Consider the following 144179-nt stretch of genomic DNA (forward strand, 5'->3'; position numbering starts at 1 on the left):
GGTCCAAAAGACGAAGCAATCGTCATATGGACGGAGTCCTCAAACCAAGACATACAATGTCATTTAAGCGACGGATTTAGAGACTGACGACCTGAAAACAGAAACCAAAAGCGAGAGCTGTAAACTAACGGTCACTAAGCCGACGGAGCTTGGAGCCTAGGCGCGACATCATGCTAACAAGGGCTTCTAACAGTTCAAAATAGCTGACGCGATTCAAGTAGACGGGAATAATTACCAAAATTTCGTCTAAGGCCACCTTCGACAAAGGAATATAAAAGCAACGAAATTTAAACACAGCAAGAACACAAACAAAAGCCAGAAGGAAACAAAGGGAGCACTTAAAAATTGTTTAAAATTACAATTGTTCTCCAAAAACAACTATTTTTACAAAATAAAAGCTAAGGGGCAGGAACGTCAGCATCCTTGCCGTCAGTTCGATGGTCTTCAACATCCACAATCACGGCAGGAGAATCAGAAGCAACGGGATTGGCAGCAGGCTGGGCTAGGACCACACTATCGTCGCGCCTCGGAGTAGGCTGACGGGAGATGTTGTCTCCGTCATCCATGGTGATCCCAGATAAATCCAACTCCGGGTAGGCCGACGCAACTTGCTGAAGGCAATCCTCAAAGCCGGTGCCGTAATATTCACCACACGAGTTAAAGAAGGGCTGCGACACTTTGAAATCTTTAATCGCATCAGCCCCCGCCGTCTGCAGCTTCTCACCTAGAGCCGTCACCTCCTCCTGGAGCTTGTCATTCTGACCACTGACTTCCGTCAGCTTCTCCTTAACTTCCTGCAGCTCCGTGTTGAGGATACGGACGGCCTCCTTGTACTGACCTTGCTGATTCATCAGGTTGGTGTTATGATTGCGAACTCGAGTGACGACCCCCTCCTTCGCTACACAACGATCTTGAAGAGCCTTGACGCGCACCAAGGCCTGAGAAAACATATCGTCAATTGAAAAGTATACCAAAGCAAAGCTTCTCCAAACAAAAATTTAGTGAACATACCCTGGTAAGGTCAAAAAGGGCTGACGCCCCTAATTCCTCCGTCTCCACCTGGTCACAAGGTTCAATGTCCGTCGGTTTTATCAGGGACCCGACCTCCCCGACAGCGTAATCCTTGTGAGTTAAGAGACGGCAGGGGCCCTCGCTGACGGGACCGGCAGAGGTCATCACCCCCTTGCCTGCACCATGACCGGGTTTGAGAAGGGACTTCTCCTTCAGTGGTTCGTCCCTAGGAGTGACGGCAGCTTTCTTTGAGGGACGGCTATCATCACCGTCAGGCTTCCTCTTCGTCACCTTGGCGACGACCTTTGGAGTTGACGAAGCCTCCCCTGCTGCCTCCTTGTTCTTTCTCTCCTCCTTCTGACGAGCTGCGGCAGCCCTTATCCTTTGCTTCGCAGAGTCCATTTCTACAACACAAAGAACACCGTTGGGGCAAATGACGGAGGAATAAAACTGACGGGATAAATAAAAGCTTACTTACGTCGGTGTGCAAACTCTTCCAACTTTCTAGCTTCCGCTGACGGATCTGGACCCCCACAATATAAGTGAAGGGTGTCAAGGGTGATCAAATCCCTGCACTTACGTTCGTCCAAAGGAATTTCCAAAATCCGTTGGATAAACCCCTCCTGCTCGTCAGTTATGCGCGAACGGGTATATGCTGAAAAAAAAAAAATAAAAAAAAAATAAGGTATTGTTAGCGTCGCCCCAAAAAACACACAAGCCTCATAGGTGACGGGATTAACCTGAATCCCTGACGAAGGCCCAGGTGTTATCAAAGTAACCACGGGGCATCGTCGCCCACTCCTCCTGACGGCAAACCCAATCCGTCCCCTCAACAAAAAAGTATCGACTCTTCCAGTTCCTATTGGAGTCTGGCATATCGGACACTAGCCTTAGCCCTTTTTCCCGGGCATTAAAATGATACGTCCCCTTAGACGAGGCGATGTGGTGAGGCCTATAACAATAAAAGAATTCCCCTAACGTGAGCTGACGGTGTCCTCCACTAAGACTGCCCCAAAGGATTTCAGCTCCTATAAAAGTCCTCCAGGCGTTTGGGGCGATCTGGGTGACGGATATTCCAAGGAAGTCAGCAAGTTGACGGTATAGAGCCGTCAACGGCAACCTCAGACCCGCAGCAAACATGGCATCATACATGCCAACGTCAGCTGTCCTTCCAGAATAACACCTCTCATCCTCTGTAGGGAGACGGAGGGGGATGTGGTCTGGGATTTGGTAACGAACCCGTAACTCCCTAAAAACTTTACCACTCATCCCAGGCGAAAATCTGTTGACGGCCCAATCCTCAGGAAGGATGAAGGGACGGCTATCTCCAGGACCCTCAGAGGTTCCTTCACTGGATCGCTCATCCCCGTCACTATCATCTCCGTCAACATCCACTCCATCCCCGTCGTTTTCCTCCCCTCTTCCCTCATACTCATCTCCCTCGACAAAACTCTTATCGTCGTCAGGAGATTGGGCTGACGACCCTCTCTCTGACGGAAGGGAAAAGTCTGACTCATCTCCAGAACCACAGGTTTCGTCGTAGCCCGCTCCTTCGCGGATTGACGACTCCTCACAAGACGCTTTACTTGACATCTGACTACCTACAAGTGACGGGTTTAAGCTAAGTACCTAGGCTGACGACTGTACCAATGAGGCAAAATAAAAAAGGGAAAAAAGAAGGAAGGGAAGAGAAAATGAAAACTTACCAGTATGGAGGCCTTCTGGACGACTCTAAAAGGCAGCAACAGATAAAGCCGACGGAAGTAAGGCTGACGAAGAAGGGCGACGGTCTCTCTCTCCACAAGATCAGCAAGAATGAAATAGTAAAAAATGAGGGGAGGTGCTGCTTATATACAGAAAAAATGGCGCGGAAGACGAGGCGACGTCTCGTCGAATGCAGAGCCAATAGGAGCAAGCCACCTGTCCAAGGCATTAAATGCACAAGATCCACGCGAACGATATCCCTATAAACTAACTCCATAACCCGTCAGTATAGAGTCTGACGGAGGTATGGAGTAGGGGGCAAGTGATGAGGATAAAATTGGTCAAGCAAGAGTGACGGTTCAAGTTGGACAAGCGTGACGGGATAAAACTATACCGACGGCATTGTTTCAAGGCCGACGGAGGAATGTAGGAAGAGCACGTGAAACTGGCCATCCTGAAGAGTGACGGAGACTCCTGATGACGATAAAAGGAGAGCCTAACCATGATGGACATAAAACCGACGGTTCAATTGGTTTCCTTTAGTCGTAACAGACGGTGATTATCCTGACGGTCAGAGGACCAGCTGACCCCGTGGTTGACGGCTCAAATGCTGACGGTATAACAAAGCCGACGGAGGTAAATTGAAGCTGACGGATCGGGCGCAGGCTTACTTGCTTCCCACGCTAGATAAATATTCAAAGGATCCCCATAAGGAAAAGATCCCGCAAAATACGCTCAAAAGGACTCCTATAAGGAAAGGACTTCTACTACAAGGTAAAGAGGTCAACCTTCTACTAGTATAAAAACCCAAGCATCCTCACAAACTGAGGTACGCCTAATTTACCCTCTCTAACACTTTAGAATTGTGAGAAGTTCTAACTTGACATTCGGAGGGTATTTGGCCGGCACCACACCGGTGCTCTCTGCGAGGTCTTCTCTTTTTGTGTTGTGCAGGCGTTGTTTCGAGCACGTGAGTGCCGTGTAGCTCACTGACGATTTTTCGGCATCATCAATAATTTTTTTTTTCCAAAAAAAAAAAAGAAAGAAGAAGGACAAAAACTGGTTAGCTATAATTACAGTACAATGAGTTTAGTTCAGTTCTTTGATCAGAGGCCCAACTTTTGGGCATGGTCTCTTCTCCATTAGAATGTAAAAATGCACATTAAATTAACTAATTCTCTGTCTCACTCTTTATTTATTTATTTATTTTGTGCAGATGGGGCTCAACTTTCGGAAAAGGTGTCCTCGTTAACATGACTAACACATAAATTAACAGCTAGGGGACAAAATTAACAGCTAATCGTCCTCTGTTCCATTCATTTTCTCCTCGTTAACATGACCCACATTGTGCTTCATGTGCTCCTGAGACCATTGGTTGCTTTTTCTTTGCATTATTGTACCAAGAAAATAGAAAATAAAAAATAAAAAATAAAACTAATGATATCGATAACATTTGCCCACATTCAAACTCGGTCACCCCTTTTATCAAAAAAATAAAAATAAAAAAACTCGGTCACCCTTCACTACAGCATTACTTTTACTCACCCTTCACTTCTAGTCAACCCTCTAGCCTATGTTGGCTGTGATTTTACATCATAACTCAATGTGATTTAGCGAATGGGTGGCTTGTTCATGGCATAAAACTTGGCAGGAGGTTTGTCTCTTGTGTGTAGTTAATATATTTTTTTTAAAGAATCATTATGTATAATATCTAATATCTATACCATATATTTTATACATATATTTGATTAGCAATTAATGTTTCTAGTCTGTTGTCATGTCAAGTCAAGTTTTGAAGAAATTACACGTTATCATTCTAAATAATATCACATATTTCATTTTACATCATAAATTTTTTGAATATATGTTTTATATTATAAACTATAACTTTTTTTACATTTTACACCCCTGATTTTAAGTTTTCTATTAAAGAAAAGACAAAAATATATTTTTAGTCCTTAGGTATATTTTTATTTTGACATTTTACTTTTCAAAGTTCTCATTTTTGGATTTCCATATTTGGTTCGGTTTTTATATTAGACTTACTATTTATGATTGTACCAAGAAAATGACAAAACCGAGTGGAGCAATTCTATAATTTTTGGTATGGTTCCTTTAATGTTTGTAATTGTATAATAAAAAATAAATTAAAAACTTGATGATTGCAAAATTTATATATAATGAATCTAATAAAAATTAAATATATTATTGTTGATCAAAACAGTAGACTTCGGCATTACATGATATTGCACAAGTGCACAACCTATCTAATGTCCAACACAACTTGAGAAGAAAGTTTCATTAGAGCAAAATTTAAAGCCATTAGAGAAAAGAATACATTTTCCTAAGATATATAATCTCTTTTTTCAACCAAAAATAAAAATAGAAGACAAAAACTGGTTATCGGTCTAAAATTACAGTACCATGGAGTTTAGTTCAATTCTCGATCAGGGGCCAACTTTTGGACATGGTCTCTCTTCCATTAGACTGTGAATGTGTCTCACACTTTACCTTTTCTTTTTTTTTTTTCTTTTTTGCAGGAGGGGCCCAAATTCTATAACTTGTTTTCTGCATATGGTCTCCATTATTATTATATTATTTTGATAAATAAGATTCTCCTCCATTAGAAGATGGTATGATTGGCACATTAAATTAACAGTTCGGTGACAAAATTAACTGCTAATCCTCCGTCTTGCTTATTTTCTTTCGATGCAAACGTGACCCGAGGCCCAACAGTCACATTGTGACTCATGTGCTTTTGAGACTATTGGTTGCTTTTTCTTTGCATTATTCTTGTACCAAGAAAATGAAAAATAAAAATAATGAAATCGATGATATTTGCCCACATTAAAACTCGGTCACCCTTCACCACAGCATTACTTTTACTCACAATTCACTTCTAACCGACCCTCTAGCTAGCATTCCTCTCTCTTTTATCAATCATCACACAATTAACTGTAGAAATTTCCTTCTAAAAACATTGTAGAAATTTAAATGGGAATTTGAATTAGTAAGGCTTGTTTGGTGCAATTCTCAGGGGCCCAACTCTTGGACTTAATGCGAAATTGATGATACAACTAGACCATTAAATTTCCAACTAGGTAAGAAAACTTCAACTAATCCTCTGTCCCACACATTTTCTTTCGGTGCAGAAGGGGCCAAGGCCTTATATTCACGTTGAAATAAAGTAGGGGTTCATAACCATTGATTGCTGTCATCTCTTTATGACTTTTTCCACTCTTGCTTTCCCATTATGTTTTCTAATCTATTACAGCTGGTTTCATTTTTGGAGGAGAACACTTTATATTTTTTTTTTTAATAATTGATTAGGATTGCACCTGTTGTAATTGATTTCAATAGTTGAGATTGAGAGTTGATAAAACAACTTCCAATCTCAATCCTTGAATTAATTTTTTTTTTTTTTTTTAAGTAAGAAAGTGAAAGGTAAAAAAGTTAAAAGAGATAAAAATTTATTATGAGAGACTTGGGAGGAATTCCACCAGGTTCAAATTCAATACCTCCCAATTCCTCGATCATTACATTGCTCCAAAGTAAAGTAGATTCTTGACAAATTACTTGCTTATGCTTTGCATGATTGGATGATTGTACCAATAAAATAAAATAAAGAAATCTTTTTTTTTTACAAAAAAAAAAAAGTAATCTAATGATTTTGACATTTGTTAAAAGCACAATTTCAAATAATACATATTTACTTTTTAATCTGCAAAATCAACATACTTTAAAATATATATATATATATATATATATATATATATAAATATATATATCAAGTTTATCAGATTATTGTGCGAGTGTGTGACTAGTGCATACTACATATATGATAATGGGAGATTATAAATTAATTTTTCTAATCTTTTATTGTATCACGTTTACAATTTTTCCTCTTCTCTCAGTTATGGCAGAAAACATTTTTGTTTTATCTTGGTTTGATTAAAATTTTGATCTTAAAGTTAAAATTTATTTTTATTTTGACACTTAAAACTGTTTTACGTATCAAAGTTTTCATTTTAAGCTTTTATGTTTAATTATGTTTTCATATTGATCTTGTTTTTTATTTCTACTAGCTTATAACCTCATGCATATGTATAATTATACTTAAAGATATACAATAAAATGCATAATATAATTCCTATATATATATATAATTTAAATATTATTGATAGTAATTTTTATATTTTATTAACATTTTAAAAAAATTTGTAAAGATATTATTAGGTATAAAATATAAATTGTCCATTTTTTTTTAAAACTTATTGTGAAGCACTTTTTTTTTTAATGATTAATTTATTCTAGACTCTTTGGTTTTTGTACTTAATAACTCACTTGGATGAATATTTATGATGTGGTCCCATATTTGATTCTAAAATTAAGAAATAAAACTTTTTAAGAATAAATAATTTAGAACACATGGTGCAAAATTGAAACTCTAATTTGGAATTCTAATTTAAGTTTCTCTTAGTTTCACCAATTATTATATATATAGATTAGTAATCTAATTGTTAACATCTAAATAAGTTGTCTCCATTAAGTCACGTCACCGATATAATGCTAGGTGTCACCAGATTACTAATAAAAATGAATAAAATTGCTAATATAAAAACAAAATTAAACTAAAAGTTTTGAAATGAGATGTAAATGGCTCAAATGAAAACAATCTCAAACTTAATGGGCCAAAAATGTTCTTTAGTCAAAAGAAAATTTATTAGAATAACAAAATTAATTTAGCCTAAAGTTTGATTATAAACAAAATTAAGGGAAAATTGAAAGTGATAACTAATTATCATTTGCAAAATAAGAGACTCACAATCCTTTTTTTTTTTTTTTTTGCCAAAATTGTTACAAACAAATCATGCAAAAACTATTTCATCCCACTCAAAGATGGCAATATAATTGTATGGAACATATGGTCTTTGTTCTCTCTCAAGGTTGATTTATGATTTTATCCATTCGTTTTTCTCCCCACCTAAATAGTGGAAGAGAAATGAATTTATTCATTTCATAATATATCTCAAGGCTTTTATAAAAAGCTTATAAATAACCTTTATTTTACCTCAAAAAAGAAAAGATAAGCACTTGGCATGCCTCCACCTTGTACATGTGATAACGAGAATGAAAAAATAAATTGATGAAGAGTAAATTACTATTATATCTTTATTAGTACGTGGAATGATGGAAAAGTGATGTATATTTTTATAACTTTCTTCTTAAATCCAGTTCCCTAGCTTCCATTTTCTTCTCAAATTGGAAGGAAAAAATATGATGGATCATGTAGAAAGCTTCATCTACCTCATTTTCTTTATCCTCTCTTTTAACAACATCTACGCAGTGAAAAATCACATTTTCCTCTCTTCTTTTTCATTCTCTCCTTATACCCCCAACTAAACATAACATTTAAGTAGTTAAGCCTAAATTCTGTTTAAAAATTTATATTTTTCCTTATAAGCCAAATGGCCGTATCTGAGAATTTCAAAATGGAATTAAGTAGTTAATCAGACAAAACTTAGTGGAGAACTTCTATTATGTTCTATAAACTTTAAGGCATAGTCTTGGACAACCCATCCAATGTCCAACACTACTTGAGAAGAAACTTTCATTAAAGAAAGAATTAATGCCATTAGAGAACAGAAAACTTTTTTCTAAGATATATATATATATATATATATATATGTATAATCTCTCTCTCTCCTCCATTATAGAATGTTAATATTATGCACATTAAATTAACATGTATGGGACCAAAATTTCCAACTAATTCTGTCTCACTCATTTTGTTTTAGTGCAAAAGGGGACCAACTTTGACAAGGTCTCCGCGATTATTATTATTATTATTATATTATTATTTGATACATAAGATTCTCCTTCATTAGAATGATGATATGACTAACACATAAATTATCAACTATGGGACAAAATTAACAGCTAATCCTCTGTTCCATTCATTTTCTTTCGATGCAAAATGGGCCCAAGACTCACATTGTGCTTCATGTGCTCTTGAGACTATTGGTTGCTTTTTCTTTGCATTATTGTACCAAGAAAATAAAAAATAAAACTAATGATATTGACTACATTCGTCCACATTAAAACTCGATCTTCCTTCACTGCAGCATTACTTTTACTCACACTTCATCACTTCTAGCCAGCATTCATCTCACTCTTTAAGCTTTCCTTTCAGCTACTACTAAGAAATGGCCGAAGCAATCCTCTTTGGTCTTGCACAGAAAATGATTGAAAATCTGGGCTCTCAGACTTTCCAAGAGATTGGATCACTCTGGGGTGTCGAAGGTGAGCTTGAAAAAATCAAGGAGACTGTTTCCACAATCCAAGCTGTACTTCAGGATGCAGCGGAGCAGGGAAGTCATAACAATCAAGTCAAGCACTGGCTCGAAAAGCTCAACGATGCAGTTTATGACGCAGATGACTTGTTGATTGAGTTCTCAACTGAAGCTACAAGGCGAAGCATGGTGAGTGGGAATAAACTCACGAAAGAGGTACGCACTTTCTTTTCAAAGTCAAACCAACTAGCTTTTCGTGGTAAGATGAGTCGTAAAATAAAGGCAATGAGGCAAAAGCTAAATGCAATAGCAGAAGACAGGGAAAGGTTTCACCTGAAAGAATACCATGTAGAGCCTAAAGTAGTGAGGGAACCAACTCACTCATTTGTACGTGAAGAAGAAGTTATTGGGAGGGAAGAGGAAAAAAAGGCTATCATAGAACTATTATTGGACTCTAATGTAGAAGAGAATGTTTCGGTTATTCCCATTGTGGGGATAGGGGGATTAGGGAAAACTACTCTTGCTCAATGTGTGTACAATGATGAGAAAGTCAGAAATAATTTTGAGTTAAAAATGTGGGTATGTGTTTCTGATGTCTTTGAGTTGAAAAGTATTATTGAAAAGATAATAATATCTGCTATAGGTGATGCACCTAGAATTCTTGAAATGGATCAATTGCAAATTAAACTTCGTGAAAAAATTGATAGAAAGAAATACTTACTTGTATTGGATGATATATGGAATGAAGATCGTGAAAAATGGCTTAACTTGAAGAATATTTTAATGGGTGGTTTGAAAGGAAGTAAGATTGTAATAACCACTCGTAGTAAATTGGTTGCAAAGATTACACACACAGATTCACCATATATTAATCTCAAAGGTCTCTCCATAGAGCAGTCTTGGTTTTTATTTGAGAAAGTGGCATTTAGCAAAGGGCAAGTGACCAATAATCCTACACTGAGGGAAATTGGATCGGAGATTGTAAAAATATGTCAAGGTGTACCCCTTGCCATAAAGTCCATAGGACATGTGTTATACTGTAAGGAAACAGAATCTGAGTGGTTATTTGTAAAGAATAATTTACTAGAAAATGTAACTCTAGGGAATGAGATTTTACCTATTTTAAAGTTGAGTTATGATAATCTCCCATCATATTTAAAGAGTTGTTTCACTTATTGCTCTTTGTTTCCCAAAGATTATGAGATGGACAAGGAAACAGTGATACAACTATGGATAGCACAAGGGCTTATCCAATCATCAAACAAAAATCAACAATTAGAGGATGTTGGTGATGAGTATTTCAAGGATTTACTTTGGAGGTCCTTCTTTGAGGAAGTAGAGACTTACAAAGGCTTAAGATACAAGATGCATGATTTAATTCTTGATCTTGCGGAAGCTATTGCAGGTGAGGAGTGCAGGCTCGTTAATATTGATGGAAAAAATATTAATGAAAAAAATCGTCATGTATCATGTCCATTTTCTATTGACTCATCTTTTACTGAAACTTTAAGGTTGTTGGTTAAAGCAGTCAAGCTACGTACATTTCTTTTAACATATAATGAGCATGAATCTGGTGGCTTGGATGAGTCAATGTTGAAAACAATTATTTTGAGTTTCAAGAGCTTGTGTGCATTAGATTTACATGCACTGAACATTAAATCAATACCAAATTCTATAGGGAAGTTAATACATCTAAAGTATCTTGATGTATCTTTTAATTGGGATATTGAAACTCTCCCTGATTCAGTTACTACATTGTTGAATTTGCAAGTACTAAAACTTTATAATTGTAGAGGTCTCAAAGAATTACCCAAAAAGTTTAGAGAATTGGTTAACCTCAAACATCTTTATAATCATGGTTGTGATAATTTGAGTCATATGCCTTGTGGATTAGGGCAAATGACTTCACTTCAAACATTACAATTATTCATTGTGAGCACCTCCTCCCACACTGGTGGATTAGGCGAATTGAAGAAGCTAAACCTGCAAGGAACATTAGAGATCTCACATTTGGAACGGTTGAAAGAAGCTAACTCAGAATCCATTGTTGTGAATTTAAGGGAGAAGCAACATCTTGAAAAACTGATATTAAAATGGCATCATCAAGATCAAGTAGATAATAATGAAGATGAGAAGTTATTAGAAGACCTCCAGCCACACCAAAATCTCAAACATTTGGAAGTGCATCAGTACAAGGGTGTGAAATTTTCAAGTTGGTTCTCTTCTCACACAAATCTTGTTGATTTAAGGATAGAGAGTTGTAAGAGATGCCGATATCTGCCACCGTTGTCTCATCTCCCCTCTTTAAAATCTCTATGGCTTGATATGATGAATGATTTGGAGTACATATCCGATAATGATATGAGTAAAGAGGTGCCTGCTTCATCCACAACATTATCAACACCGTTCTTCCCATCTTTAAAGTCACTCACAATACAGGAATGTCCTAATTTGAAGGGATGGTGGGGGACAACAGGGAGGGATTTAGTTGCAACAGCATCCGCATCAACACCAGATCATCAACAAGATCAGTCTCACAACTCACTGCCTTTATTTCCTCTTCTTTCTTCTTTGTGGATTATTAATTGCCCTAAAATGACTTCCATGCCCCTGTTTCCCAATCTCGAAGAATCTCTATTTTTAAAGAATGTCAGTTTGAAGCCTTTGCAAGAGACAATGTCAGTTTCCTCCTCTTCATTATCCTCTTCTTCTCCTCTCTCCAAATTAAATAAAATGACTTTGGATTCTATAGAAGATATAGAGTCTCTTCCGGCTGAGTGGGCACTATATTCTCTCAAGGAACTACAAATTCGGAATTGCCCTAGACTAACATCTATGTCTGGAGCGGTGCGTAATCTCACCTCCCTCTGTTCGCTATCAATTGTCAATTGCGAGGAGTTCGATCCATTCAGAGACATGCATGATGATGGCATGGAATGGCGATGCCTCAATTGTCTCCGTGATTTATGGTTCAAAGGCATTCCGAAACTGAAGTCTCTCCCTGTGGGTCTTCAATGTATTTCCACCCTAAAAGAGCTCACCATTTCAAACTGTCCCAATTTAATGACTTTGCCGGAGCTCACCTCACTTGAATATCTTTGGATTTGTAGATGCGAGCCAAATCTGACATCACTTCTTGAGATTAGTTGTCTCACTTCTTTACGGTGGCTGGGGATTGAAGACTTACCCAATTTGATTACTTTCCCCGAATCAATTAGGAATCCAATCTCACTTGAAAAACTTTACATTTACGACTGTCCCAATCTCACAACACTACCTGATGATGGTTTTCTCACGTCTTTACAAAAACTGGAAATTTATTGTTGTCCCCGGTTAGTGGAAAAATACAAAAATAAAATTGAAAAGGATTTCCCTAATTTGGAAATCGAATGGATTTGAAACCATACCAGCAAACGGCTCTGCTTCGTCTCTGCAACAGCCACTCCCCTCTTTCACTTGGTACGCATTCTATGCTTTCAAAAGAAACTGAGCTTTTTCTCTATGCTACGTTGATTTCCATATATTTAATTAGAATCTGTCACTTTTTCGAATTCTATTCTTTAAAAATCAGAGACTTTTATTTATTTATTTTGGTATTTTGTTTACGTTTTCTGGTAATCAAAAATCAGAGATTTTCTTGTTAAATTTTATTGATCTTTCAGCAACCAAACTGTGTATTGCTTCGGATTTCTACTTTAAAGCGTTATTATCATAACTATTAATATTATTGTTTTAAAGTACATGCTTTGTGTTCTGTTAACAGCTTCATGGAGATAATTATTTGAAGAATTTGAACAAGTTTCTGGGGCAATATGGTCATGGGATAAATCACTTGGATAGTTTCAAGATTTGGGAAGTTGATGCAGCTAAGGTATTCAATTAGACTCATTAATAATTTAATGATTATTGAATTTTTTGGAATAGCATTGGGATTTCCAATTTGTGTTTATCAAAAAAATGGTGCTTGAGTAAATCAATTTGCTTTCAAATCAATCCAAAAATGTCTAACAATTGGAAAAAATGAACAGGGATGGGTTGACCTTACATTGCTCAGAATTAACAATCTTATACTGTTTCAGTAACTCAAATTGTAATGTTTTTTACTCTTCTCACTTTTGAAATTGGATGTAGAATGAATTGGAAACACAGAATGAAAGGAGGTGTACGTATCTGGGCATATTCAAAACCATATGAAAAAGTGCAACAAGTCAACAGCTAAGGTGATTATCTTGTTTTGGGTTCATTCTTTTTTCCCTCACGTAAAATGTTCATTCCTGATATGATTCTTATATTAAGAGGGGACCCAAGAGGGAAGATACATAAATCCACGTTTGTTTGTTCATTATATTGTTTTCTATCTTTATATAAATTATAAAATGACACTTTTCTGTTGCGTTCTTTAGGCGAAGTACACTCGGGAAGGCAGTACTAAGTTTCAAGCCCTTAAATTCTTTCTTTGGACCGTAACTTCCGGTTCTTTGGAACAACCAATTTACTTCCACTTTTTTCATATATTCCGTACATCACACTATGTAGAGTGAAGTCTGGCATTTGTTGATATTTTCATCACATTCTGGTGAATGATTATTTTTGACCAGCCTCTAAGAAAGCGGTTTTACATTCAGGTATTTATCATTTTGTTTTCTTCAACTCTTTATTATTACTACCTATTTATATCAACAAACAAAAATATCCAGATGTGGATTTTTGGGTTTTTTGGGTTCTTACATAATTGCTGATTTTTGTTCACTGTCTAATGGTGGCTTAGTTTGGATTAAAAGTATGGCTTCATATTTTGAGTTTAGATATGTAGAAATACTGGATGAATTTAATTTATGCACAAGATTTGGATACAAAGTTAGAATGAATAAAAATATAAAGTTATGCATAGCTTGTCATTTGAAAGAGGAGAAAAAAAAATCAATTGAATTCTCACATTGAAAGAGCGTTCTATTTCTGTAAACCAAACTGACATAAAACATAATATTAGAAACTTTGTTATGTGTTCTTTTACTCACTTTTTCTGAATGATGCCAGGCTGAAATTGGTGGGAAATGGCCAATACTGCTCGCATCCCTAGATTTGATTGTATTTCAGAAGGATGATTTGGTCCAACAATACTATAGGTCCATATATCTCCTTTAAAATTCAATACTTTGTTTAATCAAGTATTCAACTCCCTTTTGTTTCCCTTCAATTAAAAGTGCAGTGATTTTTCCATTAATTTGATTTTGTGAGCAGAGTATTGAAAAGCTTGGAATATGACAACAGACAAGGGTTGGTTATTCCCCAAAGAGAGTCAGTACTGCTATTATGTTGCCACAAATGAGAATGGTAAATATCTTTTTGACCTTTCTTTTGTATTTTATTAATGTATGTTCTCAAACTTATATCTAGTAGTTTGGCATGGATAAAAATCACAGCATGGTGTTAACAGTAAGAGGTGTTCCTTTTCAAGGATGGCTTCATCTTGCACACAGCTGATACTTGGGATGTTTGATGACTTTTTAGTGAAGCCTCAGGCTTTTTTGTTTATATTAAAAATTTTGAAACCAAAACAGGTAATTATTTTTAACTCTAATTATTCTCAGTTTGTCACTTTCTACTCTGTAACCATATGAACCATAAAATGAGTAATCATGTTATTCTATACAATATATCTATAATCTTTTATCTCATTATGTTGTTATCTGGGAAAGGGAAGAAAAATTGTTCTTCACTTCGGCAGATGCTTCACAACACCAATATGAAGAAAAAAGAAAGAACAAAAGATATCTAGTGTCAGTTCATTTAGGGGGATTAAACTTCTATACTTTCTTATGCGCATGCATCTCCTTTCTAACTTCACTTTGAATTTATCAAATACCAATTTGACTCTCTTTATTCTTCCTTTTTGTTTCAGGTTTAGTGAGTCTATCAGTTATTGGATTCTGATAAACAGGAACTTTGAGTTTGAATACAAGCAAGAGTTTAATAGTTCATGTGTCTTCTAACCATACGGGGGGAATGGAAATTCACCACAACTACAAAAAGATAATTCGGTACATATCTCACGCCTATCTTTATATATCATACATTATAGATTAGGTTAAATGGTTCATTTGTTTTGAATTTTCGGAAATTTGATTGCAAAATGGTAGTAGTAGAGGTATTAATTTCTTCACTTTTATTTTTTATTTTTCTAATTTAATTCTCAAACTAATTTCTGATAGGTTGGAAAGGACGAAGACTGTAGTTTGGTGTTAGCAATGATATTACTTCCTAGCTTCATTTAGAGCTTAATTTCAGGGTGACTGGTTCTTGGACTTTTCAACCTCTGTGTGTGAAACATAAGCTTATTGAATATGTTCATCTTAATGTAGTTGTTTCAATAACAAAACAGGCTTATTGTCTCTTTTCTTCTTCCTTTTTTTTTTATTTTTTTTTTTTTTATTTTTTTATTTTTTAATGCTTTTGAAATTTTAACTCTTTTACCTATATGCATAACAGTACTTTAATGCATCCAATTGAACTTTGTTACAAGAACTATCATGAGAAATAATTTATATGGATTAAGCATCTAGCAAATGACGATTATCTAAAGAATTTGAATCTTCTGTGGAAATATGATGATGGGATGTATCGCTTGGATACTTTCAGAATTTGAGAAGCCAATGTAAGTAAGTCAGTTAGCTTGTCTATAATTAAATGTTACATTTGATTATAATCAAATTTGAAAAATCCTGAGTTGTGATCAAATGCAACTTATATTCTTCTGTTACGTTTTTTCTACACAGTTCTTGAGGTTGGAGATGGAATATTTAAGATATGTTCTACCTTGGGTAACACTCATCCAAGAAGCAATGGTTTTCACAAGGTTGGAACAAGAGAAACTGGTACATCTTTCTGATTTATTGTTAGTTGTTACTAAATTACACCCTTACATTCTATAAATTTTAATAGAAAATAATTGATTGCTGAGAAGGCATAGATGACTTTGCTGGGAAGGCACAGATATTCTGAAATACAAAGCAAGCTCTGGTCTTACAAAGATTGCTGAGAAGGCATAGATGAAGTTGTCATCTCTAACTTAGACTAATATTAGGTATGTGGCTATTTCTATGCCTTCTTTCTTAAGTGGATCCCTCCATTTGCCATGATCACATAGAAAAACCATTTGCTTTTCCAGTTTACTTTTCATTACAACTGCTACAGATGGCCCAAAACACATTGACACCACACTGATGGGTCAAATTTTCAGAATTGTGTTCAGATTTGCTAGACAGGTATGCCTACCAACAATTGTTACTCTCCTATGAAATATCAATGAACATTTGATTTCCATCACTTTAGTGGATTACAACTACAATCTACTTTTTCTTAGGCTTTTATCACCTGTTGAAACTACCTTGAGAGATACAAAGCTTTCCTTCAAAGATGTATATATGAAGTAATCTTGTTGATGGTTCAACTTGCATCCTAGCCGTTTAGGAGCATGTGGAAATGACTGGAAAAGTGCCAAATGTGACTGTAAATCCTTATGAAGTTGTTGCTCTTGGGGCTATAGTTCAGGTTTGTCTTGTTCTTCTTTTTTCCTCTTTATTTATGGAAGAAAACGTAAAGCTCTCTATTTCTGATATTATCTACTGTAGTACTTGTCAGAATTTGCACTAATTGTTGAGACAGTTGAGGCATCAATATTTATTTTAGTGACTTTCATTTCAGGGCAAGTGTTTTAGCTGGAGAAGTTAGTGACATTGTGCTCTTGGATGTCACTTATTACTTTCATTTTAGAGCTCTCTATTTCTGATATTGTCCACTGTAGTACTTATTAGAACTTGCATTAATTGTTGAGATAGTTGAGGCATTAATATTTATTTTTGTGACTTTCATTTTAGGACTTGAAACTTTAGGTGGTATGATGACAGATTATCTGAAGGAACCCAACCTTACCAATTTCCAAATCAGGGTTTTCTTTACCACTACAGCAGATGAATATAAACGAGTATCAAGTTGAGAGAGTTTGTGAGGGACAACATATCTCTTGGAAGCTTTCACTTAGATGGCATCTAACATGTGCCACTTGGAGTTTTTCAAATTTTGGTGAAGTTTGGTATTGATGCCGATGGTATTCTTTCGGTCACTGCAGTTGACAAGGGAATTGGAAAGAAGCAGGATATTGCCATAACTAGTACTAGCACCTTGCCAAGTGAAAAGGTATGTTTTGAAAAAACTGTTGTTATGAAGCATGTTTGGTATTTATTCAAATTAAAGTTTTAGGTTAATTTGGGGCTTGAATGATCCTGAAATCCAACCTAGCTTAGCCGAATATAATTATCTAAGCATCTGAGAAATAACTGAATATATATAACAAATGCGACTATTGAAATATAAGAGATTGCATCACCAAACTCCAAGTAAATCAAGACTCATTTTTGTATTAGTGCATTTTACTACTTAGATATTTTATACTCCTATTAAACATAGCCATTGTTGGCAGGAAATGATTTTTCTTGTTTATATGCTAATTTTTATTTTCTAAATAAAAAAATAAAATAAAAATTCTTTTATTTCTAATTTTGATTTTATAGCTCAAGTGCTTCTTTTTTTATATTTGTTACCCCTTTCAATGATGCTACCATGGTCTTCAAGAAACTAAATCTTTATTTTCTTTCTGAAATCTCAACATTTCTAGCATCTATGTTTTTTGATTAATAAATAAATAAAAATAAATGGAAACATTCACATTTTATATTAGTAACCCAATTATGTTACTAAACCCCATGTTTGTACGTACAAAATAAAAATGTTGCAGGTGGATAGGATGGTTAATGAAGCCGAAAATTTTGCAAAGGGAAGACAAGGAAATGAGGGATGCCATAGACACAAAGAACCATGCTAACTCAGTTTTGCTCCATACTAGAAGCAACTAAAAGAGCTGGGAGAGAATGTTCCTAGCTAGACAAGGAGAATGTAGAGGCTAAAGTGAATTCACCCAAGCCATTAAAGATGCAATGGATCTACCCAAGCCATCTCTAGTGGATCTACCCAAGCCAGTAAAGATGCAATGGCTGTCCTGAATCAAGAAATTATACAATTGTGGTAGTCAATGTTGATATGAATTAGAATTGGATTGTCTATTAGCTTTTTTCAGATTGACTTCTTTGCATGGACAGAAACTATTGTTTAGCCTTGAATCATGTTAGAGTTGAGAGAAAAACTCTTTGATATAGAGTTATTTGGGTGTATTGGGGTTTGGGTTTGTGAGTGGTTCTACACCACCTTTGTACTCTCCATATTTGTTAGTGAAACTTTCTCCTTGTCACGACCCGTGGATGTAGGCCAAAGGCCGAACCACGTAAATCCTTGGTGTTCTCTCTTGTATGTGGTTGTTTATTTTTCTTTCGGGTTCTTTTTTCGTTCATAATATTTATTTGTGAGATTTTTCTAAAGACATAATATTTTTATAAATAGATCTTTTGCGGGAGTGTATCCAAATACCCATTCCCACAACAGTCAATCTACGGTCAGCCTAGCCAACTCGGTGTTGGGTTGATTCTAGTATTACACTTGGTTCATTTAGATCAACTGGGAAAATAGCTAATGGTGATGATATGATCAATGTAGATTTCACAAATAGCAAGCAACTCTTAGAACTTCAATTCTGACCACGCATACTCGCATGCTTGTATAATTTCTATGTTAGTTTGTGATTTTGCAAGGTATGATGAGTACATTTTCAAATATGATTTAGAGATGGGGTAGTTGTTATTGGCATAAAACTTGGCAGATGGTTTAGTCTCTTCTATTGCTAGTTTTTTTTTTATATTTTTTATATTTTTTATTTTTTGGCTGAATAAGACGAATTTATTAACAAGAAGACCTAGGGACTAACCCATCTACCTTCTCCACAGGTAAAAGAAAGGTAGGATTAGAGGAGATGGGAATGGCACTGGTACTAAGCAGAACATGATAATTGCTCAACAAGTGGACTGGTTAGAAATTTCTTTGTAATGAAAAGATTCGGTGCAAGTATTTGTTTAAGAACTTTTATTTGTAATCATTCGTTCGGTGTAATTGAGGATGAAGACAAAAGTTTGGTATTCACTCGATCAGCTTCATTGTACACATTTACAAATTTTGGTCAAACGATTAGTTGAGCTAATATAAGAAAATATTTACAAGTTTGGACCAAACTCAACATTATATGAACTATTCGCATACCCATGCAATCCGTGGGAATAAATAATTATTTTATATTGTAATATAATGTATAATTTTTTCTTAAAAATTTTTTGAAGATAATTTGTTCTTCCTTAAAATTAAAAAATTTCTATTCAGTCCAATTAGGTTTACTTCGTTCCAATTCAGTCTACTCTGTCAATTTCAGTCCCCCTTCAGTCCATTTTAAACTAATTGGGTCTTAACTTGATTCTTTTTGTAGGTTTTCTTTTCAAGTTTAGCTACACCCAAAAAAAAAAAAAAATGAAATTAGAAATATGAACCTAAAAATGCAATAAAAATCATAAATATTCAAACGTTTAATTCAGTCCATATTGGTTCTATTTGGTCCATTCTGTCCTCTTCAGTCCAATTTGGTCCCATTCATTCCTATTTAGTCCACTCTTAAAATTCTATTCAGTCCATTAGGTCTTATTCAGTCCACTTCGGTCTAATTTGGTGCATCGAGTCCACATTGGCTCTATTTTGTCCACATTAGTCCTATTTTGTCCACTTCGGCCAACTGCGGTCCACTCAGTCCACATTGGCTCTTTATTGTCCACATTGGTTCTATTTGGTCCATTCTGTCCACTTTGATCCACATCAGTCCTATTCGAGCCATTTGGTCCACTTTGGTCTATTTTGTCCACTTGGTTCTATTCGGTCCATTATGTCCACTTCCGTCCTACTCAATCCATAGTACTCCTATTCGGTCCAGTATGTATACCTCGGTCCTATTCGGGCCAATGTGGTCCCATTAGGTCCATTCTGTCTCTTTGGTCTTATTCAGTAATATTAGGTCCTATTTAGTCCTTCTGTCCATTAATGTTCTATTCAGTCCAATTCGGCCCATTCGGTCTTCTTCAGTCTATTTCGGTCTAATTCGGTCTATTCAATGACATTGGCTCTATTCGGTCCACATTAGTCCTATTTTGTCCACTTCGGTCTAATTCAGTCCACTCAGTCCACATTGGCTCTATTCGTTCCATATTAGTCCTATTCAGTCCATTCTGTCCACTTTGATCCACTTCAGTCTTATTCGGGCTGTTTAGTCCATTTTTTCCACTTTGGTTCTATTCGGTCCATTCTGTCCACTTTGGTCCTATTCAGTCTACTTTACTCCTATTCGGTCCACTTCGGTCCAGTATGTCCACTTGGCCCTATTCGGTCCAATTTGATCCCATTCGGTCCATTTTGTCCAGTTGGGTCCTATTCCGTCCATTCGTTCTGATTCGGTCCTATTTGATCCACCTTATTCCTATTGTTGATGTAACACAAATTATATTTACTGTCATATTAAATTACTTTTATTTTGTTAATAAAATTAGTAGTTCTATAACATTTTTTTTGCAATGACTTTTGGGCCCTCAAATTTTGCCATTGGCCCATTACATTGTAGTGATACCTTGCATGGGCTTGAAGATTAGAATCGCCCTCCAATAATGATAGAAAAACAAAATAACAAATTATATATTTATAATAATCCATGAATTCGACACTTCTACAAAGTTCCCTGTGGTTTATTAGATCTTAAACTACAGAGTTCATGGTAGCTAGAATTGTTGATTTGTTATAAACTTTCTTTTAGTTCCTTTGCAGAACTATATATTATCCAATGATTTGTTGTGACAATAAACACTGATTTGGTGTTTGATTGGGTTGGATCATTAGGTGTCAGTGCCTCATCTTATCATTTTCTTTGACATATTGAACCAAAGATGCATATATAACGTTGGTTTAAATAGGCTTATTTGTTGCATTTTTTATTTGTTAAATTGGGTTTGGATTTAGGTCCAATGTTTCAATGTGTTGGATTCAACACAAATAAGAACAATTTTTATTTATTGAATTTAAATAAAGTATTATATGTTTAATTTTTTTTTTAAAAAAAGACAAAATATAAATAATTAACGATATAGAGGATGTTGCTAAATTTAAATGTTGAATAAAATAGGATGAGAAGAAAAAATAGTAAAAATGAAATGTATAGCGATAAACACCAAATTATTTTAGTTATGCTATGTAATAAAATAACATTATTTTATATACTATTTTTCTAAGGCAATAGAATAATATTTGACAATCAATGAGAATAAAAAAGATAACAACATAAAACTCAAAACAAAATCGTATCAACTCAAAGGAGAATTTTAAAGAATACAAAAGTTCATCAACCTAAAGTAGAGATGCAAGAAAAAAAAAACAAAAAAAAAAAAAAATATATATATATATATATATATTGTACAGCACTTTGACACCTAGCCCATTTACACCTTAGATTCTAACTCAAACAGTATGGCCCATGGGCCCAATCTTTCTCTGTCCGCGGCACTGGCCCAAACCCACAGATACAACAAACCCATGCTTCGTAATGCTCAACCCACAATGGCATGATCCCTACTTCACTACCTGGTCCATGTTTAGCGAACGCCCTGAACATGAAAAAGGATGTTCGGATACGCTACCCCTCATATGCACAGCAGTGCCTTGGGGAGTATTGCTGCCAGGCGTATTCTTTGGAGTGGGAACCAGTTCCAATGCCATTCCTACCATACTCCACCAAACACCCACTTAGCAACAATAATATTGGACCTCCTTCCCCACTAACCTTGCGTGTAATCATGATTCTTCCACTAATTTGAGGCTATAAATATGAAAAACCAAAGAAGGAAGAGGGTTGTTGAAAGGCATTGGAGGCAACTTATAGTTAAGAGTAACGGAGTAGTAAAAAGGGAGAAGGAGAGAATTCAGATATTTGAGAGGTCAAGTTGAGTCTCTAAGTTAGAATCGTCCAGAGTAGGAAATCCAAAGCCCACGTTACAAATAGACTGTGAGCCCAAGCGAGGATCGGCCCATCAACCTTGCTTCAGGCCTCCACATATATATACATATATATATATATAGAGAGAGAGAGAGAGAGAGAGAGAGAGAGAGAGAGAGAGAACCTTTTATGTGTGAAAAAATAGAAAATTATGCGTCGAATGAGAGAGGGAATAACAAATTTATAGTATAAGGATAAGAATAAGAAGAGTAAAAAATAAGGCGAAACTACATTGTTGGTCCTTGAAGTTTATCTTATGAGCGCAATTAGTCCCTTTAGTTTCAAGTGTGTGCTATTGGTCCCTTAAATTTGAAAAATGAATAGTATTAGCCCTTCTGTTAGATTCCATTAGTAATATTGCCTAAATGGAAAATTAATTAGTCGTGTTTTTAATGACATGGCATTTTCTTAATGAAAAAATTAACATAAATGATCTTATACGTAAGAAACAAACTGACCCTGTCAAAACCCCATTCAGCCATTCCCCATCTAATTCTGAGATGCACGAGAGAGAGAAGGTGGCCTAGTCCTAGATGCCGCCGTGATGCTGCCTCCCTCCACTGAAAATGGTGACCTCTTGCCTCACGCTTCCTCCAAGCGACAGCCACCGCCACGGTAACCTCCTCCTTCACGCCGCTTGCACAGCCTTGCCGGTCCTTCATCCTCCCATCTCCGGCCAACCCATTTTAGGTATTACGCTTTTTCCTCTCTGCAACCCAGTTAAGCGCAATATCTATGGCCATGTATGAATTTTTTGACTCCTAAAAAAAAAAAAAAAAAATTGAATTTTTTGTTTTTGTGTTCGTGTCAGGTTGGACACTTCTGTGACTAAGTGCATACAGGTTAATATTTTTCCCCCTTTTTTTTTTGAAATTATGAATTTGTCATATTATTTTATACAATGTGCTGTGTAGCTTAGAAAATTTTATTTTAGAATAAATCCATACACATTAGAACCGCATTTCAGTAATGGTGAACCCTTTATGAATTCATACCACAGGGGGAGATGAACGACATATTGTTTATGTTTAAATCCGTTTTGATAAACTCATAAAAGACGGTTTGGCATTTTTTAAGGGTTGTTTTGCTTGGTGGGAAAGTTGAGGAAATTGAAAATAACAGAATTTTTATACTTTGCACATAAGCCACTTGTATTGCGACCAAAAAAAAAAAAACCCAATTACTTTAAGATGAACAATTCAGAGAAAACAATTTGGTGCTACTCTTCTGGTTATTGCTTCTTCAAAGTATTTCCAACAATACAATATATGAACATAATCTGTCTTTCCACCAGCCCTTGCAACCCGCACAAAAACAAAGCATGTACAATGGTGGTAGCTACTTCAGTTGTATACTAGTTTTAAGATGGTGGCAAATGCTTACATTAGTAAAAGAGTATCATATGAAACCCTTTAATTACACATTATACATTCCCAAAACCTTATGCTATATTAAGCAGTAAGCATTGAATGCTTAAATATCATCATGAATTCTAGTATTCCTTTTCCCCTTTCTACCCTGCACTAGGGGCAGAGGGCACTCTATATTTATATTTTCAGAAAAAACATGTTAGTCAGAGCAGTAAAAAACAACCTGTGAGTGATTGTCTCATATCAAAACAAGTACATATTTATATTTGTTAGTCTCATATGAAAACGACATGTTTATAGTTGTTAATGTACTAAAATGAAAGTATAATGCATTTCAGTTTAGGAAAGGAGATGTCACAACAAAAAGTAAGCCATCACTTCAATGTCAAGTAGCACAGACTGGTGGAGTATATCGAAGTCAACCAGCACCTCAGATTATTATTATTTTTTTTGATAAGTAACAACAAAATTGCCTTCATTGTTTTTACTAGATTAATATTTTTGCGCACTTTCTCAGGTTAGAGACACAAAGAGTTACAAGAAGTTACAGCTTTGGAGTGTTAGCAGAAATAATGGCTGTTGCAAGACATCCAAAAGAATTACAAAATCTTATATGAATGCACAAGAGCATAAATGAATAAGATTGCTTGTGAATTAATGTGCAAAAGTGAAGGCCCTTATGGAGATAAATGTGTATTTGAAGTGGATGGAATACTTATATATTTTTTGTTATTTTTGAAACAATTCGAGGGTTACCACTGTTTGGAACAAATTTTTTGTTATTGTCTAACACTGTTTGAGGATTACTACCATTTGGAACATTTTGAATGGTGGAATTTAATGATGCTTGTTGAAACCTTGTCAAATGATGCAATTGGCTAGCCTCTCTTTTAAAATTATATTGCTATGCTGTTGAAGCTTGAAGGCAAAATCAACATAACACTCTAAAAAAGGCAAAGTAGTGGACCTTTTGGAGACTTTAGTACTGAATCTTATGTGTAGCCATTGTGCTATGCTTTTGCATAAGTTGACGTCACCCTAATTAACATTAAGCTAGGTACAATAACATGGATGTGAAAAATTTTCCATTAGCTTTGATAGATTAAATGCAGGTGGAGACAATGGTACTAGACTACCAGTGAAGCTACTCCATATGCCTACTCCATGTCAATAACATTGCATGATTTAAGTATTTCAGTTTGTCGCCTCACACTTTTCCATCCTCCAATTGACAATAAGAATTTTTTTACATTGTATAACAAAATTACTTTTTTAAAAAAAATTTATTTATTGAAAAAAATAATAATCCAGTAGACAATACATAATTAATTTGAGATGAACCAGATAAATGAGCAACACTTTATTTATAAGACATTATTATTCAACCTTCTCACTTGTAAAATTCCTATGAAGAACAACTTTAAAAATCCATATCTTCAAGCCTTGTAAACTACTCCAAAATAATTTTTTGTCTTCTTCTACAGACCTCTTCCCCCATAGCCTGATAGCAACAATCCTGGCTTAGCTGCACGACATATACCAATCCGGGTATCCATGTCCTTCCTCTCCACATCAATCTGTAAAGTCATGGAAGCATAATTAAAATTCAATTCAAGAACTGTGTAATATATTGGTCTTAAAGGTTAACAAAGTAAGACAAGAGTCACAAGACATATTACCTTGGGGGACTTTCTCACCAAACTTCATTTGGCTTTAGCTCCTTGTAGATGCCCATTAGGTTAAGTTAATTTTTAGCCTCTTCCGTTTCTTGTTCTTGCAATTTTTTGTTTATTTCCTGGAGCTCTTTCGTGTAATCAATGGTGTCTCCGAGAATAGATGTTCTGTCCATCTGCTAACATTCACATTATTCTATTTAATCTTAAACCATCATTGTTTTAATACTACTGCTCACTTTAAGCTAATTAATACTCACATAAGCTAAAGCAATGACCAACTTGTATTAACTTGTATGCACTTAGCCACAAAAGTGTCCAACTTGACACGAACCCAAACACAAAAAATTCGAACATTTTTATTTAGGAATCAAAAAATTCATGCATGGCCATACATATTGCGCTTAACTGGGTTGCAGAGAGGAAAAAGCGTAATAACTAAGATGGGTTGGCCGGAGATATGAGGAGGAAGGACCGGCAAGGCTGTGCAAGCAGCGTGAAGGAGGATGCCACTGTGGCCGTGGCTGTTGCCTGGAGGAAGCGTGAGGCAGTAGGTCACCATTTTCAGCAAAGGGAGGCGGCATCGCAGCGGCATCTAGGGCTAGGCCACCTTCTCTCTCTTGTGCATCTCAGAATCAGATGGGAGAATGGCTAAATAGGGTTTCGATTTGGAACCTGTATTAATTTTGGAATCAGATTCAGTTTGTTTCTTACGTGTAGGATATTTTTGTTAATTTTTTCATTTAGAAAATACCACATCATTAAAAACATGACGAATCACTTTTTTTTTTAAGAGTCACATGACTAATCACTTACCCATTAGCCACCTAAGAGCACTCACAGCAGTGGTACTATATAGGTATAATGGTATCTTTTTAGCTCTCAAACACCAAAAAACCATGATGCAGCAGTGGAGCTAAATCTCAGTTACAGTACACACCTATCTTTTTTTTTTTTTTGGTTAAAAAAAAAATGGGAGCCTTTATGGTTGTATTTTGCCCCCAGGCAGGGCGCCGAGCTGGGGTCAAGTTCAAGCCATTCTGTCCAGTCCGTGTGAGGGAGCTACCCTTACCAAGGATGCCCACCAACAAGAGCCCGCTGGCAACCGGAATCGAACCTGGGCTAGTTAGGCGGAGTGAACGAACCTTACTAGCTGAGCCAAGCCCTCATTGGCAGTGCACATCTATCTTTAGATGTGCACTGTAGCTCAAAGCTAAAAAAATAAATATTTTTTTATTACACTTCTCTCTCCTCTCTCATTAGAATAATCCTTTCCTTTTCTCTCTCTCTCTCTTCGGCTTCTCTTCTTTCTTCCTCAATTTTTTTTTTCTCTCTAGCTCGCCGGCCTCCCTCATCTCCCTCATCCCTCAGCTCGCCGGCCAGCTCCTCACCGCAGGCCTATTCCGCCGACCCACGCCAAGCCCCATCACCGATCTCCCCAAGCCCCATCGCCCACTCCGTGCCCCTTCGCCAGCCTCAACGTCACTGGCCCACGCCCCAAGCCACCGATCGACGCCTTCGACCCACGCCTCAACCCAGTTCTCTGATTAAACCCACTCTGCCAATCCACGCCTCCGCCCAGTCCTCCGATCAAACCCACGCCATCTCTCTATTCTCTTTACTGTGATTGAGTTAGTTAGTTTGTTTTTTTTTTTTTTTTTTTAATGTATTTTCATATGGGTTTGGTGGCTATGGTGGTGGTGGTGGTTGATTTTGGCTATAGTAGTGGTGGTGGATGATTTTGACAATGGGCTTGTGGATTTTGGTTGTGGTGACCGGTGGCGATGGGGTTGTGATTGTGATTGTGGTTGTGGGGTTTTTTTTTTTTCTATGTTGTGTTGTGGTTGCCAAAGTAGAGTGGTGGTTGTGGCCGATGGTGGTGGTGGAGGTGGTGGTGGCTGTGGCTGTGGCTGACGGTAGACGTGGTTGGTGCTGTGTATGTATTTTTTTGGTTAGTGGGATATATTATTTTATTGTAGTGGTTATATTATTTTATTGTGACATTTATATTATTTTATTGTGATATTTATATTATTTTATTTTGTTAAAAGTTAAAATAGATTCACTGCTGTAGTATGTGTGTAGGTAAAATAGATAAAGTAACTTTTATTGGTGCTAAATAGCTAAAATTATAGATCCACTGCTGTGGATGCTCTAAGCAATATTACTAACGGCATCTAACAGAAGGACTAATACTATTCATTTTTAAAACCTAAGAGACCAATAACACACACTTGAAAACTGATGGACCAATTACACTCACAAGATAAACTTCAAGGACCAACAATATAGTTTCGCCAAAAAATAAAGGAAGATAAAGGGATAGAAAAATAATGGTATTAAGTTAAAGAGTAGTGGAGATATGAAAAGTTAAAATGGAATTGAAAATTTAATAATAAATAAGAATAGTTAAAAATAAGATAAATATGATATTTTGATTGTAATATAATAGAGTTTTTAATTCACTTCAAATGATAAAAAATCATATTAAAAATTAGGGAAAAAAATAATGACATGATTGCTGATATGACTTAATTGGAATATAGCAACAATAAATACTATGCTTCAATTTTTAGATATGTATAGATTAGACTCAAGGTCATAATTCATTAAAAAGTAATAATCTAATAAATCTTACGAGAAAGGCTGGATAAGCAAGTTAAAGAAAGCTCTTGGTGTCATGCAGCACTTAACTTCTCCATCACCACCTATAGAATAAGAATTTACATTTTCTACCACCAGCAACTCCCTGTACATGTGGGATTGCTTACCCTAATGCACACCTAATCAACTTTATATGTCAAGCATAAAAAATCAAAAAATAAAAATAAAAGTTAAAATAAAAGAACAAGTGACAGTTAGATGTATTATAAAATTTTAGTACCATCTTACAAACTGATGTATCAAACTTTTAATTAATTAATTGTCACGTCCCAACGTATAGGACCTTATTTTTCAAATATATATTCTTATATCAAACACATTTTTCTTGCAAGTGTACTTCAAACTTCTGAGCATCACTAAAGCTGAGTCTTGTGCTTTGTGAGATTGTAGTTTGTGGGATCACAAGGAGTGTACCTGCCTGCCTCAGTTGAAATTGTGTGGCACAGATCTTCCATGCCATTATTGCTCTCAACTGCTTGAGTTGAGAAGAGGCCAAAAAGAGAGAGTATAGGCAAATTGTCAGGCATGCTTCAGAGCTAAGGCAGCATATTATTCTTTACTATTTAGAATGTGACATAGACATTAAAATAGTCGATGGACTGGTTGAGCACATGAGCTCGTTAAAGAAAGTAACAGGGGCCATAGTTCACTACACAACCAAATCAGTAAGAGTGAGTGTGAGATAGACCCATCTTTTGTGGGTGCTTTACACACAAAAATCCTTATGAATTTGATGTTTTTCCTAATGGTTGTAGACTTCCTTTAAATATGTAACGATACATCAATAATATTTTCGCAACAAATTTTAGGTTGCAAATTGTTATTAATAAGTAAAAAAGTGATGTCAACGGTGCGCCTGAATTAAAAACAATTATAATCAATAACTTAGAACTTATTATGAAAATATTGTGGATATAAAATTACTCTTAAAAATTAATCTTAATTCAAGTTCAGAGGAGAGATCTCTATCATATAAATTAATAAAGAGTGGGGCTATTATTAAATAAAAAAAGAAAAGAAGAAGAAGGTAGATATGTTTCATTGATTTGAAATATTTGTTACATAAAAAATGACTCTCGACAAGAGGGAAGAAAAAAAAATCAATATATATTAGTTACGGCTTTTGATTGCAAAAATCTTAAATATAATAAAGTAAACAATATATCAATTTCTATACTACAACTTCTAGGAAAGTAATTCCTAGTTAGATTTAATTATTTATATATTTTTCATAGCTCAATCATCTAGATTTTTTCTAGTCTATCTGTACCTTTTCACTAGGCCTAAACTGCCAATAGTTACATGGTTGAGTCATTTGCATTGATATTGTTGAATTTCATATTATAACATAAAATGTATATCCCACCTTTTATCATTAAATTTTCACCCAAAAAAAAAAACTTTTTTTCATTAAAAAAAAGGGGTGAGTCAGATGATGAAAAGTAATTTTTTTTAATTATGAAATTTATTTTTAAATTTTTTCAACAGCACTACTAAATTTTTTTTTTAAGGATAAGATACTAGTTTGGTTCGAAAATAGATTTTCATATCCAATGGGCTCTCAGCTCTCTACCCTTTGATGGGCCGAAGTGAGAGTTTAGAATTGTGGAGCCTATTTTGGTTTGGAGCTGTTGCCAATGGACGAATCTGCCCCTGGATCATGGCACAGGACCTGGTGATAACTAGAAGGGGTAAAAGGGTAACAGTGAATTTGTATCAATGGTAATCGATATAGCTCTAATCGAGTACCTTGTAAATTTATACAGAGTCACAATCAATCACATTACTTTGTTTTTATCCCTCTCCCTCTCTCTCTCTCTCTCTCTCTCTCTCTCTCTCTCTCTCTCATGCTTCAAAGCTCAGGTACGACAGATTTCTGGCTCTCACTCTCAATCTCACTCAGTCACTCTAGCCCATCAACATTTGATTTATTTTGGTTACCCAGTTGAGAGAATTTATGGGTTTTGGCATATATGTCTGCATGTAGTCATTAACCACGTTTACAAAGATATTCATGAAGTTTTTCTATACAATTCTCTTCTTTCAAAATTTCTGTAAAATTCTGTGTCTTTCGGTGACTCTGATTGTTAGGAGTACTTGGAGTGTGGTGAGGAGAGCTCAGTCAATTGGAAGGAAGGTTGCTGAAATTTGGAAAAATGGGTTCAAATACTCTGTAAGTCATTGGATTTCTTCATTATTGTTGCGACTGGGGTCATTTTGGTTCAGTGATTTGTGTTACTTATTTGTGCTAGTTGCTCACTTCTTGGAAGATTATTGGACTTTTCTGCAATGAGATTGTGTGTGTAATGTCATTTGGGTTTGAATGGAAATGGGTGCTACTACCACATGAGTATGGGTGCTAAATCCATACTCACGACCCAAACCCACAACAAAACCTCTCCATCCAGCCACAAGTTGTTAAAGTCTTATACAATCTATTAGTATTTTTATTAAGGCTAAAATCCAAAAGATAGAAGGTTCTTTGTAATGAAAAATTTCATTGTATATACTTCACTAAGAACTAACACTACATAAATTGTGGGATTCACAAAAATCGAATTATTATTGAAACAGGGCCAACAAGGCTTATGTCTGTGTTGCCTTCGACTTCCAATATTTTCTCTACTGGGATGGGAACTGCTTAGACTTCTTGGATTCATTGAACTTTTGATAGTTTTTCTGGTATTTTACTTCTTTTTTGTTTCTTTAGGGGTTTCACCACCTTTTTTGCGCTTTTTAATTAAATACTATTAATTAAAAAAGGGTTTTTTTCTTTTAGGTACTAAACCAAAAAAAAAAAAAATCAAGACACAATAAATTCAACCTAGTAAAGTACATGCCAAACAATACTCGCATAAAATTACAATTCAATCCAATCAACCCAATCCAAAACATTTCAATATTCTCAAGCTGCTCTTATGCTAATTGACCACAGGTCTGGCCGTTTAATAAATTCATTTGATTCATCTAGAAAGCCACAAATCTTGAATTTTATAAGAATTGAATCGTGATCACCAACTAATTGTGCTAACCTGGGGTTAATTGAATTTTATAAGCTGCTCTTATCTAAAAATGAATTACCCTGAAAAAAGTCTTTCTCCTGGTGCAATTGAAACCGCAAAACCAAAATTAGATAGTTTGGCAGTGAAAGATTTATCCAAATGTACTATTGGTCTTGACCTGCCACAATTCATGTAACAAATAGCATAGGATGTCTCCATGGCAATTCTCACATGGTCAAGCCATGAGATCAAGCGAGGAACCCATTTGCCTTTACCAAGGAGATTATCAAAATGAGTGTTGTTGGAGATGAGCTCAAAAACCAGGATGGGAATTTCTCAGTTTCCAGGCAGCAACCATAGAGTCTCAAAACATTCTTGTTACTGATCAGTTGTTTTATTGCAACTTGATTTAAGACGAAATCTATTGTCTTCTCAAAGGACCAAAGTCTAAGAGGGCCTTTAACTTTAATAGCAACTTGCCGATCATCTAGTTTTCCTTTGCAGTTTTGTGGCAGATTGTACCAGAAAGCAACGTTACAATTTTGTTCACACTTTGCATGTAGTACTAGTCATAAATTGATACTTCATGACAAACCACAACACAAGCAATCCAAAGTCCAAATCCAAATCCGTACTCCAGCCACAAGCTGTTATAGCCTTAAGCAATCTGTTTGGGTTTTTGTGAAAGCTAAATTTCAAGATAGAAATTTCTTTGTAATGAAAAGTTTCATCATATTTTGTTTAAGAACTTTTATTTGTAATCATTCGGTGTAATTAATGATGAAGATAAAAGTATGTTGTTCACTCAACTTCATTGTACACATTTACGAGTTTTGGTTAAACGAACTTATGATCAATTGAGTGAATATAAGAAAACATTTAGAAGTTTGGACACTACTCAACATTTAGTTCAAATAGATCATAAAATAAAGACAAATGACAGCTATAAGTACTTTAAGTTCTTTAAATTTCCCCTGATATCCTTCAGCCAGCTCTTGATCCATGCCTGAATTGAGTAGGCTGAATGAAATCATTTCTATTGGACAGATCAAACCGAGCAAAAAAAAGCCTTTTAATAGTTCCAAACAAATAAAACCTTCTTGCATACTTTAACATAAAGCAAATCATGTTATATGGAAAGGACAAGAAGGAAATATATATATATAAGAATTAGAATTCTAGTTTATTCAATTTGAACCACCTATCAATGTGTCATGCCTTTACTAATGAGCTTGTACTTAAGGACTGCTAAATAAGGACAACCTAGAAGCCTAATTCTGAATTCTGAATGGAAGAAAAGAACATGGGATAGAACAATAAATCGATATACCTTTGACTCTAAAAGCTTCCTGTTTCGATGTTTACTTGCTTTCCAAAACATAATTTTTACTACTTTTCAAACACCGACAATGTGCTTTGTCTTGCCATTCTTTTTTTGTACATTGAAATGAAGGAACCAAAACAGTACAAGAAGAAAATAGTATAAGATTCAGAGTTCGCTGCCTGTTATCCAAGCTAATGTTCATAAATAACTTACAGGCAAGGGTTGCTAGGGATCCAGACTCTGCCAGGACTTCCATCCACCAGTCAAACCCAAACATATGTAAAACTGTTGAATGTCCTTCACCACAGCCTCTCTATTGGCCAACTCTGCCACCTGATTGTAAATTCTAAGAATACTAACAGAGAGAAATCTCAAAGCTAGATGATGCTATGTAATAGCCAATAGGGAACATCCTGAAAGCTCGAATATATATTTGCCATTTAGTGGATATGTGCCATTCTCATGATCCCCATTTCCCATTTCTGATTTTTCCTCTCATTTTTTTTTTTAAATCAATTTATTAAATACAAAGACATTCACATTTTATTAAGGGAGGGCTGTCATTTCGACCATCCCAATAGTTTGAAGTTAGAGAACGGATGGTATGTCAAGGAGGCTTTCTTGGAGCTTCTAGATCAATAATAGATTCTTTAGCTTAAAAATTAAAATTTTATTTATTTATTTATTTTTATGTTATTTACAATGCTCTTTTGATATTATAGAAATGGGGATCAATTCTAGGTGTGATGCCTATCAATTTATATGTGAATAGCATTCATCTTACAATGCTATGAAAAGGTACAAAGTCACTCTGCTTGGTGTTAGGACTTAGGAGGTTCAAAGGTGAATACAATATCTACATAGAGCTTCTGTTCATGTATAATATGTATTTGACTTACATGCATGCACATACAATTAATGGAATTTATTCTTGAAAATCTGTGAGTGTCATGTTAATTTTGTAAATATCCACGAAAGGATTAAAAAGGAAGGAAAAGCTCAACTGAAACAACCAGCCATGGACATGCACCTTCTCTATTTTTTCAAAAGAAGCTTGGATCCCCTGCATTTCCTTCTCCTACCCTTGCAGCTCAACTCCAGCAGGAATGGTTGCCAATTGGGACACTCTCTAAGGGTCTACACTTGATTATCCTGCTGCTGGCAATGCTTTTCTTTGTTTTTTGAATTGGTAGTTACCCTTCACATTGAAATCAAACTTTTACAATACAAGATCACATTAGTGGCAAAGAAAGGCTCTTTCTTCATGGTTGTCTTGTGAGAGTGGTTCTACACCACCTTTGTACTCTCCATATTTGTTAGTGAAAATTTCTTCATGTCGCCACCCGTGGATGTAGACCAAAGGCTGAACCACGTAAATCCTTGGTGATCTCTCTTGTATGTGGTTGTTTATTTTTCTTTTGTTTTTTTTTTTTTCTTGCTCATAATATTTATTTGTGAGATTTTTCTAAAGCCAAAATATTTTTATAAATAGATCCTATGCGAGAGTGTATCCAAATACCCTTTCGCACAACAGTCAATCTATGGTTAGCCTAGCCAACTCGGTGTTGGGTTGATTCTGGTATTACACTTGGGTCATTTAGATCAACTGGGAAAATAGCTAATGGTGATGATATGATCAAAGTAGATTTCACGGATAGTGAGCTTTTCTTAGAACTTCAATTCTGACCATGCATGATTGCATACTTGTATAATTTCTGTGTTAGTTTGTACAGGCTATGTTATTTTATGATTTTGCAAAGTATGATGAGTATATTTTCAAATGTGATTTAGAGACGGGTAGTTGTTAATGGCATAAAACTTGGCAGAAGGTTTAGTCTCTTCTATTGCTAGTTTTTTTCTTTTTTTCCTTTTAAATAGTTTTGCTGAATAATATGAATTTATTAAGAGGAAGATCTAGGGACTATCCCATTTACCTTCTCCACCGATAAAAGAAAGGTAGGATTAGAGGAGATGGGAATGGCACTAGTAAAACCAAGAGTGTTGCTTTGGCTTCAGAGCAAAGAGGATTACCTTTTACATCAATCCCAGTCGAGTCCATGCATGAGTGATGTTACCTAAATGGTTTCAGAAGAGTGCAGCAAGGTATACATTGTTTGGTCTCACAGCAACATCGGATTTTAAGGTCAAGAGGATTTGTCTTTCAAATATTTCATAAGGTTTGTATTTGTAAAATTTGGCCTATAGTATATAGCTTTCAAAAAAATGTTAATTAAAGTGTAATACCTTGTAGGACCCCATTACACCTTGTGTTTCCTATAGTGTATTATTCTATGGCTGAAGTAATGTTTGCAGTGGAACAATAGAAATTGGGTAAAGTAGCCTTCCAATTATAGTTGTTTCTTTATAAAAGATTTGCCTAATAAGATCAACTTGTCACTTGTTTTATCTTCATTCTCATTCTTCCATAAACAATTCAAATGTTCTACGATTGGTGTTTTCCTCCAATCTTGTTATTATTATTTTTATTAATCAAATGACAAAAAACATAATGAAAACAGATAGATGGTCATAAATTTTCAAGAAAGGGAATAGAACCTCTTAAATTTTAATGGAAAGAATTGAAAATAGATTATATTTCAAGACTGAAAATAATATTTTTTTGCCAAAAATTATATATTATTCAAGAGTTTAAATCATCTATGTTCATATTATTTTCATGCCTAGAATTTTATACAAGTAAGAAAAACTTTTTTTTTAATTATATTTTGCATCTAATTGTTCAATTGAAACTCTTACCATTTTTAAGCAATTAAGCGAGGTGGGAGCCATAGAGGAAGCAGTTGCCTAAACATAGCTAGCCCTTAGTCTTTCATGTATAACAACGCCACAAAAACAAGTGAGACAGAGAATGAGAGTGAGATCAAGGGAGATGAGAGAGTTTTTGATTTTTGATTTTCTTAAATAAATAAAAAATATTAAAATTTATATATATTTGGTTATTGTTCATTCTGGTCCGCTCCAGTACAATCCATTATGGGACCGGGACCGAAAACCTATATGTATATATGGTATAAAAGGGCAACAGCTAAAGAACACATGACGCCATAATACAAGTGTGACATTTAGTAGTGTATGTGTTCAGCACGTGGGACCTATAAACAACATTGTGTTCTTTCAATTGGTACACATTCTATGCTTCAAAGAAACTAACAGTATTTCTTGTTAAATTTTACTCATCTTTCTGCAACCAAACTGTTGAATATTGCTTTAGAATTCACAATTTTGAAGGGTTATTATTATATACTGTTATTAATTTATTATTTTTTAAAATACATGTTCAATTGTGTTCTGTTAACAAAGACAATTATGTGAAGGTTTAGAATAATTATCTTGGGTAATATAGGATTTGGGGAGCAAATGTAACGAAGTTAGACTCCAATTTGTGCTGATCAACACTACAGTGGTTATGTTAATTGATTTTCTTCCAAATAAAAAAAATTAAGTCTAATAATTATTACAAAGTCAACATTTTCGGAGATATATATATATACACACATGCGCGCACGATAATTATCAATCCTAATCCTTTTTAGTAATTCAATTGGTAATGTTGTTAACTTGTCTCACTTTATTTGATATTGGATGTAGAATGAATTGGAAGCACAGAAAAAATGAGGTGTCAATATCCCTGAGCATATTCAGAGCCTTATGATTATGAACAAGAGCAACAAGTTAATAGCTTAGGTGATTAACTTGTCTTGTGTTCTTCCTTTTTTTTCCCTCATATAAAAATTTCATTCTAGATATGATTCTCACATTAAGAGGAATGGTCGTATCTACTCTTTGAAGGAATGGATGGGCGGCATGGGCCTCCTTCAGCGCATTGGTTCGTGAAGTTCATACTCCCTAAGCACTCGATGCCTCCAAAGTTCAAACCTAGAATTATCCAAAAACAACAAAAAAGAGTTTATTATAGTTTAACTACAAGTGGCTTTGAAGGAATTTCTCCAACCTATTATATCATTATTCATAAAATTATTGGGTAAACTACATATTTAATCCCTATCCTTTACACCATATTTCAATTTGGTCCCTAATCTTTCAATTGTGTCAATTTGGTTCCTAACTTTTCAGTCTCGTGTCAATTTAGTTCCTACTGTTATATCTTGTATAAAAATTAATGACATGGAAAACGGCCAAAATAAAATTTTAGTTTATTCTCACATTAACGGAAGCTAATTTTTTATTTTGGTCATTAGACATATCATCAATTTTCATCCAAAAAATAACAACAGGGACTAAATTGACATGGTACTAAAAGGTTGATGACCAAATTAACACAATTGAAAGGTTAGGGATTAAATTGAAATATGGTATATAAGATAAGGACCAAAAACGTAGTTTACCCTAAAATTATTCACGTGTATTAAGTCACATAACTCATGAGCTTATTTAAACATGTCTCATGACCCATTTTTTTTAGTATCTTCTATAACTAGTTATTAAAAAAATATATCACAATGTTTGTTTTTGTAAAATTTGGTTTTACAAGCCCTCACCAAATCCAGTGTTATTATTATTGTAGGGACATGTTTTGCAGCCCAAGCCCAAGATGTATGGGATCTTGGACCAGTGAGTCCGATACAATAAATTTGTAAAGAGTGGGTCAAAGAGTTAGATTTTAGTACATGGATAACAGTTAATATGGTGTTCATGACAATCAAGCAAAGATGAACTAAATTTATCAAAGAAGGTTGATCTTCAACACAATCCGAGAAGCTTTTTTCTCCAATGGGAATTCAACGAACCAGGCTACTAGACCCACGAGAACTAGCCCCCTGACAAGTGTACAGGGCATATACTTGATGTCAGAAGCCCCTAGAACTGTGCCCCATTTAGCAATCCTCCCCGCGTAATCAGTACTTCGAAGTGTAAACCTGAGTGGAAGCTGAGTTATGACAATAACTGTGTGTTCTTGGAAATAATGGGGAAGTTTTTGTGTAGCATGCACCACCGCCAAAATGGTCTTCTCGAGGGACTCTTGCTGATAGGAGCTTAATCCTACCATGATTAACCGTTGCACTCACTAACACACAAGCTCTTCCCACAAACGGCGCCAATTGTAAGGACACATTTTGCAACTTAAGCCCAAAATGTATAGGATCTTGGACCAGTGAGCCCGATACAATAAATTTTTGTAGAGAGTGGGTCAAAGAGCTAGGTTTTAGTGCATGGATAACAGTTAATATGGTGTTCATGATAATCAAGCAGAGATGAACTGAATTTATCAAAGAAGGTTGGTCTTCGGCACAATCCGAGAAGTTTTTTTCTAGTACGTCTTGAGTGGTAGCGGTTACCGGGGGGCTTTAGATTGCCTTTTGCCCCCCATTTTATACTAACTTCCCTCCTCTCCCCAACATCCACATGTAGATTTAGATTCATAGTGCTGATACTTGTCCCATCAGCCCCTCCCCAAAGTCGTTGGGAGTGGTTGTAAAGGCTGAAAAGCATAGCTATGTTAGATACAGAGCACTTAATGCAATAATGACAGCTTTCCCTTAGATATTTCCATTCATTTCGTTGTCCTTTTCTGTCTTAATACTTATCCTATTCCATGGAATGACCCGAAGTGTCACTCTCAGTAATAGGCTGTTCCCTTTGTCCTCGGTCACACCTGGTCGAGGAGGGGTTCTTCCTATGACCGAGGAGGGGTTCTTCCTTGGATTGGGCCCTTGGCCCAACGCATTTATTGGTATGGGCTCCCTGGTCTGTTACCCACACAATTATTTTTATTATTATTTATATTGCTTACTTTATGATTTGGTGAATGTAATTGTGATAAAATACAATTATCTTGTTGATCATATAATTAAGATAAATTGATAATTAATTAATAATTTTGTTACATATTTAATAAAAGGGTTTGAAACATATTTTTCAATTAACAAGAGAACAATTTGAATACATAGGGTTCAAAACCAGATTTTTTGCTTTAGCATTTTTCTTTTTGAATATATCAAGGTTTAAAATTTAAAGAGATAAACCACTTGGCCTGCACTTTAATTAATGTAATATATAAACACACACAAAAAAGAAAAAACTATAAAATCTTGATGTTTACATGTTGGAAAATTTATATTTAGAGAATCTAATAAAAAAATTAAATATATAATTATTTAATAGGATGGTAGACATTGTCATTACATTTACATGTTAGATTCGGCTTAGAAGCATGATCTTTCACAACCTATCCAAAGCCCAGTAATATTTGAGAAGAAAGTTTCATTAAAGCAAAATCTAAAGCCACAAGAGAAAAGAAAACTATTTTTCTAAGATCTAATCTATTTATTTTATTAAAAAAGAGGGGGGCCTAAAACTATAATAACATATGTAAGGGCTCAATTTGTAACGACCCATAATAATGTTGGGTTCGCACGTAAAAAGGCCCAAACAATATCACTTATAGAGCTTGGCTTTGAAAGGCTAGGTCTTGGTCATCGGACGAGGGTTAGTTGTCTTGTTCGTACAGAATTAGGCCGTGTTTGCTCGAGGAATCTTTCTCCTTGAGGCAGTCTGGGAGGCTCTGGTTCTTGGCCTTTTTTCCCAGCCACCTTCTTGGTGAGTCAACCTTCACATTATATAATCCTTCTTGGTTGATCTTAGCTCTCCACTTGTTGATCAGGCAGGTGCCTATTTCAGTATCCGCCCCATCAGCTGTCCCTCCTTACTTTTTGTTAGTTGCAATGATCGAAGTCACCCTGTCCAGGCGTCTTTTCTCATTAGCATGGTTAGGACGTTGGCGGGTGCATTTAATGCGGAAGGGACGTATTTACCCTGAACCAGTTTCACACCGTACCCCCACGTGGGTCCCATTCTACTCGCATCTCCTTCAGGGGGCTTTTTGGGGTACCCTTCAATGAGATGTTGCTCTTCCCTTTGAAGTCTTAGAGTGTCGAGGACAGAGTCATCCTCGGCTATGCCCCCGGCATTTCGGCCCTTCCCCATTCGTCCACGGCAAATACCTTCCTCGGCACAGGCCCTGGGCCCTAATAGAGCGTGGGCCGGATCATAAGTTCCCTGGCCCCACAACATATATACTCTTTTGTAAGAAAAAATTGTAAAATAATGATATGATGATTGTCACATTGGCCACTCCTGGATTAAAGCAAAATTCAGAGTCCAATCCTAACCCAATCCTAATAGATATTAACAACATTCTCAAAAAAAAAAAAAAAAAAAAAAAAAAGAGAGGATATTAACCAAAAAAAAAAAATGTATACATTTTCATTAACATAATAACTTATAAAAAGAGAAATTCAAATAAAAGAAATTTAAACAAGTAATTTCACTACTTAAGAGTAAATTGAGAAAATAAATCATTGTACAAACATTTAAATGTTGACTATCAACCTGAAATTTTTCAAAAAAACCTACATTTGTCTTGGTTTATTTTATGAATTTGTACAATGCTTTTTTTTTTTTAATTTCAATTTTTACTACCGTAAATATTAAAATGATTGAATTTTGAGTTATTGTCTCTAGGATTTTAAAAATCAGTGCTCCGTTTATGAATGAGATTGGGTGGACTTTGTTATGGGCAGACTTTGTTATGGGCTTCTATTGAGGAATTTGTATCTGGCCCAACAAAGCCTAGCCATGTATCTAGTACGTTATATTTTCATCATACTAGGATATGTTTGGTAGACTGTAATAAGTGTCGTAATATAATAGTTATTCCTATGGTTTAGTTATTTTTTAGTTTGGTTATGTTTTTATTACAAGGAATAATCATTCCTTATGAATAGCTATTCTTCAAAAATGAGGAATAATTATTCCTTTTTAAAATGTTGTATTAGCTATTCTTTAATAAGTGCAATAATTTCAAAACTTAATATATTTCCAAGTAAACAAACTTTTCATATACATCTAACAATTAAAAAAATAAAAAATCATAAAAAATATCATGTATCTCTCTTAAATTTAAAAATAACAATTTTTAAGAAAATATAATTGTATGAGTAAGAAATTTCTTAAAATAAATGTTGAGTTTCATTTTAATGTTATAACTTACAACCAAACTAATGAATATGTTTACACATTTTATTCCTAATAATAAAGATTACAATTCATGTCGTAATCCTCATTTAGTGTACCAAACGTACCTTTAGCCTTGCCATTTATTTCCGTTAGTAAATTTAATATCAAATAAGTAGTGTCTATTGTGTCATATCCCCAATATTATACTAATTGTCACTAAATTACTAGTGTCTAGTGGAAATAGATGACAAAATCAATATAATAATGCGATGGAGCAACCACATTTGTTATTGCAAATTTTCCGTTTATTTTGTATAAAAAAACTATTTTTTCTATTTTATATACCTATTTTTATAAAATACTCACATCAGTCTATCTATCCTACAATGCACGATTATTGTAGCACTTGTGCATTTATGCACCATTTTACACCCACTAATGTGGGCGTTTTTTTGCTCAAAAAGTGTAAAATGAACTACTTTTTGTATTTTGCAAGATTTTACTTGAGCTAATGCAGTTGCTCTAAGAGACTTAAATTAAAAACTACCCCAAACTTTAAGGAGCCAAAAATGTTCTTTAGTTCAAAGAAAATTTTTTAGAATAATAAAATTAATTCAGAATAAAGTATTGTAGAAGAGAAAGACAATGAGATGATAGTATATAAACACACAAACAAAAAAAATGTTAAAATTAAAAGATTCCATGTGCGAAAATTTATATATTGAAAATTAAAAAAAAAAAGTTAAATATAAAATTATAAGGGGTCAGACTTAAGTCCAGTGTCCAGTAATATTGGACCCATTGAAATAATGACATAGGTCCACTTTCAGACATGTATCACCATCTGACCGGGTCCAATGCACTAAATGCACTGGACCTAAACCAAGTCCAAATTATAGAATCTTGAACAACCCATCCCAAATATATATATGTGTATATATATATATATATATAGAGAGAGAGAGAGAGAGAGAGAGAGAGAGAGAGAGAATTAACCCATCCCAAATTTAAATCCATTAAAGCAAAGAAAACTTTTTCCTAAGAAATAATTTTTTTTAAGACAAAAAAAAAATTGGTTAGGTAAAATTGATGTACCATAAGTTTAGAATTCATGACGATATGAATGGCACAATAAAATTTTCCAACTAAGCCTTTGTCTTCCTCATAAAATAAAATAAATAAATAACTAAGAGCTCGTTTGATAAAGGAGTTTGAGTAATGTTGTTTATAATTTTTTAAAATACGTGTAGATGAAAAAATATGTGAAAATACATGTTATATTGTTTAAAAACTAAAAATATGAGTTTAAAATGCTTTACCAAACAAGCCTAAGCCTCTATCGCACTTATTTTATTTGATTTGGTGTAGAAGGGCCAAGGCCTGACACTCCCATTATAATTGTACCAAGAAAATGACAAAGGAAAACTAATGACATCATTGACGTTCGTACTGTTTTGGTAAAGATAATTAGTGGTCTGTTAAGAGAGTTTATTCAACCCTTTTTTTTTCCTTTTAACATTCAGAGCAACCACATCAGCTCGTGGAAAAGATTCCGTCTATTTTACACAAAAAACCTACTTTTTTTTATTTTACACCATCACTTTTACAAAACACCTACATCAGTTTATCTATTTTTGCAAGACTTTTCAATAAAATATTCATTCTACTCAATTTTTTTATTATTTCTCTCAACTGCCTCTCTTTACATACGCGCTCTCTCTCTCTTTCTACCCATTTTTCTAATTTGTTGCTCTCTCTCTACACCCATCTCTCTGGCCATCGCTCCACCAGCCATCACCTCTGGCCTTTCTCTTCCAAATCACAAAACCCATCCACCTTCCTCTTCCACCACCATCACAAAATCTCAGCCACCACCAAATCTCAACCACACACTCACCCTGACCCACCAAATCCGATCCACCACCAAATCTCAGCCGCACAGCCACTACCCACCGCAACCGTCACCCACTCCCATAACCCACCACCAACAAAACGACCCAACACCACCACCACCACCATCTCCACCAAACGACCCCTGAAATCCAGTAACCTACATCCCCAAAACCCACCAAAAATCTTCTATCTCAACAGCTGAAACCCATCAAACGCTAAATGCTAAAACCCAAACACTAATCTTAACAACCACCAATCTCAAATGCTAAAACCTAAATGCTGATGCACACTGATCTTAACAGCCACCACACACCATTGCACACCGATCTCCAGCAAGACCCATACTACAAGCACAGATCTCTAGCAAGCACCGATCTCCAAGCATCGATCTACAAGCAAGCACCGATCTCCGAGCACCAATCTATTTCTCTATTGGTTCGTCTGTGTGGGTTTGTTTGTGTGTGGGTGTGTTTGTGTGCATCTAAGGAAAAGAAGATAAGGAGCTGAGGTTGTTGTGCACGGAGAAGAGAGAGAAAAATTGGTGCGAATGGAAATTAAAAAAAAACTAAATACACATGCTACAGTGCCTGTGTAAATTTACACGGTTACTGTAGCTAGTTGATAATTTTAGGAGATTTCGCAAGATTTTAAACGGACTGATATAGGCTGTTTTTGAACACAAATGTGTAAATTTGAGCATTTTTTCTATTATACACACTTATACACGAACTGATATGAATACTCTCAATCCAATACTTTATTATCTATGTTTTATTTTAAAAAAAGATTGGTGATAGTTACGCACCGTTAAAATTGTATTTGTGTTTTTAAGACATGACTTTAGTTAAAATGTAACATGTCTTGCACTATTTTAGTTTTACAGCCTTCTTCTCAGGGACGGACCTACACTATGCAAGAGGGGGTAATTCCCCCCCCCCCCCGGCCCAATTTTTTGTTTAAAAAAAACTAGTATAAAAAAAATTAAGACTTGCACTTATATATATATATATATATATATATATATTTGTCTTTCCTCCTCTAAAATATTTAGATATTGACCTACAAGAAAATAAATAAATAAATAAAATTCATGTCCCTTTAACTACAAAACCAAAATAAATAAATAAATAAAATATGGACTAAACAAAAATCGCACACAAAATAAGTGTTTTATTTTGTATGTTATACTTTATTGATGTGTTTTATAATATGAAATGTTCAAGAAATACTTATTTTGTAGATAGTATTTTGTTGAATATAAAATAGATATTAATTTTTATTTTCATAAATTTTTTTTTATTTTTATTTTAAGCCTTGACCCGCCAGGTATGAATCCTGGTCCGTCCCTGCTTCTTCTCCTCTGTGTTTTACATATTTTTCTAGTGGGTGTACTGAAGACCTGGCTGGAAGACATGCCAAGTTTATTTCCTTCTTGTTTTGTACGCTGACCAGTGCCCTTCTCAACGCAAAAGTTAAAAAATATATATTAAAAGTAAGTTTCTAGGACACGTGGTTGATGGGAGAGTGTTTCAAAGGCTTTGGGTTTTGCCATTTTCAATGTGAATGACAGCCACTGTCTTTTAAAAATTTAAAATTTAAGCTTTTTTCTTTATTTTTTTCGTTGATTGAATTGTACTCATATGATATGACATTTTCGCTTGTTGTTCAAGAATTAAGCCTTCATTTTATTTTTATTTTTTTACTTTTTATATATTTTTCATTATAAAACTACTTTTTTTTAAGGAATTAATCCAAGGTAAAAAAAAAAAAAAAAAATCTATATATGTACCTGAATATCTATATTATTATTATAATTTTACAATTACAATGTTGGATTGGGTTAGAATGAAATATATATATATATATATAAATATATATATATATATATATATATATAAAAGAGAAAACATTCTATTAGGAGCTGGTGTAAAAAATCGCTATGTGGACATTCTATTAAATCCCTCTCCAAACAGCCAAAAGCTCATGCCATTCACCTCAGACAAAACAGAAAACAGAAAAACCCCTTAGACAAAAGCTCTGCTTCCTCTGCTTCCTCTGCTTTCTTCATGCTAAACCTCCACCATCGCCACAACTTGATCGCCAAACCAGAATGAAAAAAGAAAACCAGCCCTCAGACAAAAGCTCATGCCTTCACCTTTGCTTCCTCCAAAATAATTCAAAAACCAAACAAACCCCAATCAAACATCCCTAATTCAAAAACCAAACAAACCCCATATCATATCAAAACCTAACAGAGCATCTTTCATTAGAACAATACAAGATATGAAAATGCAATAGAAAAACCCATAAACCTAGAAAAAAAAAAAAAAACCCGTCAATAATTCGAAATCCAAATTGGGGAAAAGGAAAATCATAAAAAACAAACCTTTGCATTGCAACACCATGCTCACGGCATGTTTACAAGCTCTAGCAACGAATCCGGTGACTTGTGTGGTGGTATGCTTCGGTGTGTGGTGTGGTGGAGATTTAGGCAAGAGGAAGTAGAGGATCGAAGGAGGAGGAAGCAGAGGAAACTAGAAATTTTTGCCTAACTCGTTCTGGTTCTGATTTGGGGTTTAAGCGAGCTGTATTGTTTAGTGTGTTAAGTGAGTTGCGATTTGTGTGGCGATGGTGGAGGTTCGGCAGAGGAAGCAGAGGTGAAGGCATGAGCTTTTGTCTGAGGGTTGGTTTTCTTTCTTCGTTCTACTCCGGTGATCAGGCTCTGGCGATTAGGTTGTGGCAATGGTGGAGTTTCGGCGTGAAGGAAGCAGAGGAAGTAAAGCTTTTGTCTGAGGTTTGTCTGTTTTCTGTTTTGTCTGAGGTGAATGGCATGAGCTTTTGGCTATTTGGAGAGGGATTTAATAGAATGTTCATGTGGTGATTTTTTATTGGCTGGCGTAAAACACTAGTTTTACGCCACCACCTAATAGAATGTTTTCTCTATATAAAATTAGTAATAATTCTGAAACAGTATACTGGTATCAATCGGTATCAAAATATTTCGTATCTATGATCAAACTAAAATAGCTTCCAGTATAGTATCGACTCCCTTGATTATGGTTTCTCTATTAGTTGTATCTACTTCTACTAATCTTATATATAAAAGTGCCAATGCCTCTACAGTGTTTTGTTACTGTACATTTAACGTTTTTCACTGTACATCTACAGTGTAATTTTGGTGAGTCCCTCTATTTTATCTACAGTATAATTTTGGTGAGTCTCTCTATTTTGTCTTTTTGTGAAGCCAAAACGGTTCGTTTGGCTGAAATGTGAAAACCAAATAAAAAAGAATAGAAAAAGAAGGCAAAGATAGAGGGCGAGAGGGTATTCCAGAACTCTCTCTGCCTCTCAACCTCTATTTTTCTCTCTTTCTCAATGTCTAGAGAATTTTTGGAACGAGAGAGCAAGCCATGGTTGCCGATGGCTTTTTTTGGACGTCTATGGTGGTATATCGGCCTATCTGAATAGAGCAAAGGGGGATGAGTAGATCGGAGTGAGGGAGAGAGGCGCGAAAGGTTCTGGAACTCTCTCCGTATCTCTTCTTTCTCTCTTTTCTCTCTATCATATCAGGACCAGATCGGCTCACATCCGGTTGATGGAGGTTCAGGAGTTTGGAGAGATGATGGAGCACGTCGACGAGGTCAATTTCGCTCTCGATGGCCTTAGGAAACCCCAGCCCGTACGGATTAGAAGGGCTAGCTTGTTGTCCTTGTTGTCCATATGCGCCACTGTACAGCAGAGACGCCTCTTGCGGACTCAAGGGTATGTTCATTTCGAGGTTTTCTGTAACGGGTTTTCTTTAATTTTTCAATTTTGAATCTATGTAATGGGTTTTCAGTTAATTTTTTTTTCCCGATTTGGTGTTTGGAAATGTGGATGTGATTTTTTGAATTTGAATGTGGGGTTTTGCTGATTTTGAATTTTGGGGTTAGAGAGTTTGTTGGGTTCTTGAATTTGAAGTTTGGGGTGCGTGCGTTTTTGGGTAATTCTTGATGGAGTATGAGTTTACCGTGAATCTTGTAATGGGTTTTGAATTAAAATGTGAATTTTTGATATTATTTATATTGTTGGGGTATGGAATTTCCATGTGGGGTTTTGGTAATTTTAAATTTTGGGGTTAGGGAGTTTGTTGGGTTCTTGAATTCGAATCATGGGATGTGTGCGTTTTTGGGCAATGATGGAGCAAAGAGGGATTACATATTCGGTATTGCTCTTACATGTTCTTCCCTGAAATCCCTCGTCTCGTTCTTTTATTTTCCTCCCTGAAATCCTCTCCAGTCTCCACTCCCAAGAGAGGCAGCCCATGTCAGCTCTTTCTCTGTCTCCAGATACATAGTTTTAAAAGAAGAATTTTTATGGGATTTATAGAGAAAAAGAAAAAAAAACAACGGCTACTACTTTCCTAATCTCAAAATGGTAGTAGTCTTTAGCGCAACTAAGTGAGTTCATATATATATTTTAATCCAAGCTTGTATATTTAATAAAATTGCATACAATAGAAATTGTATTTATTTTGTGAGCATTAAATTTGGAGCATAATATGAAGAATTTAAGATCTGTAAATTTGTGTGGTGCAGGCGTAGAAAGTAAGGTCTAGATCACTCTCTCCAGAGCACTCATGCTGCTAATCATTGCCACAAGTCAATTTCTCACTTTCTCAATTATTCATTACATGAGTTTGTTTATACTTATTCTTTAATCTTAGTTTCATGGGGGTTTCATGTTCTTCATATGGTAGATAATCAATTTTGTAAGGATTTCATTTCTTTGAATAGGTTTGAATTTTGAATAGAGTGGGAGTTTTACCTATCCATTTTTTTTTGGGGTGAAATCAGAAGAATGGGATATTATTAGTGGTTGTGATGAAAATACACATGATATATTATAATACTTCCTCTCACTAAATTATAACTGAAAACTTAAAAGAGCAATGAAATCCAAGAAAGAATTTGCAATGCATGAGAACTAATCTTTAGGTTCAGAATCTTAGTTTCAATTTTTCTTTGTTGAAATTTGGAGTTCAAGTAAGGTTCATATACAGACACCTTAAGCATTATATGACTTACATCACAATACTTGTATTCATTTCATTGTTAACTTCATGAGAATAAATATTCAATATTGGAATGGGTGATTTCAAACTTGGAATTATATATCAACAATTTGTAAGCAAGCAGCTAATATTATAACAGAGCATTGGAGACACTTAAGCTTGGGTTTTTGAGTTTCTTGGCCATTTGTTCATCGAAGATTAAGTTCCTATCTCTCATAGAGTTTATTGGTGCTCATAATCTTAGACATTGTTCTTTGAAGAGAGTGGAGTGTAATTGTATGTTATTATTAGTCTATTGTTGGAGACTAATGCATAAGGTTGTTATTTATATTGGCAATCTATTTACACTTTAGAAAGTATTAGAATTGGAAGTTACTAGGTGTTTCTTCTATGATTTAAATCAAACTAGTGGTACCTAATAGGTTCTAAGCCTTGAACTTAGTTCACAGTGTATATGAAAGTGCCATTATTTATGAATTCGCTATATTTATCTTGGTCTTGATGTTTTTCCCCTTTTAAGATATGTTTATCTCACTTAGATTTAGCTTCTTTATAATGGGTTCATCTTTTTTGTTTTGTTTTGTTTTGTTTTGTTTTGTTTTTTTTTTTTTTTTTTTTTTTTTTTTTTTTTTTTTTTTTTTTTTTGGAGAGACTGGTAAGAACATGTGGATTATTAATTTCTTTCTATTTGGTATGTTTTAATTCCTTATATAGTCATGTTATTTATGTTTTATATATATATATATATATATATCATTCTGACTTGAAAGTTGATTGTGCTAAGAATATTACGACCCTCACCTATAGAAGAATGAGAAGGTTATGATGATACAATAGAGTTGAATTTTGGGATGGTTTGATTGCATTTTGATAGGGACATTGGCCAAAGTTCAAGTTTTTGGTGGTTTGAGAGAAGGAATTGGGTTTTGTATTTCTGATTGTAGCTTGCTTTGTTGGTTAGGTTTGAGACCTTTGTGGGATAGGGCTTGGTTGTGGTCCTTGTGGGCAATGAAGTTGGTTTTGGAAAATTTGTATTTAATTTTTTGTTTTTTTTTGTTTAATGTTTTCATTTGTTTATTCATTAGTATTTTGGAATAAAAATTTTAAATTTAAATGTAGAAGTGTAAGTTTGATTGATAAATAATGGTTCAATCATATAGTGTTGCACGCACAAGAACTACATAAAATGTTTTGCATTTTGGTGAATCTTAGATGGGTTTAGGGAACTATAAAGGATTACAATATATAACTAATTGTGTGATTTGCATATATTTAGATCTAAGTTATATTGGTAGAATATAATCCTCTAATAGATCAAGCACGTGCCTATTGTTGGAGATCAAGCACGTGTTTTTTCTACTAACTATATAAAAAGAGCGAATAGCTCTATCTACAATATTTTGGTTTATTCAAGTTTTGGTGAGTAAAATGGTGCTTTTGGGTGAGGTTTTAGTGGGAGACCAAACAAAGACAAAACTGAGAGAGAAATAAATTATCTTTTGGCTTAGGGAGTGGGGTACGTATTGTTTGAAGAAGAGAGAGGCTTGGTGAGAAAATACAGAAAGAGTGATCTCACTCTTTTCTTTGGACAAATCTGAGAGATGGAGAGTGGGGTGGGTTTGGTGTTTTTACTCAAATCACACTTTAGGTTTTTTTTTTTTTCTCTCTAAAAAATTTTTCTTTCTCTATGGTTTGCTTCTTTTCTTCTTTCCATTCTTTTTGGTTTCATTTCTTAAAATTTTAACAACTAAATTTTTGGATGAAGAAGATGTAGCGGTTGTTTTTTTTTTTTGGTGTATTGTATTGAGGGCATGATTTCTGAATAAAGGTCTCTCTCCCTATGGTTGTATATATATAGAAAGAGTACTGTATCAACATAGGAAGATCTGACTGAAAATGATGAAACCCATAAATGTTTTTGTTTCTGGTTTTGTTTTTTTTTCTATTGTTATTGTGAATTTCTAGGAGTTTTCAGAGGTTATGAAGTTAAATTGTTCAATTCTGATTTGGATTTTCAAGATCTTTATTTTTAGAAATACAATTTTGCCAAGTGATCAATTTTTATGCTTTGTATCACTTACTGGTTCATTCTTGATCTTTGTATGATTCGTTTTTTCTTTTCTTTTCTATTCTCTTAATGGATTTGTAGAAACTTTAATTCTTGATGTGTATAACATACTCAAGTGCCAAGCTCTGAACAGTTCTTGGTTTTTTTCTTTGTTTTTGAGGCCTTAGTAGAATTCTAATGGTATTTGGAACTTTGAATGCAGTTAGAAGAACATTCATGGATGCAGACGGATTGAGATGGGTACTTACACTTTATTCTTTCCTCCTTTAGTTCTATTAACTAAATCTTACAATACATTAATTTAAAAAAAGTTTTAATTAATATTTAACAAATTTACGTATTTTAGTATTCTATATCTCTCTAAATTTTTCTTTGGTTTATTCATTTCGCAAATCACTGGTGAGTCTTTTACATGAAACAAATACTTTGTATTTTGTCTTTTTAACTAGAAGCCTCTAATTGTTTCAGGACCTACACTGTGCTTTATACTTTTTTTTTGGGCTGATTTTGCTATTTTACAGTTGCCTTAGTGTCTTCTCTTGTACTTTTAGCTTGGGATCTGTGATATGTTTGGTTCTACTGTCTCGTAGGGCTGTTAATTTGTATATAGCTTTCTTTTGTTCAGTGAGAATTTACTGATTTATCAAAGAGCAATCACCTACATTTTTATTTATTTTAATTTTAGAGGATGCTGTCATCTGTGCTCTAACATTGGATGTGTGAATAAATTATTTTTTTACATATAATATGGAGCATATTAAGTGATGGGAACATATTATATTAGTTACCTAAATCTATAATTCCCCTATCCTAATCAATTTTATTCATTTTACCCCTAAAACACTATCATACAATTGGATGGCTAAAGCTTATTTGCATGGGGAATTTTTAGACTACACCTTGAACAATTTAAAACAGAGTTTGAAATGTTAATGAAATTGGTAGTTCTTGAAGGTACCGATACTTATAGATTAGTGATTGCATTCTTCTTTCATACCCTTTGTACTGCTTCCATTCTTTTCTTTGGTATGACAGCCAGCTAAAGGACCTCAATCTAATGGGAGTTCGGCCTGCTGAATTTAAAAATCTTTGTCATTTGTGAGAACTATAAGAAAAACATACATGTTTTCTAGCATTATAGAAGTCATTTAACCTAATCATGTCATCATTTTTTTGCTGAATTTTTCTTAGAGATTATTGATTTTGGAGAGTTGTTAGTGAGTAATCCATGCAAGGTCTGTTGCTTGAGTCTAGGGAAATTGTCTGATATGACTTGTGTGTGATAGTTTTCCGTTGTTTGTGTAGGCCCTGTAAATAGCTTTATGGAACTATTACCGTGTACTGTTAGTGTTAACTGTTAGCTGTTCCAAGTAGCTTGATGTTGGTTTTATTGACTCGAGTTGGGTTGTGGCTTAATTTGTTGATTTGATTTTTGAAAAATGAAAAATTCTATTTAAATATCCAAACTAGCTGTAGTGCTGCGTTTTTGTACTTTAGTCCTAGATATAATGTTTATTTTTTGTTTTCTTGACCAAAGGTTTTGTTGTGGATTATTGATATGTGGATTGTAATAGTTTTAGGATGCATTAAGAAAGAGTTTGGTGGAATCGTTAACTAAGAGGGATAAAAAGAACAACCTTTAATTGAGTTCATGTTTTAGTGTTTTAAATCATTGGTTTTTACCTTATTTTTAAAATTTGATATTGCCCTCATGTTGGACTTTCGGTTGGTTAAGTTTTTGTTATACGATCATAAAACTAACTATGATTATGATTGTTGTGTTCATTTTAGGTGGCATGACAATATCACTTGGTAAGATAAGAGATTTATGGTCGTGACAGGTTTTCTGCTGAACTTCAAGATCAAACATTCAAAATTAATCCCTTTAAGAAGAAAAGATTGGATCAACTTTAGCATGCAAGGACAACCTGGAGAGAACTATAGTGCTTTGCTGTTATGGTGCTACTGCAACAATAGAAAAGGAGATATTCATTGTAGCTCTTAGAAAAGCTCTTGGGGGAGTTTTTTTTTTTTAATAACTTTTAGAAGTTCTTGGAGAGTGATTAATGATTAGGTTATACTTTTACATTGTATAGCTCTAAAAAGATAACTTAATTATATAGATAAATCAGTATCTTATATGTAATTATTCTAATCATGTAGAAAAATTTGTTAAGATTAAGAAATTAGTATTATCTATGCATTTTTTAGTACAAAACCTTGTGGTTTTGTGTTTTCTAATTAAAAAAATATTTTTTTTAGTAAAACAAAGGAGCGGCACGTGCAAGAGCTCTAACTAGTTATATAAAAAGAGCCAATAGCTTTAACTACTGTGCTCTTGGTTTGGTCAAGTGTTGCTTTTGTTGAGCCAAAACTGTTCAATTAGCTGAATTGTGAAAACAAAATAGGATTATGGAGAAAAAGAAGGAAGAGAAATGCTGTGAGATGATAATATATAAACACACACAAAAAAAATGTTAAAATTAAAAGATAGCATGTGCAAAAGTTTATATACTGAAAATTAAAAAAGAAAAAAAAGTTAAATATAAAATTATTAATCAGGACGGCAGAGTTTGGCATTACATGTTTCGCGGCATAGAGGCATGATCTTGTACAACCCATCCAAAATTTACAGCCATTTTTTTTTGAAAGAAATTTACAGCCAATAAAAGCAAAGAAATTTTTTTTCCCGAGATATAATTTTATTTTTTTTAAGACGAAAATTGGTTAGCCAAAATTGATGTACCTTAAGTTTAGTGCAATTCTCAGGGGGCCCAACTTTTGGACTGGTCTGTCGTTAAAATTCAGGACGATGTGAATGACACAATAAAGGAAAAATTTATGAACACATAATTTTTCATAATTTTTAATTATAATTGTGACATAATAGAGTATAAATGGTAAAAAAAATAGTGAATTTACGTGTAAATGATAATTAATCAAGTTAGGGTTGTGATAAAAGGAAAAAAAAAAAAAGTGAAATGATTTCTGGTTCTAGAATTACTTTCCCATAAATTGTCCATCTAAGCCTCTGTCCAACTCCCATTATGATTGTACTAAAGAAAATGACAAAAGAAAATTAATGACATCGAAGGCATTCGTACTGTTTTGGTAACGATAATTATGGCGAGAGACATATAACAATGAAAGGGAGAGAGGCCAAAGGGGATCTGGGACGCTCTTTCCTATGTTGAACTCCTTCTCTCTCTATTCTCTCCATCAAAAGAACCCTCCGTATCTCATCTTTTTCTCTTTTCTTTCTGGAACTCTACGTATCTTTCTCTCTATAATTTCAGGACGACAAGACCAGATCGGCTCAGGAAGAAAGAAAAAAAAAAAAAAAACATGGGAAGAAAGACCGACTAATTTTTCCAGTAAGTATCTCTTTTTTATTTTTTTTCTCCGTTTCTTCAAAATTTCCTTTTTTTTTGTTGTTGTTGTTGTTGTTAAGATCTGTGTTTGTATTTATTTCCTTGTGGGTTTCAATCTTTTTGATTGTATGCTAATACGGGTCTTTTAGGTTTTGATAAAGAAAGGAGATTTGGTTCCGTTTTGGGTATTTTCGGCTTACACAAGAAACAGAGATGGGAGTGGGTGAGAGCGACAAACAGAGAGGGGTGAAAGACGAGAGCTCATCAGTGATAGCAGAGCTGAAAGAACTCCGAGTTTCTCTCACCGATCCGCACTCTATTTGCTGAAAGAGCAGAGAGGGCTTTGCCTACTTGGATGGAGAGGGTTTTTCAACTATTATACGAATCAAAGGTCTGGTTTGTGGCTTTGGTTTTTCTCTCAACTCATACCACAGCTATTTACGTTCTCTAAATTTATCTTCTTTTTGATTTCCTTGATTTCTTCTTTTCATTTGCTAATATGGGTATTTTGGGTTTCTTTTCTTCTAAAGTTTTAGCTGCTGGGTATGGAGTTGTGTTTAGTGAAGTAATGTTTGTTTTGGTAGCCAAAACGGTGAGGTTTTTTTTGAGGAAAAGCAAAGCTGTTTCAAGTGGAGGGACCAAAACAAAACTTGAAGAGAGAAAGAATGTGGGAGGTGGCGAGGGAAAGTTTGGGATGGAAGCGAAGGGAGCCGAGAGTTTTTCTCTGCTCGGTTAATGGTTCTCTACATGATGGGAGAGAAATGGGTGGCTTGGCTAGGTATGTGTCTCTCTCCTAATTTTCTGATTCGCCTTCCCTAAAATTCCTAGATCGGTAGATCCTCCTTCTCATTCTCTTATTTTTAATCTCCTTTAAATCCCCTCCTCTCTAGAATGATTAGATCTGTGTACATTTGATTACAAGTTCAAAAAAGTTAAATATAAAATGATTGATCAGGACGGCAGACTTTGGCATTACAGGTTGTCCTCGGCATAGAATCTTAGACAACCTATACAAAATTTAAAGCCATTAAAGAAAAGAAAACTTTTTTCTAAGGTATAATTTTTTTTTTTTAAAGACGAAAATTGGTTAGCTAAAATGGATGTGCCATAAGTTTAGTGCACTTCTCGGGGGACCCGCCGCGGGGGGGGGGGGGGGAACTTTTGGACATGGGTCTACCATTAGAATTCATGATGATATGACTGGTATAATAAATTTTCCAACTAAGCTTCAGACATAATAAATTTACCATTATGCTACATGTGCTCTGGAACGTGTAGTATTGACAAAAGAAAACTAATGACAGCGATCGTATACTTTAAAACTTGGTTCTTAACTAGATCATTACTTTTTTATTTTTTATTTTTTATTAATGAAAGGACCAAAAAAAAAGAATAATGAAAATAGATAGATGGGCATTATAAATTTTCAAGAAAGGGAATAGAACCTCTTAAATTTTAAGGGAGAGAATTGAAAATAGATTATGTGAAGGTTTAGAATTTTCTTGGGCAAATATAGGATTTGGGGAGCAGATGTTACTAAGTTACACTCCAATTTGTGCTAATCAACACTACAATGGTTATGTTAATTGATTTTCGGATGCATATTAAAATTCTGCCCAAGTTTAATACTACTTAAGATAATTTTTATTCTAATCTCTAATAACATAGAAAGTGTGATGACTTTTGTTGAGTAGATATATGATTAGTTGTTTTTTTTTTTCTTTTTTTAATGTTTCATTAATATTGGACTCTTAATGTATATGTTGCATTCATTAACTCACTTGACATAAAGATTAAAAAAATGTAATGGACACATGGCACAAAATTAGCTTACAAGTGAAAACTAATTTAGTATCTAATTAAATTTCTCAACTATGGCTTTAAATATAAGTGTGTATATATATAGATTTTAGATATACACTAATACACATGAGTTTACTATTCTTTTTGTTTATTGAGTTTTTGAGGATTTATTTATTTTAGACTTTTTGTCTTTTGCACAATATTAACTCACTTAGAACAAAAAAAAATAAAGAAAAAAACTTAAATAAGACATAAAATATAAAATTAGACAATAATTAAAATTTAATTAAGTATCTAATTGAATTTTCTCTTTATTTTGGTTTTAATTATATATATATATATATATAGATATGTTTTTGGATTATTAAAAGTTAATAGTTGCATTTGTGAAAATTTACAAGTGCATAAAAAAATTTAAGTATATAATTAATTGATATACTTCGGCTGAGAGGCATGATTTTGCACAACCAATCCAATGTCTAACACTACTTTTTTCTAAGAAATATTTTTGTATGTTTTTTTTTTTTTTTTTTGAAGACAGAAAATTGGTTAGCAAAAAATTACAGTCCTTGCGTTTATACTTTATAGTACAGTTCTCACTGGGGCCCAACTTTTGGACACGGTCTACCATTAGAATGATGGTATGACTGTCACAAATAATTTTCCAGCTAAGCCTCTGTCCCACTTGTTTTCTTTTGGTTGTTTTTTCTCTGCATGATTGTACCAAGGAAATGACCATAGAAAACGAATGATATCGATGACATTTGTCCACATTTAAAACTCGGTCTTTCTTCACTGCAGCTACTACCAAAAGTGATACAAGATGCATGATTTAATTCATGATCTTGCCAAATCTGTTGCAGGTGAGGAGTGTAGGCTTGTTAGTTTTGATGGCAAAGATATGAATGAAAAAAATTGTCATGTATCATGTCCATTTTATAGACTCATCTTTTACGGGAACTTTAAGCTTGTTGGTTAAAGCAGTCAAGATACGTATGTTTCTTCTTACATATAATAACCTTGTATTGGGTCGCCTAAAGGAGTCGGTGTTGAATGCAATTTTTTAAAGTTTCAAGAGCTTGCGTGCTTTAGATTTACATAGTTTGGAGACTACAACAATACCAAATTCTATAGGGAAGTTAATACATCTAAAGTACCTTGATCTTTCTTTTAATAGCAATATTGAAACCCTCCCTTATTCAATTACTTTACTATTGAATTTGCAAACACTAAAACTCAATGGTTGTCAAGGTCTTAAAGAATTACCCAAAGACATAAGAGAATTGGTTAGCCTCAAACATCTTTATAATGGTGGTTGTAATAAGTTGAGTCATATGCCTCCTGGATTAGGGCAAATGACTGCACTACAGATATTACAGTTATTCATTGTGAGCACCTCCTCCCACACGGGTGGAGTAGGTGAATTGAATGAGCTAAACAACTTGCGAGGTACATTAGAGATCTCACATTTGGAACGATTGGAAGAAGCTAACTTAGAATCCATTGTTGTGAATTTAAGGGAGAAGCAACATCTTGAAAAATTGATATTAAAATGGTATCATCAATATCAAGTAGATAATAATGAAGATGAGAAGTTATTAGAAGACCTCCGGCCACACCAAAATCTCAAATATTTGGAAGGGCATCAATACAATGGTGTGGAATTTTCAAGTTGGGCCTCTTCTCTCATAAATCTTGTTGATTTAAGGATAGCAAATTGTGAGAGATGCCGATATCTGCCACCATTGTCTCATCTCCCCTTTTTAAAATCTCTAAGCCTTCATATGATGAATGATTTGGAGTACATATCCGATAATGATATGAGTAAAGAGATGCTTGCTTCATCCACAACATTATCAATACCCTTCTTTGAAGGGTCACCCTTGCCCAAATTTTGGCTGCTCCTGTTGTACCTCAAAGCCAAACACATCCTCCTTCTACAACTATCTCTACCGTAGAGACCCCTGTCTCGACCTGTGTGACTAGGGCTGGGCTTAAACGTCTAAGGGGATCGAATTCCGAGCAGCTCCAAACAATTCCTGATTCAAAGAGCTCCCCGCCAGACTTGGGCGATACCCATGTGGAGGTTATGGATGCACCGGCCTACATAAAGGCTTTTAAGGTGGACGGGGAGGCTCTTCCTGCCATAGACAGAGTAAGGCTGTGAAGAGATGGCTGTGGAGGAAAAGTCGCTGAGTGTGTGGGGAAGGCTCTTCTACTTCCCGAGGATATGAAGTACTGGGCAAAATGGGATGATGACAACTTGCTGTTGAACATGAAAAGGGAAGCCATCATGGTAATTCACAATCTCATTGCATTTCTTATTTCTTTTTAAAGGATTTTGCTAGCTCGATCAATCTTTTCTTTATAATTTTTGGTAGGACTATCAATGCTCCGCGATCATTAAGGAGAGGTTTCTTGCTGTCAAGGCTAAGGTTGAAAAGCTGAATGCTTATAATGAAGATTTGTTAAAGAAAATTTGTGACACGATAAACAAAGTTTCTGAATCCAAGAAGCTTAGAGCTGAGGCAGAGGAGAAGACCAAGGTCATTTCTGAAAGGAAAGAAGCTTTAGAGAAAGAGCTCGAGGAAACGAAGAAAGCGCTTGTGGAAAAAGATACCGAGCTGAAAGGCTATGTGGCAGATGATGAGGCCAGAATTCAAGAGTCTTATGAACAAGGTCAGCTCGACTACATTTCCTCCGTGAGGTCTGAAGTACAGCGAAACCTTCAAGTCTACTTTTTGAAAGGATGGTTTGCTGCGCTTGATAAGATGCAAGTGGATTCTTCCTCCTCCCTTAGGCAAAAAAGCAGCATCCCAATTCCTGAAGAACTCATCATCATTCCTATTACAGCGAAACCAGTAATCCAGTAATAGGAATGATGATGAGTTCTTCAGGAATTGGGATGCTGCTTTTTTGCCTAAGGGAGGAGGAAGAATCCACTTGCATCTTATCAAGCGCAGCAAACCATCCTTTCAAAAAGTAGACTTGAAGGTTTCGCTGTACTTCAGACCTCACAAAGGAAATGCAGTCGAGCTGAACTTGTTCATAAGACTCTTGAATTCTGGCCTCATCTGCCACATAGTCTTTTAGCTCAGCATCTTTCTCCGCAAGCGCTTTCTTCGTTTCCTCGAGCTCTTTCTCTAAAGCTTCTTTGCTTTCAGAAATGGCCTTGGTCTTCTCCCTCGCCTTAGCTCTAAGCTTCTCGGATTTAGAAACTTTGTTTATCATGTCACAAATTTTCTTTATCAGATCTTCATTATCAGCATTCAGCTCTTCAGCCTTAGCCTTGACAGCAAGAAACCTCTCCTCGATGACTACGGAGCATTGACAACCCTGCCAAAAGTTATAAAAAAAAAGATTGATTGAGCTAGCAAAATTTTTTAAAAAGAAATAAGAAATGCAATGAGATTGTGAATTACCATGATGGCTTCCCTTTTCATGTTCAGCAACAAGTTGTCATCATCCTATTTTGCCCAGTATTTCATGTTCTCGGGAAGTAGAAGAGCCTTCCCCACACACTCAGCGACTTTTCCTCCACGGCCATCTCTCCACGGCCTTACTTTGTCTGTGGCAGGAAGAGCCTCCACCATAAAAGCCTTTATGTAGGTTGGTGCATCCATAACCTCCACATGGGTATCGCCCAAGTCTAGAGGGGAGTTCTCTGAATCAGGAATTGTTTGGGGCTGCTCGGAATTCGATCCCCTTAGACGTTTAAGCCCAGCCCTAGTCACACGGGTCGGGACAAGGGTCTTTGTGGTAGAGACAATTGTAGTAGGAGGATGTGTTTGGCTTTGAGGTACAATAGGAGCAGCCAAAATTTGGGCAAGGGTAACCCTGCTTCTTAGAAGGGATGAAGCAACACCGTTCTCTAAAGTCACTCACAATATGGGCATGTCGTAATTTGAAGGGATGGCAGGGGAGATCAGGGAGGGATTTAGTTGTAACAACAACTCATTGCCTTTATTTCCTCTTCTTTCTCATTTGCAAATTAAATTTTGTCAGTTTGAAGCCTTTGCAAGAGACAATGTCATTGTCCTCTTCTCCTCTCTCCAAATTAAGTAATATGACTTTGGATTGTGTAGAAGATAAAGAGTCTCTTCTGGTTGAGTGGGCACTATATTCTCTCAAGGAACTACAAATTTGGAAGTGCCCTAAACTAACATCTATGTCTCACCTCCCTCTGTTCGCTATAAATTGCTTGTGAGGAGTTCAATCCATTAAGAGACATGCATGATGGTGGCATGGAATGGCGATACCTCAATTGCCTCCGTGATATATGTTTCAGTCGCATTCTGAAACTGAAGTCTCTCCCTGTGGGTCTTCAATGTATTTCCACCCTAAAATGGCTCAGCATTTCAAACTGTCCCAATTTAATGACTTTGCCGGAGCTTACCTCACTTGAATCTTTTAGGATTTTAAGTTGCGAGCCTAATTTGGCATTACTTCTTGAGATTAGTTGTCTCACTTCTTTACAGTTGCTGGAAATTGGAGACTTTCCCCATTTGATTACTTTCACCAAATCAATTAGGAACAATCTCACTTGAAACGCTTTCCATTTGGGGATGTCCCAATCTCACAACACTACGTGATGATGGTTTTCTCAAGTCTTTACGAAAACTGCAAATTGTTGATTGTCCTCAGTTGGCTGAAAAATACAAAATTAAAATCGATAAGGATTTCCCTGATTTGGAAATCAGATGGGAGTGGTACTGCGTCTAACGGCTCTACTTCGTCTTCTGCAACGGTCACTCCCCTCTTTCACTTGGTACGCATTCTATGCTTTTCACTCTGTTATGTTGATTTCCATATTATTAATTAAAATTTGACACTTTTTCAAATTCTATTCTTTATAAAAACAATATTATATATATTCAGCCCCGGTATAATTGAATTGGTATTTTGTTTAGGTTTTTTGGTGATAAAAAAATCAGAGACTTTCGGCAGCCGAACTATTGAATATTGCTTCAGAGTTCTACTTTAAAGGGTTATTATTATTATTTTTTGGAAGTACATGGTTTGTATTCTGTTAACAGCTTCATGGAGATAATCATCTGAAGAATTTGAACAAGTTTCTCGGGCAATATGGTCATGGGATAAATCACTTGGATATTTTCAAGATTTGGGAAGTTGATGCAGCTAAGGTATTCAGTTAGACTCATTCATAAGCTAATGATTATTGAATTTTTTGGAATAGCATTGGGATTTCCAATTTGTGTTTATCAAAACAATGGTGCTTGAGTTAATCAATTTGCTTTCAAATCAATAAAAAAATGTCTTAACAATTGGAAAAAATGAACGGGGGAGGGTTGGCCTTACACTGCTCAAAATTAAAAATCTTATACTGTTTTAGTGACTCCAATAGTAATGTTTTTGACTCTTCTCACTTTTGAAATTGGATGTAGAATGAATTGGAAACACAGAATTTAAGGAGGTGTATGTATCTGGGCATATTCAGAACCATATGAAAAAAGTGCAACAAGTCAACAGCTATGGTGATTATCTTGTTTTGGGTTCATTCTTTTTTCCCTCACGTAAAATGTTCATTCTAGATATGATTCTCATATTAAGAGGGGACCCAAGAGGGAAGATGCATGATTCCACATTTGTTTGTTCATTCTATTGATTTCTATCTTTATATAAATTATAAAATGACACTTTTTTGTTGCGTTCTTTAGGCTAAGTACACTCGGGAAGGCAGTACTCAATTTCAAGCCCTTAACTTCTTCAAAAAAGGTACACTCTCTTGTTGTTTGATGGTTAGGGGAAGCATTGGGGACCCCAATTTCTTTCTTCGGAGCTGTTTCTTTTCCTGTCCCCTGCTTGGCATAGTGCTTTGCTTCCGGTTCTTCGGAAAAATCAACTGACATCCACCCTTGTCATATATTCCATACATCACACTAAATAGATTGAAGTCTGGCACTTGTTGATATTTTGATAACATCTGGTGAGAGATCATTATTTGGCAACCACCATCTAGGAAGCAGTTTTATATTCAGGTATTTATTATGTTGTTTGCTTCAACTCTATATTATTATGACCTATTTATATCAACAAACAAAACATCCAGATATGGTTTTTTGGGTTCTTACATAATTTCTGGTTTTTGTTCACTGTACAATGATAACTTAGTTTGGATTAAAGTATGGCTTCTGATTTTGAGTTTAGACATGCAGAAGTGCTGTGACAGATTTTACTTTATGCACAATATTTGGATAAAAAGTTAGGATCAATAAAATAAAAATATAGAGTTATGCATAACATAGTTTGTCATTTGAAATAGGAGAAAAAAAATCAATTGAATTCTCACATTGAATGCGTAGTCCTTTTTTTGTAAACCAAACTGACATGAAACATAACATTAGAAAATTTGTTTTATGTTTTTTTCCTCACTTTTTTGGAATGATTCCAGGCAGAAATTGTTGGAAAATGGTCCAAGACTGCTCGAATCCTTAATTGAATGTATTTCAGAAGGATGTTCTGGTCCAATATTATTACAGGTCCATTCATCTCCTTTAAATTAAGTTTTCTTTGTTTATAAATTATCCAAATTCCTCGTGTTTTCCTTCAATTAGAAGTATAATTTTTGTGCAGTGTATGGAATATAAAAACAGACCAGAGTTTCTGATCTCCAAAGTGAGTCCATACTCCAATTATGTAAGCCTCTAATGAAAAAGTTGTTGGAAAATCTTTTTTTTTTTTTTTCCTTTCATTTATAGGCTTATTTTCTTATGTTCTAAAACTTATTTCAGGTAGTTTGGCATGGATAAAGATCACAACTAGGTGTTAACAGAAGAGTTGTTCCTTTTCAAGAATGTCTTCATTATGCTCGCAGCTGATTCCTTGGATATTTGACAACTTTTTAATGAAGCTATTGAAAATTTTCAACCTAAACATGTAATTATTTCAACTCACTATATTTATTTCTTAATTAAAACAAGTAGGCCATGATTCTCAGTTTGTGGCTTTAGTTTCTGTGACTCACTTCACTCTGTAACCATATGAATCATAAAATGAGTAATAAAAATCATGTTCTCTACAATGCAACTATAAATTTTCATTTAGTTTTATCTAGGTAAATTGTTATCTGGGAAGGGAAAAAAAATTGTTTTTCACTTAGGTAGATGCTTCATAACACCAATATCATTGAGAAAAAAAAAATCTTGAGATCTGGTCAGTTGATCAGAGGGATTTAACGCCACTACTTTCTTACATTCATGCATCTCCTTTCTAAGTTCGCTTTGAATTTACCAAATACTGGCTCTCTTCATTCTTCCTTTTTGTTTCAAGTTTAGTGAATTTATCAGTTATTGAATTCTGTATGCAGGAACTTTGAATTTGGAAACAGAAAGTTTTTAGTGAATTTACAGCTAATGCAAGAAGATAAATAGGTGCATATCTTACTACTATCTTTATATATCTTATTACATAGATTAGGTTACATGGTTCACTTGTTTTGAATTTTTGGAAATTTGATTGCAAGATAGTAGAAATAGTATTATTTTCCTATCTTTTCCTTTTCCTTAAGTTAATTCTCAAACTTATTTTTGATAGGTTGAAGCAGATGAAGACTGTACCTTGGTGTTAGCAACAAGATTACTGCCTATCTTCAGTTAAAGTTCAATTTCAGGGTGACTGGTTCTTAGAATTTTCAGCCACCCTCTGTGAAACCTAAGCTGATTGCAAACATTTATCTTAGTGTAATTGTTTCAATAACAAAACAAGCTTGTTATGATTTTTTTTTTTTTTTTTTTTTTTTAATGCTTTTCAAATTGGAACCCTTTTACCTATATACATAACTGTACTTTAAAGCATCCATATGAACTTAATTCTAAGAACTATCTTGAGAAATATTTTATAGGGATTAAACATCTAGAAAATGCTAATTATGAAGAAGAATCAGATAATCTGAAGAAATTCCTGTGAAAATCTGATGATGGGATGTATTGCTTGGATAGTTTCTGGATTTGAGAAGCTGATGTAGCTAAGGTACCAGTTAAACTTGTCTATAATCAAATATTATGTTTGATCATAATCAAATTTGAAGAATCCTGAGTTGACATGTAAATATATAAAGAATAGGTAATGAATCTTATCTAGGAGGTGATGATTTCAACAAGGTTGAAACAAGATAAATTAGTAGATCTTTAGCTTATATTCTTTGTTTTCTGATTTATTGTTAGCTGTTACTAAATTACACACTTACATTCTATAATTTTAAATAGAGAATAAACTTTAAGAAAGATGAAGGCATAGATCTTCTGAATGACAGGCAAGCTCTACAACGTCTCATAGAGACTGCTGAGAAAGCAAAGATGGAGCTGTCATCTCTGACTCAAACCAATAATATTAGGTATGTGGCTGTTTCTATGCCTTCTTTCTTTAAGTTGATCTCTCTCTCTTTGCCATAATCACAGAGAAAAACATTTGCTTTTCCAGTTTACCTTTCATTATCGCCATTCGGATGGCCCAAAACACATTGACACCATGCTGACTAGTGTCAAATTTGAAGAACTGTGTTCAGATTTGTTAGACAGGTATGCCTTTTGACAATTGAAATTATTAGACATATGTAATATGACTGTATTTTTTTTTATCTCCATCACTTCAGTTTTCTTTCTTTTGATTTTGAACTCTCTTTTTCTCTCATCTGGTAGTCTAATTGCGTGCTTAAGTTCTCTGGATTACAACTCATAAGCTTTAAGCACCAGTTGAAACTTCCTTGAGAGATGCAAAGCTTTCCAAAGATATGGATGTAATTCAACTTGTATCCCAGCTGTTTAGGAGCTGAAAAATATGGATGAAGTTTTTGTTCTTGGGGCTGTAGTTCAGGTTTGTCCTTTTCTTGTTATTATCTAATTCAACTTATTATTTTTTTGTTACTTTTATTTCCAGACTCGTGTTTTTTTGCTGGAGAAGTTAATGACATTGTGCTCTTGGATGTCTCACCATAGAAGGACTTGAAACTTTGGGTGGTGTCAACTTCACCAACTTCCAAATCAGAGGTGTTCTCCACCGCAGCAGATGGACAGACCAGTGAAGAGATTAATGTCTATCAGGGTGAGAGAGAGTTTGTGAGGGACAACCAGTGCTAGCACCATGCCAAGTGATGGGGTATGTATTTGCAAAAACTGTTGTTTTGAAGAGAATTTGGATTTTGCTCAAACTAGATATATCAAGTTTTAGTTCTTAACAGAAGGCATGAATTAGAATCTGGTGGTTGAGGACGTTGTGGCTAGAGATATTATTAGAATGATTTTGAATAAGCCTAAAACCCAACTCTCTTAGCTAACTATAATTAATTTATCTATTTGAGAAATAACTAATTATATATCAAGAAAAATTTAGACCACTAGTGGAATATGCTGTTTTCTTATATTATAGTTCTAGAACCATAGCCATCGGCAGTGGCTGCGAATCCACCCTCCCCCCTCCTGTTTATGTTCTAATTAGTGTGTAGACTGAAAAATGCTTTTATGTCTTCATTTTTTTTAACTTCAATGTTTTTTTTCTTATAATTTATATTGTAGCACAAGAAGCTTCTTGTTTTTATATTTATTACCTCTTTCAATGATGTTACCATGTTCTACAAAGAACCTACATCTTTCTTTTCTTTCTGAAATCTCGGCATTTCAAGCATATATGTTTTTCAATTTAAAAAAAATAAAAAAATGGAAACGTTCACTTTTTTTATTAGTACCTGTAAACCTAACCTAATTATATTACTAAACCCCATGTTTGTATGTACAAAATAAAAATGTTGCAGGTGGATAGGATGGTTAAAGAAGCTGAAAATTTTGCAAAAGGAAGACAAGGAAAAGAGGGATGCCATAGACACAAGGAATCTGCTGACTCAGTTTTGTACCAAACTAGAAGCAACTAAAAGAGCTGGGAGACAATGTTCTTAGCTAGACAAGGAGAATGTAGAGGCTAAAGTGAATGAGGTCATGGATGCCATCTTTGGTGGTTCTACCCAAGCCATTAAAGATGCAATGGCTGTCCTGAATCAAGAAATTATGTAACTGCGGTAGTCAATGTTAATGTGAATTTGAATTGGTTCAGAACCTTAGGAACAAGTACAACGAGTCCATGGCTTAGGTGATTATCTTGATTTGTGTTTCATTCTCTTTTCCCTTTGCATAAAAATTTCATTCTAGATATGATTCACATTTATTTGTTCATTCTAATGATTTCTGCCTTCATATAAACTACAAAATGACGTTTCTTTGTTTGGGTTCTTGATTTTGAATAAACAGGGTAATATCAATAACATTCTGGTGACAACTACCCTCTAGGAAGCTGTTTTATATTCAGGTATTTGTTATTTTGTTAGCTTTAACACTTTATTATTACTACCTATTTTTATCAACAAACAAGAATATCCAGTGTGGTTTTTGGGTTCTTACATTATGTCTGATTTTTGTTCATTGTACAATAATAACTTAGTTTGGACATGCAGAAGCGCTGTGATGGATTTTACTTTAAGCACACTATTTGGATACAAAGATAGGATCAATAAAATGAAAATATAGAGGTAACCAATTGAATTCTCACATCAAATGCATAGTTCTTTTTTTTGTAATATCACTGTATTTGTTTTGTCTCCATCACTTCAGTTTTCTTTCTTTTGATTTTGAACTCTCTTTTTTGTCATCTGGTAGTCTACTTGCCTGCTTAAGTTCACTGGATTACAACTGCAATTAACATTCTCATAGGCTTTGAGCACCAGTTGAAACTTCCTTAAGAGATACAAAGCTTTACTTCAAAGATATCGATGAGGTAATTCTACTCACATTGGGATTTCCAATTTGTGCTTATCAACACTATGGTGCTTGAGTTAATCAATTTGCTTCCAAATCAAACAAAAAAGTCAAATAAATATTCCAAAGTCAACAACAAAAAGGGGAAGGTTGGCCTTACTCTGCTCAAATCATAATGTTTTCATATATACATATACCATAAAAATGTTAATTAACTATCCTAATCCTATTTAGTAACTCAAATTGTAATGTTTTTGACTCTTTATCACTTTTGAATTGGAAACACAGAATGAAAGGATGTGTATATATTAGAGGCATATTCAGAACCATATGAACAAGTGCAACAAGTCAACAGCTAAGGTGATTTTCTTGTTTTGGGATCATTCTATTTTTCTTCACATGAAAAAACAAGTAGAGCTCTCTATTTCTAATATTGTCTATTTTAATTGTTATTGGAACTTGCACTTACTGTTGAGGCATCAATACTTATTTTTGTCTCATTTATTTCCAGACTGGTGTTTTTTAGCTGGAGAAGTTATTGACATTGTGCTCTTGGATGTCTCACCGTGGAAGGACTTGAAACTTTGGGTGGTGTAATGACAAAGATTATCCCAAGGAACACAACTTCACCGACTTTCAAATCAGCAGAGGTGTTCTCCAGCACAGCAGATGGACAGATCAGTGAAGAGATTAATGTCTATCAGGGTGAAAGAGAGGTATTTATCTCTCTGAAAAAAGGGTGAGAGAGAGATCATGAGGGACAACAAATCCCTTGGAAGCTTGTGCTTAAGACACCAAAACAGGTGCTAGCACCATCACACCATGGCAAGTGATGAGGTATGTATTTGGAAATACTGTTGTTTTGAAGAGAATTTGGATTTTATTCAAACTAGATATAGCAAGTTTTAGTTCTTAACAGAAGGCATGAATTAGAATCTGGCGGTTGAAAATGCTGTGGCTAGAGATATTATTAGAATGAGTTTGGATAAGCCTGAAACCCAAACTATCTTAGCTAACCATAACTAATTTATTTATTTGATAAATAACTAATATATATATCAAGAAAAATTTAGACCATTTGTGGAATATGCTGCTTTCTTATATTGGTCTAGAACCATAGCCATTGGCAGTGGCTGCAAATTCCCTTCCCCCCCCCCCCCCCCTTGTTTATGTTCTATTTTGTTATAGACTGAAAAATGCTTTAATTTCCTCATTTTTGTAACTTCAATTTTTTTTTTCTTGTAATTTATATTGTGGCACAAGGAGCTTCTTTTTTTCCTTTTTTTTTTTAATTACCCATTTCAATGATGCTACCATGTTCTACAAAGAACCTATATCTTTCTTTTCTTTCTGAAATCTCAGCATTTCTAGCATCTATGTTTTTCGATTGATAAATAAATAAAAATAAATGGAAACGTTCACATTTTATATTAGTAACTTAATTATGTTACTAAACCCCATGTTTGTATGTACAAAATAAAATTTTGCAGGTGGATAGGATGGTTAACGAAGTTGAAAATTTTGCAAAAGGAAGACAAGGAAAAGAGGGATGCCATAGATACAAAGAACCAAGCTAACTCAGTTTTGTACCATACTAGAAGCAATCTTCCTAGCTAGACAAGGAGAATGTAGAGGCTAAAGTGAATGAGATCAAGGATGCCATCTCTGGTGGATCTACCCAAGCCATTAAAGAAGCAATGGCTGTCCTGAATCAAGAAATCATGTAACTGTGGTAGTCAATGTTGATATGAATTTGAATTGGATTGTCTATTAGCTTTTTTCGGATTGACTTATTTGCATGGACGGCAACTATTGTTTAGCCTTGAATTATGTTAGAGTTGAGAGAGAACTCTTTGATAGTTATTTGGGCGTATTGGGGTTTAGGTTTGTGAGAGTGGTTCTACACCACCTTTGTACTCTCCATATTTGTTGGTGAAACTATCTCCTTGTCACGGCCCGTGGATGTAGGCCAAAGGCCGAACAACGTAAATTCTTGGTGTTCTCTCTTGTTTGTGGTTGTCTATTTTTCTGTCATTCTTTTTTTTTTTGCTCATAATAATTATTTGTTAGATCTTTCTGAAGTCATAATATTTTTATAAATAAAACTTATGTGGGAGTGCCATCTGAATACCCTTTCCCACAACAGTCAATCTATAGTCAACCCAGCCAACTCGGTGTTGGGTTGCTTCTGCTATTACACTTGGGATCAATTGGAAAAAGGCTAATGGCAATGATATGATCAATGCAGATTTCACAAATAGAGTGCAACTCTTAGAACTTCAATTCGGACCATATATACTTGCATATTTGTGTAATTTTTATGTTAGTTTGTACCGGCTATGTTTTGTGATTTTGGAAAGTATGATGTGTATATTTTCAAATGTGAGTTTTAGAATGGGTAGTTTTTAACGACATAGGCGGGAGGTTTAGTCTCTTCTATGGCACAAGCAAAGCAAATTTCAAGTCTTTTGCCAATATTGCCTACGCACTTGTCACCTTCTCAATTTTTATGAGCTCAAGATTTCTATGTAAGGAGAAGCCTGTGAAACCAATGGTACAGGGGGGTTGTCATCTGCTGGTCTCTATTGTTGTTTATGCTATATCTCAAGCATTAGAATAGAAAGAACGTTGGAGATAATTCATTATGGGTTAAAGTTTTATCTTCATTCTCATTCTTCCATAAACAATTCAAATGTTCTTCAATTGGTATTTACCTCTAATCTTATTATATTTTTTGTTTTTTGTTTTATTAATGATAGGACGAAAAAAAATCGAAAGCATATTTCAAAGATATACTTTCGTTCATTCCTAAAATAGTCTTGATTCTATTTTGATCCCTAAAATATGCATTCTGTTACACAAGCAAGAAACATAACAAAAATAGATAGATGGGCATTATAAATTTTCAAGAACTGGAATAGAACCTCTTATATTTTAAGCGAAAGGAATAAAATATAGATTATATTTCAAGACCTTAAAGAAATTTTTTTTTTTTTTTTTTTTTGCCAAAAATTATATATTAGTCAAGACTTTAACTTATCTACGTTCATATTATTTTCATGTCTAGAATTTTATACAAGAAAGATTAATGTTTTTATTATATTTTACATCTAACTGTTCAATTGAAACTCTTAACATTTTTACGCAATTAAGCGAGGAGAGAGTCAGGGAGGATGCAGCTACCTAAGCATAGCTAGACCCTAGTCTTTCATGTATAACAACACCACAAAAACAAGTGAGACAGAGAATGAGAGTGAGATCATGGGAGATGAGAGAGTTTTTGGTTTTTTATTATTATTTATAAATATAAAATATTAAAATTTAAATATAGTTAGTTATTGTTCGGTCTAGTCCAGTCCTTTATGGGACCTAGACCAAAAACCTATATGGTATAAAAGGACAACAACTAAAGAATATACGACACCGTAATACAAGTGTAACATTTAGTAATGCACGTGTTCAACACAAGGGACCCATAAACAACGTCATGTTCATGGTCAAGAGATGTATTCATGTTCTCTTTTCTAGGTATTAATGTATTCATGTTCTTTTTTTTTTCTTTTCTTTCTACATACTATAAAACATTTATAAAATATGTTCTTTTGGATATACATCATTATCAGTTTCTTTAAGATTTTCTTCCCTCTCCCCATGTGTGTGTGTGTGTGCTAAAATATTTAGTATTCTCAAAAATAAAATAAAACATGGACAAAAAAAATGTTCATGTTTTATATATAGCTTATAGCTTATAAGCATATTTTTGTACACTAATTAGTAATTGATGATTACAATGCTACATTTTGATACAGAATAATATCTAGTCCTTATTAGGTTGCATATATGTGGACACATTTTCAAACGAAATAGATACACAATGTAGCAAACTATTAAAATCCCAGGTGATAAACAAAATAGCAATCAATGTAAAAAACAATTTCAAAATTATAATGAAGATATAACTAAATCTCCTATGGTTCATCCAAAGCAAGTTTCTTCTGTCACTTCAAAAAAAATGTTCATAAATTATCCCTCTGGTCTTCGATGCAATCAACAAGTCAAAAGATCTATCAGGATGGTAGACTTTGGCATTACATGTCAGATTCGGCTTAGAAGCATGATCTTTCACAACCTATCCAATGCTCGTTACTACTATTTGAGAAGAAAGATTCATTAAAGCAAAATCTAAAACCATGAGAGAAAAGAAAGCTATTTTTCTAAGATCTATTATTTTTTTTTATTAAGAAAAAAAAAAGCAAAAAATAAAAAACCATTGGTTAAAACTACACAATAACATATATGCCCTTTTGTAGAAAAAATTTGTAAACTAACGATCTGGTGTTGGTCACTCTTGGAGTAAGGCAAAATCTAGAGTTCAATCCCAATCCAAATGAACCCAAACTTATTAAATATAAAGTGTAATTTATTTTTTTAATTTCTACTATCAAGTTTATTTTTATGAATTTGTACAATGCTTTTTTATTTTTTTTTTTTTTTTTTTTTTTTTTTTAATTTCAATTTGTACTACCATATTCCTTAAAATGATCCTTGAATTTTGAGTCATTGTCTTTGTCTCCGGGATTTTGAAAATTAGTGCTCTGTTAATGAATGAGCTTAGACACTAAAACCGATGCTAGCACCATCACACCATGCCAAGTGATGAGGCATGTATTTGCAAAAGCTTTTGTTTTGAAGAGAATTTGGTTTTTGTTCAATCCAGATATGGCAAGTTTTAGTTCTTAACAGAAGACATGAATTAGAATCAGGTGGTTGAAGACGTTATGGCTAGAGATATTATTAGAATGAGTTTGAATAAGCCTAAAACCCAAACTATCTTAGCTAACTATAATTATTTAATCTATTTGAGAAATAACTAATATATATATATATATATATCACAAGAAAAATTTAGACCATTAGTGGAATTTGCTGCTTTCCCCCTTTGTTTTTGTTCTAATTTGTATATAAACTAAAAAATGCTTTTATATCTTCATTTTTGTAACTTCAATGATGCTACCATGTTCTACAAAGAACCTACATCTTTCTTTTCTTTATGAAATCTCACCATTTCAAGTATCTATGTTTTTGGATTTTTATTTTATAAAATGGAAACATTCACATTTTTTATTAGTACCAGTAAACCTAACCTAATTATGTTACTAAACCCCATGTTTGTTTGTACAAAATAAAAATGTTGCAGGTGGATAGTATTGTTAAAGAAGCTTAAAATTTTGCAAAAGGAAGACAAGGAAAAGAGGGATGCCATAGACAAAAAGAACAAGCTGACTCAGTTTTGTACCAAACTAGAAGCAGCTAAAAGAGCTGGGAGACAATGTTCCTAACTAGACAAGGAGAATGTAGAGGCTAAAGTGAATAATGATGTCAAGGATGCCATTCTGGTGGATCTACCCAAGCCATTAATGATGCAATGGCTGTCCTGAATCAAGTAATTATGTAACTGGGATAGTCAATGTTGATGTGAGTCATGTGACTTTGAATTGGGTTGTCTGTTAGCTTTTTTCGGATTGACCTCTTTGCATGGACGGCAACTATTGTTTAGCCTCGAATTATATTAAGAGTTGAGAGAGAACTCTGTGATATAGAGTTATTTGGGTGTAATGGGGTTTGGGTTTGTGAGAGTGGTCCTACACCACCTTTATACTCTCCATAGTTGTTAGTGAAACTTTTTCCTTGTCGTCGCTTGTGGATGCAGGCTAAAGGCCGAATCATGTAAATCTATAGTGTTCTCTCTTGTCTGTGGTTGGCTATTTTTCTTTCGGGATTTTTTTTTTCTTCATAATATTTGTGTGTGAGATCTTTCTAAAGACATAATATTATGTGGGAGTGCTATCCGGATAACATTTCCCGCAATAGTCAATCTATAGCCAGTCCAGCCAACTCAGTGTTGGGTTGCTTCTGGCACTACACTTGGGTCATTTAGATTAAACGAAAAAACAACCAAATGGTGATAATCTAATCAATGCAAATTTTACTGATAGCGAGTAACTCATAGAACTTCTATTCTAACCATGCACACTTGTGTAATTTCTATGTTAGTTTGTACAACCTATGTTGCTTGTGATTTTGCAAAGTATGGTTATGGTGTGCATATTTTCAGTTTGATTTAGAGAATGGTTAGTTGTTAATGGCATAAAAGTTGGCAGACGGTTTAGTCTCTTCTATGGCTAGTTTATATATATATATATATATATATATATATTGTTGAATAATATGAATGGATCCAATAACATTTAGGGTGTTGCCTTCAACAAAAATGATGTAGTCCAAACTCCAAACCAGCATATAATGCTCTAGAAACAACCAAAAGTGTCGCTTCGACTTTAGCCCAAAAAGGATCACCTTTTACATCGATCCTAGATTCTCAGTCCATGCATGAGTGATGTTGCCTAAATGGTTTCGGCAAATTGCAGCAAGTTATACATTGTTTCACAACAGCATCGGATTTTAAGGTCAAGAGGATTCTAACTTTCAAATATTTCACAAGGTTTGTATTTGTAATATCTGGCCTATAGTATAGCTTTCAAAACAATGTTAATTAAAGTTTTTTTTATGTATAATAGATTGGTCTAATAAGATCAAATTGTGAAACTACAAATTGAGAGCATTTTGAAGGCACAAACAAGCACATTTCAAGTCTTTTGCGACTATTGCATATGCACTTGTCACCTTCTCAGTTCTAATCAACTCAAGATTTCTATGTAAGGAGGCAGCCTGTAAACCAATGGCACCTAGAGGTTTTAATTGATTATCTCACTTTCTACTTTGATTCTCATTCTTAAGATTTAAAAGGTTTTATCTGTCCACAGACAGTTAAAATGTTCTACACCTGGTGTTTTCGTCAAATCTTGTTAATTTTTTTTACGTGTTTTAAAAAATTCATATCACAAAGATGAAGTTTTCATTTCTAAAAAAAGTCTTGTTTCTATTTTGATTCCCAAGATATGCATTTCGTTCAGCAGACATGGAAAACATAACCACAACAGATTGATGAGGGACATTATAAATTTTATGGGCAAATTAGAAATGTAGAATCCTAGCTAGATTATATTTCAAGCCAAAAAGAATATTTTTGCCTAAATTATACATTTATCAAGAGCTTAATCGCCATTCATATATTTTTCATGACTAGAATTATACAATTAAAAACGGCTTAAGTTTTTATTACATTTTGCACCGAAACGTTCATTTTAAAACTCTTGCCATTTTTGAGCTAGTAAGCAGGGAGAGGGCGAGAAAGGAAGCTAATATTGTATAACAAGTGATATAAGTGTCTGTAAACGATATTGATTTTAGGGAGCTCTTAACCCCATTTACATCCCGCAAGATGCAATGTCCTCAAACAGCAGGAAAATTCAGATTAGAATACAAAAGAACTCAGACAATGTTGCCCAGAACATGTCATCACAGCTCCATATTGACAAGAATGGAAGCCAGAAAAAACAATTATATAAACAGTTCCAAATATATCACTGTTGGTGAGGGAACCATACAGCTAGGTAACAGCACGGCTATTTGCACGTCCATTACAAAAAATCATTATCCCATAAATAGACAGCTGATGAGAACTCTCTCAAACATACCCATCAAATGCATGACGATTTTTATTACTTTGATAGAAGATGCGCCTTGATAAATAGTATATCATGCCCAACACTCCATGTTCTGGTCCCCTCCAGCAAGAAAATCTGGAGTTTATGATAGCATTGAGAGATTCAGAGAAAGTGACTAAAAAATATTACATAAAAAAAATAAAAAATAAAAATAAAAAAACAATTTCTTCATCTTGACTTTTTCCTGTCGTTTTTTTTAATCATAAATTAATTAAAAAGAAGTGACATGGAGAAAGAATTCCTAGGATTCACAGATTTGTAGAAGAATCTTGAAACCTGATTGGTACGGTAAATGTAAATCCTAACAAAAGCTTATGACCTATAATAAGCTATTACTGCATATTTCATTTGGCATGAGTTGTAAGAATCACCCAATATTTTCGTGTCAATCCAAGTTAACAATATAAACTTAGAAATAAGAACCAATCATCAAGTCAAATACCAAGGTCAAACCCACAACTTGTTACTTTTTGTGTAAGGCACTTGACATTGCACCAAAACCCAACCTCTAAATCACTTTGTTGGACCAAAAAAATACTGAAACCTAAAATTCCCAACACCCATAACAGGTAGAATCAAACATCTCACCATTGAAAGGTTAATAAATACAACTAGGAAGCAGAGGCAATGGAACCAAAATATATATTTGTAAAGCAAAGAGACATTGAAGGTCACTTCTGGGGTCCAACTGAGCAACCATCAACTTACACAAATCTTAGAAAAGCAAATAAATATCTCTATTGCATCATACCTCAAAAACAACTGGAGTGCCACACTGGCATTTGAAAAGAACTCAGCAATTGAAGTGGCGCATGATTTCTCCATATCATTAGATATCCTGCAATATGAATACAGGTTCAAGCAATTAAGAGATTTTTTGCAATTGATGAAACTGGTGCAATTGATAACCAGTTTTTTGGCAAAACCACAGTGCTAAGGTGGTATTATAAGTTTATAACCATCAAGACAATCATTTAGATTCAGTGAGTCATTTAGATTCAGTGAGTATGAGAGCATGCCATCATTGAAAACTTTCCTGATGGCCAACAAAGCCATTATTTGTCAAAGACTGATATTTTTTGCTCAATATACCTAGCATGTCAATGACTGCTAATGCATTCCAAGTAGAGGTCAGGTAAAACCCTTGCACCACGGGTATACAGTATACAAATTTACTTTTATTTATTAGTTTGAGCTCTTGTTGGAATAAAAAATTTCCTAAAATTAAGGAACATCAAAAAATTAATCCACATGTCAAGTCCTAATGTACAAATACTTGTACAGAAAGCAGAATCCAAGTCATAACTTCATACTTACTCTAGACTATAATACAGCATCTGTTCACCTTATACGCATGTTACCAAGGAACTCTGACAGCCTGGCAATAACCAAAACTCAGTGAGCATGGGAGTATGAAATTATTTTAAGGGAAAAAAAAATGGACCGAGTAGAATAACAACAAAAGGTACAGACAAAACCTAATATTTTTAGCTATCACAGCTTCTCCATCTTCAGACCCAAGATGACGTAGAACTACCTCCTCTAGACAGCCATCTCGATATGCATGCTGCAATAAGAGAACATCCACGCAGAAAAACCTAATGAGGCTTTGAACTTATTACATTGCATGCAACCCCCATAACCAAAATAGGGGAAATAAAAAGCAGATGCATATACTTTCAAGCTGAGAAGGCTCATAAACCTGTATAGAGAAAAATGATGCAGCACAGGAAATGAGTACATTTGTAACATGACATACCAGTCACAAAGATGAGCCTTCTGTAACAACCCGTATTTGCAAACAAACCACTTCATAAAGCAAGTCCACAGAACACTTTACTGAGGGTTTTCCAAAGGAAACTCAACAAGCTTATTGGTAACCCTCTTCCACTAACGGGAAAACAGCTGATGGAAGACTATATAATATAAAAAAAAAAATTAAAAAATTTAGGATAGCGGGTCCAAGGCATGAACCTAAGAAATTTAAAATCCAAGAATGAAAAATAGAATAAAATAGGAGACTATATACTATGTAAAAATAAAAAATAAAATAATATCCCCAATGTTAACAAAATATTAATAAAAGAAAATACACAAAATGGAAAGTTATAGTTATTTTTATTCTTACCAAACATTTGACACAATTAAGAAAGAATGATGACATGTGTGCATTTCAGCATTTGAAAATGCCCCTATGTGCACACACACAAGTTAATTAAGAAACTAATTTAAAGAATAATTTATCTTAAAGAATAGTTTTTTTTTTTTTTTTAGTTTTGTCCTGAATTTTTTTTTCCCTCCTAAATGAATTTAACCACTTAAAATACCAAATAATGTAGAATACGATTTTTTTTTTTTTTTAAAAAAAAAATGCTTTATGTTAAAAGGTTTCATATGTAGTATAGAGTTACAAGTTATAGATTAGCTTACTTTTTTTTTTTTTTTTTGAAAGCATTTGAACGAATCAAATTTTTAAGAAGATAAAATTTAAATTTTTTCACAAAAAATTTATTTTAAGAAGGATGAGGAGCAGATGTGGGCGTCGTTAGAGAGGGGGGGGCCAACTTTGGACCATTACACTATAAGAAATATTTGATTTTAGGAAATTATAAAGGGAGGCGTGGGACAATGGGGGGGCCATGGCCCCCTCCAGCCCAACGTGGGTTCGTCCCTGCTGCTAGAGAACAAAGTTTCATTAAAGCAAGATTTAAAGCATTAGAGAACATAAAACCTTTTTTCTAAGATATTTCTCAACAATTTTTTTTTTTTTTTAAATCTCTTCTTTTATATATATATATATATATATATATTATTTTTAAGGTGAAAACCGGTTAGCTAAAATTATAGTACCATGAGTTTATTACAGTTTTTTGTTAAGCTAGGTCAGAGGGTGCACATCAACTATCTATTTTCAACACTTTCTCTCTCATTTTTAATTATTTTTTTCCTTATTAATTTCTCATCTTATAGTTACACTTCTTCTAACATTTTCATCCACTTTTACCTTTTTATCTTCCTACTGCTCTATACTTTAACATTATGATTCCTCCGTCCTTTCATCTTCCTTTTATTTTGATTATTCCTTTCCTCATTTTATTTACTATAAAAATTTGTCATCCATATTTTTACTGTACAAAAAATGGTGAATACTTTCTCTCTCTCTCTTTTGGTGGATTTTTTTATTCTTTATTGCATCCTACTTGTGAGGGTGACAAACCAAAGAGCCCATACCAATGTATATATTGGGTCAAGGGCCTAGCCCAAAGAAGAGCTCCTCCTCGATCAGGTAAGGCCAAGGACAAAGGGGACGATCTGTCATTGAGAATGACATTCCGGAACACTTTGTGGAAGAGGATAAGTATTAAGAAAGAAAAGGACAAAGAGAGGCTTAGAAAAGATCTAAGGGAAAGCTGATATCATTACATTAAGTGCTCTGCAACTAACTGAACCCTACTTTTCAACCTTTATAACCACTCCCAACGACTCTGAGAAAGGGTTGATTGGACAAATATCATCACTATGAACCTAAAATCTACACGTGGATGGTGGAAAAGGGGGAGAGGATAGTATAAATAAGGGGGGGTGGATGAAGAAGAGGAGACTCCTCGGATACAATCTGAGGACGTTTCTTCTTAATAAATCTATGTCATCTTTCTTTCTAGATCATCTAGACTTGTTGGTTGATCGTCTGAGTCGCTAAGATCCAAGTTTCCAACCCATTCTCTATAAATTCATTATTTTGGGCTTATTGGACCAAGACTCCATACCTTTATGAGCTTGGGCTCCAAATCGTGACCTTACACTACTCTAAGTTGATAAATTTTTGTATTAAACTCTACTTTGGATTGATGTGATTTGGTTGTCTTTTGATTTGTTATCTTTTTTCTTTTCTTTTCTTTGATTGATAGATGTTATCATGTGATATTATATAGCATATAATGGTATAATGTTATTCTATTATGTAGCATGACTTGGGGTTTATTTGGTGTTTACAACCATACATTTTCTTTTGAGTAATCTTTTACTCATCTACTTTTATATAAATTTATATTCATCTCATATTCTCACCCAAAAAAATGTGAATATTCTCTCTCTCTATTATTTATTCTTTCTAACTCTATTTTAGATCGATGAATTTTTTTTTAATCTCTACTTTGGGTTGATACATTTTGATGATGTGTTTTTTGAGTTGCCCATCATATGAACTCTATCCCCCACTTATATTTTTTATTTGAGTTGGAAATGAGAATTTGAGTTTATATCAAAATACAATTTACGTGTCTGTGTATTTGGATGTGCCTATAAATTATTTGAGTAACATAAATTGTTAATTTCTAATGAGATTTGATATATCATAATAATTTTAAAAGAATAAGAAATTTAAATCATTAATTTGAAACTTAAAAAAGTTTAGTTGTACCAAAAATAAAAAATAAAAGGAAAACATAACACATTATAACAAAATTTTGAATAATGTAAAATACAAAACACTTCAAAAAATGAATAATATATATTAATGAAATTATCCTCAATAAATTTTAGAAAATAAATTATACATTATATCACATTACAAAGTGGGTCTACCACTAGTTAAATTAACAAATTTGGGACTAAATTTTCTATTGTTAAAAACTTCAAATGATTGGTTTTTATTCAATGTAGTCTTGTTGCTGAATATTATTTAGTTAGTGTGGACCTTGTTGCTCTACTAACTACTACTCAAGGGTTTATATATCATTCAAAACATATATGATGTCCTTAAGAAATTTTTTTGCCTCTACAATCTTATCAAAAAGGATAGAAGATGGCTTTTGATTATGCATTCATTCTTTCTGGCAACTCTACTATGTAGTTTAATTAGCACTTTTTATTGTTTTCAATAGTGACATTCAAGATTTAAATTCCCCTCTTTAATTGTAACTATTGAATATATATATATATATATGATGACTTCTAGTGTGATTATTGTGGATGTAAGTGCAATTTTCCAATTCAACTCAAAATTATTTATATCTGTTAGATTCTAAATATTTAGGATTAAATATTTAGATTCTAAATTTATGTATGTTGGCAAACCGAGAACAAAAACATGTCCAAATTAGGTGTTACATTGCTCAAGATTGTTCAAGTCAAGATTCAAGAACGGTAAAGTTGTAGAAAAAAAGTCAATTTCTGTGAAGCTTGACCGATCGAAAGAAAGGCTCAACTGATCGAAAATCGCAGTATGTAGAATTTTAATCAGGCCCAAAGCTCACAAAAACGTTTAGGGTTTGAGTTAAACACTACTTAGTATAAAAGGAAAACTCTAACTGCGTTTTACAAGTTCTTGGAAGTCTTGTGAATTACTCCTATGAGATTTGTGAGGTTTCTATAGCCTTCTAACTCAACAAGCATCTACCAGAACAAGATCTACAATCAAGAACTAGTGAGTTATTGCATAAAGATCTACTACTGACGATGATCTAAACCTTTGAGTGGAATTTCAAAGTCGCAAACACCGGTGTTTGTGTTCAACAAATTTAGATAGATTAATCAATGGAGTTGAAGCTACACATGGTCGTATGAGTAAGTACTATAAGTTTTAGATTTTAGGGAGAAAATCTATTGTAAAACTTCCACTCTATCTGTTTACCTTGAGGATAGTTAGGTTAAATCTTCGCCAGGTTTTTTTACCTTAAAATTGTTTGTTTCATTGGTTTTCCTAAGTCATCATATTGCTTGTCATCTTTATTTTTCCACACTTTGTGATATGATTTTCTATGTTTAACCTAGATTTGAAAGATCAATTAAGTACTTGGTCAATTAATTAGGTTAAACAAAACTGGTTTACAAGAGACTAAACAAACAAACAATATCTACAGGTATAAATATATCTAATCCAACATAAAAATAATGAAATTTGTACTTATAGGTACAAAATTCAACTAAATGTTGAAAATCTAACATGTTTATTAAAGAGACTAAAAGTGAGTTCAAACAACGATAAAAGAGTATCAAACAAATGCAAATATGCAAAGTGTAGAATATAATGTTACTTACCATTCAACATAATTATACTACGTCAAATGCATCATATAACAAGTTGAATGGAAATTTGTTTTGTCCATTGAGATAGAAAACTCGATGTGTGTTTTCAACTAATTGAATGACAGTAATAGGAAGGAATACAAAAATTAAAAGCACAATATACTACAACAAAGTTGGTTTGTTTCGAGGGTCAAAACCCTTAAAAGAAGTATTAAAAGCCTTCAAAAAGATTATTTTGAGGGTCTAGAAGGCACTTGATAACTTTTGAAACAAATTCCCTAACAAAAATTTCGATGGCCTATATGACCCTTGAAACAGAAATTTCGACGACCTACATGACCCTTGAAAAAAAATGTTTCATCTTTATAGAGGAGTGGCAACCCTGGTGAAATTCAAAAATAAATAAAAGCACAACAACCTTTTCTGAGGGTCTCCCGACCCTTGAAATAAGGTTTTTCTCCTTAGAGAATAAAAAAAAAAAACCCACAACCATGCACATAGACTTTAAAGAACCACATATTACAAAATCTATATTATAACAAAACACAAATATCAAAACAAAATTCAATTAGCTTTCTAAATCACTAAATCCTTCATTTAAATCAAGCGCAAGAAACAAATTACTTTGTGCAGGAACAATAGGCCAGTAGCCATACAACACCCAGATCAGCCTAGTGGCTGCACAAAACACAACCAGAGCTGCTATAAAAATTCTAAATGACCTCCTCAACAAAAACACACAAACACAGTGCAAATAGCTGCACTAAACAAACCAATGGACAAAATACACATTTCCAAACTAGAGCCCAAATAAGCAATTAGTGTCAAGCCTCAAGTACTCAAAATTTGAAACAACCAACAAAAATGATTCGATCTTAATGGTTAACTAGCAGAATCTGCCAAAACACAAACAAACAACATAAACAAACTTCAAGCAATTAAACAGAATAATCGAGGTACATTTTAACAGGTAGAGGTGGTGTCAGCTCTGCCAGCAGAGTCCTGGGCAGAAATTTATTAGGATTATTTTGAGTTTCATTCAAGTGGAATACCTCCAAAACTTATCTTACACTGTTTGGCAAGCTTGAACAATTCAGTATGGAAAGATCCCTCCACATCAATCCTTTCATATGTATAAGCACCAAAATAGTCTTGTTGATCTTAAAGACAAATGATTCAATTAGAAAATAATAATTTCACAGCTGTTAAGTAGTTCATAGTGGCTTTGAACCAAGTTTACAAACAAGCGAACACCTTATAATCCAGTTTAAATCTCCGAGTAATAGAACATGGTATTAACACCTGACACTTAATCCAAATTTCAAATTCCACAAAAATTGGCTCAAATACATTACACATGATCTATTCACAATTAACATTTTCCTGATATACCTATATAAATTTCATTGGACATTAGTGGTAACTTTAACATAGCAAATCAAATCAGATCTATTCGGTAGGGCTCCAAGCAAGCAAAGGGAATCAATAAAGAGCAAACAAAACCAAATTTAGTTCCCTACAAGTACTCAAATCTCTATTTATTACTAGAGTTGCATGATATTTCAACATCTTTTGCTAATAAGAATTTACCAACCTCATCTGCCAGTAGCACAAGACCTTCTTTCCTGCAGAATTCCACAATGTCACGCTGGTTCTCCTCACCAAGAACCTGCAGGCACAACAGAAAAATCATATAATGTACAGGGACAAAAATAGACATAGCAATGCATTCTCTTTTACGTGAACTTTAGGTACTTTGCTAGTCAAATCTCTACCTCTTCAAACCTACTAATAGCAAACCTGGCCTGTTGGGTTTCTGGGATTTATAACAACCAAAGCCCTAACTATGATGCCTTGGGACTCGGCAGCTTCCAATTGCTTCTTAAGTGAAGAGACTTCCAATCCGCATCCTATTGCTTCATTGAGATAGTGAGGAACCAGAAATGACCATACTTCAAGATTGAATGAAAATTTAAAAAAAAAAAAAAAGAATAAATCAACTTTCCATTTTCCAACTTCCAAGTTACCAAGTCAGGTCAGTGTTAAATCTATGCTAAAAAAAAAAAGTCTTTTCACTTGGCAGTTGAATACAACCAATCTTAAGCTTCTGAATAAAGCGCTACAAATTAGAAGCATACCAGTGTACCACCATGGAGATCAATTGAAGCAGGGTATAAAGGGTACTGAGGAATGGGACAAAGAAATCCATCATTTTCTGATTTTATCAGTAATTGCACCATCATATGCACCTGGTAAGAGAGAACACAATCTGTTATAAGTGTATCAATTGGAAATGGAAAATACTGGCAGTTATAGAAACAAAGAAAGTGAAGTCAAAATATACAGCTGGGCTTGCTCCATCTGTCAAGAAGATATCATTTGGATCGGCTATGAAAACCATCACGAGCTTCAATACCAGCCACAATAGTATCACATAAGAATAACCCAAAATATATCATTTTTATTTCCTACAATAAAACAGAGCTACCAAACACTATATTTAAATGAGAAGCAGCAATAACTATGGATTCAACAATCAAACAAAACGAAACAGAAGTTAAGGGAAAAATATACCATATATGATATTCTGAGAGGCATTATCTTCCTCACTTTCCTTTGGGAGTGAATACGTAGAGGTTATGCTCATTTTGTTCCTCAGCTAAATCCTTGACCTTCCTGATGGGATTTTCTATTTGAGATTGATCTTCATTATCTGTCATAAATAATCTATCCGTATTATATAAGTTAATCTGTTGGCAAAATGATTAAAATCTAAAAGGCTTTGTCTATGATCTGAATCATGGGTGACAAACAAATGAAGATTGTTTTGTGAATTAATCGTAGATAACACTAGGAGATGAGATAGATATGACATTGTTAATGATTTTTGGAAGTCCAGCTACAAAAGCTTTTGTGTATACTCCAAATTTCCTACAGAGAAGAGTATTCTTTAACACAAGTTTCAAATGTATAAATTATAAATTTGCAGCAACTTCTTGATATCACATGGTCCAGTCCTTTCAAAATTAGGGAACTCAAAAAACTCTAATTTATACTCCATAACACAAAAAACCAATAAAAATGGATAATCAAATTGCATTGATTTTAGGTCAAATAGCTTGAGAAACACAAAGACTTACACTGCACTGGTATAATCAATATATCCATTGGGGAAACCTATATTATAGCTGATTTTCAATAATTAACATACACATAGAATTTTCAAAATCAGCATCAAACTATCAGATAAAATACTGGAAAACAAAAAATAACAAACATAGCACCACCAAAAACCTCATAGATCCAACCCATACTTAAATTTATACTATTGTTATACCACACCGTTAACACTTAGAAACTCCTTTTTAAGCATTTCTTCAATATAATATGTTCAAGCCTCTTAGATCCAATCCATACTTTAGATTCCAAAGGACATGTAACCCAAACCCTAGCCCCCAAATTATACCAATGGTGAGGAAGAGAAATATCTACCGATGGAGAGAGAGAAAACGAGAGAGAATACCAAAATTTTTTTGGATAGTTCTACTATGTAATTTTCATAATTTTTCGGGAAACAAACAGAGAAAGACAGACCTGTAATCGGAAATGGGGTGGCTAAGAGTGCTAAGTCTATCAACGGCTCGCTTGTCGTCGGAGATGAGACAGCTGACCACCGCAAATCAGCCCGTCGGAGATGAGATGAGATGAGCTCCGAACTTTGAGTTTTCTGAGATGAGCTCAGATCGATTTTGAGAGAATTTTCTGATTGTGTGAGCGGTTTCTGAGTGTGGAGCGTGAACAAAAATGAGTTTTCCCTTTTGTATTTTAATTTTGGACTTTATTTCAAAGGTTGGAAATTTTGAGATATCTTCTATCAAAGGTTGTGATAGGATGCATTGACAAATGTTTAAATTTGGAGGTAAAATTGGCGCTGGAGTGTAAAAACTAGACCGCCTAATTTTAATAGATTATTCCGAGGGTTGTATAGGTTTATTTCGAGGATTTTAATGACCCTCGGAATAAAGCTAATCAAATTTTGGTGATGGTTTCGGCACTTTTTAGTCAACCCTTGAGGATAGGGATGGCAATTTTTCCCCGTCCCGCTTGACCCGCCCCTCCCCGCTTCGCCCCGTGCGGGTTTTCCTCGCCCCGCAAAGGTGGTGGGGCGGGGATGGGGCAAGATTTTAGACCCACACCACGGGGCGGGGTGGGGATGGGTTTACACTTTTTAGACCCACCCCACCCCGCATTAATAAGGGTTAAATTGTAATTTTATTGTACCCTAAAACCCTACTATTTAAACAAAAATATCATTAGCTTATTTTATTCTACCTAGCGTGGCTCTACCTTTTTTTTTCTCTCTATCAAAGTTGGAAATAAGGTACCAATTTTAACTTTTTTCTTTTTTTTTGTCTTTATTGGAAACAAATTTATATACTATTGAATTGATGATTTCATTCATGATTCATATGGTCTTTCTCAACTTACTTTTCATCATGAACATAATATATATTTTTTTAATGAGTTACGGGTCTGTGGCTCTAAATATGTGTCTGTGTCATTGTTTTTTAATTTTGTGTGGGCATTTGGCTGCTTAACAACACTGTTTCTTTAAGCTTGTTAAAATTTTATTTTATCATGTTATGAGATTTTTGTTGTGATATTGTCTTGTTAAACATTTAGATAATATTATTTAGCTTTTGCTAAAAATTAGTTTGATTTGATAGGATAAATTTATTTATAATTTCAAGTATATTTTATTATTGAAACATGTCATTTTATTTGAAAAAATGGTAATAGTTGTAGGGAAAATTAACAAGAAATAAAGTTTTACGGTGTAGGGCGGGGCTTCGCGGGTCTTCGCGGGGCCTTAAGGGGCGGGGATGGGGCAAGAAATTTTCCCCGTCATGCGGGGCGGGGCGGGGATGGGGCAAGAAAAATCCATGTGGGGCGGGGGCGAAGATCTCATCCTTCGGCCCCGCCCCGCCCCATTGCCATCCCTATGTCAACCTATTGACTTACCTCTCCAATCACACACAATAATATTCCCAACATACAAAAAATAATGAATCCACTTTGATTAATAAATATGCATCATTGAGTCATCTCCAACAATGCGGCAAAGGTAAGCCATCTAACCACAATCGATAGTGTGGTCATCATCTTTATTTACTACTAGTGTGCAGCTCTTTGTATATACACAAATACAATTAATAATAATCACAATTATATGGTTCAAATTATATATTTTTTTTAAAAGAGATTCAAATTATACATAGTATTAGTTTGCACTTTTTTTAAAGCATACATTTCTAAAATATGTAATAGTTTCTCATTATATATATAAAATTTATAATTTAATTAGTTTTAGACTTTTCGGTTTTTGCACCCAATAATTTACTTGCCACAAAAATAAAAAAAACTTAGATGAACACATAGCAGAAAATTAGGCTCTAATTGAAATCTAATTTAGAATCTAATTGGATTTTGACTCTTAATTTTTATATTCAATAATTCACTTAGCACAAAATTAAAAATTAAATGGAACACATGACGCAAAATTGAGAATCTAATTAAAATCTAATTAGTATTCTCAAAAAGAAAAAATAGTGGATTAATCCCACATTGGAAAATAAGTGTGAGTTAAAAAGGTTTAAAGCATGTGCTATGTATCCAAGAGTTAGGCCATTTTGGATATACAACACTATAAGTTTCTCTAAAAGACCTTCTCCCCTCTCCCTTCTCCCCGCGCGCGTGTGTGTGTGTGTGTTAATACTTAATGTAGGGAGGATAGGCTCAGAAATGTATATTGGGCCGTGGACCTTGTCTGAGAATATTTAGTAGTTCGAGGATCGATAAATGTTGACGGAGAAGAGATAAGCATCAGGAAAGAATAAGAAAAGGGAAAGGTAAGAAATGTCTAAGAGAAAGCCGCTATCACCGCATTAAATGCTCTCTAGTTAACTCTCTGGCCACATTAATGTGGAAGTGATACCTGAATAGTGATGTTCAGCCTTACAGCTACCTCAAAAAGTTTTAAGAAGGTGCTGATGAGACAAGAATGAGTGCCAATCATTTAATCTACACATGGAGGGGTGAGATAGAGCAAAGGAGGGGGATATAAAGAAGAAAAACCTCATTACAGGGAGATCAACGAATTGGTAAAAAACTTGTAACCAAGTATAAGAGAAATATATTCAAGAACTACTTTCCTCAGACTTTGCTGAGGAAAAATCTTTTTGCAGAAAAACAGGTTTTTCTTTATTTTTCATTGCTTTCTTACCATCTGTAGTCCATCATGAGCGTGATCCAATTCATGGAAACCTAGTTTTTAGTCCACTCTCTATAAATTCTTTGTATTGGGCCCTTCAGGTCTTAATCCTTTTAACTTTTGGGCTTAGGATCCAAAACTTGCCCTTACACTTAGTATTCTAAAAAAAAAAAAAAAAAAAATCTAATTGGACTTTCTCTAAATTTTGTCTATTAATATATATATATATATATATAGAGAGAGAGAGAGAGAGAGAGAGAGAGAAAGATGGGTTATGTTAATAAAAAATGCATTTAAAACAATTGTTAATAAATCATTTTAGAAAAATTTTGACACAAATTTTATGAAAAACATAAAAAAAAAAAACTGTCAAAATAATTAATGAATTTTTTTATTTTCCCATAAAAATTTCTAAAAATATTTCCCTTGAAGCATAGTTAACTTTTTCCCATTTACTATTTCATCTCTACTTCTCTAGCTTACTTTTTATATGAATTAAGTCTCACAAATATAATTGTTTCCTAACATATATAGATGTTTTGAACCAATGTTATTGATTCCGTTCCGTTCCTACCGGAACGGCTGGAATTTCTCGTGCCAATGTGCAATCCGGAATGGCACTACCACCCATTCCACCTCAAGTCAAATTTTGGCCTGTTTTGGGGTGTTTTGGCCGTTTCGGTCAATTCAGGCCAATTTCAGGTGGAATGGGAATTTCGGCCGGTACTAGATATATATATATATATATATATATATATATATATATATCCTGCAACTACGTTGTTTTAAATCTCAAATTAGATGTTATCAGATCCATTCACATATGTAAAGCTTCTATTTTGACAAGATCTAAAGCTTTAAATATATAAGACAATAATCACAACCCAAAAAGAAATTAAGAAGAGAGAAGAAAATTAACAACAATGGCAATGTCCAACCTTCATCTGTATGCTCTATCTTTTCTTCTCTCTTTTCATTTTTGGCTTTATTTTCTTTATGCACTACAATTTTTATGCTTGCTTATCATCACGTTTTGTCAAACCTTCAAAGTGCTAAGAGCTTGAGACTTTTTACTTTGTTAAGCTGAATGCTATAAAACTAAGACTTGTTTGAATAGTACCGAGACTTTTTATTGTTTGGATACCGCTTATTTTGCAGAAAACTGAAAACTAAAAACTAAAAATACTGTACCAAAACAATTTTTAAATGTGTGAATAGTACTGTGAGACCCATTTTTACTAAAAAAGTTGTTAAAATAAGAGGTTCGTAGGTCTTGTAAACAATGCACAGAACCTACTAATGTGCACTATCCATCACTTATTCTCTGGTCAAATGTCTGTCATTGTCCTGTAAACAGTGACAGATAACATCTTCACGTGCTTCTCAATTTAAAAAAAAAAAAAAAAAAAAAAAAAAACACAAAACACTAGACGCTGGCCTTTTTACTTTGTTAAGCCGAATGCTAAAAAACTGAGACTTGTTTGAGACTTTTTACTTTGTTAAGTTGAGTGAGACTTGTTTGAGACTATTTACTTTGTTAAGCTGAATGCTAAAAAACTTAGACTGGGCTTGTCTGGCAAAGTAAGTTCTAACACACATTTTCATATTCTAACACATTTTTTTTTATCTACACGTATATAAAAAATATTTATATAATATTATTCAAACTCCTTTACCAAACGGCCTTGTTATCTGATTTGGTAAAGTTTTGAATGGCTCCTACTTTTAAGATATAATTGTCTTTTAGTGAATCTGAACATTATTATTTTATTTTATTTTTGAATGGTGTGATGGATTGATGGGTTATTACTTGGGTTTGGCTTGCATCTACTTAATTTTTTAACATGACATCTTTTTTACTTTTTAACAAACGGCTGAGATTAAAAGTAAAGCCACGTAATTTTTCTTTTGGGCATATTAACGCCTTCCAAGGTTTTTTGAGTGAAAAAAAAAAAAAAAAGAAAAAGAAAAAGAAAAAAAACACACTGACATAAGGGTAACGCAAATTGCAGTAAGCTTGAGATCTATCTTCGTCAATGTCTTTATTTTTCTTCTTCAGATAAACTCAAAAATTAGTCCAAAAAGGATCCACATACTTTCTTCGTTCTATTCTTTCGCTTGTAATCATACGGCATGCTAAGCATAAATGCATAATCCCAAAGGCCAAATCTCAGTCTCAAAAGAAAAAAAGAAAGAGAGAAGCATTTGGTTTCTAATTTATCAGTCCACGCAGCACGCTATTCCCTTGGATTGAATTAAAAAATCAATGCTGACTGAACCCCAAAATCAAAGACATAAATAGAGACTTGAAGCTAAAAATGGAATACTTGTTAAAACTTTGTATGTGATTAAATCTATGATTTTTTTTTTCTTTTTTAGTTTTTGTGAAGAAGTAGAAGACATTGATGAAAATATCTCAGATTTTTTTTTTCCGATTCTTTTATTCAAATAATTTACTTACGTAACATTTTCATAATAAAATCTTAAGTGGTGTCAAAGGTCTTGTAATTGAATTGACACATTTTTCCATATACAAAGTATTTGGGAGTTTAAGGAAGAAATAGTTCGAGTTATATGGTTAGCAACATGTTGTAATTATCTCTAAAAAAAAATTCTTAATTAGTAGATTGTTATTAATTATTATAAGTTAACAACAAAGTAATTTATTAAAAAAATGTTATGAAGATGTTACGTACGTAACACTTCTCTTATATATATATATACCTATATATATAGGTAAAAGGAAAGGTGGTTTTTATTTATTTATTTTCTTTTCCTTCCAATTACTAGAAAAAGAAAGAAAAAAAAAAGGAAAAGGACTAGAAATTATATAAAGATCAGAAAAAGAAAAAAAAAAGGAAATTATATAAAGATCAGTACTACAAAAAGGAAAGGAAATAGAAATTATATAATTTCTTTTCCTGATCTTTATATAATTTCTAGTCCCTCATATATAGTATGTAATATTATATACACAACACATGATACATAACTACAATTAATTGTAGTTTTATTTTTTTGAGAATACTAAGTAGTCATGTATCATGTGTTGTGTATATGTAAGTGTCTTTTTTTTTAGTACGGATCTTTATATAATTTCTAGTTCCACTAGAAAAAGGAAAGGAACTAGAAAATTACTAATAAAAATGGCTGAATACTGTGAGGCGAGGGACACTCACCCATTTTTATTAGTAACAGATATCCAGTGGGCCCATTGACAGTTATCTGTTACTTGGACTATGGACCAGAAGATTTCTCATTTGAGTGGTGCCATCTCAAGCCTAGCTCCCATTTTTATTAGTAACAGATATCCAGCGGGCCCATTGACAGATATCTGTTACTTGGACTACGGACCATGAGATTTCACAGTTGAGTGATGCCATCTCTTTTTTTTTTTTTTTTTGATAGGAAAAGGTTTAGCATTTCATTAAACAGGGCTAAAACCCAAACCAGATACATCACTAAGGATTTGAGAAACAATCATAGGGGGAGTGTCTTCCACCCAAATGGTACAATCTGAAATTTGCCTAGCATGCCTAGCTAAAAGGTGAGCAGCATTGTTACATTCCCTGTGGGTAAAAACAACTTTCGACGAACTGAAACTTGCCAAGCCTAGCTCAAAGGCTAATATCTCTTACGTACACAAACTTTTTGAACTGAAATGGTGAACAATATAAAAAATTAAAAATGCGTGTGTAATAGAATGTACCTAGCTCTTTTTCAAACAGAAGAATCACATCATGCAATTGAACATAATGCCTTTTTTTTTTTTTTTTTTTTGCAAATTTGGTTTTAACAACATATCACATTGTAAAATATATTCTCTTTGAAACGTATATGGAGGTATCTTGTGTTCGTTTACATTACTTATGGTTTGCTTTACAAGAAATTCCTTAAGATTAGATGATTTGACAAGTGCCAACAATTCCTTTTGGGAAAACATCCTATTAGGGAAAAATTAAAGAAAAAGTTATTCTAAATTAAAATTGTTCCTTGGAAACATAGACAAAACCAAATGAGAATTGAAGGAGAGTTAGAGAAATAAAATCGTAAATGTGAGGGTAGAATTTTTTTTTTTTTTTTTTTTTTTCAATTCTTTCTCTGTTTGTGATGTTAGAACTTGCCAACTTACCCTATCATCAAATTATCTTAAAATTAATGGCAGTTCTTTATAAAACAAACCATAAAGACGGTAAATGTTTCATAAATGATGTGGAACAGGCTGTCATGACATTCTTAGACTGTTACACACACTTAAAATCATTACACACACTTAAGATCGTGGCTTGTCAACTCAATCTGAAGGTGTGGGATAAAAGAAGTTTTGGGCATGTCCGCAGTCCGCAATTCCTTGAAAAAGAAGCTTAATGAGTTGCAAGAAGCTGAAGAAGGTGGCTGTTATAGAACTAACCCGAGGAGAATTTATATGCTGAGGGAAGAAATTCAGAGGTTGAAAAATAGGGAAGAATGCATGTGGAAGCAACGATCTCGGAATGCTTGGCTTAAGGAAGGAGATAGCAATTCACGGTTTTTCCACTGTAGGGCAAATCAAAGAAATCGTCGAAACTTCATTGCTGGTTTGGAGGATAGTGATGGGGTGTCGAGAGATTATGAAGGCCGAATGGGTGGTATTATTAAGCAATATTTCAGGGACATTTACACCACATCAAATCCTTCAGGTTTTGAAGATATTTTGAGTGGTATTCACCCAGCAATAACTGAGGAAGATGCTGGTTTGCTTGGCCGAGATTTCCATGCTGATGAGGTAAGGAGGGCTCTAGATCAAATGGCTCCATTTACTGCTCCTGGTCCTAATGGTATGTCCCCTATCTTCTATAAGTCTTTTTGGCATATTGTGGGTGGTGATGTAACATCTGTGGTCCTAAATGCTCTCAATTTTGGGGTAGTGCCAGAGTCTCTTAATTCCACTTTTATTGCCTTGATCCCTAAAGTTAAACATTCAAAGAAAGCTGCTGATTTCCGCCCTATTAGCCTTTGTAATGTGGTCTATAAATTGATTTCCAAAGTGCTAGTGAACCGTTTGAAAAAATTCCTAGCTAGTGCTATCCTGGAATCTCAAAGTGCATTTTTGTCGGGTAGGCTTATTTCGGATAATGTGCTTGTGGCCTTTGAAACTCTGCATTATCTTAAGAGGAAAACAAATGGGAGAGTAGGTCAAATGGCGCTTAAGCTAGATATGAGCAAAGCTTATGATAGGGTCGAATGGGAATTTTTGGAGCATGCTATGAGGCATCTCGGACTTGGGGAAAGAATGGTCAGTCTCATCATGTCGTGCATTAGTTCAGTATCCTATTATGTCTTGCTTAATGGGCAACCGGTTGGTAATATCAAACCTAGTCGTGGCCTTCGGCAAGGTGATCTTCTGTCGCCTTATCTCTTCCTAATTTGTGCTATGGGTTTGCAAAGCTTATTGACTAAAGCTGAAGTTAAGGGGCATATTCAGGGTGTAGCTATCTATAGAAATGGCCCAAAAATATCACACTTATTTTTTGCAGATGACAGTGTGTTATTTTGCAGTGCCAAAGAAGCTAAGTGTCGGAAAATTCTCGAAATTCTAGCTACCTATGAGAGGGGTACAGGGCAGAAGATTAATCGTGAGAAAACTAATATCTTTTTTAGTTCTAACACCCCACAGGAGGTGCAGGTTTTGATTCAACAGGTATTGGATGCTCCGGCTATATGCCAATTTGAGAAGTATTTGGGTTTACTGGCTTTGGTGGGTAGGGCAAAAAAACAAAATTTTATCTATATCAAAGAAAGAGTATGGAAAAAACTTCAAGCGTGGAAAGAGAAGCTTTTATCACAGGCGGGTAGGGAGGTTCTGATCAAGTCAGTAATTCAAGCAATACCAACTTATACCATGAGTTGTTTTAAACTCCTAAAGGGTCTTATTAAGGATCTGGAAGGATTAATTCGCAAATTTTGGTGGGGATATGGTGGAGAGCATCGGAAAACCCACTGGGTGAAATGGGAGCGTTTATATGAAGCCAAAGAAGTAGGTGGGCTGGGGTTTAAAGAAATTGAAAAATTCAATGACGCTTTATTGGTGAAACAAGTGTGGCGATTGATTAATAATCCTGATTCTCTATGCCATAGAGTTTTTAAGGCCCGTTTCTTCCCGGATTGCTCTATCTTGGAAGCTCAAGCTTCTAGCTCGGGGTCTTATGCTTGGAAAAGCATTATTAGTGCTAGGGATGTAATTCGAAAAGGGATGGTTTGGCGCATTGGTACAAGGGAGGTTGTGCGAATTAAGGAGGATAGGTGGCTGCTTGGAAGTACTAACTGTTCAGTCATATCACCCCTTCCATCTTTGGCTCCTGATGCGAAAGTTTCCTCTTTGATTGATCAAGAAAGAGTGGCATGGAAAACGGAGGTTGTGCAGCAACTGTTTCTGCCCCATGAAGCCAAGATTATCTTGGGAATTCCTTTGAGCATTCGACGTCCTGATGATCGAATTACATGGGCGTTCACGCCGTCTGGTATGTTCACTACTTGTAGTGCTTACAAATTGCTAGTTTCCTGTGATTCATCTTCTAGTGCAGGTAGCTCAAACCCGGAAGTTCAGAGAAAATTCTGGAAGGGTATTTGGCAGTTTCGGGTCCCTAACAAAATAAAGCACTTTGTGTGGCGAATATGCAATGACGCCCTGCCAACAATGGTGAACCTTCATCGGCGTAACATCGTTCCAAATGCGAACTGTGCACTGTGCAAAGATCATCCTGAAGACTCCATCCATGCAATTTGGGCTTGCGAAGTTATCTTGGGTGTATGGAACACGCTGGAATGGTTCAGCCAATCTATGTCGGCAGAACCAAGCTCCTTCAATGACTTACTTTCCAGGTTCCTATTTTGCCGTGAAGAGTTCAGAGCTGAGATTTTTGTTACCATTGCTTGGTTCTTGTGGAATAGACGTAATGCGATCCACTTTGGCCGCCCAGCCCTTCCTGTCCAGAGCATTTGCAGTAGAGCAGGGAGCTACCTGCAAGAGTTTCTTCAAGCACAGACAGAGGAGCCCGCTCCACTTTGTCCTTTTCCTATGCAGCAGTGGCGCCCCCCTGAACCTCATTGTTTAAAGGTAAACTTCGATGCCGCGGTGTTTCGTGCCTCACGTTTGGCAGGTTTAGGTGTCATTGTTCGTAATAATAGAGGGGAGGCCGTGGGTGCTCTGTCTGCGTCCGTTCCTTTGGCCCATTCAGTGGCGGATTTGGAAGCCTTAACTTCTTTGAAGGCTGTTCAGTTTGCTCTAGAGCTTGGTCTCACTCGTGTTGTGGTTAAAGGGGATTCTACAGTTATCATTAATGCTTTCCTTCATGGTGCGGATTGTATGGCCAGTTTCGGCAATATCTTAGGCGATATTCGGATGCACTTTGATGTTTTTCAATTCGTAGAATTTGCTTTTGTTAATTGTAAGTGTAATGCTGTGGCAGATGCACTTGCTAAGAAAGCAAAGTCAGTTAGGGGGGGTTTAGGTTTGGCTATCTGATTTGCCATCTAATATTGCCCCGTTGCTTTTGTACGATGTTCATTAAGTTTTTTTTTTTGTGAAATAAAGTTCCCAGGTCTTTCATCTGGATTCTCAAAAAAAAAAAAAAAAAAAATCATTGCGCAAGACAAAAAGACACTAGTCCATTTCCTTTTTTGAGTAACATTTTAGATGGCTAGGAAGAAATTGCTATATATATAGGTAAAAGGAAAGGGGTTTTTTCTTTTTTTCAATAGTAGAGATGGGATTTTGAAATTACAATCTAAAATATTACAGTTATATAGGTAAAAGAAAAGGGGTATTAAAGGGATTTTATTTCTTTTCAATATCAAGAGGGGAAATTGCCTTGCAATTTCCCCTCTTGATATTGAAAAGAAGATAAAATCCCTTGCCTTGCAATTTCCCCTCTTGATAATACCCCTTTTCTTGCAATTTCCCCTCTTGATATTGAAAAGAAGATAAAATCCCTTTTGAAAAGAAGATAAAATCCCTCTAATACCCCTTTTCTTGCAATTTCCCCTCTTGATATTGAAAAGAAGATAAAATCCCTTGCCTTGCAATTTCCCCTCTTGATAAAAGAAGATAAAATCCCTTTAATACCCCTTTTCTTTTACCTATATAACTGTAATATTTTAGATTGATCGAACACAATTGATCGAATCCCATCTCTCTCTCTCTCTCTCTCTCTCTCAAAAGCAAAAAAAGAAAGAAATTCGAAAAAAAATAAGAAATGGAGCCTCCGTCCTCGGAATCCCAGGAAAACCATCATCAGCAACAACAGCAGCAGCACCAAAACGTTGTCGTAATGCGTCACGGAAACCGCAAGGACAACTTCGAGCCATTGTGGGTGACCACACCTGAGAGGCCGTGGGACCCACTTCTCGTCGAGGAGGGTCGGATCCGGGCCTTTTGCCCCGGTCGGAAGATCCGAAATCAATTCGGGTTCCCTATCCACCGGGTCTTCGTGTCCCCTTTCCTCCGCCGCGTCGAGACCGCATCTCAAGTCGTCTCTGCTCTTAGTGCCCTTCACGGTGATCCCAACAACCTCACTGTCGACAACGTCACCATCGATCCCTCCAAACTCAAGGTCTTTTCTGTCTTTTCACATTCCCCGTATATATAGAACAAGAAGTTTATCATTTTCTTTTTTAAGTTTGAATTTTGAAAATCTAACGGATTAAATCAGATATTATTTACTATTTGATCATTTAATTTGTTTTTTATATACTATTTTATATTATAAAAATTTAAAATTATAACATTTATATATTTAATGACATAACAATTAATTTTTAATCTTTTCAAAATTTTATAAGTATCGTAAGAATATACCATCTAAATATTAAATTTTTAAAATTTACATTCAATATAAATATATATGTAAAATTTGTAAAGTCATATATATATATATATATATATATATATATATATCTTTCACTTGATATTTTGATTGTATGGCCATATGCTTTTATTTTAACAATGCATTAGTTCGAAAAACTTTTTTAGAAATTTTATATTAGGAAAGAAAAAAAAGTAATTAATTTGTTTTATGAGTTTTGTTATTTACTTATTTCTAATAAAAGTGGCATCAAAATTTTCTTAAAATAATTTATTAAAAATTTTAGTTTTGATATTTTTGATGATTAGACACAACTTTCTTATTTGATTAATTTGAGTAGTTGTTGATGTTATATATATATATATATATATATATATGACTTTCATTTGATATTTGACTATATATTGATTTAGAAATTATTTTTAGAAATTAATTTTTTTTTGATGGGTTTTAATATTTACTTATTTTCGATGAGTGTAGGCAACAAAACTTTCTTAAAATAATTTATTAACAATTGTCTTAAAAACACAAGACCCTTTTCGTTTTGATATTTTTGATGGTTAGATGTGACGTTTTTTACTTGATTAATTTGAGTAGTTGTTGATGTTGTAAGATCAAGATTGAATTTTTTAGTTTAATACAATATGTGTTTAGTGCCATATATTTTGTTTTGTTTGTAACGCCCAAAAAAAAGAAAAAAAAAAAGGAAAGAAAAAGAAAGAAGGTTGCTTAGGTTGACGGCTAGTGTAAAATTTGGTTACTTTATTATGAATTAATTTATGATTTTAATGCTTGATTGAATTATAATCAGGATTATTTGTTGCATAATTGTGGTTTTTTTTAAGCATAGATGTTATTTATTTATTTATTTTTTGGGTGTAAACCAAAAAAGGAAAAGGAAAATATGGGTAAAGTTTATTGTAAAATCTGGTATTTGTGAGAAATTGTATTTACACCAAGTTATTTGATTTGATAGAAAGATTTGATTTTTTTTTTTTTTTTTGGTTTTGTTTTGTTATAATTGGTTTGAACTTAGAGTTGGGTGTTGATCACTGACTTCATGACCAGCTCTGTAATAGACAGAGTAATATTACACATAGCGTAGCAAGGCAGGTACTAGAACCATCATTGTTATTTTTCCAAGGCTTGAATATTGGACCAATGGACACGTTAGATTGTGGATATGTGTCCACTCTTGGACACGTGTCCGAATCCTGACGTGTCCAGTGAAAGTTCACTGGACACAAGCCCTTCCCTTTTCGTTATCTTGTCACGTTTTCACTATGCTTGATTACTGGGGGTGCAATGGATGGAATTATACATGGATTTGTAAAGGATTTGATTCGATAAGTTTAATTTGAGAATACTAACATAATACGTCTACCAGTCAATTTTTTTCAGAATTTATTATAGCTTGATGAGTTTCGTCTATTGATGTAGACATCATTAAAAGCTGCTAAATGAGCTGTTTAAACATAGAGTTGTTCTATAGTCATGCTATACTCGAAAGTTGAAATTCTATCTATGAATTATTTAATTACTGGGCTTCCGATACTTTTCATAGAAACGTAATTGGATCACTGTTGGCTAATCAACTACCTTCTTGAATCTCTTTTTTTCCCCGATTTTCAGGTCTCTATTGAGTATGGATTGTGTGAGATGCTAAACACTGAAGCAATCAGACCTGGTTTGGCTCCTAAAGATGGAAACTGGGGCTTCAATATCTCAGAGCTTGAAGGAAAGTTTTCTGCTGGGACGTGGGACAATACTATGAAATTAATGTTGTAAGGTTTTAGATCCTTGTAAACTAGATTGTTTAACCTTATTAATTAACCAAATGAATACTTAGGTTTATTATTTAGGTCTAGGTTAAAACAAAACAATCATATCATGCAAAGCAGCGGAAAAAAAAACTTATGTATTGTACATAATATATTGTTCTTAAGTTACACCATAAAGAATTATTAAAGGAAAGTATATGATTATTTATACCATCAAGAATTATTAAAGGAAAGTATATGATTATTTAGGACTCTCTAAGGGTATTTGTTAATTTTGTTTAAAAATAAATACACACAGGTTGATATATTTAAATATATTTTTTTGTTTGTGACTTTCAAATTTTTAATTTTTTATTAATACTCAGGTGCCAAATGTCTTAAGTCTTAAATAGTTACTAGAAATGGCAAAGGGTCGGATTTGGGTTGGGTCAAGGGTGCCTATTATATCTATCCTCTTGTTATAGTTGTAGTGTGGGTTGGAGACTTGGAGGTATGTGGTTGGTGGTATTTTACCATCCTTAATTTTGACTTGTAATATAGAGATGAAAGAGAATGCGAGGGAGATTGTAAGAATGATCAAAGAGAGAACCCAACTACAACCAAATATCAAAAGCGCCCCCAAAAAGCCGAAAGCCCAAGGGTGATAACATTAGTCATTACCCCTTTCAACCAAATATACTTTTTTTTTTCTTCTGAATATACAAGTGTGTGTATATATATATATATATATATATATATATATATATATTTTAAGAATTTCAACTTATAACGTCCGTTTTGAATGATAGTTTTTTGTCATTAGACTAAGATAATTAATTTTTTTTTGCTGAATAATTAAATATACTTTTTTTTTTAATAGAAAGTTCTAACTTATAACATCCGCGCTTGATGATAACCCTTTATTATCATAACAAAATAATCAAATATACTTGTGCAACTTAACTTCTCCTATCAAATATAATAAGGTCTACCCAACGGTCAAATAAAAAGGGAATATTTCTTAAAATTTTAATAGGACATACTATCATAAATTATCTCAAGCATTAAGAGTAGAAAAAAGTAATATGTTAAACTGTTGGCTTGATAGATATCGCAGTCATTATGGTTGACTTGGAGAAAAATCTAAGACTTCAAATCCGTAAAATTTACATAAGTTTTGTAGCATTTTTGATTTTCTTGTACTTTGGAAAAAGTAAAAATAAAAGTGAAAGAATTTTGTTTATGTGCTAGTGAGGAAGATTTCCATTCGATCAAAGCACTCCATCAACCTTTCGCCTTTCTCATCACACTGCTTGCTGCCTTAGTTGGACTGCACTTTCAAACCAAGAAGTTGTCCCCAGTTGAAACACATTTTGCAAAGATCGTGCTTCTCGTCATGGCTGCAGTGGTACACAGCATTGCATTTGCGTGGATAACTGTACAACCTCGTAACTCAAAGTACCTTCCCCTATTGCGCCTCGCTAGTCTGGGTTCTGGAGTTCTCACTTGTGGCCTACTTTTTGGACTACTCATTTCTAACTTATGGTGGTGCATAGTTAATTTATGCATAATCCTAGTTGTAATTGTTGAGATATTGCGTCGCTGGCACCAACCAATTTACGAGTATCTATACCACGCAACTAATCTAGTGCTCGCATCTGTAAAGGCACTAACACAAGCTGAGGCAAAGGTTCAAGCACAAGACAGTAAGGCTGATGACAGAGCTACTGAAGCTGGTGATAAAGCAGCTGGTAAACGACCTGTAGTATAGTCATAATAGGCTAAACTGCATGTAGCATAAGTTAGCTAAGAAAGGGTAGAGTCTGTACACGTGTCAGTGATCTAGGATGGTTGAATTAGAATTTGTTACTTCATCCCACATTATACGGGGAAGGAGTTAGGGTATATATATTTGGGGATTGTATTACATCAATCTCAAAAAAAAAAAAAAAAAAAATCTATGCAATGACAGAATTTCTCATTTCCTTTGGAATCATTTCTGTTCTCTGAATTTCCTCTGTTTTATTCTTCATTTTCTATCTTGCATTGCTTTGCTTTGCTTTTCAGCATCAATAGCAGAATTGTTGCTACATGTATATCAATCTGTGTGCCAGTTATGTATTTGGATCCAACAGAAATTCCAATCAGTTTGTTTTGAAGCTTCTCAGGCATTTTCTTTGACTCATGACGCAGTGGAACAAGAAAATGGTCGTACTCGAGTTGCAATTGTATAAGTGGGTTGCAAATGTATATGTTCGAATTAGTCAGTTTTTTTTTTTTTTTTTTTTTTTCCCTCCTTGTAATAAGTGTGGATTTAGTTTACGATGTTCAATTTCAATAAAGATCCCAAGATGCATCTGCTTTGATACTAAATAATGGATAGCAAGCTTTCTTAATCAAATGCTGCATATTTATCTCGTTTGGCAAAACTTTCTTTTTGGATGAATAATATATTTTTATGCAATATAGAAAACAAAACAGCAAAGGGTTGGGGAAAATATATTCTATATAAATGTGAATAAATTTCATATAAATGTGAATAAATTTCAGAAAGTACAGCAAAAGTATAATTACACAAAAATACAAAGATTTACATGAAAAACTAAAGGGAAAAATTACAGGAAAACTCCAAAGTAATAGATATTCATATTCAATTCAGTGGGAAAGTTAAAAGCGAGGTGAGGTAGAGTTGCCACTTTTAAATTCTTTTTGCGTGGTCAGTAGGGCATCAACTGTGTGGCTTTTTAATTCTTTATTCTTATTATTTCTTGTAATCGTCCCCTCAACTGGTTGCACAACATCATTAGTGATTTTGCATTCATTGAAGACTTTTCAAATTTTGTTTTTGCTTTTATTTTTTTGGATTTTAGAGTAAACAAGGCTGTTGGCAATAAACTTCTAAAAGACGGCAAGCTTAATAAAAAAAGCATTGTTTTTTTTATAAAAAAAATTATTTTAAATAATGGTAAAAAAATCCTATACCGAAAGTCTATTTGGTTGAAAGAGTAAAAAAGCAGGAGGATAGAAAATGGAGAGGAAATAGAAAAATAGAAAGATAAAAAAGATATAGTTTTCTCTCATTTATATTTAATTGGAAATATGGAAATATGGAGAGACAAAAAACTTATTTTTTGGGTTGAAAAGAAAAATGAGAGTATAGAAATTAAAGTTGGTATAAATTTCTAGTTATGTCCTTGTTAAATAAAACAAAAAGTAACGCATTGTTTTATTAAAAAAAAAATTGTACAATTATATTTCATACATTAAAAAAATAATAAAAAAGAAGTTCAAGAACCCAAAATTATTTATATATAAAAAAACTCTACCAACTGTTTGAGAAAAGAAACACTTACCACGTGCTAAAAGAAAAGAAAAAAAATACTATCAAAAGAAGAAAAGTAAAGAAAAAGTAAAAAACTGAAGAAAGAATAAGCACGAAAAAAAGAAAAAAAGAAAAACAGAAAAGAAAGAAAGCTTTGTATGTAAGGTTGAATTTATTCAACCATCTAATTGGTTTTATTCCGTGCCAAATTTGCTTGTAATTCAGCATTTAGTAACTCTGTATTTCGGTGGGTTTGATGTAAGGGTAGTGAGTGAGATAGAGTGAAGTTTGCTCAAGAGTGTGCAAGAAAACAGGGACTCGCGGCTGGGACTCGCGGGTGACTCGCGGCTGCAAGCCGCCAGAAGATGCACACGTGCCAAGCATGCTAGAAGATGAACAGTCATGCTAGCTGGAGTACTACAGGACAAAACAGAACAACTGGCCATACGGTTATCTCGCGACTGGATCTCGCGACTTGGTCAAGCCGCGAGGTCAAGCCGCGAGCCACCCCTGTTTTGTAAAAACCTGACGTTTCACATTCCTCTCCACTCCAGTATAAATACCACTTTTACCCACGATTGAAAGAGAGCTTCCAGAGAGAATTTTGAGAGAGAAACCCTAAAGAAAAACCAGATTGTTTCACCCACAATCTCTACCTTAGAATCTCTTCAAATTCCTTAACTCTCTTCCTCTCCATTGTCAAATCCTTGAGAGGCATTATACCAAACCAGGTTCTCACCATCATCATCATTGTGAGACTGCTGTTTGGATTTCTGGGAAGCAGTTAGGAAGGAACCAATCTTCATTGGTTGATGCTACGGTCTAGTAGCGGAATTCGGGAAGCTAGAAAAGAAAAAGGTTCGGCGCAACCTCGTTGGAGCAAGAAGCTTGGAGGGCTTAGGTGCACTGGATAGATTAGGTTTGGAGGGTCTATTGCTGTCCTTGTATCCCAACTGTATTTTCTAGTGGATTGATTACCGCTTGGAGGGCGGCGGAGAGGTTTTACGCCGAGGGCTTCGGTTTCCTCTTCGATAACACATCGCGTGTTGTCTTTGTGTTTGCATCTTCCTTCCTCTATCTTTGCCTTTAAATTATCTGCTGTGGATTTTATTTTGTTATGGCTTAGATAGGTTTTAACCAAATTGGTGTTATAGCATGTGTTAAGTTTCCGCACACTAAGTGTTTGACATATTGCTTGAATTGGTTAAATTGTAATTTGGGGGTCTAAACGTTCAAAGGTGTTTTTGTACACGTTTTTGAACTTTCAATTGGTATCAGAGCAGGTACACTGTTATTGGTTTCATTACCATTGTGTGATCCTTGACTCCCTTTTGAGATGGATAGGTCTCAATCCCTAAATGCACCTCCATATTTTGATGGTAGTAATTATGCCTTTTGGAAGGTTCGCATGAGAGCTTTTCTGTGTTCTATTGATGAATCCGTTTGGGATGCTGTTGAGATTGGTTGGACCAAACCTGAGGCAGCCAAATCCACATGGGATAAGGCAGCACTTGCTGCATCTAATGCTAACAGTAAAGCACTCAATGCTATTTTCTGTGGTGTGTCTCCAGATGAATTTCACAGAATTTCTCATATTACCGTTGCCAAAGAAGCATAGGAGATCTTGGAAACTACCTATGAAGGCACGAAGAAAGTGAAAGACACCAAGTTACAAATGCTGACCACTCGGTTTGAGGAGCTCAAAATGAGTGAGGATGAGTCCTTTGACTCTTTCTATGGGAAGCTAAATGAAGTAGTTGTCAGCAAGTTCAACTTGGGGGAGAAAACGGAGGACTCAAAGATTGTAAGGAAGATCCTTCGATCATTGCCGGAAAGTTTTCGTGCTAAAGTGACAGCAATTGAAGAGAGCAAGGACCTTGATGACATCAAAGTACAGGAGCTGGTTGGTTCTCTACAGACTTATGAGATGTCGCTGCCCAATCAATGGAAGAGTAAATCTCTTGCTCTAAAGACCATTAATGAGAAGGTGGAAGATCAAGACTCATCGGGAGAAGATGGGGTTGACAAAGATGTTGCTTACCTTGTCAAAAATTTCAGAAAGTTCTTGAAATTCAAAAATAATGGCAAATTTGATGAGAAAAGAAAATTCCAAAGTTCTGGAAGGGAGAAAAGGGAATTCAAAAAGAAAGATGGAAAAGAATCCCAACCTACACAAGGTGTCACTTGTTTCGAATGTAACGGGCATGGACACTTTAAGAAGGAATGTCCCAATTATTTGAAATCAAAAGGTAAAGTGTATACCACGACCTTGAGTGATTCGGATTCGTCTGAGTCAGAATCTGAAGAGAGCTGTGATGGAGAGGGGAACTATTCAGCTTTTATGACTATTGCTCATGTTGAGTCTTCAGATGAGTTGAATCTGCTTGTGCGAGACCTTGGAGAACATAGTGATGATGAATCACTAGGAATTGTTGAAGAATCGGATGCTGAAGAAGATGGAAGCACAGCACATCTTCAGGAGAATTACAACTCACTCTTGGAGAAGTCGGGGGAGTACACAAGGGTGGCCAAAGCTGCTGTGAGAAAAATGAAGAAGGCTGAGGAGGACTACAAAAGTCTCCTAATCCGATATAGGGAGGCCAAATGTGAGATAGAAACTCTGAATGGTGAGTTGTCCGAAGTTTACACAAAAGTAAGATTTCTTGAGAGTGAGGTTGTGCAAGCAAATGCTAAAGTAGAGAGGGTCACCACCAAGAAGCTAGATGATGTTATCTCATCTCAAAAGAGCTTTTCAGACAAATCCGGATTGGGATATACCGGAGGAGGTAGTTCATCTGGAAATGTCACTAAAGAAGTGAAGTTTGTAAAAGCCAAAGATCCAGTTGTAGCTAACCTTACTGGTGAGAAGCTCGAGGTGGAGGAGAAGAAGAATTTGGTGAACCAACGGATGTTAAATCCTCGTAATCAGTTTGTAGGCAGGTCTGAATCTCGTGCCAAGTCACGTCCACGACCACAAAGAGGTTCTAGAGGAACTTATGTGTGCCACTATTGCGGACTTCAAGGGCATACTCGACCAAATTGCCAAAAGCTGAGAGCAAAGAATAGTGCAACTCCTCAAAGGTCAGGAGGACCTAGAAATGATAGAAGAATTTGGGCTGGAGATCAATCTAGAGATCAGAATGGTGATCCCGGAATGATGAACGTGATGAAGATGATTGGTGCATTCACCAACTGCTTGGAAAGCTTCTCACGAAGGTTTGAAAGCCCTAACTCCCGTACCCAATCCTATAAGGAAATCACCCCAAACGCAAGTGACGTGTGGGTGAAAAGGGGTACTCATGCATAAGCATTACAACATGTCCATGCATTAATACTTCCTATGCTTTGTGACAATGTTTGTTTGTTTTGCTTGCTGTGTTTTTGCTGATTGGTTGTTTGTTTTATCTACTTGTGCATATTTCTATTTTTGTCTTATCAATCTTTTTGTTTCTTGTGTCAAAAATCCAAAAATCACATAAAAAATTAGAAAATCAAAAAGCTTGATTGACATTGTTGAGTCTTTGTCTCAAAACTTGTTTTGCCTTGTACCTTTGTGCTAATGGCTTTGTGCATTTTCGAGCATTGCTTGTTTTCATGCACTCATATCACTGTGGGAAAAATCTTGAAATCTATGTGATTGTTGTAAATAGATCTTCAAACTTGTCATGAATGATTAGTGAATGGTTTTGTTGATCTTGAGACATGCATAGACTTATGTCTATATATCTTCCCACTCTTTATTTTTGTTTTGCTAAAAAGAGCTCACCAAATGTAAATCTCCAAATGAAAAGAGATATTGAGCTGCAAAAGCCTGTCGCACATTCTAGTATTTGACTAGGAAAAAGGGTAAGCGACCTTATATTGAAGTGAATGTTTATTCAAAAAGCCAAAGGCTTATTCATTAAAGTGAAATATCATATATCACTCTCACAATGAGAGGTGATTGACTCAAAAGATCAAAAAGATCAATTGTTATGATTGAAAGTGGAGTCAAATGTAAAGCTCCAAATTATGTTATCAAGTTTTGTGGGAGGTCATATATACATATTTCTATAATTGAGATGGGTCACATGATCTAGTGCTAATTGTGTATGTCTTGGTTGAATTGATCATTGAAGCTTCACATTAGACTAAGGACTATCTCATTGTTGATATCCACACACAACACACAAGTTTATGTTCAATAAATGCCATATTCATTTGTGTGATTGTACTTGATGAAATGTGTTTTCACATGCTCAATCTGTGTTAATTCAAGCACAAAAAGATTTTTGAGTATTTTAGGTGTTTTTGGAAAGTATTTTGTTTGAAAAATCTGAAAATTTCAAAAATCCAGTTTTTGCCCTGTTTTGGCGGCTCAGTCGCGGGTATGTCAAGTCGCGAGCCTTAGTCGCATCTTCGCTGGTCATTTTTGGCGACTTATTCGCGGGTGGAAGGTCCAGTCGCGAGGTTCACTCAGAGATTTTCGCGGCTCAGCTCGCGACTCACTCGCGGGTAGACCTTCCAGTCGCGAAAAACACTTAGAAAAATTTTTCAAATTTTTGTTCTTGAGTGCTTTGGCGGCTTGAGCTGGCGACTGTGTGGCGACTTAATCAAGTCGCGAAAAACGCGTGTTTTACAGAAACAGGAGCAGTTTTTAAACCTTTTTCAGTTTTCCCTCGAATTTTTGTGACTGTTCATCTTCTCTCTAAACTATATCCCTCCCATACACTCTGTGCTCTCATCTCCAATCTCCATTGTTGCATACTTGTAGCTCAAAATCTTCAAATCACAGGTATGGGTTTTCAGTTTTGCACTATTTTCTACTTGATTTTGTGCTTTTCCCTTTGATTTTTCGCATATGTTTGTGATTTAGAAATGGGTTTGTGTTTCGATTTTTTGCTCCTTGGTCTTGCCTCACTTGCGAATGCTGCTGCTAAAATATGATTTGTTCTTTAGTTGTTCCCTTATTGCTCTTCATCCTGTGATTAGCTAAGAGATTCTTTGATTTTATCTGAACTTTGAGCTGTTTGAGTTGTTTCAAATTGTTCCTTTTGAGGGTGTGTGTTTTACTGTGCTAAATATGCATGCTCTATTGTGTAAATATTTTGGGAGCATATGTGAGCTCCACAATGCTGTTTTTGAGCCATATCATTTTCCATTATCTGTCTCATTGACTTATAACTGCCTTTGGGATAGTTTCTATACCTGATGCTATTATATGTGTTTCCTATCTTAGGCTTGTTTATCCATGTGTTTGATCTAAGTAGCTTGTGTTTAAATGTTCCAAGTTCATTTGTATGGATGAAATCTCTTTGTTAATTACATGAGACTGACTTGTTCTACACATATATGGCTCTATACTGTTGTGGCCTCTTCTGATTGTTCACAGATGGCTCCATCACCTCCTAAGAAGAAAACTCCTGCAAAGAAGGCTGACAAAAGATTGAAAATGGATTCTAAACTATTTAGGTTAGTTCATCATTTTGAGAGATATAGGGATAACTTCATGAGTACAGGAATTATTCAAGAAAGATTTGTAGATTTGGAGGATTTGAGACAAACCTTTATTTCCAGCTGTTTTGAAGGAAGAGGATGGGAAAAACTTCTGAGTGATTTCCCTGTAGTATGTGAACCCCTGATTAGGGAATTTTACTCAAATGCTGTGATAAAGGAGATTGAGTTAAGTTGCTGGGTTAGGGGTAAAGAATTCATTTTGGATGCTCATGTCATAGATGATGCATTAGGACTTGAAGGTTTAGAAGATGAGGAGTTTATCAACTACAAGGATAAGAGTGTCTCTATTGAAACAGTTCAACAAAGGATAGGTGGGCAGAGAGAAGGAAAATGTTTGAATACCACTGCCTTTCCAGTGGACATGAGGTGTCTAACAATCATCATGATGTTTAACCTCTATCCCATTAAGAAGTTGACTACAATCAATTGTGTTAGAGCAATCTTTCTGATGGATCTCAAAGAAAAGAACTTCATAGACATAAGTTCCCACATATATGACACCATTGTGGATGAGACAAGAACAACCTCTAGGCCAAAATTGATCTTTCCCAGTTTGCTAATGAGGATTTTTAGAAGGAAGGGTGTTCCTATCCCACAAGACATCAGTCCCATGTCCACACCTTCTGCAATTAACAAGCTTACCTGCAAAAGGATAAGTGTTAGGCTTCCAGGAGAAGAAGATGAAGGATGAAGGTGTCCCAATGGAGACTGAAGCAGAAGGCAGCAGGGCATGCATCAACCTCAACACCCAGGAGGAGTGGCAAAAGACCCAGAGCATCAACTTCTTCAGATACACCTCCAGATGCTTTCCAAATCATTCTGGAAAGACTTGATGGGATCAGAGAAGTCCAGACTGAGCACTCTGAGAGGATGAGAGCTATGCAGGATCAGATTGATGTTTTGTCTGCAAAACTTGACAGCTTCACCACTCAGCCTGAACACTGACCCTTTGGCCATTCCTGTCAAAAAGGGGGAGATGTTTCTGTTGATAATGACATTGATGATTGATTGAGAAGCAGAAAAGCAGCTCTTAAGGGGGAGTAATGTGTTGAGGGGGAGTTGTCAAACTCTAAGACTTTGTTTATATATGTTTATGTTTTGAGTACTATTTATTTTTTTTGTTTTGTTACACTGTGTTTTGGTGTATAGTTGTTTCTAACTCTTATCATATACTCTTGGTTTAAACTTTAATATATTTTGATGATGTTATTCAGGATGTTTAGTGTTTGTACCCTTGTGCTTTTGTAAGCTTTTAGGGTTTATGTTTTATGCATAGTTTGTAGGCTTTATGGTTTGTACCTTGCTTAATGCAGCCTTTATGCTATGTTGAAATCAGTACTTTAATCTAAATGTTCTGCATTTTGGTTTATGTACTGTCACTCTTGTGCCCTTGTAGGATTGTTCCTAGATGCATATACCTTGTGAGTTATGCATTGGTTGAGTGTTGAACATACAAGTGTCTTGCCTTGTGCTTGTTAACTTGTATGTCCTTGTGTTCATTCCAAGTGTGAATGAGCACTGTGATCACTACCTTGTGGTGTTCACTTGGTTGATCAAGCCATGGTTTGTTTCATAACTCCATCTTTGCTTGATCACATATTGCCTGTTTCATATGCATTTTATAATTTTCTGCTTACAATGATCATGGTGTATTGTTGTGTTTCAGGAGTATTATGTTCATATGATTCAAGTGCTTCACAGCTTCTAGAGTTAGGTGTGAGTGAGTTTTGTTCAACTGTTCCCAACTCACATGTTAAGTCTAGAGTCTGTTTTAGGTTTTGTCACGGAATAGCCAAAGGGGGAGATTGTAAGGTTGAATTTATTCAACCATCTAATTGGCTTTTATTCCGTGCCAAATTTGCTTGTAATTCAGCATTTAGTAACCCTGTATTTAGGTGGGTTTGATGTAAGGGTAGTGAGTGAGATAGAGTGAAGATTGCTCAAGAGTGTGCAAGAAAAAGAGACTCGCGGCTGGGACTCGCGGGTGACTCGCGGCTGCAAGCCGCCAAAAGCAGCACACGTGCCAAGCATGCTGGAAGATGAACAGTCATGCTAGCTGGAGCACTACAGGACAAAACAGGACAACTGGCCATACGGTTATCTCGCGACTGGAACTCGCGACTTGGTCAAGCCGCGAGGTCAAGCCGCGAGCCACCCCTGTTTTGTAAAAACCTGACGTTTCACATTCCTCTCCACTCTAGTATAAATACCCCTTTTTACCCACGATTGAAAGAGAGCTTCCAGAGAGAATTTTGAGAGAGAAACCCTAAAAAAAAACCAGATTGTTTCACCCACAATCTCTACCTTAGAATCTCTTCAAATTCCTCAACTCTCTTCCTCTCCATTGTTAAATCCTTGAGAGGCATTATACCAAACCTGGTTCTCACCATCATCATCACTGTGAGACAGTCGTTTGGATTTCTGGGAAGCAGTTAGGAAGGAACCAATCTTCATTGGTTGATGCTATGGTCTAGTAGCGGAATCCGGGAAGCTAGAAAAGAAAAAGGTTCGGCGCAACCTCGTTGGAGCAAGAAGCTTGGAGGGCTTAGGTGCACTGGGTAGATTAGGCTTGGAGGGTCTATTGCTGTCCTTGTATCCCAACTGTATTTTCTAGTGGATTTGCTTACCGCTTGGAGGGCGGCGGAGAGGTTTTACGCCGAGGGCTTCGGTTTCCTCTTCGATAACACATCGCGTGTTGTCTTTGTGTTTGCATCTTCCTTCCTCTCTATCTTTGCCTTTTCTTTTATCTGTTGTGGTTTTTAATCTGTTATGGCTTAGATAGTATTTAATCAATTTCGTATTATAGCATATGTTAAGTTTCCGCACACTAGTTGTTTGACATATTGCTTGAATTGATTAAGTTGTTTTTTGGGGGTCTAAACGTTCAAAGGTGTTTTTACACGTTTTTGAACTTTCAATATGATTGTTTGATTGAGATAACATAAATTTGGAATTTGGACTAAGTAACAACTTGGCTAATTACCTAGGTTAATCCAATTGTGTTTTTAAGGAGTCTAAAAACTATCAAAGACCTTTAAAAATTCTGTCACAATTTATTTGATTGCAATTTTCTTCTCTAAGAATAATAAATATGGAAGCCAAAGTAAGCATATTGACATAAAGTACACTAGTGTTAGAGAGAATGTTAAGAAACAAAAGGTGTCCTTGAGCTCTTGATTATTGACCCCAAAAGTTCATAACTAAAGGTTTGTTGGCTGAACTATATAAAGATCACATGGAACATGTGGGACTTGTTAGCTTATAATTTGATATTTTGTTTCACAACACTTTCATAACAAATCATAGGTGGTAGTTTATTAACTTGTTATTGGTTTTGACTTGAACATACCATTGAAATTACTTTGTTGTTTACTAATAACTACTTATAACAACTTGTCACTTAAGATTTGTTGTGAAAATGTTGTGGACATAATATTTCTCTTTACATTTAGGCCTTTATTTGGTTTTTATAGAGAATAAGGCAAAATGTTTTTTTGTGCACATAAAGTATAAATATAAAGAGAGTTTTATTTGTGGTGGATATATGAAGGGGGACTTGAATGGCTAATAGGTAGTCTATTTATAAAAAATTGATGGCTTATAAAGTACTCGCATAGTACCATACATTGTATTACATGGAAGACAATGCTGGTTATAATTAAGAGTTTTACCGCTATGCTTTATGTATTGGATTGTTTATTAAAGCGGGAGAATTTCACAACTAGATGATAAAGGTAATATCCTAAGTATATTACAATGATCATCACTCATCGAGTTAATTAAATGCCACGTGGGCCAAGTGAGAGAATGTTAGGAGACTTATTGTGGTCCTCATACAAGTTACTCTAATTGATTAATTACAATATGCTTAGATTTATTTTAGAGTGATAGATAAAGAACTTCTTTTAGGAGTATATTTGTTAACATCACTTCAAATGTCATTAGTGAAATAATGAATTCAATTGATATTGTTAATTATTATTAATTTAAAATATAAATAATTTATTTATGTTATTAAATAAGTATAAATTTAATTGCTTATTACGTCACAAATTTGACCATTGATTAAATCCGATCAACCGAAAAAAAATGAGAAACCATTTTCTTGTTTGGACAAATTACAATTTACCTACCTATAGTTTGCTTGAAATTTAAGTTACTTATCTGTGGTTTAAAAGTTAGCACTTTGCCCACCTGGGGTTCACTTCATTAGACTTCCATTACCCATCTATGTATTTTTACAGTTAAAAACACAAAAAACATAAAAATCTAAATCTAAAAGTATATTTCTTAAAATGGTGAAGCTTTGGCTTAAGAATATTTTTCCTCTTGATAAGAACATTCTTAAGCCTATCAATCTGAGTAAAACTCTCAAGGGGATATTCATTAATGAATGTTTGAATTTTGCATGTCTTGACTTATGGATGTTGTGTAAATCACAAATGTTAGCCTCTTACAAACTAATTTTTGGGCATATTTTGATATGATAAGTGATTTGCAGAACATCCATAAGTCAAGACATGCAAAATTCAAACATTCATTGATGATTATCCCTTGAGAGTTTTGTTAGGATTGATAGGTTTGAGAATGTACTTATGAAGATGAAAAATGTTCTTAAGCCAAAACTTCACCATTTTAACAAATATACTTTTAAATCTTGATTTTTTTTAATGTATTTTTAATGCTGAAAGTATAAAGGTGGGTAACGAAAGTCTAACAGAGTGAATTTCAAGTGGGCAAAGTGCCAACTTTTAAATCATAAGTAGGCAACTTAAATTTCGGTCAAACCACAGGTGGGTAAGTTGTAATTTGTCATTTTTGTTTATTATATTCTTTGTTTGATTTGATTTTTAAAACCTTTCTAAGGGAATAAATGAAATTGGAGTAAAATCAATGAGCATTTTTTTTTTTTGAGGAAAAAAATCAATGAGCATAATAAAAACATTATGAAGGTGAAATTTTTTTTATCAATATTAATTTTTAGGTGTGTTAAAAATTTATTGATGTGTTAACAAGGATGCCACTATTAACGGTTTACTTTAGTCCACCACAACCTACAAGGAAGGCACACTATTTTAAAATTTATTATTTTGTGTAACGCTTGTTTGCAAATATACTTCTTACATGCCAATAGATTTATGAAATGTTGTGGGTTTCAGTTAGTTCAATTGATAAAGTTTTTAATGGTTGAATAAAATAACGGGGATTCAATTCACGCATAGAACAAAGACCAATTGATGTCTTGGTCTGATTATAAAGAGCGTAATCATTAGAAGTGGATGCCATACATTGATATTCTACCAAAAAAAAAAAAAAAATGTTTGACGTAATACCACCTCTCATCAAGGTCAAAGGAATAAGGAATTTGCCTCTTGCAATGAGGAAAAAAAAGTAGCTTTAATTCTTCTTAAAAGTGACACACGTGCTTTAAACGTGAGAGATGGCCAAAATTATTGCGGCGCCAATCAATACAAAAGAAATCAAGCAATTGATTGCTTGAATTCAAGAATATTGTGGAGCCTAAGTGCCGAACAAAACAAAGAATTAAATTGTTTGGAAGGAGGCAAGCTGATCATGGTTGTTGGCTTGTTGCCATGCATCCAAAAAATTGGTTGGAATGTCAACTAAAAGGTAAAGAACAAATACAAGCATTTAAATTTTTTTCGTGTAACAGGAGGAGAATATCTTTGATTTTTATTTTCGTGTATCTTTCAAATGAAAGATATTTAAATTAATTTTTTTTTTCAAAAAGTATTATTTAGTATTAATTTTCATAATTTTTTTAAAAAAAATGCAAACTATGTTATTTTGGAGGTCACTAATGACGCAATTCTAATGGAGACTAACAAGAAGCATGAATTGAATAAACTTGAAAGTTAAAAATTTTTATTAAATAAAAATAAAGTTAAGAGGAAATGAACTTTAATCAAAGTTAGAGAGTCAATATGTAATTTAGTCAAATATTAAATATTGACAAGTAAAAAGAATGGGAGAGAAACGGGGAAATTGGAAATTTGAGTTGTAAACACTAAATTGTAATAGATTTTTTTTACAAAATATGTAGAGACAGCTCAAAACTTTTCATTGTTCATTTCAAATTCCTAAACTTTAGGATTTTAATCTTAAGACTTCGCTATAAAATTGCCCCTACTCAAAGTCACATATTCTATATTTTTGAAAAAGTGGAGTCACTTGAACAGCATGTTTACCGCATCAAAATAATACTACAAAATCAACGTACCAAACATATTATCTTTTAACAAGTTGACTAAATGTAAGGCGATGTTTTAAATAGTCCTTTTTACCATTGCTCTTTGGTCCTGCAATAAAAGACAATGGCCGTAGAAATTTGACAAATGGAGGCGTGGTCAAGAGAATGTTGGCACCCAGAAATAGGCCACTTGGAATCTGTTTCTCTATGATTATTGCAATGGCCAATTGGTCATAGAAGCAGACCCCATGGAGTGTGCTATGGAATATAGATGCTCGGCATTTTCAAATTGGCTTTTATCCTTACGAACAGGGACGGGTCAGGGCTTAAAGTTAGGGGCGGCTTTTTTGTTAGTTGTGTTCAGTAGTTTTAGTTCTATTGCTTAACAACTAATGATTTTTTATTTATTTATTTTTGGTTTTCATGTGTGTGTTTAGGTATGAACAAAATTATTTTGTTTAAAATTTTTAAAGGGCAAAGCTGTTTGATTTGGGTAAAATTCTTTAATTAGGCTTAATTGTTTTTACCTTTATTGTTGGTAATTTTTATTGTTAGGCAATTTTTTTGGGCTTGTTTATTTTGTTTTAGATTTTAGATTTGACTATAAAAGGAGGTAAATGCTAAAGTTACAATTTTTTTTTTACAAATTGTTAATGTGGTGGGTGATTATTAGTAAGTAAAAATATGATGTAAGTGATGGGTCTGTATGCAAATTAATAATAATTTACTACCTCATCAGTTTGTAAAAATGTTATAGAAAAGTTTGTGGCTATAGTAGTACTCTTAAAAGAATCAATGATATTGTTAAGGGGGGAGAAGTGTAATTTTATAGAACAAAATTACAAAAATTGGTACCTATGTATATATTAATATTAAAAAAAAAAAAAAAAAAACAATTAGGGGGGGCCATTGCCCCCCCCTTGTCCATGTCTCCCTCCACCCCTGCTTACAAACTGATAGTCAGTTTAATCAATACTAAAAAATGCTCATTTGTTTTTTGTTTGTTTGTTATGAGCAGAGCTTAATTGTAGATTTGAGGTTGTTATCTGGTAAAAGCTAAAAAGTATAGACACTTCATTTGGAGTGTCGTACCAGTGTCATATTTGTGTCCTATTTGCCATGTCATGTTATAGTTTTTCAAAAATTGCTCGTGTCTTCATATCATACTCATACTTGTACTTTTTTCTGTGTCCGTGCATCCTAGGGTAAAAGTTACTATGATTTTTTAGTGAAGTTTATAGTGTAGTTTTGTGTTAGAATTCTATCCCTCTCTATTGTGTTTGTTTTTTTAAAAAGGAATAATTATTCTTTTATTGTTTAAAATAGTGTGTTGTATGTGTTAGGGTCATATTTTTTGTAAATTGGCTAATCTTTTGACAAAATGCACTTTACTTGTATTTGGGTAAATCTAAGATGAGTTTAATACCTCAAGAAATATGTTATTCAAGCATACCAAGTGTTTGTATTAAAGACATGAATATTGGTCCAAGAAACAAGTGAAGAAAAGTTCATTAAATTTCGACAGATAGCTCGACAAATGCCTGCTTTCGAGAGTTAATGTGAAGCTTAATAGATAGCTTCATAGTAGCTCAATATATCGAGAATTACAATTTTAAGTTTTCCAGATTTGAAATTCAGCCCAGGCTTATGTATTTGTTTAGGGTTTCTTTTCTCACAACCCTAGACATAAGGCATATTTTAAGAGCCGTTACATACGGATACAGTGACCTATAGATTTATTGTCTCTGTGAGAAGCTATTACGTTTGTACGCTATAAGGTTTTGTAATCAAGTGCTTCCTGATCTTCATTGTTGATGAAGTGAAGAATTTTGCAGTCAACAACATCGTTCAAGTTGTTGGAGTTAGTCACGTACTGGGATCCGTGCAAAGGGTTAGTCACAGATTGGAGATTTGTGCATCAAAGAAAAGAAGACTACTGCAAGAGCAAGTTCAATTAGGTATTGAAGCAAAAGTTTAATTGTAGATTGGTATTTTGGGATAGGCTAGGATAGTGGTAAGATTCCTTATACTTGTTACTGCTTGATTGTTGATTAGTGAATTCTTAAGAGTGGTGACCTTAAAATCACCCAGTGGGGTTTTTGCTTTGTAAGAGGTTTTTCCCATTTGTCAACAACTCACCGTGTCAATTTATTTTCCACTGCATTTAGTTTATTTGCTACTTTTACATTCTGCATGCAATTGAACCTAATTAATCAACTTGGGTAATTGAATTAATTAACCGTAGTCAAGCTATCTTAACCCAATAGTATTGAAGGTAAACCGGTTCTCACGTTGTATTTTGGAGAGAAACATTTAACATGTATGATTAGACGATTGGAGTTTAAATGTCTTTTTTCATTTATGTTGAATTTTTTTGTTCAATTACGTGGAGGACTAACTGTAGTTAGTGTTGGACCATGTAAGATAAAACATTTGTTTATATCATTCAAGGTTTTGAGGAAGAAATAAACAATTGTATTTTCATTTTGCTTTGCCCAAAACTAGTGAAAGTATGCACACAAGAAAGTCTACTTCAACACTCTGTATCTCATTAGGTTGATATCAAAGCAACCCTGGTTTGGATCATTGGAAAGTTGCGAAAAAGGTTGATATACTTACAAGGAACCAATGATTACAGGTTGACTTACATGCATATTGATCAGTTGGAGGTGATTGTTTACCCAAATTCCAATTTTACCGGATGTGTAGACAAGAAAGTCTACTACAACGTATAATTTCCTTTTTATTTTTTGGAGGTGATATATCTTAGAGAATTACTATATACAGTTGTTGCTTCATCTACAGTGGAGGCTATTGAAAACTAAGCTACAACACATGCATTATTTATGGTTAAAATCTTTTTATCACAAATCTCAAGATTTTCAATTCTATATCAAGACCTTCAAAAATTCTGGCACAATTTATTTGATTGCATTTTTCTTTTCTAAGAATAATAAAAGTGGAAGCCAAAGTAAGCATATTGACATAAAGTACACTAGTGTTAGAGAGAATGTTAAGAAACAAAAGGTGTCCATGAGCTATTGATTATTGATCCCATAAGGTCATAACTAAAGGTTTGTTGGCTGAACTATATAAAGATCACGCGGAACATGTGGGACTTGTTAGCTTATTTGATGTTTAATCTCTCTTTATTTGTTTTGTTTCACAACACTTTTACAACAAATCATAGGTGATAAGTTATTAACTTGTTATTGGTTCTAACTTGAAAATACCACTGAAACTACTTTGTTGTTCGCCAATAACTACTTGTAACAACTTGTCACTTAAGATTTGTTGTGAAAATGTTGTGAACATAATATTTCTCTTTAAATTTAGGCCTTTATTTTGTTATTTATAGATAATAAGGCAAAATGTTTTTTTGTGCACATAAACTATAAATATAGAAAGAGTTTTATTCGTGGTGGATATATGAGGGGGACTTGAATGGCTAATAGATAGTCTATTCATAAAGAATTGATGGCTTATAAAGTACTCGCATAGTACCATACATTGTAATACATGGAAGACAATTCTGGTTATAATTAAGAGTTTTACCGCTATGATTTATGTATTGGATTGCTTATTAAAGTGGGAGAATTTCACAACTAGATGATATAGGTAATATCCTAGGCATGTTACAATGATCATCACTCATCAAGTTATTTAAATGTCATGTGGGCCAAGTGAGAGAATGTTAGGAGACTTATTGTGGTCCTCATAAAATTTACTCTAATTGATTAATTACAATATTCTTAGATTTATTTTAGAGTGATAGATAAAGAACTTCTTTAGGAGTATATTTGTTAACATCACTTAAAATGTCATTAGTGAATAAACACTTTAAAATCCTGAGTGGGAGAGGGACTGGCTTAAGGAACTGCTTGATTGCCGCACCATTCTTGTTGCAAAGGAAAGCCATTCCGAAAGCGGCTACAACCTTCGAGCTGGCATCCTTAACCAAGATGCCTCAAAAAATACAGCAACAAATAAAATAAGGTAGGTCTTCCATGAATGGGAAGGACGCACGCTGGGTGTTCCATTTTATAGAATCTGTAGGTACCTTCTCAGGCAGGATAAGTAACTCTTAATTAAATTTTTTAATGAGAGGAGTATTAAAGAGAACACACAATTTACATTAAATTGAAAGGGACCCTAGTCTAACCTTTAAAAATTTGTGTTCTCCATCAAAGAGTTTTTTGTTGGCGTGAGCTGTCTAATTAGATAAATTAGAGAAATCTGCTTTAATGTAAATCCCATACTTCAAGGGTCATCCATGATCTTAGCCAAAAATGTGTATAGCCTAGAATAGGTTCCTAAAAATCATCTCTTTGTATCTATGTATGAGTGTACTGAACTCTAAAGGAAATATACAGAAATAAAAAAACTTCCAAGTTGACATTTTTAAGGTATAGGCCGTAAGCTAGAAAAGTTTCATTCACAACTCATTCTTTTGCAGTGAGATTTTCTCTACAAATCATTTGAACAACATGGCTGTAGGTAATATTATTATTTTTCCTTCCACTGTTTTAGATTTCTTACATCCAATCCAATTCATGCTTACAGTCGCTGCATTGGGAGGTGTTGGTCATTGGATTTGAAGGAATTACTCTTTGTTTTTTTTTTTTTTTTTTTTCCTTATTTACTTTAATTTTGGGTTATTTTGGCCTTGTCCACTTTGATTTTTATTTCTTTTTATTTCCTGTGAAATGTGAGATTGGTTTTAATTTTTTTTCATTTCTGTAAATTAATTTGAGTGGAATTAATTTCGTACCATCTTCCAAGAGAGGGTTAGTTTTAGCTTCTTTTCTCTTCATTATCTTAATCATATGTAAAAGGTATCGGTGGGACGTTCTATAACTTGCCTTTCTTATATTGATTTGTCAATCTTTTCAAGTGAAAATTTCGTACCTTGACTCAGTTTCTGAGATTTTTTTTTGAACTCGCCATCATAATGGTTGTATTCGGCATAGTGGTGGGTTGAAGTTATTAGAATTATGGATTCAAAAATTTATTACTAGATTGACTAATTATGTTTTGTTACTTCTATTTTCTTAATGTAAAAAGGGGAGATGATTCACTAGAAAATTACTTTATTTTTTGAAAAATTTCAATTGATATTGTTAATTATTATTAATTTAAAATATAAATAATTTATTTATGTTAATAAATAAGTATAAATTTAATTGCTTATTACGTCACAAATTTGACCATTGATTAAATCCGATCAACCGAAAAAAAAAATGAGAAATCATTTTCTTGTTTGGGCAAATTACAACTTACTTACTTGTAGTTTGCCTGAAATTTAAGTTACCTACCTACGGTTTAAAAGTTGGCACTTTGCCCACCTGAGGTTCACTCCATTAGACTTACATTACCCACCTCTATACTTTTACAGTTAAAAACACAAAAAACATAACAAAAACATAAAAATCAAGATCTAAAAGTATATTTCTTAAAATGGTGAAACTTTGGCTTAAGAACATTTTTCCTCTTCATAAGAACATTCTTAAGCCTATCAATCTGAATAAACCCCTCAAGGGGATATTCATCAATGAATGTTTGAATTTTGCATGCCTTGACTTATGGATGTTGTGCAAATCACAAATGTTAGCCTCTTGCAAACTAATTTTTTAGCACATTTTGATATGATAAACTTATTCTACACAAAACCAAATTATTATATTCTGGGAGAGAGGCCATGGGGAGATTAAGGCTTTGGGCCATCTAATCCAACTGGTTCATCTCCAACTCTACTATTGTGCTTTAATGGAGTTCATTTTGGGTATTACCAAGAGTTGATGAAGATGAGATAGAAGCGGTAGATGTAATGATTTTTAATTTCATCATAATTTTAGTATTACTTCTAATTTTTATGAAATAATGAATTTTTAAAATTTTGGATGTAGAAATTAGAAATGTACTTATTTTTTAAGTTGCTGGTGTGATATACTGCATGTAAGACTCCACTTTGTATATTGTACTCCTTTAGCATTTTCCGTACTTTCAAGAGGATTTCTATGTTTATGTTGTTGTGAATTACGAATAAGTGATTTGCAGAACATCCATAAGTCAAGACATACAAAATACAAACATTCATTGATGATTATCCCTTGTGAGTTTGGTTTGGATTGATAGGTTTGAGAATGTTCTTATGAAGATGAAAAATGTTCTTAAGCCAAAACTTCACCATTTTAAGAAATATACTTTTAAATCTTGATTCTTATGATTTTTTTTTTTTTTTTTTTTTTTTTTTGTATTTTTAACTCTGAAAGCACAAAGGTGGATAACGGAAGCCTAACAGAGTAAACTTCAGGTGGGTAAAATGCCAACTTTTAAATCATAGGTAGACAATTTAAATTTCGGTAAAACCACAAGTAGATAAGTTGTAATTTGCTCTTTTTGTTTCTTATATTCTCTATTTGATTTGATTTTTTAAAACCTTTCTAAGGGAATAAACGAAATTGGAGTAAAATCAATGGGCATAATTTTTTTTTTTTTTTTGAGGAAAAAAATCAATGAGCATAATAAAATCATTATGAAGATGAAATTTTTTTAATCAATATTAAGTTTTAGGTGTATTAAAAATTTATTTATTTTATTTATTTATTTTTTTGATACAAGATAGAATTTCTACTCTAACTAAATTTAAGTGTATATGTGTGTGAAGCTCCCTCCTGGAGACTTGAACCCCGGCCCTTGCCTCCTACACTCCACAAATACTTATACTTGTGGAGTGACCATCGCACCGAGGGTATGCGGTAGTAGTGTATTAAAAATTTATTTATGTGTTAACAAAGATGCCACTATTAATGGTTTACTTTAGTCCACCACAACCTACAAGGAAGGCACACTATTTTAAAATTCATTATTTTGTGTAAAGCTTGTTTGCAAATATACTCCTTACATGCCAATAGATTTACGAAATGTTGTGGGTCTCAGTTAGTTCAACTGATAAAGTTTTTTATGATTGAATAAAAGAACAGGGGTTCAATTTACGCATAGAACAAAAATTAATTGATATTTTGGTCTGATTATAAATAGCGTAATCATCAGAAGTGGATGCCATACATTGATATTCTACCCAAAAAAAAAAAAATGTTTGACGTAATACCACCTCTCATCAAGGTCAAAGGAATAAGGAATTTGCTTCTTGCAATGAGGAAAAAAAAAGTAGCTTTAATTCTTCTTAAAAGTGACACACGTGCTTTAAACGTGAGAGATGGCCAAAATTATTGCGGCGCCAATCAATACAAAAGAAATCAAGCAACTGATTGCTTGAATTCAAGAATATTGTGGAGCCCAAGTGCCGAACAAAACAAAGAAGTAAATTGTTTGGAAGGAGGCAAGCTGATCATGGTTGTTGGCTTGTTGCCATGCATCCAAAAAATTGGTTGGAATGTCAACTAAAAGGTAAAGAACAATTACAAGCATTTAAATTTTTTTCGTGTAACAGGAGGAACAGGAGGAGCATATCTTTGATTTTTATTTTCGTGTATTTTTCAAATGAAAGATATTTAAATTAAAATTTTATTTTATTTTATTTTGCTCAAAAAATACTTTTTAGACGTATGAATTGAATAAAAAAAACGACGCAATTCTAATGGAGACTAACAGGAGACATGAATTGAATAAACTTGAAAGTTAAAAAATTTTATTAAATAAAAATAAAGTTAAGAGGAAATGAACTTTAATCAAAGTTAGAGAGTCAATATGTAATTTAGTCAAATATTAAATATTGACAAGTAAAAAGAATGGGAGAGAAATGGGGAAATTGGAATTTGAGTTGTAAACACTAAATTGTAATAGATTTTTTTTCACAAAATATGTAGAGACAGCTCAAAACTTTTCATTGTTCATTTCAAATTCCTAAACTTTAGGATTTCAATCTTAAGACTTCGCTATAAAATTGCTCCTACTCAAAGTCACATATTAGATATTTTTGAAAAAGTGGAGTCACTTGAATAGCATGTTTACCACATCAAAATAATACTACAAAATTAACATACCAAACATATTATCTTTTAACAAGTTGACTAAATGTAAGGCAATGTTTTAAACAATCTTTTTGACCATTGCTCTTTGGTCCTGCAATAAAAGACAGGTCACTTGGAATCTATTTCTCTATAATCATTACAATGGCCAATTGGTCATAGAAGCAGACCACATGGGGTGTGCTATGGAATATAGATGCTCGGCATTTTCAAAATGGCTTTTATCCTTACGAATAGGGACGGAGTTAGGACTTGAAATTAGAAAGTAGCTTTTTTGTTAGTTGTGTGCAGCAGCTCTAGCTCTATTGCTTAACAGCTAATGGTTATTTATTTATTTATTTGTGGTTTTCATGTGTGCGTCTAGGTATGAACAAAATTATTTTGTTTATTTATTTATTTATTTTTATTTTGAGGTAAGAGATAGATTGTTTAAAATTTTTAAAGGGCCAAGCTGTTTGTTTTGGGTAAAATTGGTTAATTGGGCTTAATTATTTTTAGTTTTACTATTGGTAATTTTTGTTGTTGGACAATTTTTTTGGGCTTGTTTAGTTTGTTTTAGATTTTAGATTTGACTTTAAAAGAAGGTAAATGCTAAAGTTACAAACTTTTTTACAAATTGTTAATGTAGTGAGTGATTATTAATAAGTAAAAATATGATGTAAGTGATGGGCCCATATGCAAATTAATAAGAATTTACTAGCTCAACAATTTGTAAAAATGTTGTAGAAAAGTTTGTGGCTATAGTACTTTTAAAAGAATCAATGATAAAGTTAAGGGGGGCAATGTGTAATTTTATGGAACAAAATTGCTAAACTTGGTACCTATGTATATATTAATATTAAAAAAAAAAAAAAAAAATTCGGGGGGCCATTGCCCCCCCTTGTCCAAATCTTCCTTTGTCCCTGCTTACAAAACTGATAGTCAGTCGAATCAATACTAAAAAATGCTCATTTGTTTTTTTGTTTGTTATGAGCAGAGCTTAATTGTAGACTTGAAGTTGTTATTTGGTAAAAGCTAAGAAGTATAGACACTTCATTTAGAGTGCCGTACTAGTGTCATATTTATGTCCTATTTGTCATATCATGTTATAATTTTTCAAAAATTACTCGTGTCTTCATATCATACTCATACTTGGACTTGTGTTTGTGTTCGTGCATCCTAGGGTAAAAGTTACTATGTTTTTTTAGTGAAGTTTGTAGTGTAGTTTTGTGTTGGAATTCTATCCCTCTCTTTTGTGTTTGTTTTTAAAAAAGGAATAATTATTCTTTTATTGTTTAAAATAGTGTGTTGTATGTGTTGGGGTCATACTTTTTGTAAATTAGCTAATCATTTGGCAAAATGCACTTTACTTGTATTTGGGTAGATCTAAAATGGGTTTAATACATCAAGATATATGTTGTTGAAACATATTAAGTGTTCGTATTAAAATACATGAAGATTGTTCTATGAAATAAGTGAAGAAAAACTGTTCATTAAGTCTCAACAGATGCCTGCTATTGAGACTTAATATGAAGCTCAATAGATAGCTCAACAGCAACTTGAGTATTGAGAATAACGATTTTCAGTTTTCCAGATCTGAAATTCGGCCCAAACTTATGTATTTGTTTAGGGTTTCGTTTCTCACAACCCTAGACATATATAAGGCTTATTTTAAGAGCCGACACATACAAATACAAAGACCTACAGATTTATTTTCTCTATGAGAAGCTACTGCGTTTGTACGCCATAAGGTTTTGTAGCTAAGTGCTTCTTGATCTTCATTGTTAATGAAGTGAAGAATTTTGTAGCCAACAACATCGTTTAAGTTGCTGGAGTTAGTCACGTACTGGGATCTGTGCAAGGTTAGTCATAGATTGGAGATTTGTGCATCGATCAAGTTTGCCAGTTGTTCTAAATTTTTAGAACCTAACAATATCAATGCGGATTAGGATCCCATACAATACCTAGGATATTGCATGGGCTCATTTGTCTCAACATGATTTTTATTTCTTTAATTTGTAATTTTATAATTTGTAATTTTTATTATTATTTAAAGATTGAGATTGGATTTAAAAAAAAAAAAATTAAAATTCTCAATCTCAACAATAATTGAGAGCAATTGCACATGGTAAAATACCCCTTAACTTGATCGGTGTGAATGCTGTCATCAATAAAGAAGCTGGTGTTCAGTGGAGGTTGACAAACTTCGTTTCCGACATTCAAGATTTAATTTAGAATAAAAACCATGTGAACTTAAGAAATGTTTTGTTGTAGCTTTGACGTTGGGCTTGGCCGGCCGCCCCTAATTTTTGTAAAGTCAATTCAGAAGGATTGCCTAGGTCTTGCTTGACAAGAAAGATTCCTTCTCTATTGCATGGGATGTTTTGCTGTTTTGTTTCTATCTTTTCCAGCTATAAAAGTTTTTGTTTCAATTAAAAAAAAAAAAAATGAAAAAACCCAAACCCAAAAAGCTCTGCGCTTTTAATACTACAATTACAAACTATTTTATTACATTTTTAGAAACTGTTATTGTGGGTAGCTTCTTATTAGTTTTCATTTAGGCTCACCATAAATATCACTTTTTTCATTTACCAATAACCACTTGCCATATCAATAGTTTGTAAAGTTTTGTAAACAAATTTATGTCTCTAGCATTACTCATTCTGATAAGAATGTAGGTAAAATAAACACAATGCTTTAATAAATGCTTTATTTATTAGATTCAAGAATTATTATTATTATTATTATTATTTTTTCTGGAACTCATTATTTTATTTTCAGTTTTCGTCTTTATGTGACGTAGAGGAGAGTAAACATGAGATTGTGTTTCTATGATTTTAGTTGACACCGTTTAGGTGACAATTTTGACTTTAACTCTTAGAAATAAAAGGATCAAATGGTAAGTTCAATGAACCTCAAGGAGCGTTATATAATTTTCTCTAAACTTTTCTATATAAGAAGACTTAGCTAGAAATGAAAGTTGGTGCTTCACAATATTTCTCAATGGAGTGGCCTTTAGTGAGCTCTTTACTGTGGGTTTTAGTACTTGTCGCTCACATTCAAGAGCTAAGAGCTTGCATTGAGGAAGAGAGGATGGGTCTGCTAGAATTGAAGGCATATCTGAAATCCAATACTAATTATACAAAACCCCTTCTTTCATCATGGGTTTACGACCAAAAGAGTGAGTGTTGTAATTGGGAGCGGGTCAAATGTAATGACACCACTGGCTATGTGATCAAGCTTTGGCTCTCCAATATAAACCATGAAACTCACATCTATGCTGATAATGAAAATTGGTTCTTGAACGAGTCCTTGTTGCAGCCTTTCAAGGAGTTAAGAATTCTTGATTTATCTCGCAATGGAATTCGTGGTTGGCAAGGAAATAAAGGTATGTGAGCTCTGTTTCTAATTTCAAACACCAAAAAAAAAAAAAAAAAAAAAAAAAGGAGTTAAAAGAAGAAGAAACACAATCTTGATAACTCTAGTCGGTCAAGAAATTTTATTCTTTGTCTAAATATGAAATTTGATAATTATGTTAGTTATTAATAATCTTTTATTTTTGTCTAAATGAGAAATTTAATATGATAGTTATTAAAAAATAATTTTTATAGTTATTAATAGTCTTTTATTTTAATAGCAGCAACAATTTACTGCAGATTTAAATATATAATATGATTTAAACCTAATCAATATATATATATATATATATATATATTAGAATAATGATGTGTAAAATTGTTAGGTCTCAAAAGCTTATATGACAATATATATAAGGTCAACAAAAATCAAATGTCCCTGGCTTTAGAGTAATGCTACATCTAAAATATTTTTATAATTAAATTTTTAAAGAAATTTTCTTAAAAAAATTTCAATGTTTTTTGAGTTACTTTGTTATTCTTTATTCTTGATTTACCTTTCTCTAAACTTGAAAACTATTTTGAGAGAGATTGAGTAACATTTGAAAGGAAACTCAATCTTGACGGGGGGACAATCTATAAAGTGTACCAATTAAGAAAGTCAATACTATATTGGTACCAGGCGTACCGGGAAAATATATTGTACTGCCATTAAATTGGCACTGGAACTTCTCTGAAACGTACCGAAAAAGTACCAGGTTGTACTGGCTTATTTTGGTTGTATTGGCCCATATCGGCATTTTGTCTAGTACAATAAAAAAATAAAAAATTGAAAAAAATTTATTAATTTTTTTTTTTACTTAATCTAATATATTTAAGCTAATATGTAGGTTTATAAAATATGTGGATTTAAAATTTTTTGTCGCTAAACATAAAAATTAAATAATAGCTGTTATTCACTTAGTAGTGACTAAGAGCTCATTTGGGATGTGCTTATTTGTTTCAGCTTATTTAAGTTTTTAGCTTTTTTTTTGGTACTATTCATGGGTCTCATTACACTTTTAGTACTATTCATGAATTTCATTGTACTATTCAGCTAACTTTTAACTTTTTTTTTTTTTTACACTTTCAGTAAAAAAATTTCAGTTTTAGCTATATAAGCTGTTCTCAAACGGGCACTAAATGTACTTAATGCGTGTAGATTTCTTCCACCTTCCCATGGGATAATTTGATCATTGAACTTGTCCTTGGAGGAGTGTAGACTATTTTTATCCATGAAATTATTTCAAAATAAAATTTTATTTATTTATTTATTTTGTTTTTTCCTTTGAAAAATATTAAAGGGCACCCTTTTTCTATCGCGTTCTAGGATTTAACAATCTGTTGCATACTTTCTTCAGAATGGAATCCTTTGCCTAAATTGAACAAGCTAACGCACATAGATTTAAGTTGGAATCTCTTGCAAAAGGACATTTTAAGATTTTTGGGTGCACTCCCAGATCTTAAATATCTGGACCTAAGTTACAATGAAATGCAAGGGCCTCTTTCTAGCAAAGGTACGTACATGTAAATTTATTGAATTTTTCTCAAAATTTCCCCCCTAATTTTCTTTATAAAAAATACCATGAAAAACTCAAACAAAATTGAAATCTTATATGTCTTATTGACCTCATCTACATTTACGCTAATTGTACATGCTTTCTAGTGAATACTTCAATGCAACACTTCATTGCATTTAATAAGATTAAGATCCTCTAGAGTTTTTAGAGTACTTTACTACAAAGAATTTTTTAAATCCTAATTTATCTTTCAATATGACTAATGTAATTCTCTTCACCTATGATTTAGAACTGAGTAATCTAAGAAATTTGGAGGTACTCATCGTGCGAGAGAATCGACTCAATGGAAGCCTACCATTCAAGGGTAAAATTCCATCATACATTTTTTAATGGCTATAATAATTTACCTGTGAGAAGGAATGTCTTTTAGTATCCACAAGTATGCCATTTTAAAGATTTACTCTTTACTCTATCTCTTTTTAATTCTCTTGGCAGAGATGACAAATTTCAGAAGTTTGGAGATTTTAGATATGAGTGGTAATATGTTCACTGGAATTCTTTCTCCGTATATTGGGACACTATCTTCTCTCAAAGCTATATCATTATCTCAAAATAAACTCCATGGGAATTTACATGCTAAAGGTAAGAATCTACTATGAAATTTGGCATTTATACTTTGTTAATGTTACTTGTATCTGACATAGATTAGGAGTGTAAAAACTAAAAACAAGTGAAGAAGAATGACTGAAACATAATTATTCATGTTAGGTTTTCTTGGCATATTCCATGACAATGTAATCTTGTTTGAATATGTAATGTGTCACCAAGAGTTCAAAATTACAAGTCCAAAATGTAGTCCAAAAAAGACACTTGTTTGATTAATGATTGATCAATCAAACAAGTGTCTTTGATAGCCATTTGATCGTACCTTGACTGATCAAAAGAATATTCTCGAAACTTCCTTGATAGCAACTCGATCGATTGAAAATCTTGAAACACAGATTTTGACATGTTTTAGTTGAGTTAGTGCTACCTTGTTTTTCATGCCCTTACACGCACGCAAAAATATATAAGATACTTAATGACGTGCTACAAAAGAGAAAACCTAAACTAAGAAATCATCAACCCGTGAGTCGAAAGACCTAAGATAATTATCATTTGCTGTGTTGCTACTAACATGGTGCGGATTACAAATATAAAATCTCCAAGGTTTTACGCAACCCCTGTAGCATTTTTATCTTTCAAGGTTCTCCACTGGTTTTTCACTTCGTCACCATATTGCTGAATTTATCATGAATTACTTTTTACATATGGTGACATGCTTGCTTGGGGTGATTAACCTATGATAATCTTGTTTACATGATTTTGTTAATTGGCTTAAATAGTTTAATCTACTGGTTGATAATCCAAGGGGTCCAAACATATTCTTTTCAATTACTATTCTGGCTAGTAAACTAATTGATTGTCTTGTTGATTTTTACATTGGCAAATAATTAGGATGGACACTATTAATGTTACTGCTTTTGACAGATTTGGGTATGCTGAAGAAACTTGAAGAGTTAGATCTTTCTGACAATCACTTTGAATGGATCCTCCCTCCATGCCTAAGTCGTTTGACATCTCTAAGGTTATTAGACCTATCTAAGAACCAATTCAGTGGAAATTTGTCTTCATCTGTGATAGCCAACTTGACATCCCTCGAGTACATTGATCTTAGTTATAATCGCTTTGGGGGTTTATTCTCATTTAGCTCATTTGCTAGCCACTCCAAGCTCAAAGTGATTCGATTTAAAGGTGAAAACTACCGGATTGGAGACGGTAACAAAATTGTGAGTGAAAGCAACACATTTGAGATCGAAACTGAAAATCCCAATTGGGAACCTTCGTTTCAGTTAAAGTTGCTAGTGTTGCCTAACTGTGATCTGAATAAGTTATCCTCCAACATTCCAAAGTTTCTCTTTTACCAGCGAGAATTGGAATTGGTTGATATCTCTCACAATAGGTTGAAGGGAAGCTTCCCCGTTTGGTTGATTGAAAATAATACAAGATTGCAATTGCTAAATCTTCGGGATAATTATTTTGGGGGTCAATTTCATTTGCCAATAGATCACTGCAGTAATCTCTCTTGGTTGGATTTCTCTTACAATAACTTTAATGGGCAGCTGCAAGAAAATATTGGAAAGATGATTCCAAACTTACAATATCTAAATATATCTCAAAATCATTTTGAAGGTTTTCTCCCCTCCTCAATTGGTGACATGAGTAATTTGGAGAAATTGGACTTGTCCAATAATAATTTTTCAGGAGAGGTGCCAATGAAATTGGTTGCCAATTGCACCTCCTTGGTAGTTTTGAAGTTATCTTATAATAAATTTAATGGAGAAATTTTCTCAGAGGGATTCCGATTTTTTAACAGTAGCTTACGTATTTTGGAATTAAAAAACAATCAGTTAACAGGTACTTTGCCAACTATGGTACCAACAACTGGTAGTCAGTTGGGGCTCCTAGATATTAGCAACAACAACTTTTCAGGTTTAATTCCTAGATGGCTAGCAGGAAATCTGCGGTACTTATGGTCTCTAGACATGAGTAATAATTCTTTCGAAGGTCCAATTCCATGTGAAATGCATGCATATATTTTAATAGACCTTTCTCATAACTTGCTTACTGAATGGTCACCTTCTTGCGTTGATTTATATACTATCCGACATCTATTTTTACAAGGCAACAAACTCACTGGATCATTACCGAAACTTTCTTTCAATTTTTCATTTCATCTGGTGACATTGGACATTAGAGATAATAAATTTTCTGGTAGAATCCCTAATGAAGTGGGCGTGCTTTCAAATTTAAGAATATTGTTGTTGAGTGGCAACAATTTTAGTGGTATGATTCCGAACAAGCTGTGTTGGTTAAAGAATATTGCCATAATGGATCTTTCCAGGAACAATTTTTCTGGAACAATACCGCATTGCTTTCACGACCTAAAATTTGAGAAGATAGATGCTTTTGATGCCCTTCCTGAACCAAATTCCACATTTTTGGAGTTCAGAGATATAATTGTCCCATATCGAAGTATCCTCAAAAGGAATTTTGAAAATTTTGAGGTAGAACGAGAAGTTGCTGCACAAATTGGGATTGAGTTTGTAACGAAATATAGATCTTACTTCTACAAGGGTGGCATTCTTGATCTCATGTCTGGATTGGATTTGTCAGTCAACAAACTAACAGGTGACATCCCTCCAGAGTTAGGACAACTTTCTCCAATTCTTGCACTAAACTTGTCTTACAATCAGTTGACAGGTTCCATACCAAATACATTCTCAAAATTGACTCGTTTGGAGAGTTTGGACCTTTCTCACAACAATTTGAGTGGAGAAATTCCTTCAACATTGATTGATCTGCACTTTCTAGAAGTTTTCAGTGTGGCTTATAACAACTTATCAAGTAAAGTTCCAGACATGAAAGAACAATTTGGAACATTTCAAAATAGCAGTTATGAAGGAAATCCATTTCTTTGTGGACCACCACTAGAGAAAAGTTGCGCCAGGGTTGATAAATCACCTCCATCACCAATAAAATCTTCAAATGCAAGTCACGGAAAATGGTATGATGTGGATCCTTTAGTCTTCTCCACAACTTTTATCGTATCATACATTATTTTCTTTATTGGTATAGCTTGTATTCTTTATATTAATCCTTATTGGCAACAACGATGCTTCAATTTGATTGAGAATCGAATGTACTGGTGCTATAATTTTGCATTTTATATGCTAGAAAGGTTGTCAAACTGTATTTGTCATTAGTTATACTTAATAGGTGATGATGGACACCTATGTGTCTATTTGGTTATGAATAATGGTTATTATGAATATGAAACAAAGTGTTCTGTTTACAATTTTCCAATCTCTATTGTAGTTTTGTTTTGAAACAATTAGAAGGAAGTTTTTAATAGCCATATGTAATGCTCATCTGCTTATAAAAAAACATGTAAGTCATTTTGTGGCATATGATATCTTTAAATGGGAAACTAGCTTCAATTGTACAACATATCATTAAGAAAAAAGGAAAATTAAATAACATGATTTATTAAGAATAACATAGATAATGTGAGTGAATTGTGAAAATTCTGTTTTGGCCCCTAACTGTTCTAATTAACATACTTGAATTTCACTTAGACGCAACATCAATTCAAATAGTTGTAAAAAATTGACATTGGTAAATTAAATACTCATGCATCACCACAATCAATAAAGAAGTAAAAATAAATCATAAAGAACACAAGGATTTGGTGACGTTGTGGAAAGCTTCTAAAGGACTTCTTCAAAAAATAAAAAATAAAAACCTCTCTGAGGGTAAACCTATCCCATAAGGAATCCTCTATAGAAGAAATTGTTCTGAGACCGACTTACAAACCTTTTAGTTAGACTTTATTAATCAAGCAAATTACCCTCTGGCTGCAAAATCTTTAGACTAATGTTATTAATTCCGTTTCGAACCCCATTTCGGTTTGTCCAGTAGAATGAAATATTTTGGTATCAGCTTATTTCGACGTATAGTTTTAGGGTGTTTCGGGGTTCTTAAATAAATAAATATATATATTCTTATACAACATAAAATTATTAATTCAAAGAAGTAAATATCAAATAATACAAATCATCTAGTCTTAAGTCTTAAACATCAATATAATAACGTCACACAATACGAAGATTTATATAACAAGTCACTACTCATTACATAAGCCCATAAATAATAAGCCAACAAAGTTTATAACATAATATTACTCATCATCATCAAATGCAAAAAAATGATCAAATTCATCATCAAAGAACTCCCACAAGTACTACAAGGACCCATTAGAAAATTTTTCGAAATAGTACAAATACCTGTATTTGGACTCTTAAAAAAAATTGAGAGCATATAAAAAAGAAAAAGAAAAAGAAAGAGACTATAGCACATCTTTGAGTTGGACCGACTGTGCTGCAGCCCAAACGTTTTATTTTTTGTTCAGCCCAACTGTTGTAAAATGAGCAACCCAGATGATAACTCCAAAATAAAAACTAATAACCAGCTGGGTTCACGTTCCACACATAGACATTCAAGACCCTTCCTTAAAAGATTTCATAGAATATGCCCTCCACCATTTAAAATCATAACCGTCCATTATCCACATTCTCAGTCTTTCTCTTCACTCGGTTAATTCAGTTGCACGCCCTTCCATCAACACCTCAGTTTTCTTTTGATGTGGATTTTGTGCCGGCAAAAAGTTGTGAAAGGTGGTCAAGAAGAAACAGAGAATTATGGTCCAAATGGAGATTAAGAAGGAATGGTAGATGGTAGTGAAGGGCAGCAACTCAGATGGTCAGAATGTCAGATATGAAGTTGAAGGTAAAGAAAAAAAAAAAAAAAATCCCAAAATCCATACCGGCCGAATTTTGAATTTCGGTTAGAATTTACCGAAATGCCTCGGAATGCCCGAAACACACCGGAATGGCATGGAATTTTGTCCGAGGTGGAACAAGGGCCGGAACGGTACGGAATTCATAACATTGCTTTATGCTTCTTCTATATGATTTCCACCACGAATGTTGTCTGCATGAAATCAAAACTCCGGGAAGTTGTGGTTTCAACTAAGCTTACGCCATTGAAGGTTCTTGCACAATGGTTCATCAATATAGGATCAAGAATAAAAGGAAACTCATCTCCTTGATATTGCACCGAAAGGAAGGCTTTTCTAGATTTTCTATGGTATGGCCTTCCTAGGTTAAAAGCTATGCTACATGGTGTATGCAAATTAAAAACCAGCAAAAGTCATTTATCAAGTAGGAGTCACATTACGTATCTTGAGATCTCGCTCAAGCAAACATCTAATGAGAGTCAGGAGAACTCTCTACTTGGCTTAATTCCTTACTCAAGTGTATCCAAGTTCTGATTAAGCAAAACTTGCAGCTGTGCAATTCTTCACAGTGAATATCATTTAACTTAAACATGCTTGTCACAAACCTTTTTAATACAGAATTTGTCACAAGGAATTCACCAAAACTAAACCCTAACGAATTGTTTGACTGAATGCATAATTATTTTAATTATTCCCTCTAATTTAAGTGTATAATTATCTTTTAATTATTAATATGCTTGTGCGATGCATGGCTTAATCAGAAGATATATGTAAACTAAATAAAATGTAATTAATTTTATCAAGAATGTTCTTGATAAAATTAATTACATTTTTCTTATGTTATTATAGTTTTATTCTATCTTTTTCTAATATAAGTAATGAATTTGCTTATATTTGCTTCCTCTTTAGGCTATTCAAAACGTATAGATGATGAATCGTTTGTAAAGCGTACTAGAACAAATTTCAACCATACATTACATTATTTACAAAATATCTAGTCTTATATAATAATTGAATATAAAACGCATTATGTTAATTTTGAAAAAAAAAAAAAAACTTTCAAATATCAAATATAGATAGTTTATTTATAAAATCTAATATATTGTATCAACTATATATTGTTAGAAAATAAATAATCATATCATTTTAAAAATGGTTTGAGACTAACACTTATAAGTCTTACCTACTATTTTCGTTTTTCACTTAACAAAAAAATAAATTGTCAATTTTTCCCATGTATCACACAATTCTGTGATTAGTATGTAATAAATTATGAATTCCCATGATCCCTTGAGGTATGTTCACCGCATTGGCCGAATAGGAAGGGTTGTGGTGTTTTCACGCATGCAGTGTGTGTACTTGATTACTGAAATTGACTGTTTCAATGAATATTAATCAATCAGGTCATGGGGGTTTTCGAGATCGTGGGAAGGGTGGTCGCTTATGGAACTAATTAATGAAGGTAAAACAGGCTCATACATTGTATTTTGGTGGTCAAAATTAAGGTTAACATGTATGATTAGAGCATAGGAGATTAGGAGTTTAGATGTCTTTTGTCCATTGAACTTTAATTTATGTTGATTTTTTGTTTATTTACGTAGAGGACTAACTGTAGTTAATTAGTGTACTGTGTAAGAGAAAACATCTGTTTATATTATTGATGATGCCGAAAAATACCACCAGTGAGTCACACGTCCCTCGTGAGTCGCCAATGGCACCTGCACAACGAAAAGGAAGGACCTAGCAGAGAGTACTGGTGTGGTACCGGCCAAAGACCCTCCGAAGGTCAAGTTAGAACTATTCTCACTGCTCTAGAGTGCTAGAGAGGGTAAATTATGCGTACCTTAGTTTGTGAGGGGGCATGGTTTTTATAGTAGTAAGGCTCGCCCCCTTTTCCTCGAAGTAAAAGTCTTTTCCTTATAGGAGTCCTCTTGGGCGTATTTTGCGGGATTCTTTCAATATAGGAGTTCTCAGATTTCGTGAGGCGTGGGGAGCAAGTTATTTACTTATACACGCAAACGTGGCGATCACGCATTCCATGGCTGATGCCGTCAGTATACGTTGTTGCGTCAGGTCCGGCACCGTCAGCTTTAGGATGTCCAGCGTCACAGCACTTTCCATGTGGAGTTTCTTCACTCTATTTCACCGTCAGCCCTTCAGGAATGCCGACGGCAAAAACCATCCCGTCACCCATGTCCAAAACTTGTCCCGTCACTTTTGTCCACTTATTTTATCCTCATCACTTGCCCCCTACTCCATACCTCCGTCAGTATTCATACTGACGGGTTATGGAGTTGTTTTCCAGAGAGGCAGGGATATCGTTCACCTGGATCTGTATTTAATGCTTTGGACAGGTGGCTCGTTCCTATTGGCTCTGCTTCTGACGAGGCGTCGCTTCGTCTTCCGCGCCTTTTTTTCCCATATATAAACAGCACCTCCCCTTCATTTCCACTATTTCAACCCTGCTGATCTTCTGGAAAGAGAGACCGTCGCTCACATTCCGTCAATTTTTGGTCCGTTAGCTAAAACGTCACCGTCATTAGAGCCATCTAGAAAGTCACCATACTGGTAAGTTTTCTTCTCCACTTCTTTCTTCTTTCTTTTTTATTTCTGCCTCATTAGTGAGAACGTCAGTCTAGGTACTTAGATTGGATCCGTCACTTGTAGGTAGTCAGATGTCAAGTGACGCGTCTTGTGAGTAGTTGTCAGCCCGCGAAGGAGCAGGCTACGACGAGACCTATGGTTCTGGAGATGAGTAAGACTTTTCCCTTTCGTCAGAGAGAGAGACGTCGGCACAATCTCCTGACGTTGATGAGAGTTTGGCTGAGGGAGATAAGGATGAGGAGAGAGGGGATGGAACGGATGTTGACGGAGAGGAGAGCGACGGGGATGAGGGATCCAGTGAAGGAACCTTGGAGGGTCCTGGAGATAACCGTCCCTTCATTCTTCCTGAGGATTGGGCCGTCAACAAATTTTTGCCTAGGATGAGTGGTAAAGTTTTCAGGGAGTTACGTGTTCGTTATCAAATCCCAGACCACATCCCAATCCGTCTCCCTAGAGAGGACGAGAAGTGTTATTCTGGGAGGACAGCTGACGTTGGCATGTATGATGCCATGTTTGCTGCGGGACTTAGGTTACCATTGACGGCCCTACATCGTCAACTTGCAGACTTCCTAGGCATATTCGTCACCCAAATTGTCCCTAACGCCTGGAGGACTTTCATAGGAGCTGAAATCCTATGGGGCAATTTTAGTGGAGGACACCGTCAGCTTACGCTAGACGAATTCTTTTATTGCTATAGGCCCCATCATATCGCCTCGTCGAAGGGGACATATCATTTCAACGCCAGGGAGAAAGGGTTACAGCTTGTATCAGACATGCCAGATTCAAATAGGAACTGGAAGAGTAGGTACTTTTTTGTTGAAGGGACGGATTGGGTTTGCCGTCAGGAAGAGTGGGCGACGATGCCTTGCGGCTATTTTGACAACACCTGGGCCTTTGTCAAGGACTCAGGTTGACCCCGTCAGCTATGTTCTTTCTGTTTATTTTTTGAGGTGACATCATTAACACTTGCTTTTTGTTTCTTTCAGCTTATATCCGTCCGCACGTAACTGACGAGCAAGAGGAGCTCATCCAACGGATTCTGGAAATCCCTTTGGAAGATCGTAAGTGTAGGGATTTGATCACCCTCGACACGCTTCATTTATATTGTGGGGGTCCAGAACCGTCAGCGGTAGCCCGAAGGTTGGAGCAATTTGCACGCCAACGTGAGTAAACTTTTATTTATCCCGTCAGTTTTATTCCTCCGTTACTTGCCCTAACGGTATTCTTTGTATTGTAGAAATGGACTCTGCGAAGCAAAGGATAAGGGCTGCCGCAGCTCGTCAAAAGGAGGAGAGAAAAAATAAGGAGGCAGGAGGGGAGGTCTCGTCAACCCCAAAGGTCGTCGCTAAGGTGACGAAGAGGAAGCCTGACGGGAGCGATAGCCGGCCTGCAAAAAAGGCTGCCGTCACCCCTGGGGACGAACCGCTGAAGGAGAAATCCCCTCCCAAGTCTAGCCATGGCGCGGGCAAGGGGGTGATGACCTCTACCGGTCCCGTCAGCGAGGGTCCTCGCCGTCTCCTGACCCACAAGGACTATGCCGTCGGGGAGGTTAAGTCCCTGATTAAACCGACGGACATAGAACCTTGCGACCAGGTGGGGACGGAGGACTTAGGGGCGTCAGACCTCTTCGACCTCACCAGGGTATGTTTACTATAATTTTGTTTGGGGAAGCTCTGTCTTGCTTTGGTATATTTTTTGACTGACGGATATGTTCTCTTAGGCCTTGATGCGCGTCAAGGCCCTTCAAGACCGTTGTGCGGCGAAGGAGGGGGTCGTCACTCGAGTTCGCAAGCACAACACGAACCTGTTGAATCAGCAAGCTCAGTACAAGGAAGCCGTCCGTGTCCTAAACAAGGAGCTGCAGGAAGTTAAGGAGAAGCTGATGGAGGTTAGCCGTCAGAATGATAAGCTCCAGGAAGAGGTGACGGGTCTAGGCGAAAAGCTGCAGACGGCGGGGGCTGACGCGATCAGAGATTTTAAAGCGTCGCAGTCCTTCATTGACTCATGTGGTGGATATTATGGCACTAGGTTCAAAGACTGCCTTCAGTAGGTCGCGTCGGCTTACCCGGAGTTGGATTTGTCTGGGATCACCATGGATGATGGAGATGACGGCCTTCCTCAACCTACTCCGGGGCATGACGGTAGTGTGGTCCTAGCTCAGCCTGCTGCCAACCTTGCTGCTTCTGATTCTCCCACCGTGATTGTGGATGTTGAAGACCATCAAGCTGACGGCAAAGATGCTGACGTCCCTGCCCCTTAGTTTTTATTTCACACTTTAGCCATGTATTTACTTTATGGACAATGGTTGTATTTTAATTATTTGGAAAGCAGTTGTAGTTTGAAATAGTTGGCAAACAATGCTTAAGTGCCCTTTTGGTTTTCTGGGGCTTTTGTTTATATATAGTTGTATGCTTTTACTTCCGTTGCTTTTATAGCCCGAAATTCTGGTAGAGTTTCCCATCTGTTTGGGAACCCGTCAGTTACTTGAACTGTAGGAAGACTCCGTCGGTCATGACTTCATGCCTAGTCTTTTTACCTCATTTGTCTTACAGGTTTCTTATTGGACTTCGGCCTTGTTTATTTCCCAATGCCTCGTCAGCTTGGCGACCGTCCAGCTTTCTATTCCGTCTGTTTTTGAATTTTTCGTATGGTGATTGCCTCACCACTTTAGACCGTCAGCTTTTTTAGCTTTGGTCCTGATGACTGTCGTCTCTGTAGGCCCTTTTACTTGAGGGCTGTCCGTATGATGATAGCTTCATCTACAGGACCGTCAGCTTTCTGGCCTTAGCCTTGCTAATCGTCATATTCATTGGTTTTAGGACCCGTCCACGTGATGATAGCTTCATCTATGTGGCCGTCAGCTTTTATGGCCTTGACTTACTTTATGGGTCTGTTGGTTTCATGATCCCGTCTACAGGATGATGGCTTCATCTTTCGGGACCGTCAGCCCTTTTTTGGATTTGGCCTTGCTGACCTACTTTATGGATCCGTCAGTTTCAGGATCCGGTCTAGATGATGATTGCTTCACCCGTGGGTCCGTCGGCTTTTTAGTCCGTATGTTATGGACTTAGTCGTTTGGTTTGTTCACTTTTTGCGAACTTAGCTGTCCATTCCGTGGACTCTAAATCGTAGACTTAAAAATAAAAAAATCAGCAATTTTGAATAAACTCCTCTTATTGCCATGCATTTGTAAATAAAAGTAATTAAAACCGAATCCTGCCCCTTGGGCTTAAAAAAGAAGAATTGTTGCAAAAGATTAAAGTAAATGATAGTTCTGAGGAGTGAGACTAAAGTTTTGCTGGAATGTAAAATAAAATAAGAAAGGGTTGAACTTCATGCTGCCGCTCCTACTGGTAGTACTTTCGTAGGTGCTCGGCATTCCATGGGTGCGGCAGTTTCTTTCCTTCCAATGTCTCTAGATGGTATGTGTCTTTCCTTTGCCACGACGTGACTTTGTAGGGTCTTTCCCAATTGGGGCCGAGTTTTCCTTGGGTAGGGTCCCTAGCGGCGCCCATGACCTTTCTAAGAATAAGGTCTCCAACCTGGAAGTCCCTGTGTCGGACCCGAGAGTTGTAATGTTTAGTCATACGGTCCTGGTACCGAGCGAGCCTTTGTTCTGCTACTGCTCTGATCTCGTCTACTAGGTCCAGCTGTAGTCGCATAGCCTCGTCATTTTTGTTCTCGTCGTGGTTGTGCACCCTGTAGCTTGTGAGCCCAACTTCTGCCGGAATGACCGCTTCGCCTCCATACGTCAGTCGGAATGGTGTCTCCCCTGTGGGTGTCCTTGCCGTCGTCCTGTATGCCCATAATATGCTTGGCAATTCATCGGGCCATATACCCTTTGCCCCCTCGAGCCGAGTCTTGATAATCTTGAGCAAGGATCGGTTCGTTACTTCGACTTGGCCATTAGCTTGAGGGTGGGCGGGGGAGGAATAGTGGTTCTTTATTCCTAGTTGTGAGCAGAAATCCTGAAAGGGGTCGTTGTCGAATTGCCGTCCGTTGTCCGAGACAAAGACTCTAGGAATGCCAAACCTGCATATGATGCATCTCCAAACAAAGCTTCGTACGTTTTTCTCCGTGATTGTGGCCAAAGCTTCAGCTTCCACCCATTTTGTGAAATAGTCAATGCCTACCACCAGGAACTTTAGCTGTCGTGCTGCTGTAGGGAAGGGTCTCATAATGTCTAACCCCCACTGTGCGAATGGCCATGGGGCCGTCATCGGGGTCAGTTCTTCAGTTGGTTGCCTAATGATATTGCTGAATCTTTGGCATTTGTCGCAGGTCCTGACGTAGGCTTCGACGTCTTTCTGCATGGTGGGCCAATAGTACCCAGTTCGTATGAGCTTGTGCACCAATGATCTGGACCCTGAGTGGTTTCCGCAGACTCCTTCATGTACCTCTCTCATGACGTAATCCGCTTCTTCCGTACCCAAGCATCTCAAATATGGTCGGGAGAAGCCCCTTTTGTATAGGACGTCTTTTATTAGGACGAATCTCGCCGCCTGGACCTTAAGTTTCCTCGCAGCCTCCTTCTCGTCTGGTAAGACCCCGTCTTTCAAATATGAGACTATCAGCGTGGTCCAGCTGTTCTCGGAGCATATTTCCTACACGTTGCTGGGATTTATTAGCGGAGAAAGCTGAACGAACAAGAGTACATTACCTGGGATGACCATTTATTCTGCTGAAGCGGCTTTTGCGAGGTGGTCGGCTCGCTCGTTTTCTCCTTTAGGAATTTGGACGACTTTAGCTTCCAGGTCATCCACTCTCGCCCTTACTTTGTCAAGATATTTCTTCATCCTTTCGCCCTTGCATTCGTAGTCTCCATTTATTTGGTTAGCAATGACCTTAGAATCGCAGTAGATGACTACCCTTGTGGCTCCTGCTACTTTGGCGAGGTCGAGCCCTGCTATCAGCGCTTCATACTCCGATTCGTTGTTGGTAGCGGGGAAGTCGAGACGGACCATACACTCGATGGTGTCTCCTTCAGGCGATATTAGCACGATGCCGGCTCCTCCGGCTTGTTTGTTGGATGACCCGTCCGTATATATACTCCAATGAGGGGACTCCTCTACCCCCTTGACTTCGTCATAGGTGAATTCAGCTATGAAGTCTGCGACAACCTGTCCCTTGACGGCAGTCCGTGGGCGGTACTGGATATCAAACTCGCTCAGCTCTATAGCCCACAACGCCAATCGACCAACGGCCTCGGGATTGCTCATTGCCCGTCGTAACGGCTTGTCAGTCAGAACGTTCACCGTATGGGCTTGAAAGTACGGCTTGAGCTTGCGGGCTGCCGTCACTAACGCAAAGGCGAGTTTTTCCATAGGCGGATATCTTTCTTCAGCACCGCGAAGCGCTTGGCTTGCATAGTACACGAGCCTTTGTAATTTTTCTTCTTCTCTGACCAAGGCAGCACTCACAGCTGCCGGGGAGATGGCTAAATAGAGAAAGAGCTCCTCTCCTGGCTGTGTCGGGCTCAGCAGCGGTGGGGAGGAGAGGTAAGCTTTCAATTCTTCGAATGCCCGCTGGCACTTGACAGTCCACTCGAAGGATTTCTTTAGCGTTCGGAAGAAGGGTAAACACTTATCTGTTGCCCTTGATACGAATCTATTCAGTGCCGCTATTTTTCCATTAAGGCTTTGCACTTCCTTCATATTCCTTGGTGGTGTCATCTCTATGATCGCCCGTATCTTGTCCGGGTTAGCCTCAATTCCCCTCTGGGACACCATAAATCCTAAAAACTTTCCTGCCGTAACTCCGAAGGCACACTTTTCTGGATTGAGCTTCATGTTGAAAGAGCGAAGTGTATCGAACGTTTCTTTGAGATCTGCCAGGTGATCCTCCTCCCTCCGGCTTTTCACTAGCATGTCGTCCACGTAAACCTGGACATTCCTCCTAATCTGTCGTGCGAACATTTTGTTCATTAGTCGTTGGTACGTCGCTCCTGCGTTTTTCAGGCCGAATGGCATCACTTTGTAACAGAAAAGGCCTTGACTGGTGACAAACGACGTCTTTTCCTGATCATCTTCGCACATTCTGATCTGGTTGTATCCTGAGAAAGCGTCCATGAAGCTCAGCAACTGATGTTGGGCTGTTAAGTCTACAAGTACATCGACTTTAGGGAGTGGGTAGCTATCTTTGGGGCAGGCCTTGTTAAGGTCGGTAAAGTCCACACACATCCGCCATTTCCCTCTCGTTTTTTTGACCATTACCACGTTTGCTAGCCAGTCGGGATAATACACTTCCCTGATGAAGTTCGCTTCTTGTAGCTTTCAGACTTCTTCTGCTATGGCTCGGTCTCGCTCGGGGGCGAACACTCTCTTCTTTTGTCGGATAGGTGGGAAGGTGGGTGATACGTTCAATCGGTGTACCATCACTGAGGGATCTATCCCTGGCATATCTTCATGACCCCAAGCGAAGACATCTCGACTGCCTCTGAGGAAGGCTATGAGTTCCTGACGGATGGCAAGATGAGCGAGCGTCCCAATTTTGGTCGTTCGGTCAGGATTGGAACTGTCAAGGGATATCTCTTCTAACTTCTCTACTGGCTCTGTCACTGTCCTGTGTTCTTCTATGTTTAGAGCCTGAACTTGATCTTCCATTTCCATCATGGCCACGTAGCATTCACGCGCGGCCATCTGACTTTCGCGTAGCTCCCCAACTCCATAGTCGGTTGGGAACTTAATCATCAGGTGGTAGGTGGAAGTTACTGCCTTCCATGAATTGAGCGTGGGTCGTCCAATGATAGCATTGTAGGCAGACGAGCAATCGACCACCAAGAATGTCACGTCCTTGATTATCTGCTGAGGGTAATCACCTACTATTGTGGACAATGTGACCGCACCCAGGGGAAATACCCGGCTCCCTCCGAAGCCAACGAGCGGGGCGTTTGTCGGAACTAACCGCTCCCTGCAGATTCTCATCTGTTGGAATGCTGGGTAGTATAAAATATCTGCCGAACTGCCGTTGTCGACCAGCACTCGGTGAATGTTGTATTCTTCCACCCGTAAGCTAACTACTATCGCATCGTCATGTGGATGGTGAAGGCGTTGTGCGTCTTCTTCCAAGAACCCGATTATGGGTCCTTCTCTTCGAGCTATCTTCGGCACGACTCCCGTCATCTGGACATTTTGTACCATCCGAATGTAGGTCTTGCGGGCCTTCTTAGACGACCCGGCGACAGTCGTTCCTCCTACGATCATCCTTATGTCCCCTATCGGGGGCCTTGGTCGCTCGTTATCCCGTCGGGGGTGTTGGTCTTGTGCGGGAGGATCCACCTTCTCCTTGCTAACGAATCTCTGCAATTTTCCTTGTCTGATAAGGGCCTCAATCTGCTGTTTGAGGTCATAGCAATTAGCCGTATCGTGACCATGGTCGCGATGGAAACGGCAATACTTATCTCTGAGCGTTTGTTGGGATCACTTTTCAGTTTTCCCGGGAATGTCAGAGCCTCCTCGTCTTTGATTTGCATGAGGACTTGATCTATCGGGGCTGTCAGCGGAGTGAAGCTTGTGAACCTTCCTCCTAGGGGCTTAGGGCGCCTTTTGTCCCTTTGGTCTCCTGTCCTTGTCTTCTTTCGGCCTTGGTCCTGCCGAGCATCTTCTTGCCTTTCTCTTTTCCTGGGCCTCTCTTCTTGGGCTAAGAGTGCGTCTTCAGCGTTCATATACTTTGTGGCACGATAAAGCACCTCTGACATGGTTTTTGGGTCGTTTTTGTATAGGGAGAACAAAAACTTACCCTTCTTCAAGCCATTCGTGAATGCTGCAACAAGTATTTTATCATCAGTTTCGTCGATTGAGAGCACCTCCTTGTTGAATCGGGATATGTAGGCTCTTAGCGTTTCATCCTCCCGCTGTCTCATGCTCATCAAGCAAGTCGTAGACTTCTTGTACCGATGGCCTCCAATGAAGTGTGCGGTGAACTGAGCGCTGAGCTCTTTGAAGGTGCCGATGGAGTTCGGTGCCAATTTGCTGAACCAAATCCTTGTTGCGCCCTTCAGCGTCGTAGGGAAGGTCCTACACATGATGGTGTCCGCTACCCCTTGAAGATGCATTAGGGTCTTGAATGTCTCCAGGTGGTCCAATGGGTCCTTGACCTCGTCATAACTGTCTATCTGTGGCATGCGGAACTTACTTGGTAAAGGGTAGGAGTTGACGGTGGCGGTGAACGGCGAGTCGGTTCGGTTGACAAGGTCGTCAAGGTCGCTTGATACTCGTCCCTTAAGAGCATTCATCATAACCTCCATTTGTTCCTTCATGGCTTGCATCTCCGCGATAACAAGTGGCGGAGTGGTTTCTGCGAGGAAGGGGATGCTTATGTTCTGTCGTTTTGGTTTGCTCGGAGCGTTGCTGGCCTGGGGTCCCTCCTGGTTTCTTCTGTCGGCGCTGGTTCCTTCTTGATCTGCTCCTTGGTTGTTGGGAGCTGCATTTTTCTGTTTCAGTTGCTCTTCTAGGTCGTGGTTTTGTTTGGTGAGGCGCTCCACGGCAGTGGCGAGTGTCCTCACCTGTCTTTCAAGCGCAGTCGTAGGGGCTTCTTCTTCTAGAACGTCGTTAGTGGTCGCCATTGAGCGAGTGAGTACCATGTAACTCTTTTTCCTAGGAAGCGATAATGTGCTACGCTTCCCACAGACGGCGCCAACTGATGATGCCGAAAAATACCACCAGTGAGTCACACGTCCCTCGTGAGTCGCCAATGGCACCTGCACAACGAAAAGGAAGGACCTAGCAGAGAGTACCGGTGTGGTACCGACCAAAGACCCTCCGAAGGTCAAGTTAGAACTATTCTCACTGCTCTAGAGTGCTAGAGAGGGTAAATTATACGTACCTTGGTTTGTGAGGGGGCATGGTTTTTATAGTAGTAAGGCTCGCCCCCTTTTCCTCGGAGTAAAAGTCTTTTCCTTATAGGAGTCCTCTTGGGCGTATTTTGCGGGATTCTTTCCATATGGGAGTCCTCAGATTTCGTGAGGCGTGGGGAGCAAGTTATTTACTTATACACGCAAACGTGGCGATCACGCATTCCATGGCTGACGCCGTCAGTATACGTTGTTGCGTCAGGTCCGACACCGTCAGCTTTAGGATGTCCAGCATCACGGCACTTTCCATGTGGAGTTTCTTCACTCTATTTCACCGTCAGCCCTTCAGGAATGCCGACTGCAAAAACCATCCCGTCACCCATGTCCAAAACTTCTCTCGTCACTTTTGTCCACTTATTTTATCCTCATCAATTATTAAAGGTTTTGTGGAAGAACATAAACAATTGTATTGTCAATTTGCTTTGCCCTTATGTAGTTAAAGTATGCATACAATGTTTTTTTCTTATTTAACTTGTCCAAAAAAGAAATTGTTGCTGCTTTTGGTGATGGGTAGAGGGGTGTTCTTCGTTTGAGGATGGTGGACATTCTAGTGAGTAGGCAAGGCATGCTTATTTAAGATCCTTGCTCAATGTTAATTTGGAGCTCTTATCATTCAAGCTTCAGCAGGATGCTAGGGCTCTTGCATGGAAATTTTTACCTATTGGATTGTTTAGGCCTTTTGAATTCTATCTTACATTTTATTGATATAATATTTATATTATGAATAAAAACTGTTACACATTTTTTTTTAACTGAAATCATTAAATGAAAGCAAGATTTCAGTTATTTTTTATTTTTTTTATTTTTTTTGAGAATACAATTTCAGTTTTGAAATCGTGTTTTCAACTTCAATTAAAAAAAAAAAAAAGGGTGTGTAACAATACATGTGTAACAAACACTACCATAATATTATATTTCTTTTATTTTGGTGGAAAATGTTTCCTGCATTTTTCGATGTTTGGTACAATGGAAAACGCTAGGCTCTTACATGGGCCACCGGCCACCTATTAGAACGTTTAAACTATTTCAATTTTATCTTGCAGCTCATTGACATAATTTTATTACTTATTTTTTTGGTGGAAAATGCTAGGCTCTTACATGGGCCCTTTTACCTATGGGATCTTTTAAGTTGTTTGAATTTTATCTTACAACTCATTGACACAATGTCATTACTTTTAAATTTTGGTGGAAAATGGGTCCCTTTTACCTATTGGATCCCATCTGTTTATACAAGAGGCACAGTGTATGTGTTTGTGAATTTCAGACTAGATTTGTTGAAATTTGAAAGAACTCCTTCAAACTAAGATTGAAGGAATTTTCTTTCGTCTACAATGCGACGGTTTATAAGACTTATACTTGTATAATTTGAATAAGTCACATGACTTATTCATAATGCCATTTTTTTTTTTCTGAATTAATGCCATTTAACTAAAAGTACACATGGATAGATCTTTCAACTGTCATGTAGTGGGATGGAGGAAAATTCCACCAAATCAGTTTGGTAGTAGTAACTTACTAACTTTGTCCTTGTCAGAGTCATGGTAGCTCTGGCATATTTTTTAGGCTCTAGTAGGGACTTTGACGGTGTGTGTAGTGAGTTGGAGGTCTGGTGAGGCTTTGATTAAAGGATGGGGACGAGGAGATTTGTGCTTGGTCTGAAGTCTGAACCATGTTTGTGGATTATTGTTGTGTTTGGTAGGGCGTATTCAACTTTTACTAACTTGATAATGTGGCATTTTCTTACTTTGTAGAATTCAAATCCTAATAGTCTTTAAAGGTACACAATTGATTTTTTTTTTAGCATAACTTGACTAAGTAAATGGTCACATGGCGAGATATTATTGGATTAGAGGACCACTAAACCTTGTTGATTTTCGTCCTTTAGGTATTGTGGGGGCCGGTTAGTCACTAAAATTATTAAAGTCAAGTTAATTGGGCTTGTGGCCCATCCGAGGATGCAAATCTATCCGAGGAGGCCCATATCAAATTGTAGGGGTAACCAAACGAAAGGAAGCGTGAATATCACGAAAGGTGAGTTCAGTATTCGTCCGAGGACAAAATCCTTCTCGGCAATATGAGTCCGAGGACGATCAGAACGCCATCTTCTTACAAACGTACTTCAGAGCTACATTACCACTAAAGGTGGGATAAGGGACCAAGGGTAAGAAAGAGAAGGCAAACAAATATCTATAACAACAGCTGCCTCCGCATTAATTGCCTCTCAACCAACTCTCTGGCCGCATTAATGTGGAGGTGATGCCTAAACAGTGATGAAGCAGCCTTACAGTTACTAGTAGGAGGTTCCAGAAAGTGTTAGATGGGACAGAAAGAGATCCCCTGAACCCAACCTACATGTGTGTGGTGAAAATGGTATGAAGAGGGCAGTATATAACATGAAAGAAAAGCATGTAGAAAGGGATCAGAACATAAAGAAAGACACAAAGAACACTAAAAAAAAAAGGATTAGAAGCCAAAGTACTGTACTTGTTTCAAAGAAAAACAAATTGTTATATCGATGCTAATCCATCTATAAACGCGAGGTTGAATCGTTTTACTTTGAAAAAGTTAATCTAGTTCTTGAACACCCACGCTCTACAAATTTTATTGTTTAGGCTTTTAACGTACGAACCCAAGACCAATTTGGGATCGTTACAAATTAAGTCCTCACAATTGGCGTCGTCTGTGGGAAGAGCTTGTTTTAACTTAAAAGAACTCTGGTGCAACGTTTATGATGGAGGAAGTAGGTCCATATCACTATGCGGCGGGACCACAGCAGGAAGATGCCAACCCGCACCAGGTAGAGTCAAGGGGCTCCTTGCATGGTGATCCCCATCGGAGTCCCGAACGGAGAGAAGGCCGTGAGTGGAGTGTGCGCACAACTCATACCACTAAAAGTCACTCTCGTGGGAAGAGTCACATCTCCCATGCAAAGCATGACGGGAATCTACAACGTGAGATTGTCGATTTGAAGAGAGAGTTGTGTCATGCCCGGCAAGAACGCTCCCCACCTTGCTCTGAACATCATCCGAGGAGTCGAATGGAGCTAGTTATAGGCAGAGATCAAGGACTCCGCCTAGTGAGACTTTTTCCTATGAAGAGGAGCATGACCATCGACATAGGCACAGAAGCCTGCCTAGGAGGGGCTTGGGTAACAATGCCATGAACAAAGCATTGAGCCATGTTTCCAAATCACCCTTCACGAGGAATATAGAAGATGCAGTTCTTCCTCGGCAATTCCACCAGCCCACGTTCTCCTTGTATGATGGCCGGTCGGATCCAGTAGAACATGTAAGCCATTTTAGCCAGAAAATGGCTATCTACTCCAGGGATGAGGCCTTGATCTGCAAGGTTTTTCTATCAAGTTTGGGTTCGGTGGTGATGAGATGGTTCAACGGCTTAAGGGCCAATTCTATTGAGTCCTTCAAAAAGTTGACCTAGCTTTTGGCGCTTGCTTTATCACATGCAGCAGGGTTCCTCGGCCTTTGGGATCCTTGCTGACTATGTCCATGCGAGAGGGCGAGACTCTCAAAACTTATTCAGATAGGTACTGGGAAATGTTTAATGAAATAGAAGGAGAGTATGATGATGTGGCAATAAGTACTTTCAAAGCTGGCCTCCCAGCCGATCATGATTTAAGGAAATCCCTAACGGGTAAACCCATTACTAGTGTACACCAGTTGATGGACATGATTGATAAGTACAGAAGAGTAGGGGAGGATCAACTTCAAGGAAAAGGAAAGGCTAAAGTAATCCCTCAGGAGAGGAGGAATTTCAGGTCGGACCGTTATAACAGTAACCGACCCCGGAAAGATTTCGTCGGGCAGTCGGGTTCTGCGGACACCCAGGTGGTTAATGCAGTGTTTCGGAAGCCGATG

General features: G+C 35.2%; 4 protein-coding genes across 32 annotated transcripts; 3 read left to right on the plus strand and 1 right to left on the minus strand.

The window, feature by feature from the left end:
- The first annotated feature begins 10069 nt into the window (after positions 1-10069).
- Positions 10070-67042, plus strand: LOC115989539 (putative disease resistance protein At3g14460). 22 transcript variants are annotated; one of them, XR_004091980.1, is made up of 20 exons: positions 52181-52448; positions 52595-52836; positions 52976-53223; positions 58727-59016; positions 59159-59392; positions 59654-59743; positions 59927-59984; positions 60157-60247; positions 60661-60748; positions 60843-60905; positions 61001-61145; positions 61576-61639; positions 61803-62601; positions 62688-62785; positions 62906-63080; positions 63203-63362; positions 64964-65027; positions 65297-65368; positions 65520-65845; positions 66499-67042. XR_004091980.1 is itself a non-coding variant. In XM_031113248.1 (18 exons), the coding sequence occupies exon 1, from the start codon at positions 10212-10214 to the stop codon at positions 12405-12407; it is 2196 nt and encodes a 731-aa protein (XP_030969108.1). In that variant the 5' UTR covers positions 10070-10211; the 3' UTR covers positions 12408-12467; positions 59285-59392; positions 59654-59743; positions 59927-59984; positions 60157-60247; positions 60661-60748; positions 60843-60905; positions 61001-61145; positions 61576-61639; positions 61803-62368; positions 62474-62601; positions 62688-62785; positions 62906-63080; positions 63203-63362; positions 64964-65027; positions 65297-65368; positions 65520-65845; positions 66499-67036. The 22 variants fall into 22 exon arrangements, 15 of the variants coding, with proteins under 15 accessions (XP_030969108.1, XP_030969115.1, XP_030969120.1 ...); XR_004091984.1 differs by having other exon boundaries at positions 52607-52836; XR_004091982.1 differs by having other exon boundaries at positions 52182-52448; positions 59285-59392.
- Positions 67043-72308: 5266 nt separating this feature from the next.
- On the minus strand, positions 72309-82552 carry LOC115989543 (alanine aminotransferase 1, mitochondrial-like). 8 transcript variants are annotated; one of them, XM_031113264.1, is made up of 9 exons: positions 82258-82552; positions 81238-81390; positions 81008-81070; positions 80802-80912; positions 80258-80332; positions 74115-74203; positions 73954-74014; positions 73388-73474; positions 72309-72711 (listed from the first exon to the last, which is right to left on the minus strand). In XM_031113264.1, the coding sequence occupies exons 2-7, from the start codon at positions 81259-81261 to the stop codon at positions 73978-73980; spliced, it is 399 nt and encodes a 132-aa protein (XP_030969124.1). In that variant the 5' UTR covers positions 81262-81390; positions 82258-82552; the 3' UTR covers positions 72309-72711; positions 73388-73474; positions 73954-73977. The 8 variants fall into 8 exon arrangements, 5 of the variants coding, with proteins under 5 accessions (XP_030969124.1, XP_030969127.1, XP_030969126.1 ...); XM_031113266.1 differs by having other exon boundaries at positions 72328-72711; positions 74119-74203; XM_031113265.1 differs by having other exon boundaries at positions 72328-72696.
- Positions 82553-93109: 10557 nt separating this feature from the next.
- LOC115992569 lies at positions 93110-97456 on the plus strand. The gene is made up of 3 exons (XM_031116786.1): positions 93110-93525; positions 95410-95561; positions 96789-97456. The coding sequence occupies exons 1-3, from the start codon at positions 93169-93171 to the stop codon at positions 97306-97308; spliced, it is 1029 nt and encodes a 342-aa protein (XP_030972646.1). The 5' UTR covers positions 93110-93168; the 3' UTR covers positions 97309-97456.
- Positions 97457-121509: 24053 nt separating this feature from the next.
- On the plus strand, positions 121510-121932 carry LOC115989989 (receptor-like protein 14). The gene has a single exon (XM_031113853.1). It carries the CDS (start codon positions 121510-121512, stop codon positions 121930-121932), a length of 423 nt encoding a protein of 140 aa, XP_030969713.1.
- Positions 121933-144179: the final 22247 nt, after the last annotated feature.

This window comes from Quercus lobata, chromosome 5 (assembly GCF_001633185.2).
Source record: "Quercus lobata isolate SW786 chromosome 5, ValleyOak3.0 Primary Assembly, whole genome shotgun sequence".
NCBI lineage: Eukaryota > Viridiplantae > Streptophyta > Magnoliopsida > Fagales > Fagaceae > Quercus > Quercus lobata.

Coding starts and splice junctions, on each gene's coding strand:
- LOC115989543 (XM_031113264.1), bottom strand. CDS start 81,261: ATGCCTCTCAGAATATCATATATG. Junction 80,913..81,007: donor CAGATGGAGCAAGCCCAGCT/GTATATTTTGAC, acceptor CTCTCTTACCAG/GTGCATATGATGGTGCAATT. Junction 80,333..80,801: donor ATCTCCATGGTGGTACACTG/GTATGCTTCTAA, acceptor TTGTGCCTGCAG/GTTCTTGGTGAGGAGAACCA.
- LOC115989989 (XM_031113853.1), top strand. CDS start 121,510: ATGAAAGTTGGTGCTTCACAATATTTCTCAATGGAGTGGCCTTTAGTG.
- LOC115992569 (XM_031116786.1), top strand. CDS start 93,169: ATGGAGCCTCCGTCCTCGGAATCCCAGGAAAACCATCATCAGCAACAA. Junction 93,526..95,409: donor TCGATCCCTCCAAACTCAAG/GTCTTTTCTGTC, acceptor CCCGATTTTCAG/GTCTCTATTGAGTATGGATT. Junction 95,562..96,788: donor AATACTATGAAATTAATGTT/GTAAGGTTTTAG, acceptor TTTATGTGCTAG/TGAGGAAGATTTCCATTCGA.
- LOC115989539 (XM_031113248.1), top strand. CDS start 10,212: ATGGACAAGGAAACAGTGATACAACTATGGATAGCACAAGGGCTTATC.